The sequence below is a fragment of the Dermacentor albipictus genome, chromosome 1 (genome assembly GCF_038994185.2).
Source record: "Dermacentor albipictus isolate Rhodes 1998 colony chromosome 1, USDA_Dalb.pri_finalv2, whole genome shotgun sequence".
Lineage (NCBI taxonomy): Eukaryota > Metazoa > Arthropoda > Arachnida > Ixodida > Ixodidae > Dermacentor > Dermacentor albipictus.
Genome location: NC_091821.1, coordinates 221845659 through 221976173, shown reverse-complemented (window position 1 = coordinate 221976173; position 130515 = coordinate 221845659). Strand labels below are relative to the sequence as shown.

The 130515-nt window shown below is 45.7% G+C and overlaps 1 long non-coding RNA gene across 1 annotated transcript; it reads left to right on the top strand.

Annotated features, from left to right (window-relative positions):
* Nucleotides 1-42945: 42945 nt before the first annotated feature.
* LOC135919891 (uncharacterized) lies at nucleotides 42946-127191 on the top strand. Its single transcript, XR_010570082.1, has 3 exons — nucleotides 42946-43072; nucleotides 96825-96857; nucleotides 123556-127191. It is a non-coding gene; the product is annotated as an uncharacterized lncRNA (long non-coding RNA).
* Nucleotides 127192-130515: the final 3324 nt, after the last annotated feature.

Sequence of the window (130515 nt, the reverse complement as noted above, 5' to 3'; positions counted from 1 at the left end):
TGGAACCATCGATAACATTCCAGAAACTTCCGATACATGCAGGCGCGTCCTGCGCTGTGCGATAACACTTGTTTGGCGGTGAAACGTGTCGCCCGATGAAGACAAACAAGTACACGTGTCAATATAAGATAGTGCTGCACTTGGAGTACATGTTAAGCTAGCTACGTAAAATGTGATATAATAGTTATTTGTGCTGCTCAAGGAATCAAGGCTCCATTTCATAACTGTGTGGTCGGCAACTATATATATCTGAAAAAAGCACAAAAGTGGGGCACAATGTTTCTGTGTCAGTGCTCCAATGTGTCCATTTCTCCTAGTTAATTAAGTGATTTTCAAACAGAGTAATATTTTGCTGCACATTTTGTTTTATACTGTTGATGTCTTGTTTTAACTCATGCAGAATACCAGAAACCATTGAGCCCGCCAATCTCCGTGTAAGCAGCTGCATCTTTCCCTGAGGTAGCACAAAGAAGGAAGTGATCTCATTGGCCAACTTTCTGCATGGGAGTCCCAATTGTCTGTCGAAGATTGCAACAAGGTATTCCAGGGTGAAAATGAGGCCTTTCCAGTTAGCAGAAATGGTGGGCTTCCTAATCAAAACATGGCTTCGGGGCCCGCAATGTTCTCTTTGTGGTAGGCCATCCACAGTTCAGTTGTAATTCCATATGGTAACATTTGAAAGCGCCACAAATTAGTTGTGTGTGTGTGTGAGAGAGAGAGAGAGAGAGACAATGATATAGCTTTTGCAGCCATGATTTAGGTAAAATAACTCTTTTAGAACATTGGTTACTGGAAAGATATATTCAAGAGAGCAGTGTGAATGCCCCTTCGATGCCTTTTAGCTAACAATTCCGTCCAAGTCTTAGCCTGTTCTTTCTCTGCACCGTTTGCTTTATTTGAAACTAAAGCCTACTACATTTAGTGATGCGCTCAAAAAAAGCTAATTGGTCTATGTACCCATTTTATAAACGTTTGAATTACCATTTTAACAAGACACTTCTTAATTTTGGTGCATTGATAATTAAGATTTCTAAATTCCCTGTAAAGAAGCTGCATTTACTAAGGACCTGCTCTATTAGTCATATGCATAGCAACCATACTGAATCACATTTGTATTTTTGAAATAAACAGTATTTTTTTACTGCTCCCTTAAGCATCTGTGAGCAATTATGCAAGATTGTGTCTGTGTAGAGACAGGAAACAGCCTTTCTGCATGCCGTTTTATCTTGCTTAATATGCATTGCCCACATATTTGCACTCAGTTCTGCTGCCATTAGTACTATATGCAACCATGTAGAGTGCAGTTTACCTGAGGTGATAGTGGTATTAATTGGCTGTATTCGGTCGTGGAAATGGTATATGTGGTTTTTTGCGTATGGGTCCATGCAATTTCATACCAATGCAAGTCTATAGACTGCACTGGTAAGATGCAGTCTATAGTCTTATGCAGATGCATAAGATGCACATGCAGTGGAACCTACTCGATCATGGCCTGTGAAACAAGGGAAATAGAATCCTACATTTGTTGCACTATGTCAGACAGACATGCTTATTAAGTGCACTGCTATAGCTGGCATGCATAGTATAGTATGCTAATACTGATCCACTACACTCTTTAAAAAAGTTTGCACCCTTTGCGGTGTATCTTGCCCCACAACAATAATTGTCATCTGTCTTGCCCGCATTTTCTTTAACGCTACAAGCCCAGTACTTCCAAGTTACGAACGGCATGCGTGTTATCAGCGTGACATAGCATTCTTGAAAGGAAAGGAAATGCAAGGAAGGCAGATGACGATTATTGTTGTGTGACAAATATACAATCCAAGGTGTGCAACTATTTTAGGAGTGTAGTCTCTCAAAACAGTGGTCCCTTGTGATGTAGATCTGGTCCCTTGTGATATAGAAATGTAGAACTATTTACAGGCATGGTGCTCAAACGTTGAGAATGGCTGAACAAAATGAGTGGACTGCAATGCATTATGTGCACTAGTATGTGCTTAGGCTGAACTGCTATACTCATTTAAGCTGTATCTTAAATTCTTAAAAATAAAGGGGCATATAATGTAAAGTTGCTTGTTCCGCTGTACAGCGACAGATGTCATACTTTGCATGAAGACCTCCAATAATGTTTCATTACCGACTTTAGTACACATTAAAGTCGGTTAGTGCTGATGCCATTTGATCACTATACTCGCAGACAACTTTCTGTGGCAACGAAGGGAAAGTTACGGGCGCATGCCTGCTGCACATGTGTTACTGTACCAAGTAGTCCGGCAGCGTTCGACAGGGCATTTGGTTGTTCGGAACCGACGCTCAATCGACGCAGCTTCCACGTGCGACGGTTTCACGTGAAAGAGCGTAAGTTTGGGCATGTTGGTATTCCATAACTTTTACGTTTTATGCGAAGCATACTAGCCGCACAACCACGCTCTTCCTTGCTGCGCCGCGCGCGGCCGCGTAGTTACCATATGACGTCATAACAGCTGCAAAAGCGGAGGCTCAACTCGTGCGCTCGCTTGCGGCCGCGTAGCTACATAGCCGGGTCTCAGCTCGTGCGCTCGCCTGCATGAGTTGTTTCTTCGTCTAGCCGAACCAAATATAGCCAAGCAACAGCAGTTCACCAGGCTAAACAGTGGTTCAACAACTAAAATAAAGGCTAGTATGCTTCGCATCCTGGGCTTAACCTTAGCTAAGCCACAGCCATTTTTTAGTGCACGAAAAGGGACGAGAGACAGAAGTACGACGCGGACACAGCGCTAACTTCCAACAATTGTTTTTTTTTTTTATTCTACGAAGTGGTAGACATATATATAGTAGGGAACAGACAGCAGCGCACGCATGCGCATATGTACTGGTTTTGGACAAATAAGACAGCAACGAGACATGTGTAATGGAAAGTTAATATGATATCGAAAATGAGAAAGGCGACCATGCAGAGCCAAAAAAAAATGTAACAGTAAGATTAAGCTGTTTTTCTTATTTGTTCAAAACCAGTACATATGCGCATGTGTGCGCTGCTATATATATATATATGTGTGTGTGTGTGTGTGTGTGTGTGTGTGTGTGTGTGTGTGTGTGTGTGTGTGTGTGTGTGTGTGTGTGTTTACCGCTTCGTAGAGTAAAAAACAATTGTTGGAAGTTAGCGCTGCGTCCGCGTCGTACTTTTGTCTCTCGTCCCTCTTCGTGCGCTGAAAACGTAAAAGTGACTTTTTCACATTTCCCTAGAAAAGCCGCAAAATAAGTAAACCTTTATACTCAGTGGTGTGTTCTGTCTTATTTAACTGTTGCTAGTAAGGCGCTTATGTTTTATCTTCCCCAGCCTAAACGAACGTGGATTAAAATGCGGGACTCTTTTTAGAAGCGCTGTCACTTGTGCACGCTTTGCCTCCGTAGCTTCGCCTTCATTGCCACATTGTCCGCGTGTATAGAAGTGCAAATACTTGCCTGAGCTTAGGTGAAAACGGTTGTCTTGCAGTTTACGAGGAGTGGGAGAACAATTAATAAAGCACAAATACATTTCTTTGTGAACGTTGGGATAACTATTTCGGTACTGGTGCTATGTATTGACAAAGAGTATATTGTTGCTCTGTATTTATTACTTTAAATGGTTATCAATCTGATATTAGTGCAATATTACAATGGCATGAAATGAAGGACTTGACAACAGCTCATCTGGTTGTGAATTAACTTGGCGCGAGGAAGACACCGACGACAATCAAAGTGAAAATTTTACTGTTGTCGTTGCTTTTCTTGCAGTTTTGTAGGGACATGTAAGATAAGAATTCGACCTTCCAGGATCATAAGCATGGTGATTAGAGCTAACTAAAGCACCTACGAAGCTGAAACAAGCCTGGACGTTGAATGTCGACACCGCAGCTACAGCAGTGCTCAGCAGTGGGAATCCTGCGCCAATTGCGCCATTTTGATACAAACACCAACTCCTGTGCCAAACTGCCCCAAACGCAGAAAACTGACCGAAATTACTCCACGCTGCACCAGAACGGCTTCAGCATGTGTGCTCCGGCAGTGGCCGCGTACAGCGAGCGGATTCATTCTCTGAAAAAGAGTGTAGCCGTTCACATTCCACACACCACGCGACGGTGCCTCTCGCACAGTTTCTTGTAATTTTCGCGCTTATATAGCACTGGATTTTTCGGCGCTTCCGGCAAGTGGCCAGCGCGCGCGCGGTCCAAGCATTATGTTTTCCAAGCATTATGCCTCCTCCATCTTTGATTAAATCGACTGTTATTCCATCTTCTCCTGCCGATCTTCATCGTTTCATGTCTTGCAGGGCCCTTCTGACCTCATCGCTAGTTATAGGAGGAGTTTCTGTATCCTGTTCATTACTGTTTCTAAGTGAGGTATCCTGACTCCTCTGGGTACTGTACAGGTCAGCATAGAATTCTTCCGCTGCTTTTACTACATCTTCGAGATTTCTGATGATATTACCCTGCTTATATATCTTTCAGTGCATACATCTTGGTTTGTCCTATGCCAAGTTTCTTTCTCACTGATTTCAGGCTGCGTTCGTTTTTTACGGCTTCTTCAGTATTTCTCATGTTGTAGTTTCGAATATCACTTATTTTCGCCTTGTTGATCAGTTTTGACAGTTCTGCGAATTCAATCATATCTCTTGAGTTGGACACTAATTTTTTGTCGTTTCTTTATTACGTCCTTTGTTACTTGGGAGAGCTTGTCTACTGGTTGCTTTGGTGCCTTGCCTCCCACTTCAATTGTTGCCTCTGAAACCAACCTAGTTACGGTTTCATTCATTATCTCTATGTGATCATCATCTCTTTGTTCTAAGGCTGCATATTTATTGGCAAGTACCAGCCTGAATTTGTCTGCTTTTACCCTTATAGCCTCAAGGTTGATCTGTTTCGTTTTGAGCAATTTTGGTCTTTCTGTTTTCAAATTCAGGTGAATCTTAGCTTTACTAACCTATGATCATTGCACTTTACCCTACCTATCACTTCTACGTTCTGTACTATGCTGCGATAAGCAGAAAGTATGAAATCAATTTCATTTCTTGTTTTACCATTAGAGCTTTTCCAGGTCCACTTTGTGTTGCTACGCTTCTTCAAAAAGGTGTTCATTATTCGAAGCATATTCCTTTTTGCGAATTCTACCAGCATCTCTCCTCTAGCGTTCCTAGAGTCGACGCCGTAGTTGCGAATTGCTTCTTCCCAGCGTGCTTCCCTTGACAGGGAAGTTGCATTGAAGTCGCCCATTACTATAGTAAACTGAGTTTGCACTTTTCTCATCGCTAATTCAACATCTTCATAAAACTGATCTACTTCCTCATCATCATAACTGGATGTTAGGGCGTAGGCTTGTACTACCTTTTATCGATACCTCTTATTAAGCTTGATTAAGGCTACAGCTACCCTCTCATTAATGCTGTAGAATTCGTCAATGTTGCCAGCTATGTCCTTATGAATTAGGAATCCTACCCCGTATTGCTTCTTATCTAGAAGACCTCTATAGCAGAGGACACGTCCGTTATTAAGCAATGTGTAAGCCTCACCCAGTTCTTCTAATCTCACTAAGGCCGATAATATCCCAAACAATGTCTGATAGTTCCTCAGAGTCCTGCTTAGCTAGCCTCATTCGACAGAGTTCGGCGATTAAAGGTTGATAGGGTCAGTTTCCATTGGCGGCCTGTCCGGGTCCAGAGATTCTTAGCACCCTCTGCTGCGTTACAGGTCTGACCGCTGCCTTGGTCAGTTGCTCCGCAGCTGCTGGGGTCTGAGGGCCATTGGGTGATTGAGTGAACCATGTGGGAGGGGGTGACCGAATACTGCACCAGGGAGGCCAATTCCTGTTCTGGTGAGGGAGTGTCTTGTTGAAGCTCAGTGGACCTTCCTAATTTGGTTGTACCTGGATTAGTATAGTCCCACTCGCTCGCGTCATCTTTTGCCGGTGACAGGCGTCACTCCAAGCCTGCAGATGTTGTGCACTAGGGGGGGGGGGGGGGGGGGGGCAACCCAAGGTAACTTTCTATGCAAATGAGGGGGGTACTTTAACTGGTACAAATATGAATAACGCCCACCATTCCTCACAAAGACGCGTAAACCCGCAAAAGAGACATGAAATAAGGCGTATCTCACAAGTACGCTTGTGAGATACACCTCTACTTGGCAAACAAGGAAAGACATCAAATGGACTCACGCAGGAAAAAAGCGCAGAACAGGTAAACAAGCGAAAGTGTAAAATAAAGATTTCTACAATAGAATACAACTAAAAAAAAACAGCATTTAGCAACCAAGGCAAACGGACCGTGCGGGGTTGTGTTACTCCGCCAGTTAATCACAGAAGCAAGCGAAATCATCGTCATGCCGCCTATTCAAAATGGCGCCGTGCTTGATAGCTCCGGATCGTCCGCTGTTCTTGAAGAGTCTTTTCATCGGCGGAAGCAATGAGGTGTGCAACAGACATGGACAAAGTGTATGGAGCCTGAGTATATTTCACTCTTCAAAAGTCTGCGGTACAGTTCATTTCACTGCTGAGCCCGTTTTCCTCGTGAAACTTCACTGCCAACTGAAGTGAAACTTGACAACAAATAGTTGCAGCGAAGCAAGCATTTTATTTCAGTTCAATAAAGAATTAGGCTTGCGTCATTCCACTTAATAGGCGAGGGAAACGTGCAAAATTAAGTGCTACTAATTTTAGTTTTTTGGTTACCGCCTTATTTGGGTAACAGGAAGAGGTTGAAGTAGGTATTATTTGCAGCCTCGTGGAGGAACAGCGGCTGGTTGTAATGAGGGCGTGGGCGAGGCTTCACTGCAGACTTAAGTTTTATCCGACTATAGTAGCGTTTTTTGTATTAGCTCTGGAAGAATTATAGCGAAATGTATATTTGCGGAACAATCACAGTTGTTTTGGATTCCTCGTTTACTGCACTACCAAGTGCGAAAACCGACTCGTATTGTAATTTGGGAAGTTGCGTAACGCTGTGTGGCCGCCAGTCCCATACAACCGCGAAGCGCAGCAGGACACTGCGATTCTAGACGTACTGCGCTCACCGCGAAAGGTTAGAAAAACACCCACATAAGCACAGCAGAGAACTGGCTACTTGAGGCGGTTCGACCGATAACTATCGAAGCGTCATTAAAAACACGTAATTGTTCTCCACTTCCGGCGGCATTTTCTCTACTTCCTTTTTAAATAAAAACATGTTGATCCATAAATATTTTCATAAACAACGGTTAAATTTGTTATTATTCGCTTTTCCTTGCAGTTTGGTTGTTGCCTTGGCTCTCTCCCTTAGTAGATCGCTTAATTTCTGAACTCCTTGCGATTTTTGTTTCCACTTACCAATTTTGCACGAAAAGTGCTGTACAATTTGGGAAAAACCAGACGAGGTAACGGGGGACAGTCATCTAGCTTATGGGTTTAAGGGTTATTGCAGGGTTTCATGATGGACGCTGTTTCACATTATTTTATTTCCCACCTTCTCTAACCCATATCACGTGTATACGGTTCCGGGCATCTGCCAGCGTTGCGGCGAGCCATCACTAGAGGAAATAATGAAGCAAAAGGAAAAGTTAAACGCAATTGGCGTTCTCTCCGGCGGGAACTCGTTCCACGAGAGTACAGACCAGCTGACTAACAACCGACTCCCTTTCCTGGTCCCAGGATCATCCTAAACAAAGAAGGTTGAACTAACAAAAGCAACAGCTATATGCGCGTGACAGTTGAATAGATGGTGACAACTGAACGAATCTCACCCGCCGTGGTTGCTCAGTGGCTATGGTGTTGGGCTGCTGAGCACGAGGTCGCGGGATCGAATCCCGGCCACGGCGGCCGCATTTCGATGGGGGCGAAATGCGAAAACACCCGTGTGCTTAGATTTAGGTGCACGTTAAAGAACCCCAGGTGGTCAAAATTTCCGGAGTCCTCCACTACGGCGTGCCTCATAATCAGAAAGTGGTTTTGGCACGTAAAACCCCAAATAAAATAAAAAAAAAACTGAACGAATCTCGAATTAATCGTGCGGGCGACGAATCTATGAGAAAACTGGCCTTCACATCCTGACAGGAAGGAGATTCTTGGTTGGGGAAGGAAGAATGGGGTTTAAGCGCAGCGCAGTAACTGTCTCTCAGCAGAGGACACCTCAACCGCGCTGCACAAGGGGAGTAGGGAAGGAAAGAGGAGCCTGACAGATGCCGATAACTACCGCCATCCAAAAGGAGTGAAAGGGGCAGCAAAATGCTGACCGATGAATAGCTGCCAAGTCTGAACATTGATCTCGCGTCGCTTTAGGAATGTATGAGGAGTGGTGGCGTGGGTGGGGAGGGGGGGGGGCCCGGGCACCCCCGGGCCTGCTTTAGAACACAATGTAGTCAATCTACACCGCTATATATAATTACTTGGCCCTCGAAGATGCCATCAAATTCCAAGACGTCACAGCCCTCAGGTGCGGGAACTGAAGTAGGCGTCGCCACCCGTACGTATTTCGTTCTTGCGCTTTTTCTGGCTTACCAAACGTCTTATCGTTGTAAGAGGGGTGTTTTTGGAGTTGTAGAACGGTAATTTACTGATGCAGAAGAAATCATTTTTCACTTTAGTGTCCCTTTAAGACAGTTACAGTACAGCGCTCATGTTGGTTTATTCTGTATTCCGTCGTGGTTTCGAAGTACGTTATTCCATTATTCCACCAAAATTCAGATTGGCCTGCTCCAAGCTACTTCAAAATGAAATTTAATCTGCTCCAAAATGAATTTTGTCTGCTCCTACATGTTCCAATATGCGCATTTACTTGTTCCAAGAATTTATCCAAAATAACTTTGGGAAGTCCCACCCCTGGGTGCTTCTCAAGGTGGTTACTAGCCGTAAATAGAGGGAGCATTAGCTGAGCTACCAGCTGGCTTGCAGAGGTCTGGGTCTTGAGTACAGCTTACAATAGACGGCTACTAGCTGTGGCCTTAGCTAGATCAAGCGGGAAGGTAGACGCCACAAGCTAGCTGCGTGCTTCCTGGGAAGGGCGCGGGATCAAATCTCGGCCACTGTGGCCGCATTTGGATGGGGGCAAAAAGCAAAACCGCCAGTGTACCGTGCATCTGGTGCATTTTAAAGAAACCCTGAAACGATTTTGACGATTTTCTACAAACGTACTGAGTCGTTAGAGTAGGTCCTACTGATCATTAATTGACACATCTAAGTGCTCCGCGTAAAGTGTGTAATTTATTATAAGGTTTTAAAAATGCACAATGCTGCCGATTGCAGGCCACTGCTCGGCGGAATTTCAAGCCGCCCCTACCCATATGACGGAAATCGCCCATATGACGTCAGTGGGGCGAGCTATCCGATTGGCTGACCAGGGCGCGTGATCGATAATTTTGCCAACTTTATGGTAAACAAATGATGTTCGTAAGAGTTGGAATGTTAGTTAATTTGTTTTTATAAAAAGAAAGTAACATAAGGAGAATGCACAAGAACAATTTTTCGGTACACTTAAGCACTTCCAGCACACAGCAAGTGTCGTCTACTTGTGCTACAACGTGCGCCGTCTTTGACGAGAGCTCCGCAGTTAGTGTTGGTCTGTCTTTTCACGAGCGCTATGATTCGACTTTGTTGCGTTGTGGACTGCAAACGTAGCGACTGGCAATATGTCAAGCTGCGACATCGTGTCCTTCTGAAAGCCAGTAGACGAGCGGACTGGCTGCAGCGCAATGGACAGCCGCTATCCGATGGGCGCCATGATTTGCGCAATTGCGGCCGTCACTTTACACCGGAAAATTACTAACGCCATAGCGTTTCGCGAGTCTGGTATTAGGGTAAACGCAAGCGCAAGGGGACAGGACCTGGCCGTGTCCCCTTGCGTGTCGTTTCAGGGGATGAACAGAAGCGCAAATGTGAATGGTCTGCACGGTGCAGCCACCTGGTGGCATAGAGCTCAACCACACACAGTAGCAGTAACAAAATGTATTCTTTGCTGCTGGTGTAAATTTTTCGCAGGAGTGTAATCGTTAACACGTTGTTTTTGTAAATGTTTAAAATGTTTTACACTTGGTTAGATCAGGCAGCTCACGTACGTCTACGCTAATGTTCCTTCATCAGCTTGAGTTTATGCCTTTACCGTTCCGTCGAAACGTTCTGCTAGTGTGCGATTACCGGAATACCAGACACGTTCGGCGCTACGACAGAATGCTCGCAACGCACGCTGCTTTAATAGCTCTCGCTTGGGGTTGACGGCCAAGCCGCTAGCGGAGACGTTTCGCGCGGGCGGGGTCGGGCTCCAAAACAACCGGAAGTGGACGATGTGACGTTACATCGTGACGCAGAACCAGTGAAGGCGGAGCTTAAACGCCGATCGCTCGGCGAACGAGTTGAGGAGGAAAATCATGGCTAGGGAGGAGGGTAACTTGTAATCGCTTGTAGTTCCATTAATACGTAACGCTTCACTTAAATTGTGGTGCAAATGTTCTACTTAAGCTGCCCCCTACGCGTCCACAAAATGTGTCCGAACCGTTTCATGGGCCCTTTAAACAACCCAGGTGGTCAAATTGATCCGGAGCACCCCCACTGTGGCGTGCCTCGGAATCATATCGTGGTTTTCGCACGTAAAACCCCAGAATTCAATTTATGTGAAAACTGCTCACAGAAATAGGTATCAGAATTGTAATCCGTACAACCTAATTGTAGCCATTACGCAGTCGAACCTTATTGTAAAGAAGTCCCATCGGACACGAAAATAGCTTCCTATATCCGATATTTGTTATAACCGTAAATAACCCAGATATCCGCGAAAAGTTATCGCGATCAAATCTATGCGAAATAAACGCAAGCAGCATGCCTCCGACGGGTCAGCAAAGGTCTCCTGCAGATTTTGCTGGCCCATTGGTATTTTGGGGAACAACGTTGGCATCTTGGGGAATTACGTACACGCGCTCTGCACCACCGCGAATATGCAACTGTGTCGTTGGCGTTATCACTTGGGATCGGTGCGTTGCCTTGTCGACTGTGGTCCCCAGTCAAGCCAAGCTGATGACCAAAACGCGCAAGTGCTTTCCATATGCATCATTTCAAGTTGCTATTGCTGAGTACTGCCGCTGACACGGAGAGGACTGCATGGGGGTCTTACAGTCTTACAGTCAAATTTCCCTCCTCAACGAGAAAGAAAATACAGAGAATCATACATTATCCATAAGTTCAAGACATTGCAACCAATAGGCATAAACGTTTCAAAGGGAGCTTTAGAATATATTCGTTATGCTAAACTTCAAGCTATAGGCAACAACACGTAGTTTGGTTGCTTAATGTTTTTTTTCTTTTATTTATTTATGTATGTATTCCATTTCAGTATTTTCTTTAAATTTTTTTCCTCTTTTTTTTTTCGCGAGCACCGGTTTCTTCCGCTCCTTCTATTATCTCTTTTAGAGACATGATAGCCCACGACCACCAGCGAAACGGGCTGCTCTGCAAGTCACTGACACGCCGGCTGACACACGGCCGTTGACGCGTAATTGACAGACGGCCGTGTCACTGGCCTTGTGCACAGCACTCATTTCTTCTCAATTCGACACCCTCGCCGCTAAAAGCCTTCGCTCGTTGCCGCACCCACCCGCTTTAGCCCGTCTCCCCTTTTGAAGAACCCCACTTATATATACTGTGGCGAGGAAAGCATATGCGGCCTTGAAGAAGACAAGTCCACTTGTCAAAACGTTGGCTCCTGCTTTCACCTTGCTCTCGTTTTGCTCACCGTCTTGAATTTCCATCTCCCGCCTTCCCCGTGTTTCCCTATCATGGTTGTGCATCACACGTCCACTTTGGTTCCCACTTCCTTTAATGAAACTTTATTTGATAAAATTAATCAAATAAAACTGTTTTCTAATACCCGATTTCTTTACGTGTTTCTTGTGTGTGAGTGACTTCGTTGTAGATCTTTCACGTCTACGGCGTACGAGCAACGAAGTGCGATTCGTTTTCTATGGAGTAAGGGACCGGCGCCCATCGAAATCCACAGGGAAATGCAGCCTACGTTTGGAGAAATGTGTCTCGCTTTGAGCAGTGTGAGGTGGTGCTATTGAGAGCTCGCAAACGTCCGTGATGACTTGCATTACAATAAGCGTTCAGCGAGGCCGCGTGCGTCGCTGACTAACGAGAGGGGCATCTCAAATTTAGTGCTGCGATGGGACAAATGTCTGAACCGGTGTGGTGACTATGTGGAAAAATAGAGTAAGGTACGTAGAATAGTAAATATATTTGTAATTACCTGTATGTGCCTTATTTTTGGCTAGTAAAGAATGGGGGCAAATACTTTGATTCGCCCTCGCTCTTCAAAGCTGTCATCCGCTGAAGGTTGTTTGTCAAAATGTCGCTATGGATTTACGCTTAAGCTGAAACTCATCATCCACCATGTGGCATTCCAATATCATCTCAATTATTGCCACCTGGCGTGGGCAACAACATAAAACGAAAATCAATATGATTCTAGTTCTATAGAAAAGAGAAATAAGACATATAGGTAGACTCGGTTACAGTGCTCATGCAAATAACATTTTTTATTGAATACGGCGTTTCTCCGTGTTTTCTCCCGCTTTTACTTTTACTTTATTCAGTACAGATTATTGTATTCCCTCAGATTTTCTCTGCCTATAGCTGGCGTCTCTCAACATCTCAAGGCTGTCTCTAAAATTACACGCAAACATCAATATATTTCTACGAGACAAACAAATAAAGGATTAGTTCCGCCTGTAAGAACAAACTATACAGAGCCTAGAATATCTATATTGCCTACAAATTCTAAATATGTATGATGCCCGCCATGATGCTTATACTTTGGTTCCCACTTCCTTTAATTAAGCTATATTTGATTAAATGTATCAAATAAAACAGCTTTCTAATACCCGATTTATTTACGTGTTTCTTGTGTGTGAGGGACTTCGTTGTAAATCTTTCATTGATCCATACCTCGTATTACACCTGGAGTCTTTTCGAAATGTTATTATGCGAAGCATATTACGAGAGCTCAACCCAGCTCCTCAGGCGCGGCGGTGTCGGCTTCAATACCACGTGACACCGTGACGTCACGACAGAGGAGAAGTGGCTTTGGCTCAACTCTTGCAAGATGGGCTGGGTGGGAATCGAACCAGGGTCTCCAGAGTGTGAGACGGAGACGCTACCACTGAGCCACGAGTACGACGCTTCAAAGCGGTACAAAAGCGCCTCTAGTGAATGCGGTCTTGCCTTAGAAACGAGCTGTTTCTAAGGCTCAGGCGTGCGTCGCTTGCTCAGGCGCACATTTCGTTGCCGCGCCGAACGCTGCGTTTCTCGACGCTCACCGCGTCCAATGCGGGGCGCGTAGTCACTGCGCCGTAGCTCATTGTCTTACACCCCTTGGCGGGTCGACGGGAACGCTGTCGCGTTCCACTCTTGAAGGCGAAGCAGAGTAACGCATGAGTTGTTTCTTCGTCTAGCCGAACCAAATATAGCCAAGCAACAGCAGTTCACCAGGCTAAACAGTGGTTCAACAACTAAAATAAAGGCTAGTATGCTTCGCATCCTGGGCTTAACCTTACCTAAGCCACAGCCATTTTTTTCGTCATTGCCTACTTACATGAATTATGCCTGCGTGTTGCCCCTGTATCATATACCAGGTGTCCCAGTTAATTTGGACCAATATATATATATATATATTTTTTTAATCCAAGAGCTCTAGAGAGATCGTACCGACTGCATAGTAGCCGTAGTCGTGTGTACTTACAGCCAGTATTTTTGTCATCACGAAGTATTAATTAATTGCTTTTAATTAGTGAACTTTTTACTCATTGCTTGAATCGCAAACATATCAATTAGAAAGTTGTAGGGCACCTCGAATAACCTCCGAATCAAGCATTTGTTTCCTGCTCAGCTTTGCCTCGTTGGTTTCCCCGAAAAAAAAAAAAGCGCGCGAAGCATCCAAACTGCGAAATAGCGAATAGCCATGGATACACGGCTTTACTAGCGGCGCGAGCTCGATACAGGGCTTCACGCTATGTGATGGTCGCGGTATGATGAGAACACGCCACTGATGCATTAATAAGCGTAGCAGAGCCGTAGGGGGGGATGAGGGGGGGGATATCGAAGCTGGGACACCGTGACGGCGCACTTAGGACTAATTTTGTGCACCCATCTTGTTCTGGAAATAGGAGCGCCCGGAACGTATGTTCTTGTGCCCTTTAGCAATAGAAACAGACCTTGCGCAGGCTACGCCCATCTAATACGTTTTGGCGGATCTGTACGGCCATCATATGCTGTTGTCGATTGCGTAAATCATTTTTGCTTGACGTGTCAGTGCGTGAGTACGTGTCAGTGCGTACGGGAGATCCCGACGGTAGCACGCCAGTGATCTGCTCTTCAAGAAGACAGTCATGCACTTCACGACTGATCTGGGGGCGGCGCACGGCGACAAGAGAAAGGCAGCCAAGCTATTCCTGATGTGGCATTGGGGAGGACTCCTTAGTCGGTCAACAATACTTAGAACGAACGAAGTTCTTTGCGAAACGGGTAGCGTCACAAGAATGCGACACGGGACTGCGACGGTAGTTCAAGAAGCGGAAACGGATGTCTTGGCATTCTTTGCTGCTAACCCTCCGACGCCAGTGCGGAGGAAGGTCATCAGTGTGGAGAACTTTAAGAAAAGGTCGTATGCACCTGTGCCATGTACATCTTCATTAAAAACTTGAATACCGAGATTTTGAAAATATGCTTGACTTTGCCAACTGGATTTTCACGAAATGTGAAGAAGAATCGGACTTTCTCACTCGCGTGCCTTGGCCGGACGAGGCTAATTTCTCCAGAAACGCACAAGTTAATCTTCACAACACGCTCTACTGGAGTAAGGCATCCACATTGGTTGGCACAAACACGGCACCAATATCAGGAGTCATTTAATGTGCGGTGCAGTATTTTTTATGGCAACATCATCGGACCCATCTTTTCTGAGAGCGCACTAACGACGCAACGCTACGTCAACGAAATCCTAGAGGGCTCCGTGAACGACGTCTGTTGCAACGTTCCACTTGCGCACCTTCGGAACATCTGGGTTCAACACGATGGTGCTCCTGCACATAGTAGTGGTCAGTCTCGAGCGTGGCTCGACAAGCTTTTTTTCTGGACAGTGGGTTGGCCGGCACGGACCTGTACCCTGGCCTGAAAGGTCACCGGACCTGACACCGCTGGAATTCTTGTGGGGCTACGTGAAAGATCGCGTGCATAGCAGCGAAGCTACCGCACCGGGCGCCCTAAAGGCAAAAATAAGCAGAGTCTGCCGCGAAATTCCAACGTCGCTGGTCAAAGCTGCAACAGCACAAGTGTTTGAAAGAAGCAAGTACTGTATTGGTTTCAGACGGTGACCTGTTTGAGCACGCGCTATAAGTGGTATTGGAAAATAGCCGCTCAAAAGTGGTGTAAAACGTGACTGCTTAGCGCACCTTCATGATGTCACCCTATCCTAACATAAAAAAAGCTTGCGACAAAGATAGAAATAGGTAAAACATCTGCTTTGTTTTGCCTCTTTTCCGGAGTTCAAGAGACATAGCGAGTAAATGACTGAACCAGTTGCACCTTTGGATGTTTCTTCGTGGGCGGCTGAGACGCATTACGCGCTTTTGGTTTATTTTTTATTGCAATAAACTACTGAGTAGCTCTTTTCTGTTCTTCTGAGAACTGCCTTTTTTCTCTTTGCGTTCTCTTTTGCGCATTGTTCTTTTTTTAACATTGGTTGAATTTATTTTGTAGCTTTGTTTCAAGATACGCGAAGGTCAAAGCTATCCCGGGTGCCTCATGATCGAGCACAACATTCTTGCGTCCACGGATGCTGACGCTTATCGCACCACGCTAGTTAGGTCGCGAAACCACTCGAGCCATCCTACATGACGAAGCCTTATACGATGCGGCGATAAACCAATGCAGCCGTATATCCTTCATAGGTTGCTTGAAGGCGCTTGAGTAGCGGCGCGCGAGCGCACATGTATTTCATATATCGTGGGCTTTTGTTTTTTCTTGGAAAAAACAACCCGGCACACTTCAGCTCGAAATAAATGCTTGATTAGGAGGTTATTTAAGGTGCCCTACAACTTTGTAATTGACATATTTGCGATTCGAACAATAATTAAAAAGTTCACAAGAAAAACAATTAATTAATTAGCACTTCGTGATGAAACAAAATACTGGCTGTAAGTACACATGACCGCCGCTACTATGCAGTCGGTACTATTTCTCTAGAACTTTCTTTTTTATTTAATCTTGGTCCAAGTTAACTGGGACACCCGGTATATGCTTATAAGCTTTTTTTTTAATTATAAGGTTTTACCACTTTCTGATTATGAGGCACGCCGTAATGGGGGACTCAGGAAATTTCGACCCCCTGGAGTTCTTTAACGTGCACCTAAATCTAAGTACCACGGGTGTTTTCGCATTTCGCCCCCATCTAAATGCGGCCGCCGTGGCCGGGGGTGTATGCTTATACTTGTGTTTTGGGCACGAGATGTCCTCAAGCTACTTCTTTGTAGCTTTTTGTTCGGGTTCATTCCCTAATTGACTTGGACGAATACAGCATTCATTCATTCATTCATTCATTCATTCATTCATTCATTCATTCATTCATTCATTCATTCATTCATTCATTCATTCATTCATTCATTCATTCATTCATAACTTTCTTTGTCTACCTTCCCTAAGCTTGGCGAAGGGCGGTGCTGCTGCGTCATAATGCGCTTGGCAAGAGCTGTCACTCTTAAAGACAAATTGCTTGTCTGATGGTGGTATATGGACCATGATCCCCCTGCGCTGCAGCATGATGCTCTATCAGTCAGGCCGCACGCGCGCGCATAGCACAAGATAATAGCACAGGATGACCAGCGGAGCTGTCTATATGGTGATAAATATGTTGATAATAAATACGTTGCTTGAAATGAAAAGACACATACCACAATGAATTCAGTTTTTTCACGATTTTCTGTTGTTTTATTAAATTGCATACTCAATGCTTTCTTTTTAACCTTCTTTTGTTTTTTTATGTATTATTCGGTCACCAAGGTGACTACGGCTTTATGATCGCTATGATATACAGCCAGTGGCTCTGTGGCAACATTGGAAAGGTTCTTGGTCAATGTGACACGACCGATGACGCATCGTGGGTACACTAGCGTTTGTGTAGCATTGAATGCCGAACCTTTCCAAGAGAAACGCCACGAACAACTTACCGTCTGACCGAGACGCGTCTTTGTTGAAATCACCTACATTTAGGATGGGAGTGGAGTCGGCAGGGGTGATCCAACCAAAGGTGCACACGCTTGGCGTTTGCGGGACGATCTTAAATTAAATTAAATTATGGGGTTTTACGTGCCAAAACCACTTTCTGATTATGAGGCACGCCGTAGTGGAGGACTCCGGAAATTTCGACCACCTGGGGTTCTTTAACGTGCACCTAAATCTAAGCACACGAATGCTTTCGCATTTCGCCTCCATCGAAATGCGGCCGCCGTGGCCGGGATTCGATCCCGCGACCTCGTGCTCAGCAGCCCAACACCATAGCCACTGAGCAACCACGGCGGGTCGGGACGATCTTCTTTCGTATTACGTGCCGCCCGCCGTCGCCGCGCACATTCCCGCTTCTGCTCACGACGGTGTTCTTCGTAGTCGGCTCGTACGATTAGGGGCAACGGACCGACGGCCTCGTCAAAATGGTTCTCGACACGGATGAATTATGACCAGCGCGGGAATGCCTCGTTCAGGAGAGGTTTGAGCAATTATAGCAATGATACGGCTGTCACCTGTCAGCAGCACAAACTGGCGTGTCCAAGACGGAGACGCGCTCAGTGCGATGATCCGGCCATCACCTGCCAGAGTACGATCGGAGTCGGCGAAAAGGGCAGCCTACCTCCGGATTGGTGGGACCTGATGTCATCGGCCTCCGGACACCGGATTGGTGGGACCTCATGTCATCGGCCTCCTGACACCGGTTTGGGGGAAGTAACTAAACAATGATCACGCAAGGCATAAAAGGAGCTACGGACGGCGGGAGTGATCAGCGGCTACCACTTTATCATCAACTTTTCTGTATTTTTTTTTGCATTTTCTTGTACTTATGTAAATATATACGTGTTTGTCCAACGTCCTGATTATAGGACCCAGCCTCACGTTAACCTCACTCCTCCACGAGAAAAGTGGATCCCACGTCTTCGAACCGCGAGTCGCAGCAGTAGGCGCGGTCTTCTTCCGCAGTCGTCACCGCACGCGGCCTATACCGTTGCACGGGTGGAAGGGAACTGAGATAAGGTTACGTGATTTGCCTATAGAGCCCGTGACGTCAAACTGCAATGCATACTAAACCGTGTCTATTCCGATTTTGCTTCTTTTATTAAGATATTTTTTGTAAGAATACGTTTTGACGCTTCTCACGATTAAACGCAGCTGGGGCACACCCGGCGATACGCTTTTGCTTTACGCTTGAGCTCTGGGGTGGCCGCCATCTTTTTTGCCTACGCACACAAACCGCCAGAACCTAGCGTATAGCAACTCCGCTCTAAAACGAGATAAGTTTACGGCGAAGTTCCCGCACTGTCGGGCGTCTCGCAGTCATGCCTGCGCTGAACTATACGAGGTGCAGCCGTGTAAGAGAGGGGCACAACGACGGCGCTTCAACTCGACAAGAAAACAAAGACAACCACGGTACAATACGTCATATAAGCTTCGGTTACTTGGACGAAATCATCTTCGATTGTTCTTGCACAACTTTTTTTGGAAAGGAGTGCGGGAGGGTTCGCCTCCATGAAGTGTGGGTATTCTACGGGCAGAGTGCGGCAACATGGATGCTTGTTGTATAGCAGCATGATACGGGGGTGAGCAGGCTGTGTGTTTGCGCTTGTTATATACGAGTGAGACCTCCTTTGAATGACTGTATGGTGGTATGTGGAAAGAGTAGAGGAGACCTACGATATTTGCAGCCGTGTTTTGTACTGCACTTTCCTGGAATATTGAGACACGTCAAGAGGCCAAAGCGTGGAATGCCCGAAGTAATGTGCGCGTATAAGATCTCCCGAAGTCTCAGCTTTCCTCCAATTGTCGGTGCTCTGAAACCCACATGACGCACGAGAGGAATGGGCGTCCAAGTACATTCAGAGAGAGAGAGAGAGTGAATGTTTCGCATATGTATGTGCGCTGCAGCTGGTAGCACAGATGCATTATTCACATACACAACACACACATAATTGCTTTAAATGTCCCTACAGGTGTTTTAAATAACTGTCAGGATGATAATCAGGGTAGTCTTAAAACTGTTGCGCAGAACGACGAAGGGACAGTCCTGTTCCTTCATCGCTCTGCGCAACAGTGTTAAGTATGTCCAAACAACCATAGCCCATTGCGGAATTTTCCTGAATTACAATCAGGGTAGATTTGCGTGTTTCCTCCCTAATGACGAGCGTTGATTATTGCCAGAAATTTGGCGTTCTTGGGGAAGGAGGGAAGGAGTATTTCAATAATGGCCGACCAAAGTGTCGCGCAGTAGCAGTTTGTTTGCAACGTTGCAGTCGGAGCGAAATTTACAAACCTCCTTCATTGGCGCTGTAAGTTTCTCTTGCTGAAAGCTACTTTAAGATGATGATATATTTGCATAAGATCCAAATTATCTCTTAATTCTTCGCTGCATATTCTTTTATCAACAACCAAAACAACGAGCAGAAGAAATCTGCGATATTAATTTGGGCAGTTCTCGGATTTCTAAACATATCATTTTAGTATACGCCGCAGTCATATTTTCTTTGCTTTAATAAGGTATCGAAATGACACGCGAGAGTGTTTATCAAAGGCCTAAGAATATTGCGCAGCAAGCATTTGAAGCACACTTTACCTACCAACTAGATTCACTTTTGTGCAGCTCTTTTAAATGCGCATTTAGCTGCCCAGGATAGCTATAAATTGTAAACATTAAAATGCATTATACATGTCAAAATTGGACGGACTCTTTTAATTGAGGCCTCCGAAACAATCCAGTTAAGCCTTTTTACGGCGAATACAAAAATTCGCGAAACAATGCGTGAAGTTATCTGGCTTTGTTTTCATCACCCAGCATACCACTCCTTTCTGTAATGCCTTCGGGCCAGGAAAGTATCCGAAATAAAAATAAATAAATAAATAAATCCTTCGATATTTGTTTCTTTCACCGCCCGTACCGCGTGCATCGCAGGAAAAGACCGTCTTGAGTTCTGGAGTAAATGAAGAGCCCATATTTCTTATATCAACCTTAGAAGATATCACCGTAGCTCGTAAGCTTGGAGTACGAAACAACAGTTTCAACAGAAATAGATAGATATACGAAAGTTTCCCTTTTAATTCAACGGGGCATCGCGCTGAAGCCTTAGCTTCTTTTTAGACAGGCATCACATACGTGCGTGATGTGTGCAGTATTAAATTAAAAAAAGATAACTTCAAATTTTGGTTTTTAAGTTGCGGAAAAGTGATAGTATTATTTCTTCGCGGCAGATTGCCTGACGCCTACGGTAGTCACAGTGGCAACTTGTCTGTAGTATTAAGCAAAATCACTTACCGTGACTAGATATTCGTGTCCCCACCATTATTAGGTATAGATCAAATAAAATAATTAAATTCTCGGGTTTAGCTCCGACTGCGTCATGGGCGGCGCGACAAAGGCGCCCTCTATGCACGCGACACTCGCACGATCGAGTAGTGGTTTCTTTTCTCTACCCGCCGTTGTTGCTCAGTGGCTGTGGTGTTGGGCTGCTGAGCACGAGGTCGCGGGATCGAATCCCGGCCACGGCTGCCGCATTTCGATGGGGGCGAAATGCGAAAACACCCGTGTAGGTGCCCGTTAAGGAACCCCAGGTGGTCGAAATTTCCGGAGTCCTCCCTTACGGCGTGCCTCATAATCAGAAAGCGGTTTCGGCACGTAAAACCCCATAATTTAATTTTAATCTATTTATTTTCTCTACACAACAACACCATAGTAAAGCGCATAGCATTTACTCACGCATATGAAAGGTTAAAGGGTGAACTTATGATGCAGCTATAGTGAGAACCGCGTATACAGTTCAACCATGCAATCGTGCTCGCTCCTTATTCGTAGTGAGCCCGCCGTGTTCAAAGCTGGCGGGTGCGAATTGTCATCCTCGAGATCTGTCTTGCTGCCCGAATTTCTTCACGCCATTTCTGGACCCTACCTGTACATGTGTATATATGTGTAAAACGCGGGGGCGTCATAACCGAGCAAGCATGAAATTTCTGCAAGATATTTCGCACTTGTATGCCTTATAACTCATGATGAGCGCAGGTTTGAGTTTGACGGATTAAACCTACTACGGCTGAGTAAGCTTCCTCAAACGCGACCATTCCTGCTCGCATGGACAAACGTACTGCTGCGTAACGCTTCCCTGTACGCCGAGCGAGAGGCTAAATTTAGCTCCGATATCGTCATGGGAGGAGCGACAACGGCGCCACCTGTGCGCGCGACACGCGCATGATCGAGTAATGGTTTCTTTTTTCTACACAACACCAAAGTAAGGCGCGTGTATTGCAAAAGAATAAGCGATAATAGTATGACATGTCTTCGTTACATGCGGTTTTAACAAGCGACCGCCTCTGACCAATTTTAAAGACGTTTCACGTCAGAGCACGCGCGGTCGATATCTAACTCGACGTAGACGAAACCTTATTAGAAGATGTCGGACACGTATTAGCATGCACGCTCTGTTACTCTATCTGCAAAAAAAAAAAAGAATTTTTTTTTAGCCGATAGAACGCAGGGCTGGTTTTGAACATGCTCACTGACTGTTAAGGGCAATGCTCATACGCGATGTTTTTTGACGGTAAGTTTTGAGCCGCTTTCGTTTGTGCATTGAATGATTTCTCACTATCTTTTTATGTCTCCATTTCCAACCACATTTCCACGTTTTCTGTGCGTAGCATTTCAGTTGGTATTTTGCACTTGTACGTGCCGTTTCGTTTCTCGGTCAGTCGCATTGTATTTGTGTAGTCTTAGCAGCGCAAGAAGTTTTTATAAATCGACGTGTAGATAAAAGCAAGGAGAAAGACAGAAAATGAGTGCGGAGGTATACCTCCTGTCCTGTGCTATTGTAGTGTCAGGAGTCGCTCGGACGTGTTGCATCGTTGAAACAACAAGAAATAAAGAAAGAGGGAGAGAGAGAAAAAAAGGCAACAGCAATAACGAGAAAATGAAACCTGTTCGCAGTGGTTCTGCATGCGTGCGAAACATAAAACAAACGCATGCACGCCCAACGAATGTCGCTGCACTCCAGTTGCTGCATGTGGCTCGCGATCACGACCGTACCGAAACGAGCAAAGGACGCGGCTTTCCCTTCCACATGCATGGGAGCGGCACGGTCGTGTGACGTCCCTTCAGCACGCATCAGCTGTTCCAGGTGCGAAGAGTGATGTCGGCGCGTTTCCCGACCATCGCGTTGCTTATTTTCGTTTTGGACAGCTTGTTCGAAGGGCCCAGCGTTCACCACCTAGGCCACAGTTACGTAGGGACCAAAGTTTCACAACGGAAACTCGGTGACCTATGGGAACCACAAGTGTGGGCTCTCCTTCCTGTCGCGCCATTTACGGCTCGCCGCCTCTGTTGCGTTTTCTTTTATGCGAAGCATATTACTAGAGTTCCACCCAGCTCCTCAGGCGCGGCGGTGTCGCCTTGAATACCACGTGACACCGTGACGTCACGACAGAGGAGAAACGGGGCTCCAACTCGCGCCGTCGCTCGAGAGCTCAACCCAGCTCCTCAGGCGCGGCGGTGTCGCCTTCAATACCACGTGACACCGTGACGTCATGACAGAGGAGAAACGGGGCGCCAACTCGCGCCGTCGCTCGCGGCGTCGCCTTGAAGGCTGACCACGTGACACCGTGACGTCACGACAGAGGAGAAACGGGGCTCCAACTCGCGGCGTCGCGGCGGTATATAAGCAGCTGCGCTTGCCTCTGCTAGACACTCACGAGGTGAGATGCCTCCTGGAGACAGAGCTGCTCGTTGGAATGAGAAGCGAAGGTTGCGGCGTGCTACAGAGACTGTTTCTAGGTGGCTTTGCTACGGCGCAGCGACTACGCGCCCCGCATCGGACGCGGTGAGCGTCGAGCAACGCAGCGTTCGGCGCGACAACGAAATGTGCGCCTGACCAAGCGCCGCACGCCTGAGCCGACGCCGACGACACCGGCTTTTCTGCGACACGAGCTCCTTAACGCTGTCGCGTTAAAATAAAGGCTAGTATGCTTCGCATCCTGGGCTTAACCTTAGCTAAGCCACAGCCATTTTTTTTTAAATATAGATATTGGTTTGAACATCAAACGACAGAAGCTTTCTGTCGTAAGGTTCTTTGAGGTAAGCTTGTGGATTCAGAGGGTGTGGGGACAGAATTCAAGTGTGCTTACAGGAATGGCTCAATACTGTAGAAGCGAGTCTGCTGAAAACTGTAGTAGAACGTTTAAGACGAGCTGCTGGGTGTGGACGTCTTTGTTTAGAATACTTTCCATTCTGACTGACTTGTTCTGAAAACGCCTCATATGGGCGGCATTCATCCTGCATTACACTGACGTCATGACGGGTGAGGAATTTTTCCTATAGGTGCCGAATTTGGCGCGTTATGTGTTTCCCTGATGCAGACACGTGCAGCCGCCACGTATGCTGCTGCGCACAAAGGAGAGATAAAGAAAAAATAATCTCGTTACAACGCTGACGTCAATGAGATTTTCAAAAGGAGTACGAGCACACGTCGCACACGTAAAGAAATCCTAATTCAGCACCCATGATCAGACTAAAGCAATGTGTTTAAAGAAAAAGAAAGAACCACGAATCGTGAAAATATATAAAGCGGGAGGAAACTAAGCATGAAAGATTAAGCAGTTATCAATAATCATGAAAATAGAAAGGCAAATAAACAACTCGGGGACAAATTGGGAGAAATTATGCAGCGTGACAGACAACCTGCTAGGACCAAGCTAATGCATCAAATAAGGCACTCGATAGATAAGGATGAATAGGAGATCGGTCTTCGAAACGCGTGTTCAGTTTGCGTTCTGTTTCGCCGCATGCGATTGGCCTAGCCTATATATATATATATATATATATATATATATATATATATATATATATACACACACAACAAACCTGATGCAGCTACTAATTCAGTGCCACATCTATACAATGCTTGTGGTGACGTGCACCGATACAACAGGTGAGGTTAGTGGGCGGGTATCGCTTTCATCTGAGAACGCCAATCCAAGCAGTGATCTCCGTATGTGTCTTACACAAGTACAACCATATGAGCCAACAGACAACGAAACATATGAAAGTATAGGGGACATGAACTTTCTTTTTCTTCAAGTTTAGAATTAATTATGAATGAGGTTCAAAGTATCCATGAACTTCACATTCCCTTTGAAGGAAAAGGTAAATGAAAGCAACAAGAAAAGCAACTTGTCGTCGGCGGGAGCGAAAGCCGCAACGTCAGCATGACGCGTGCGATGATCTATACCGTGTGCCTCAGCTGACGTTAGCCAAGCTGTTTAAATAAAGAAAGAGCATTAAAAAATTAAGGTGCAAGATGCAGATCTTAAGACATTCGGTGTTCGTTTGTCAGACCTCTGACACCGAACACCATAAGTCTTAAGATCTGTAGCTTGCACCTTGTGTTTTAAATCATTTTTTTTCTTTCAACAGCTGGGTCAATGTTAACTGGAACACACACACACACACACACACACACACACACACACACACACACACACACACATATATATATATATATATATATATATATATATATATATATATATATATATATACATACATACATACACCATCGTGAAAGGATGCCTGCCAGGAGCGCGCTTGTACCAATTTTACCGTTTTACCGGTATACGTATCTGGTGGCAGCTCTGTAGCCTGCCTCCCACAGCTGCGGCAGATGCTCTGAAGACCGTCTTTATGTCAAGTGCATTGCAGCGACGGCTGTCCTTTCGTCTATGCTTCCTCGAGTATGTATATACACGTGCAGCAAGCATAGCCTAGGGCTCGGAGTATTAGCGACGACCAGGCTATATGGTGACGGATGTGGTACATCTTTTAAAGCACGTGTGTCACGTAGTACGTGGTCAAAGGAGCAGTCAACTGGCCAAGGTTGCTACTTCTAGGCGCCAAGGCTGCCAGAGTCGAGTCCCTCGATTTCTAATGAGGCGAACACAATTAGGGATTTCCCTGATTGTTTTTGTTGGTCGTACAAGTGCAAGATGTTGTGTATTGTATTTGTCAAATCACTTGCCTACCATTATATATTCACGAAAGTGCTGCAGGATTGTTAACCCAGTAACATAAAAGAAAAGGTACGTCATAACAATAACGCCCTAAGGTTGCCATCAAGCGGAATACCAGACGACAGGTTGATTCCTTAGCGATTATACTAACTGAGCATTCACATCTATAACAGGTCTCTCGTTCCACTATAGCAGAACCTTTTATAAAAGGTTAGTATAAAGCTACCATCAGATAGAAAACCTAACCAAATGAAGCAGTTTTCTACTTTTTTTCTTTTGTAAGTGTAGTGGTACCGTCCATTTTAAATTTGTTGCCGAGTTCACGCCGTTCCAATCAGGGGCAGCGTGGGACTTGGGTTATTTGCAGCATTTCGCAGACTTTATTCGTAAAGGGGAAAGGGCCGGAAAGAAATATAAACAACCTTCCGAGACACTGTCAAAATGTTATCTCTTGGTCATGTAAAAAATGAAAATGCACTGTTTACAAGACTCATCATACGTATAGAGCACGGTGGGATCACCTTATTTATTTGTTTGATTATTTATGAAATACCTCAGTTGAGCACCCTACGATTGTAAAAAAAAAAAAAACCTATGAACAGTAAGAATACACTGTTTGCTCGGTGGACCAAGTACTCTTATTCTGGTCGTTTAGCGATTATTATTATTATTATTATTATTATTATTATTATTATTATTATTATTATTATTATTATTATTATTATTATATGCAAGTGTGTCATTCTTCTCATGGGATAATGCGGGAGGCGTGCAGGTAAGCGAAAGCGTCGACATAAGCCACGTTCTCAATCATCTAGTTGGCATACAGGGCATGAGTGCCAGCATGTATGCAGTTTAAAGAAATGTTAGTGCGCACCTGCCCAGTGTGTAGAACACAATCGCTCCCGCTTCGTTGCTCTTCAGGTAAAGCGTAAGAAGTTGGCAGCGAGGGCACGTGAGTCAGAACTGCTAATATATACTGCATCGTTTACAGATCGACTGCAGACGCTGGAATTCGGTTTTGAGTGTGCAGAGCCATAAAAGGTTGTTTTCGAACTTGAGAAGTGTAGCGCTGTTTAAGAGGTACTCGCTAACCTACCGGCACCATTCCGCAGCTCAAATATCAACGTTGTGGCTGTGAGACTTCTCTATTTGATGCTGAGAAAGGAATTAATGTATAGGTACATTCGCAGGCTCGTGCTGGAAGGTCTATAATCCTTGTAAATTAAGGAGGTTGGTATCATTTAATTGGTAAGTATTATTCTCTTGAAGTTGTTGCGCGCGTTTCTTGGTTTAGTAGCGGCATCCAAGAGCGCCTCCCTCACGATTATTACGTTATTCTGCCTTGAACACAGCCGAATCTTTGTCTTGTGTGCAGCGACTTCTTGGGATCCGTCGGCCACCGCCGAATCCAGGGAGGGGAGCATGCAGGCTTGGTCGTTCGGGCTGCTTTACAGTGTTTTAATCAGTCAAGCAGTCGTGTGCAGGTAATAGTGTCAATCCCTTACCTGCGGCACTACTACTTAAAGGACTAAAACACAACTTGCCGATTGTGCACCGGCGTCTGCAAGAGAAAAAAAAATGTCACCGTTAGCTATAGAGGCGCGACAACATGCTTAACAATGAGCTGAGTATAAAAGCGACATGAAATGCGTGCACGCCCCCGATCGATTTTCGAGCTGCTTCGGGGAGCGCAGTGGTGTGGATTACGACAATGAGATTCAAGCACAAGACCGCATACTCCACGAACACGTAGCTATATTTCTCGAATTACAAGAGCAGCAGCGCAGCACAAACAAGGACAAAGAAAGAACACGCTGTGGGTGCTGGGGCTGTGACATTTCTCGCTGCCTGCGAGCGCATGCGCTTCCTGACGACCGCCAGCGTTCGTCTCGAGAATGAGCTCCGTTAGAGCGCATTCACACTTATAATATGCAGATCAAGGAGGACACTTTACAAGAGGCAAAGCTACATCTTCGCACGCTTCTGCAAACGCGCTGCGCATGCCATACGGCCTGCGACATTCTACAGGACGTCTGCTTTGTCGGCGCACCGCTACAAGCATTCTCAAACGAAGCTTACGCGCTTCTTGATGAGTCGTGCTAGAAACAGGAACTGCGGTTAACCAAAAGCTTGCGTGTATTACTTCTCATTCCCTCCCCCTGCAATGAAACAGCCAACAATGTCGTTCGTACTTTGTGTCGTGTAGTGAGTTTATTTTTCTTTCCTCGTTCTTCTCTTTAAGCACGTATACAGCCTTTAGCGAATGCCACGTTCTTGTTCGCGCCTCATTCTTTCTCGGACTTCACATCGTTTCCCACCAGCTTCGCGAAGCCTGCGCGCACAACTTCTGCAACCACGTGGCCTGCATCCTCTCTCGCCACCGTCGCTCGTAAACAATGCGCGCGCGCACACCTCACCGCCGCGCTCGAGGCCAGACGCTTCGCGCAGCGAGGCACTGCGATGCACGCATCGGCACGACAGTTCACGCGGCGGCTTGATCGAGCCGCGGTGCGGGCCGTGGCAGAGTCTGCTGGCGCTTTGTGCCCTGCATGCCTACCGGGCTCTCGAGCCGCCAGACAGTCTTTACGGCCATAGCGGCGGGTTCAATGGCCCGGGCCATGCATCAACTCTGACAGATGTGCGCAACGGTTTCCGCGCACGGGCCACCTACGCAGAGCTTGCGCACGTGTCTCGTCACGGGGGAAAGGATTTTGCCCCAGGGGCGCTGTGGAACGGCGGGACGGGTTGAGATATGCGCGCTGCATAGGCGACCAGCCAACACTGCCGATCGGGCGCGACCACAACGCTGCCAGAGATGAGGGCATTTACCGAGGCCGAACTTTTTCACCGTAACTTTTCACCAAGGTTTTCACTGGCAAAGTGTGTACAAGTCTGCAAAGCGGAGGATGCCTCAATCGGAGGAAGCTTTTACTTGATACTATAGATTGAATTACCGATGTCGTTAAATGTTAAAAAAATATCTTGAAAAGGAGGGCGGAGGGACGACACCTTGACACCAACGAGCCTCTATGAGCATTTCTGGGCGTTGTCTATTTCATTTCACTTATGTGTTCTCCGTTAAGCTGCGTGTCACTTCTGAAAGTCCAGAAGACAAGGCTAAGCTACGGACGGAACAGAAAAACAAAACAAAAACTTAAAAACAAATAAGAAAGCGGATTACATGCAAGGCAAACAAGCACGCCTGATTGAGAAAAAAGAAAAATAACCGGCTAGATTGAAAGGACGAAGGATAACTAGAAAATATATGCCCGCGAAGGCGCGTTCCGCATGCTTGAACTAATGCCAAGTTTGCAGTACCGTGAGAGAAACAACGTGTTTTCACGTCATAACGGTGTTTCAAGGTTGCTTGAACTGACACTACACATGAAGTGCACGTTCACTTCACGCACAGGAAACAAAACCATATTACAATAATACTTATCATTTAGTTCGTCGGTGAGAAAACTGCTCTACTGTCCAGCGCTTGCCGCTGGCGGGTCCTCTTCTGGCATTCACCATTCAATACTGTCCGGATAGTATAGCCTCAATTGAGATGGCTGCAAAAACAAACAAAGAAAAAAATTCATTTAAAAGAAAGGAGAGAGAGAGAGCTAGAATAAAAGAAGGGAAGGCGACTTTCTGGGTGCATAGAAAAAAAGAAGGTTTTGTTATTCCTCCACAGTTGTTCTCACAACAAAAATTTTAAAAATAAAAAGAAAGAAAACAGAGAGAGAAGCTGGCTGTTAGCCTTCCTATGGAACGACTGGTGCTTATCGCGTTTCTTACTAGCACGCGATAAGGGTTACGTGCAGTCACCAGATAAAAGTTTCGTGCAGTCAATGACAAGTACACTCTTAGGCAAAGTTACGCCCTGTGGGGTGTATCTCTGCCACACAACGATAATCGTCATCTGCCTTGCTTGCGTTTCCTTTCTTGAAAACGCCGCGCCCGCTACTTTCCTGTCGGGAATGCTATGCCATGCCGATAACGCGCATGTCGTTCGTTACTGGAAAGTACTGGGTTCGCCGCGTTAAAGAAAGGAAATGCGGACAAGACAGATGACGATTATCGTTGTGGGGCAAAAAGGTGTAATTTTGCTTAACAGTGTACACTCTAAGAAAAGTTTACATCCTTTGAGTCGTATCTTGCCACACAACGATAATCGTCATCTGTGTTGTCCGGGTTTCCTTTCTTTAACGCTGCGAGCCCGGTACTCTCCAGTAACGAACGGCATGCGCGTTATTAGTATGACATAGCATTTCCGACATGAAAGTAGCGGGCGCGGCGTTTTCAAGAAAGGAAACGCAAGCAAGGCAGACGACGATTACACTCTTAGAAATATTTACACCCTTTGGGGCGTATCTTGTCCCACAACGATAATCGTCATCTGTGTTGCCCGCGTTTCCTTTCTTTAACGCTGCGAGCCCGGTACTTCCCAGTCACGAACGGCATGCGCGTTATCAGTGTGACGCAGCTTCTCGAAAGGAAAGTAGCGAGCGCCGAGCTTTCAAGAAAGGAAACTCGGGCAAGACAGATGACGATTATTGTTGTGGGACAAGATAAGCCCCAGAGGGTGTAAATATTTCTAATAGTGTATTGTTGTGTGGCAGAGATACACCCCAAAGGGTGCAAACTTTTTTTAGAGCGCAGTAGTTATTGATAATAATATTTGGGGTTTTACGTGCCAAAACCACTTTCTGATTATGAGGCACGCCGTAGTGGAGGACTCCGGAAATTTTGACCACCTGGGGTTCTTTAACGTGCACCTAAATCTAAGTACACGGGTGTTTTCGCATTTCGCCCCCATCGAAATGCGGCCGCCGTGGCCGGGATTCGATCCCGCGACCTCGTGCTCAGCAGCCCAACACCATAGCCACTGAGCAACCACGGCGGGTGCAGTAGTTATTGCAATGTTTTAGCTTGTAGTTGCCGCCATTGCTAAGTTGAAGATTCGCATTCGTGTCGCTACACCAGAAGCACGTGTTCAAAGAGCAAACCCGCATTAATTGGCCTGTTTGCACAATACTCTAACATAAGGAACACGTGGAGCTGCTTCTCAATATATGGTCGAATTCACGTGGTCTGAAGAAAATTAGGCAAGAAGCGCAATGGTTGTTTGACGCTATTCGAACGCACGGCGCTGGAGAAAGGAACCGGAATCAAGGATATGGGGAAATAGTATAAACACAGTGACAGCCTCATAATCTGTATGCCTGGATTTTATGCGAAGGTAAAGGTCTCCGGAATAAAGAACGCGTAGCACTCGGTGAATGCCAGTCATATGACACCGCATATTAATCTACTTAACAATGACGCGAAGCGGTGATTTCATTTTATCGCTTCTCGCTGTTCTTCATCCAGATAGGCATCGCCATTTCTTTGTTTTATTTTGCAGACATGAAAAAAAAATATTTTGTTGCATCACCCAATGATTTGATTCACTCAGAATTCCCGCCTAGAACTTTTCTTGAAGGAAGAAACATCGCCTTGTAGCGGTTTCAAATAAAATTTTGTAAAGTCGCTAGCGTGACCCGCCAGCTCGCTCGAAGCTAACCATTATCAAAAAAAAAAGAAGGGAGAGAGAGAGAGAGAGTTGACCTGAAGGAAAATGTTACACTACTAGCACGGCTTCCCGCCGTTTTCGTTGCTTCCGCTCTACATTTAAAAGCGCGCCGTGGCTTTCTCTAACAGTAGCTCACTTCAACTACGACAGGTGGCGGAACGTGTACAGCGCAAACGCAACAGGATGCCTCGAGTTTCTGTCTTAAATGTTCGTGTTAGGTGCTTCTGTCCTAAGGTTGCGCGGGGCGCAGTGGAGCACGTGCTTGAAGACGTGCTAAAGAAAGGCGAGGCATTTGAGGAGCTCAGTTTCTGCAGCTGTGCCTGATCACGGCAGAAAGAAGGCGTGTGAGAAATCCAAGCTGTTCTTGTTCTCTCGTCAGAGCTAACGTCCATGTTTAGTATTTCCCACGTGGCAATATGGCCCTCCAATATTCTTTTTCCCGGCTACCTATGAAAGTTGCGTTTACTTCAGCAATCAATTTGCGAAAAACGTCAGAGACAGAGACTGAAGCGATAACTTCTAACATTGCGGCTAAGACTCGTTTTAAATGTCGAAATGTAGCGTCGCACCGAGTCTTGGACGTCAGGTCACATTTACAAAGCCGTTTCACAAACGGTGTGCATCGGATATACGCGGCCTTCTGTGGCCGTATTTCGTAATTTCGGTAGTGCTAAGGAGCCGCCCTACGCGCACTTGAGGCAAAAACAGATCCGCGCTGGACGTGAGAGTGAAAGCAGGCCAACACATTGGAACGCGTATTGAGGCAGGTGCTGCCACAACAGGCACATGATGGCCCAGTTGAATCGACCATTGTTCACCAGCTCGAAATAGATCAGGGCTTCGTAATAATAATAAAAAGAGGTTCCCAACGAGAGAACGCAGATACCAAGCTGGGGCGACGAATAAGCCGAGAGGAATAAGAAAGACAATGCGGTCCACTTATGCGCGAGACGCACTTTTCTCGGCATTTGATTTGAACCGCAAGCAACGAGCTCTCCAGACTTGTGCGGCGTGTCAGGAGAGACAAGCTGTCAAATTCCACTCGGCCATTTTTAGTGACCGCTGACGTAAACCGCAGAGAAAAGAGCTTCGCGCGAAGATGTCGGCCCCAAGTTCTGCGCGACGGCGCCGTGTCGTTCGAGGAACAATGACGGCGACTGGGCAAAAAAAAATAATAAAGAAGAAGTAAGATGGAGGGCCACAGCGCCGCGTGCAGACAATGGTTCAAGAGCGAAACACGTGCACGGCCCGCGTTCCGTCCCCTGCTCGCCGCGAGGACGTCGTCTTCCCCTCAGCGCACGCCTCAAGAGGATTGCCGAAGGGCCCCACGTTTGCCACAGAAGTTGCTGAAATGAAAGAACGCGGAGAGTAAGCGCAAAAGAAAGAAAGAAAAAGAAATTAAAGTGATGCTTCCTAAACCACCAGAGGCCTACATTTTTTTTCTTCTTACTTATGAAGTCATTTGAGCGTACTTCATATTATTGTTTAGCACCTCATTCATTATGACCATGCGGTAGGTTTGAGATTGGACGACTAGACTTGATGTCACCATGTGTAAAACTAAAGTGATGCAGAGGTCCTCTTGGTTTTTTCTTTGTTTAGTGACTTCACTAAGTGTCATGTTGAAAGGTCAGCGCGAGAAAGTTTGTGTGTGCGTGTGTGGACAAGTGGGCTCCGGCTTTTGCGTCATAGTCATAAATGCAGGACATGAGGTACGCAAGGCGTTTGGCGCCCTCTCTAGGTGGACGTCTGCTCAAAGTTGCGCGAATGAATGGGCATTGGAGTTCAAAAACCAAGTCTTAAAAAAAAATGAAAGACAAAAAAAAAATAAACGAAAGAGCGCGCAGTTATCAATTAAGGTTCGGTTGACATATGGAAAAGACACATCTGGGAATATCTTCGGCGAAAATTGGGTTTGTAGTAATAAAACTAAGTTCCTGGGCAGTTTGGTTATTTCATTAGGTCACTCACTGAAATAACCAGGCTAACCAGGCAAAGTTAATTAATGCGAATTGCGATTGCTCGTGCAGGATGCAGGTAAATTCGTGTTGTATCTGCCTCCACGTAACATCTTGATGGAGGAACCTGGTACCCGCGTATATATATATATATATATATATATATATATATATATATATATATATATAAGGAGAGAGAGGAAAATCGATGGCATCAGTGACACGCTGCCTAAATATCCCTGGGGATTAGAGATTCTTCAGGAGTCATGCCACTGAGTAAGGTGAGGCCAAAGTAGAGCAGCAGATCTATACGTCATATCATATCTGTGCTTTGAGTGTAATCTTTCAAACACTAGGTCACCACATGTATAATACGCAGTGTTGTCCCTCATCACGATCCACACAACACGGTTAGTAACAGATCATTAGCGTGTGAAAAAAAAAATTACTGCTTCACACAAAGGCCTCCTTCCGTGGTGTCTCTATAGCGTTCAGCGTAAGACGAACATCCTGGGTTATTTCAGTGTTATGCAGCACGTTGCTGCACAGTTATGATATCTTATAAACAAACACTACGTTCTTACGTCCTGACTATGTTGGCTAGCCTAATCGAAACATAATGGAAAACTTGGTTGTGACCGGAGAGTAGCACATGGCAAAGAGACTTGAGTGGCTTGCAGATTTGTGGGAATAACTCGCAGTAATGAAGCAAGCTCTGTGATGACGTAAGAAGGAACAGAAAAGGAGGGTAAGCATCAAGGCAGAGGCAGTGAGCTTATAGGTTTACTAGTAACAACGCGGGAATCCACGCCGCAGCTGATTTCGCAAATTACAGGACACGTGCACGTAATCTGCCACGAGTTTCCGAGCCCCTAACTGCACGAATGACCTGTGATGGAGCACCTGACGCTCGCCTGGCGTTGGGAAGTTGAAAGAATGAACAGAATTGTCTTCCTCGACTTTTACAACACTTGCGAGTTCTACAGAAACACCATTGTGCAGCCTTACGAAAGCCGCAGTTATGAGCTCAGTGGCTCGCAAACTTTGGCGAAGGCTGTTACCCTGAGAACGAACCAGGTGGCGCACGGCACATGCTGATTCGTACCAGGGAGATACTTCCTCGGCAAAACGTAGACAACTGGGACCGAGCTCACAAAACTTTTCATTCGTTTTTTTTTTCTCACTGGCCGGGCGCGTTATCATAATCTGCGGAAGCTTATAGTTTTTTTCTAGACATCGCTTTCTGAATACTGGTCCTGATTTCCCCCTCCAATTGAGACTTTTGCTTGATTCGCTTTCTCGTCTGACCTGAAGGCTGCTGATTATGTAATTAAATCAGTTTGCTCATTGTGCGGTTTCTTCGAAGAAATAATTGGTGCATGCAAATGGACTTCATGGTATCATGCGCCCAAAGCTAGCGTGTGACCCAGGTTGAGTTGTGGGTAAATTGCATCAAGCTATTCTGCAACGCTCGGACGTACTTCATCAAAGACATCCGAAGCTTCAAATACGGTCAGCACCATTGTTGCCTACGCACTGGTAAAATATTTGTGTTTTCAGTAAAAGGCGTAACTATACCAAGAGGTATACAATTGCAGTCCCTACACGATGCCGTTCGCTATACTTGCTCAGCAAATGTCGAGTTTGATTCAAGTGGAATTGAAAATTCTGTGGTTTTACGTGCCAGAACGCCGATTTGATTATGAGGCACGAATTAGGGGGGTAGTCCGGATTAATTTTGTCCATTAATTTGATCATTAACGTTCCCCCAATGTACGGGGCCCAGGTTGATTCAAGTGGAGCGTGCATTGGTAGTTACTGCCTTTATTCAATGTCGTCACTTATAACCCAACCCTTCCGTTCGCATGTCTCGTCCGCAAGTGCAGCGCCTTGCTTGCGCATTGTTGTCTATTGGCCTATAGGTACAATAGAGTTAATTTCGTTTCCCCTATACGAGTTTAATGTCGTTTTTGGATCACTGGTTCGATGTCACCCAGTTGTTCACAACGTTTCGTTGGTTTCCAGCTGTAAGGGCTTCACACTGTATGCTCGTTTGCTCAGTAAGGTGGACACTTAGTTTCGCCCTTCGAATTACTACCGCTTGCGCGCGTAAAGCACTTTGTTGGTCACTGCAGTACCAACACACGAAGAGAGACAGTGGACAATCGTCCCTTTATGAACAAAATAAGAAGAATGTAGTAGTTTCTCTTCATTCTTACAACACCGGGAAAACACGGCGAACTGGAACGCTACGTCGTAACCCTATGCTATGCGAAAAGGCCCGGTAAACAAACTTTCTTTTTCTTTCGAAATGCTGAACAGAAAGAGCGAGAGAGAGAGAAAAAGAATACTATCTGGGCACGCTTTCGTGTAACAAGAGCGAGACGAGGAAGGAGGGGAGAAGGAGGAGGAAAGAAAGAGAGGAGGCAGGGATGTTAACCAGAAATGCGTCATGGTTGGCTACCCTACTCTGGGGGACGGGAAAGAGTGTATAGAAAGATGAGCTGGACAGAAGGAGGTGGAGGAGGAAAGACGCGGTGAGCTCGCGCACGCAGACACTAGCCAGGGAAAACGGACAGCGAAGCGCACCTGCGTCGTCTTTCGCTCTAACGCAATAATTATGAACGACAGACTATGACACGCAACTAAATATGACAGCAATGGGCACGTAATGGTAGCCACCCATATATCAGCAGACAGGTGACGTACCTATGGCGAAATCACGCTGACGGTGCATCGCCTTTGGATAAGTGTGTGCAATATACTATTATAACAATGGCTATAACTGTTGATGTACCGAGTTGTGACACGCTGCTTCAAAATGGGCGAACTCAGTGACAGAAAGTGCGTCAAAACTACACGACAAAAAGCGTACCGCCAGTTCGCTTACTGATACATTGTGAGGACGAAATGCTCTTTGTAGGGCGTCATCAAGTGTCAAAACAGAAAAGAAAAAAAAAAAGAGGGGAGAAAGTGTGTGTGTGGGGGGGGGGGGGATGGCGGCTGATTTGTTCTTCAGTAGAGAAGGAAGCCCTGGAAGTTAATGTCACTACAAGAAGTGCTGGCTTACAGTGCATATGCGTTATAAATGTTGTATCGGTACACGTTCGCGATTATGAAAGGGCGCATTTCGTCAGTCTTCAAATAGTGATTCTTGATACCGTGCAAGTCAGAACCTCACTCACTCCAATTTATTATGTTGTTCACCTGTTGAAGAATCCCACTCGTGGAACTTTATCTTATCACGAGCATACACAAGCAAAATTACCGGCGTTGAATGCAAATTTGGTGTTCCTTATATGGGCGCACCGTGTACATCGCAGCAGGCTGAACAGTGAAATTCAGGCCCATAAGCGTAATATAATGCAGTGCAAAATTCAGGAACTTCTGGACTCATGCTAGGTAGCAGATATGCGGTTCAACTGGAGGAGAAAAGCAAAGAAAAAGAGGTAGCCGTTATGCTAGCAAACGAAACACCTATATGCCACTTGTGTGAGCGTGTGTGTGTTTTGAATACCAGCAGGAAAATTGCTGTCAACCATACTCGCTGTCTAGAAAAGAACGTTCTTAGAAAGACTGACTCAGTTGACTAATTCGTTTAAGCAGCTTCCCCACAGAAAAAAAAAAGGACATCCTTAGAATCCTTGGTGCAAGGAGTGCGCATTGTAAAAGCTCAGCAAGACTAAACAAGATAAATTGATCTTAGAAGGAAGCGGCAAACGATTCTCGTAAATAAATATAGGTTGACGACGTTCAACGCAATCAGTATTTAGGTACACGTCAGCCGTCGTGCACAAGTGCCCACTGCGGAGCGCCTTTTGTCCGGTGACATTACCCTCCACGACGAGAGGTAGCCATATCGGGCCAGCAGCGGCGGCGCATGCAGATGTGGCACGCCATCCGCGCGCAAGGCAGCGCAGCAGCGGACACTCGCCGAGCAAACTATTTCGCGCTTCCCGATGCAGCGGAAATTAGGCCGCATTGGCAGCCTCCCCCAAGCGAGGCAGCTCAGTACCATCGTTGAGAGGAGGGGTGCAGTGCTCACCGATGGCGTGGCCGGCGCTGTGCTCCGTCGGACGGTGGCGACACATCGGCGCCGAGCGCGCGCACACAGCGTAACCCGCGCGGCGCCAAAACCCACAGCCAGCGGCAGCGAGGACGTCAGGCCCCCGCGTGAGCACCAAAGTGCCTTTTTATAAGAGGGCCCGGGTCGCGTCACGGCGGGCTCGGCGCCGATTCGCTGTTGACCAGCTGTGGGACGCCGCGCCCGCGCTCGGCGCACATGTTGATTCAGCTTTCGCCGGAAAGAGCGCGGCCACAGCTCCCCGGCTCCGGCACTGCCGTTGAGCCCTCGCGTACACCTTCGAATCGGCTGGATCCTGGCTATAAGAGCGTGTAAAGCGCACCCTTCATTGTTTCGTTGCGTACCTTCAGGAGGGCGTGTGGGGAGAGCGGAACGGACAGGAAGAGGCGACCCGCACCACGCGAGCACCGCAGCACAGCGCCGCCGTCGAAGCCGCTGACGTGCTCCAGGGAGCGAACTCCAGCAGCCTAAACTTTTCGACGGCGCGCCTGCTCGACGCTGCCGCCATTAAAAGTCCAAACTCCGCCTTCTGTAGCGGACGGCATTTAGTGCCCCAGCATTCTGCACGCCAACGTCGCCTCGGCGCCGCCTTTTTCTTTGCGGATCGTTCGCGTGGCGCCACAGTGCGTTTAGCGCGCGCAGCGTCATCCGCCCTGTGCATCTTTGGCCAAAGAACGCATGCCACGTACTGTGCCCCTATTGCAGCGCCTTAACACATCGAAATAACGCTCCTTGTCACTTGTTCCATCAATAGCTCAAGCCCTCATAACCATTCACTCGCTTGGGATCCGTTGGGTATTCGTGACCCACATGCAGAAGCAGCAATAACTATAGCAATTAGAACACACGAGCTAGAACTAGAAACTGGGCTCCGTGTTTTTACTCTCTCTCATATATATATATATATATATATATATATATATATATATATATATATATATATATATATATATATATATATATATATATATATATATATATATATATATTCTCAGTTCTTGTTTCGTTTCATTATGCCTAAAGTGTCACTTGGGAAGGAACAGTAGCTTCAAACAGCGATGAAGGTTTGCATGAAGAGCATGAATTGCTGAAATAACGTTCTGCGAAGGCCGCAATCGTCAGCCACAGATCAAAGACAATGCCAGGGTTGCTGAGAATCACTCTGCGGTTCAGCCTGGATAGTACACTCGAGCCGGGAGCCAAGAGGCCAGAGAGCCTTCGCCCATCACGCAGCGATCAGAACATTGTTTCTGTGGCAAGGCAAAAAAAAAATGTTTTGCGTAAAAATAACAGCGCTTTGTCTAGAAAATTGCTAGCACTTTTTTTTTTGCGTTAGCAACAGGTTTTTTATATAAGGCTTCGATTATTTTACCTTGTTCTTGTACACCACAGCGAATTCGGAATCAAACAATTAAATAATACTGAAGGGACGGCCGTCTAAAATTAGGCTTGTCTCTTGGCACCCTCCGTTCTATTGCAAGAAAGGCTGGCTGGGTGTGAGTGCGAGGGGGGCGAGCTTACTTAAGATTATGTAGCTTTCTCGTACTTATGAAGCTCGCTTTACATATACCGACCCGAGCATGGCGCGCAGTAGGGGATTGCAACCACAGGACATGCAAAGCGAGCTTTACATAAGTACGAGAACGCTACATAATCTTAAGTAAGCTCGCCCCCTCTCAATCACACCTGTGCGAATGTGCGACTCCGACGTCGCACATTCATGTTGCATTAATGCATGGATGTATGAAGCATGAGCAAGTATATATACTTGCTCATGCTTAATGCACAGACTACACTGTCGTTTAGACCACAGTTTGAGGCCGATGGGCGACGTGCGCACATGCACGCGATAGCATGCAGCATAGAATTACCGATGTATTAGAGTATCGGCTCAAGTTATTAAACGACAGTCTATATAGCCGGTGATAAAGGCAGTGGTGGTCGTCGACTGGAGAATATACCACACGACACGATAAAGCGGCGAATAATAGTGATATGGACGCGCGTACATCTTTCGGTGACTATTTTTCGCCGGTTACCCACTGTTACGAATTTATCACTCGCCGCGCCTTCATGCATCGGAACTTTCTGAAATGTTGTCGGCCAATTCTACAGTGAAGGAAACTTGCCTAATACGGTTGCGCGCACGAACCGAATAACGGTGTACATTACAGAACGCACGCGAGCATCATCAATTGCGCCGAAATTTACGATGAGTCATGTATATATAGCCCACGCACTTGACCCGTAGATCAGATCTCGACACCCGATGACTGTGCTCGCCGCTATCAATGTGCTTTGAGTGTCACTTGTTTTCTGGGCACAAGTTCGCCGAATAAAGAGTTGGATTCGTGACTCACAGCTTCGGCACTGTCTTGTCCTTCACCGTCACCACAACGCGGCAATACTGTTGCGTGGATTTAGAAGAGTCGTGTTGCTCCTGGAAGCTCCACCAGACCGCAATGTCCAACGTGAAGAATGTGCGACGTCAGGGTCGCCTGGAATGAAGCTGAAGAATCTCCAAAAACACTAAACAGAAGGAAGATTTGAAACAAGGAACCGGTGCATAAGGCAGTGTGAGATCTTGCTTTCAACTGCTCCTTTTCCCCGTCACCAACTCGCTGCATATCGACGCCACTGGGTCTACATCCGCTCGTCTATGTCTCGCAGTGAGCTTGCGCCGCCTCGCAGGGAAAAGAAAACAGCGGATCCCTTACCACCTCGTTATCCACGTGCTCGAACCCTACAGTATACATACCGCAGCTGGATTTCACGAGGAAGTCAGACATACGTAAAAAAAGTTGATTTCGCAAGCGACACGCAATATAGTTCCGTACGAGCGTGCTGAAGGCCCCCGGTAACCCCTGCAGCAAACAGGGAGTACTATAGCGAGAGCGTGAACACAAGACAGGGAGCGGCCAGCGGAACCGCTGCACCTGGCTGGACTTCAGAGAATCACCTAGACCGACAATGTTAAATTAATTAAATTCGGGGATGTTACGTGCCAAAACTATGATATTATTATGAGACACGCTAATTCCGTGTTAATTTTGGCCAACTTCGGTGCTGACCGATCTTGGTTTAAATAGCCGCTGATTGACGCGAAGAAGTAATATACTTCAGCATTATGCAGATGTAATGTTGCACGGACGCTTCCTACGTGTATGTGTATCCGTGCAAACTTACGGGTCAGGCTGATAAGCAGCCATAACTAGTTAGATCCTCTTGATGCTAATCATGAGGCCGGTCAGTTCCATTACTGCCTCGATTTAAAGACGCATCTCGACTCCAGCTGTGAGCTAAAACGCTGCGTGCCGGAACTTCGGCCACAGTAAGATGACCCCGGATTGTTCATAAGTATAGAACAGTATACTCAGGACCCCTCCAGCTTGCCGCCTCTTGCTGCTCACTGGTTGCTCGAGGGGTAAGGCGTTACTGTAAGTGTGCTTGAAGCAGCGGATGTTCTTACCTGCATCGGTCCTCTGAGCGCTCATTCTTCTTTTTTTGGCTCCTTGATTATTGCCAGATTTTACCCTTTCGGAAGAAAAATATGATAGCAACCCACGCGTCCGCTTACTCTTGCGCGGACGTCTCGAGGTGGGTTCTCTCATTCCGGCCTTCCGATATCTGGCGAGTGGTTATAGTCGCGGTTATGCTTTCGCAGGTGGGCTTGGAGCTTGGGCGTCAGCGACCTTGGTGTCGCCATGCGCGCTGTCGGTGAGCCTACGGAGACATCGAAACAATAGAGAAATGCTTTGCGGTGCATAACGCTGCCCACCGTTCTGAATATACGGTCATTCTGCTGCTCGATTATCCCACCTGCGCAGCCGGGCCAACGATCGAGTTCTTATAAAACAAGAAAGAAGACGAAAGAAAGAGAGAGAGAGAGAGCGAAGAAAAAACAGGTGCGTGGTGTGGCGGTATGATTAATAAAGATATGAGAGATCAATGCAACTGCCCAGCACAAAAGGTTGGAAAGTTATCGGCCTATATGCTTTTCCACGTGTACGGCGCAAGCATTTCTTCCTATTTTATCTGTCACATAAGGATTTGAGCGGCGCTACTCGAGGCGATAATAATTTCGAAATACTATTTTTCACCGCGTTCGATTGCCAACCTGCCATGTGTTTTGTGAGCTTGATCGCGGCAGGTGTTCGATCGCTTCGGCATGGACAGGCTGTTTGCGTTTGTAGTAAAGATTATTTGCGTTTATTGTCGCATACACGTGGAAGTCCAGAGCGTTTAGTATCAAGAATGTCTACTTATGCCTAATCCGCTTGTGAGCGCCTCAACGTTCGTAATTATATAACTATCACCGCACTGGCCAGTCGTGTTGAAGCTCAGCTAACAATAACAAAATAATAATCGGTAGCAGAACACTACTGACGTTAGTTGCAAGCAAGGAGACATAAGCAAGGCTTGTCAAAATGCGGAAGAGAACCCTTGCACTGCAGACCGTGGGTAGACCTAATAAGCCCATGCTAACTCGTACTCCCTCACCAATATCTTCGCAGGCTTTGTTCTAACTCGCACCCACAACAGCATAAGAAAGGTGGTCGATTGCTTATTAGGAAGCGAACACCGATGGCGTTATTTCCTCCAACCTATGTGGGATCACTGCTCAGCATTAACACAAAAAGGGGAGTGGAAACTTCGCCACAGTTTGCCAGAAAATGCGCGGGTCGAGCTACTAGTCGGTGATCTCAGTGTAAATGGCGAGGCTAAGCTGCTTGTGCCTGGAAATTTCCAAGTGTACTGTAGGCTCACCGAGCTCAACCGAACGCAGCCGCGAGTCCACCTTGTACCACGCCAATTGTGCTTTTCTAAACTTATACAGCTAAACGTATACAAACGCTAGCTCTCTTGATCAGCGGGTTCGATAGAAGCGACAGTCTCGTATACGCGTCGCACACTCTTATCTGCTGTCGCTTCTTAATGTGGCCTGCAGAGCAACGTGTGTCGCTAAATCATGCACAAGCAATGCAGTAAACTAAATCTCTCTCGCCCGTGCTCCGATCGGCTCTTCGCTGTTAATGCGACTGCTAATTGGGCTTTCTGGGTAGCAGTCAGACTCGTAACGAAGAGGAAGAGATAGGGAGTGTTATTTTGTTAATTTCACAATGTTATGCAACAAACAAGCTGAACTTACTGCGCGCGGCATTCATTCTTGACAGTGATATGAGCACGGGATATGTCTCATTGGTGGGCGCACTGTGTTATCTAGTCCTCACTGTCCTTGTTGATAGCGCACTAATGGCTCGGCAGCCAGTGAAATATGATGTCTTGATATGATGTATGAGTGCAGGCTCCGTGTGGCCTGAAGTGCAAAATATGGGTCTCTATAGGCAGCTGCTGTTTACACATGCAATCAACTGCGACTCGGATAGCCGCATGCTCCGGCGACATCGATACTAGGAAGATTTTAACCCCAATGGGAGCTGAATCCGATAAAATGACTCCTGCACCGGTCGATTAAGAAATTAAAATTAAATTCTGAGGTTTTACGCGCTAAAAGCAGGATATGATTATGAGGTATAAGCCGTAAGGGGGGGAATCGAGATTAATTTTGACTACCCGGGGTTTTTTTAATGGGCTCCAAAGTTTAAGTGCACGAACCTCTTTTTTTTTTTGCTTTCCGCCTACATTTAACTGCGGCAGCCTAGCAGAACACTGACTAACGTACCATGGAAACTATAGTTATAAACTGACAATTATGTACTACGCAAATTTACGGTAAATCCGTGCTTACCAAATGATGTGCTCTATATCCGAAACGGCGTCGCTGGAGCGTTGCTAGCATCGCTATCGGACGCATGCAGGGTCCCAAGACCAACTCGCACGCAGCTTGTGTGGGCGAGGTTCCGTGTGCTACTGTGCGCACCTGAGCTCGACAACTTGCCAGCGCGGGTGTCATAAATGCTACATTTATGGATCAACCCTGCATGAGAAGGCTCATCGATCGCAAGTAAAAGAAGAAAAGTTTATCCGGAGCAAGTTGCGGTGAGCTTGCCCATTGTTCTCGCTCGTTTTAAAAGCGGTGGATATGTGCACGTGCAGATTTAGAATGTGGCGCGGAACACGTAGAATGGCGAGTGCAAAGGCGTAGTAAGCGACGAGCCACAAAATGACAGTTCTTTTTTTTTCTTGTTTCTTCTTTGTTTAAACATTGGAACAGCGGTTGCTAGGCCAGCGGACAGCGTGAGTGTGCCATATTTCGTAAAATTATTTCGGCAGTTCACTGCACTGTAGTGTTCCCTCAGCGGTTTTGGAATTATCATAGCACGAAAGGTAAATAGAAATCAGACAGTTCTAATGTGAGGTGTGCGCGTGAAGGACTCATTCTGAAGTGTCTAAAGACCGGTTGCGCACAGTTCCATCGCATGCGTTGCAGGAAGCCTGCTTGTTTCGCAGTTACCCTTCAATCCTAGACAAATACGATTTTTTTTTCTTCCACGACGAAGTTTTCTATTCTTAGAGGACTCCGAAACGAGCGCGTTAACGTTGTTAACATATTTCTATATGGTCAGTTAGATCGCACTTTTTCTTGCGTGAAATCGCCTTCAGCTTGCGGATTTACGCAGCCCGTATTTTAATACCAGATGAGAGTCTGTATGCACTGCCGCTCTTCGATTTAGAAAGAATGGCCACATTTTGGGTGAAATCTTTTGATTTTACGTGATCGTAAAACTTAAAATGAAGCTGATAAATTGTACATCACATTATGACGGCATAGTGAGAGACGAGCAAGATACACGGCTTTTGCCACGCACTGCAATGTAGCTAAACATATTAATAGGGGTGTGCGAATATTTGAAACATTTGAATAAGGAATTGAATATTGTCCTATTCGATTCGGGTTTCGAATCGAACAGTCACTGTTCAAAAATTCCAATATCTTTCTCAGGGTTTTCGAATAGTCCATGGCTCCAACTATATAGGTAATCAGACATGAAGTTGAAGCATAATTTCGATAAATTTCATCCCATCCACAGTGAGGATTATGAATACGCTGCGTCGCGCAGACGGCCAGACGTTTCCGGATAAATATGACCGGTCGCAAAAAGTGTAGTTTAGGCATGGCATTCGGCCACCGGTACTGTGTGGTGCTGTTTATATATGCAACACCTGTTTGACTGTTTATAGATTTGATTCTATTCGTAGATGCAGCACGCTTCACTGCAACATGATACAATAGTGCTAGAATTTTCCGTGATCTTTGGAACTAAATATAAGCTGCTTTATTTTTTTCGTTCTGAAATCACCGCAGATATTTATGCTTTGGCCGCGAGCGTATTATTTGTGTGTGCTTTTGATAAAGCATGCTTTATAATGTGCAGTGCAAGGACCGAATTTTTCTAATGTAATGAATGGTGAGAAAGATGTAGGTCATTCGCAAACTATTCGAAAAATATTCGATATTCGATTCGATTCGCTTCTGGAACTGTTCGATTCATATTCGATTCGGTCTCAAAAGCCGCGATTCGCACAACCCTGCATATTAACCGCGCGCTAATAAATAGTCACGTACTCTTTCGCACTCCTTTCTGACCGCTTCGCACTATGTGCTTCTTTCAGAGCTTCGAAGCTTCAAGAGCCTCTAAACGGTGATTGTTTGGGAAATGAAGTTGAGGATGAAAGTGTATTATGTATGCTAGATCTTACAGACAATCACTAAGTCGTATGAAGCATTCAGTACTTTCATGTTCAGGTGCAGAGAGAGCTGTAGTATGCTTTGAACCACTGCAAGTCATGCAAAGGCAATACTTTCACGTATTGTTGATGTGTATAGATTAGACATACGAACGAAAGCTCAACTTAACCAACGACAGACTGCATTCAGCCTCGCTCCCACACTAATAAATGTGGGGGTATACCAGTGTCCCTCGAAAGATAACGTAGCTCGCGCTCTACAAATATAACAAATGCAAACGTTGCCATCGAACGTGTGTGGCGTACTCCGCACTTGCGCAGGCGTTTCGTGAGATGTCAGCACGTTCCAATGTCCTCAAAAGTGGGACGCGCAATGGTAGGCGGCTTCACTTTCCGCTTACATATCGCGCCGTAACTGTGGCCTCTTTTTTTTTTTTTTGAGGATTTCAAACGATGAGATGGATGGCTTCATTGTTTCCCGGCTCATAGAGCAGATCGGCACCAGAGCTAGGAGGATGCTTTTGTGGGATTCAGATTTTTTCCCCTTTAGTTCTTCACTGACGTTAGAGGGTGCTCACCCATCAAACGGCAGATTTATGTCGACGAGGTAATTTCGCAATGCTGACTTCGCATGTCGCTTCTCTACACAAAAATCTAAACTGATTTCAAGAGTAGATGAATTAATTCAACCTTGTTCCTTAGTGCTATTAACTCAAACGTGTAATTTATTTGACCGCAAGGGCAATGTTGAAAGTTGCTAAAGTTCAATTTAAAGACTGCTCGAATTCATTGTAAAGGCAAGATAAAGCGCCATGAGGCTACGTAGCTCCATCCTTTATGACGTGTTAGAACACCATGATTTCACTTCGACAGACAGCGGTTCAAGTGCGACCCGCAATTCTAAATGGAATCGAAGCGTTTGTGATTACGAAGTTAACATTCAGGAGATTTAAGAGCCCGAAGCGAAGATGGCCGGAATGAATAAGTGGAGTGACAGGGAAGATGAAGTGCGGAACAGGTATACATTCGAGGAATGGTCACGCTCCAAATTTAGAGCGAAAGCGAACTATGTTGGCAGGAAGACAATGACTATTGACTCGAACGGCGAGAAGGAACATGGTTGGTCCAGGAGACGTGCAAGGCAATATCAAAGAAGATTGAAAAGCGGGTAAGCTGAGTAATAATAGCTTTCAACGCAGAATTTAGGCTGAAAGCTACCATGGATTCGCAATTCCAACTCGCCCTGATGAGTACCTTATCCAGGAATTAATGATTAATTGACAGGGCGAAGTGGAAGATATTCGTAAAAAAACAACCCGACATGGAAATGGGACAGTGCTGAGAAGACAGGTCATGCTTTCGAGATGGGTAGTTTGCGAAATTATCATGTAATATTACAACATTGTTGCATCGGTAAAGCTTGCGCCCCTGTGGTAATTATAACATGCAGGTGGCTACCGTGGGCGGTACTTTAACATAAAAGCATTGTCATTCCCTGAAATGTGATCGCGCACTGGCTTGTTGGCTTTAGCAGTGCACTACAGAGGTTTTCGCAGTCTTCGAATCACTTCAGACGAAAAAAAAAACACCCCTTAAGAACCGGAGCCCGTATTCACAAAAACATTCTTACGCTAAAAGCGTTCGTGCCAGCCAATAGTGATCTGGGGCATATTATTAGCAAAGGCAACCAGCCAATTATAAACAGCACTTGCGAACGAAAAGCTTTGTGAATTCGGCCCCAGGTGTATCCGGGTGGCACTCTCCTTCACCTGCTATACAGGTGAAGAAGGTGTCAATGAGGCTATATGCATGCCACTGTAGAGCTTTCACTCACGAATTTTCGTCCGCGATGAATATGCGTACTATGTATGCGGAATACAATAACACATGCGTAAAAACGAACATCAAACGCATGTGACAGAGTACTACTGAGTCGCATGAGCTGTAAATAGCTACCACAGTTGACGGAGTATCTAAGAGCAAGTCAATGAGTTTGGATGCCTACGCACTGGAAAATATTAAATAAATAACCACTTGCTTGGAGATAGGTTCTCGAACATGATAGTATTCGAGCGGAAAGGAGAAGCATTTCGATTATTACTCTGACGAAGTTCTCAAACTTAGTTTGCATGCGGAAAACACAAAGAAAAGTGCTAAAGGCAAAAAACGGGCACTGCAACACACATACAAATGCAGTGCTCACATCCTAACCGGTGATAGCACCTTTCTATTGAAAAATAGACGGTTCTGCGCAACACAGATTTCCTGCACTTAAATTATAATCCACATGTGCGCCTGAATATTTGCAAATTGGAAATATTTATATTCTAAATCAGCTGTAGAGTTTCTGCCCCTACAAAGGTAGGCTAAGTTGCACAAAGCAGGTGGCTATACAAAGGAGCAGTTTATTACTCGCGCTTTCAGATGTGACGTGGCCCTTTATTACATGTTGGTAAAATGCATCCTTTGGATATCAGAAAACTTGCGACGTGAAAAATACCGTACATCTCTAAAACTTGTAATTATTTCGCGTTAGTACGCAGGTAGCCTGTCTAGAATTTCTCGTCATTTACGATTACATCATGTTCCGTAAAGCGGTGAAGGTACTTTTGTGCTTCTTAAGGACGACGGGCTTGTGCGACCATTTGTGACTATTAATGCAATTTCTGTGAGGCCACACACGTCATCGAACTCACTGCAATTTGCTTCCCTCCTCTCTCTCCCTGTTATCTTTGTTTTCCCCGTTTCCCGTTCCCCCGGTGTAGGGTAGCCAACCGGACGTGATTTTGGTTAACCTACCTGCCTTCTTCTTATCTCTTTCCCTTCCTTCTTCCGTACCTCAAAACAAGTTGCAAGAAATTAGAAAGCAATATGCACTAATGTTTAACGCCCATATACATGCCTTCGGACACTGGCCCGATGGAGAGCTTTATTCTTGAGACTCGCAAAGGATGGAAGGTGAACGAGACAGTGTTAGGTGATTCATCAGATACAAGACGTCGTGTATATTTAATGTTGAGGGTCTTAGTAACAGGCTCGCTTTACCCGTGGAGACGCTAAGAAAACAGGCACGACTCCATTCGTTCGAGTGCCGTCATCCGCGGCTCGGAGCTCGAACGTCTGCCCACGTGGCTACTCGGAATAGGCCCGACTTTCGAGAAAGCTTTTTCTCGTTCTCTTATTTTCCCCCTCTCCTCCCAGTGCACGCGGTTCGAGCCAAGTTCGCCTAATGGAGCTCTCGCGAACAAAAGCGCCACAGCGCTCGACGCTCGTTCCGCGGGCCTGGGCTTCATTGGACGCCTATTCAAAGGAACGGCTCCGGTGAGTCGAGGCTCGAACCCGCGTCGTGAGCTGCCCGTGAAAGGATCTTTCATAAATTCTGCGCCAAGTAATTTACCGGGAGAACAGGTCGTGAGTGACGCCACCTGCGGGCCTTCTCCTCTCTTCTCTGCGCTAGGCGCGCCGGCGGCCTACGTCGCTGCGGTGCCGGAATATGGCGGCTCTGCGGTCCTCTGTTGGTAGGGAGGAGGTGCGCAACGCCTGCTTGGCCCCCGGGCGTACGTCCCGAAAAAAAAAAAAGTACGCAACAGCGGGATGGAAACGTTTGCAGTGGAGCGAGCATAAGCGCACGGTCTTTTGGGAAAGAGACGAAAGTGAATAAGGAACACGAAAACAAAACAAAAAATTAGGGCTTGCCCCAGCGAAACGTGGTGCTGCCTTGAAGCTGCGTCGCAATATGACCGCCATGCTACGATCACTGCATTGTGCGGCCTCTGCGCGCTCGCATGCAGGGCATGCGTCCTGTTCGGGCGTCCTTTTCAAGTGCCTCCACAAAGTGGCAGTATGACTTATGCAATCAAGGAGATATTCTAAAATTACACGAATAAATGGGTCCGGTCGCTCATACCTGCGGGACCAAATAGCAAGTCACAGCGATAACGTGCTGTATCCGTCTCGTTCCGACTTCATCTATGAAGGAAAAGGAAGCGCAGCACAAGAGCAGACAACAAACAATAATTAGTCACTTCTGCTTTTAACAATCGATGCTCTCTCTCTCTCTCTGTCCTTTATATATTACCACGTTTCTTTTACATAATAATTTACCTGATGCCTCCCATGTAATCGGGGTTCAACTGAATGTCCCAACCTAACGTAATGCACGGAGTTATATACATAGCGAGCTCGCGTGATCTGACCGATAGTGCGACAAACACAATGCGAAGCGCTTGGTACGTGTCTGTCCATCTGGGTGTCGTCGTCGTTTTCGCGCCTTTCGTCTGAATTTGGAAAAGTGGTCGGAACAACATATTCTTCCGTGTTTCGATTGCTTGTGAATAAATACAAGAACCACTTTAACACGCCTTGATCAGAGGGTGGAAAGTGGAAGCATGGGTTTAGGGTTAGAAAAAGGATTGCCAGCCTGGGAAGAAATATATTGCGCGTAGGTACACAAGACTTTCTTTTCACCTTCTCGATAATGTCACTGTACGCGTTGCAAGTGGCGTCCCATATTGCCGAGGCGTATCCCAGCACTATACGACAGACAGTGGTGTATAATTTGAGAAAGAAGCCATGGTTTCTAAAATCTGGACAACCGACGAATAGTAAGCACTTGAACGCTCGTAGCGTGATAGCCTTAACGTGTAGACCTAAGGTTAGTGCGTCTTCAAGAAGGACGCCAAGATCACTGATTTTCCAATCGCGAGGCGAAGCAACATTTTTAATGGATTGAGCAAATACAACCTGGTGTGTCTTGCACGGGGTGTCGGAACGGCATGGTTTTCGTTCGGGTTTTAGCTTCGCTCCACTGAAGAACGTTGCGAACCGGTTCTGCTCCGGACCTAAAAAAAATATTATCGGTAATGGTTCATAACGGTTTTGGTTCACTTGCAAAAATTTTCGAAGCAAAGTAATGATAAAAACATAGTATTTATATTCCTAAGTAAGTGAATTAAGAGATAGAGAGAGATTGAAGAGACGAGAAAGGCAGGGAGGTTAACCGGAAGATAGATATCCAGTTTGCTACCCTGCACTGGGGAAGGGGTGAAGGGAGACAGAAAGATCTTTAAAAAATGCACACACATGAAAAGAGTGGGAGAGGAGAAAGAAAAAAATAGAAACACACACACACAAAGGAATGCAGGAGTGTCACAGTCGTTCAAGCAGGTCGCTTGACCGGAGAAGCCTCAGTAGTGCCTTCACCACCTACTGGTGTGAAAGTCACATCAGCCGGCACTCCAAGATTGTCTGCTCAGAAAACGGCCGGTCATCGAGGCGTGCCAATACCGTTACGAGCGACTATCTCTGGGAGCTGTAGCGAGGACAATGACAGACAATATGTTAGATTGTTTCCTCGCTGCCGCAACTATCACAGGTAGCAATGTGAGTCATTCCGATGCGGCAAGTAAATACATTCGTGAAATACACTCCTAGCCATAGCCGGCAGAGAACAGTTGTTTCGATTCGGGATAGTCCAGATGGAATGCGTAATCGGAGGGATCGGTCCAGGCGGTGCAGTCGAGTATGTCGGAAAGCTGGGGTGTTCCACATGGATCGTGCGGCATCACGCGCTAGTATGCGAAGCTTTGCTGTTGCGTCAGTTCTTGATAGAGGGATGGGTTCCTTCACGGCATCTTCGTGAGCCCTCCTAGCAGCTTCATCGGCGTTTTCGTTGCCCTTGATGCCGCAGTGGCCTGGGAGCCATTGAAAAGTGATTCCGTGTCCTTTCTCTGCTAGCTGGTGATATAACTGCCTTATTTCTAGCACAAGTTGGTCTTGTGTTCCACGACGTAGAGCGGATAGCAAACAATGCAGGGCTGCCTTCGAGTCGGTGAATATGCTCCATCTTCGAGGTAGGTCTTTATGGATCATGCGAAGTGCGCTGCGAAGTGCAGCAAGCTCCGCAGTAGTCGACGTTGTCCGGTGAGATGTTTTAAACTGAATGGGCATGGCTTTTTCGGGAAAGATCCAACCTCTGTAGATCTGTCCACAGTTGTCGAGCCATCAGTGTAAATCTGGAGATCGTCCTTGTATGTCTCGTGCAGCATGAGTAGAGATGGCTGCTTGAGAGTTGGCGACCAAAGTCCTGCTTTCGTTCGAATTCCCGGTAGTGAGAGTAGAACTTGTGAGCGAACCAAACACCCAGGAGGTGCTACGAGCCTTTCGGCCGGCGTATGATCTCTAGGGAGGCAGTCATGGTACGCCGATATCTCCTGGCAAAAAGAGAAAGAGGCACTGGGCGGTGGCGGCGAGGTGATCGAAACGGGCGCGGGCAACGTGCCTGATGTGTGCTCTGAGCACTTCCAATATCATATGAGTTGTGACTGGGTAATCTTGGGCTAACATGATTGTCTCTGCTGTTGATGTGCAGCGCGGAAATCCAAGACAACTCTGAGTGCCTCCGCCTGTGCACTCTCGATTGTGCGGATGTTACTCCTGCAGATATTGCTCAGTAAAGGTAAGCTGTACTTCAGATCCCAGAGAAACAGCGTCCTGTAGAGTTTTAACATCGCGTGTTACTGACGTGCTTCACCTTTTCCCTCCAAGAAATTTGAAAAGGTGTGAAATGGGCGTTAGGCGTTTTTCCAGGTAGGCCACATTGGTAGTCCAGCTAAGGTATCGATCAGTGATCACCCTTAAGAATCTGTGCGTTCTGTAGTAACGTAAATTTTTCTCATGGATAAATATGGCGTAGGACATCATTGGCTTCCGCGTAAGCGCGACCAGTGCGCATTTCTCTGGTGAAATCTGGAGACCTTATTCGCCAAGATACGCCGATTTTGAAGTCGCAGCTTTTTGAAGCCTCGCGCGCACCTGAGGACGTGTTACACCTGATGTCCACACGCATATATCATTGGCGTACCTTGATATCTGGACAACACTTGGTATGCGTTCCACGAGACCAACAAGGACAAGATTGGATAGTGTGGGGCTCAAGACGCCACCTTGGGGAACACCACGGTGTGTGTAGTGTTGAGAGGTCGGACCGTCATCAGTCTGCACATAAAACGACCTCATGTGAAAGTAGTTGCGGGTCCACCGGTACACTCGGCCACCAAGACCAACAGATTCAAGAGCATCAAGTATAGCGCCATGAGCAACATTGTCATAAGCTCCTTTTACCTCCAGAAACATGGCGACAGATAGCCATTTACATCTATTTTGATGCTGGACGTAAATGACCGGTTCGATGGCATTACCAATGGAGCAGCGGAGACGCCGAAAACCGGCCATAGCATTTGGGTAAACTTTGTAGCGTTCCAGGTACCACTCCAATTTGGCAAGGATCATGCGTTCCATCACCTTCCCTATGCAACTAGCCAGCGCGATGGGCCGGAATGACGTGAGCTCTAGTGGTGACTTGCCAGGTTTAAGGAGCGGTACCATACGGTTTGTCTTCCATTCTTGAGGAACATTTCCATTCCACCTGGATTCATTGAATATATCCAACAACGCATTTCGTGTTCGCTCACCCAGATGGCACAAGATGCGGTACGATTATACCATCTGGTCCAGGCGACGACGACTGATTACACGATGCAAAACCCACATCGAGCTCCTCGGTGGTGAAAGGCAGGTCCATGCGTGAATCCCGTGAATGCGGAATAATGCTATCCGTACCAAGGGAGTCTGTTCACGTTTATTGACCTGCAATCTTCCTGCAGAAATCTTCCGCTACCTCGATGTCCTCTCGGCAGTGGAAAAGCGCCAGGGTTTTGGATGGCACGCGTTGTTCATGAAGTACAGGTAGGCCTCGCCGTATGTGAGAGAGATGTTTTCGGGGGGTCTAGGGAATAAAAAAATTTTGTTAATTACGAATTCAGAAATCATGCTCAGTGCCTTGAGTCAAGGTACTGAGCATGATCTCAGAAGCGGCACGTCATCGAGTGCACTCGCCGAAAGGCGAGACCGCTGTTCCGATGAAACGAACTTAAACGGACGTATACGAACGATAAAACTTCGGTAGCAAGGCGTTGAACCAGCAGCAAACGAAACAATAAGCTCTTTAGCGCGCAAACACTGGGATGGGCTATGATGCCGATCTGCTAGTGCACCGAGCGGCAGGCTTAAGATTAGTGGAGAGCTCGACCGGCTATCGCTCGCACTATCCCTGCCTGAGATACGCGCTTATGCGGACCCCTGAGATATACGCGCTAATTCCGACGTTGCCTGACGCCGGTTGTTTCGGATTGCCGACTTTCCCTTGAACCGAAAACCGATAAAAAATATTTCGGTTTCACTCCGAAACAAAATAATAAATAACGTTTCGATTACGTTTTTGTTCCAGTCAAAAATATCGTTTTGTTTAGTTTTTCATTTTTGTTTTCGTTGCGTTCCGACGCGCTGGTATTGGGAGTGTACGAGACTACCTTTGCTTTCGCCTTAAGAGGAGTGTGTTCTCTCGACACCAGCACTTCAATGCAACGATGTCCGCTTGCAAAAGTTCACAATCGCGAATACAGGTGACTAAGTAAATATTTTGATATCATCCACCGTATATAAAAAAAAAGGTAGTGTTCGATTACGGTGTTTACTTTATTGACAAATATTGGTTGAGGTACTAGAACTGAATCCTGGGAAACTCCAGAGGTTGCAGCGTAAGTACAGGAATATTGAACGTTGACGCAAAGAAAACAGGTCCTGCTGATTAGATAGTTTTTCAGTAGACCGAAAAGAGAGATAGGTACGTGAAAAAGCAATAGTTCGCGGATTAACATGTGATTGAGCAAATCAAATGTTTTGCTGAGATTACAGTATACGCAATCAAGTTAACCACGCTTATGAACTATCTGCGAGGCATCGGCCAAAAATGATGCAAGGTGTGTGGTTGTTGACCAGCTTGGAAAAAATTCGTGCTGCTCGGCCAGTAGCGAAGTTTGAACCGTGTATACTAGAATTTTGTGCAGCATAGTTCCAAATAGGTTGAAAGCTAAACGAGAATAGATATTGGCCTGCAGTCTTTGTTTATTTGTTTTAACACTGATTTGAACTGTCAGCATTTGTGTAATGCTGATAGTTGTTAAAAATAGAAGTTAGAGAAGGAGCTAGTAGCCATCCGCATGTTTTCTTCAGCATTGATGGAAGAATTCCATCTGGCCCGCATGAGAAAGAAGCGCTGAAGTGCCACGCATGCAAATGCCTTTCTATCTAACTGCTAGAGCAGGCGATACCAATGAAGTATCAAGAAACGGCGAAGAGTAGTCGAGCTTTTCCTTTTAATAATAATAATAATAATAATAATAATAATAATAATAATAATAATAATAATAATAATAATAATAATAATAATAATAATAATAATAATAATAATAATAATAATAATAATAATTATTATAATAAATTTACTGTGACCCGGAACAATCATGGCGTCTAAGTGCTGGCGCACCCATATAGGTGATGGAAGAGGTTATGTCGATCTGCAGGCGGGCGTCGAATACTGAGTACACAGTAACCAGTGTGCGTCAGTTGCAATATTTTTAGGGATTTGTTAGAAGACATTGCAATTAAAAGCAAGCATTCGTACATTCATAAAATAAGCGATAAACGGTCGATAAATAGCTAATAAATATGCTTGAAATCTATGACATTGAACAATAGCAAATGCGAATTATTATTAATTTTCAATTTCACATACCTTTGCAACAAGCGCAGTCGTTTTCAATTTTTCATTCTTACTTTCTCAAGTCTCAAGTTTCTCGTGTGTTGTGCTCTTCTTCAATCAAACAATATAACGAAGGGGAAAAAGTTTAATCGTTCAGTATGAATTACTTATCTCGGGATAATGAAACATCTTGCGAAAACTAATCATTATCAGTGTATGTTACGGTAGCCTCCCGAACCTTATCACACCATGTGGACATCGCCCTCTTAATATAGCTTCAATCACCTGTCCGTATCAATGAACAAGAAGAGAGGGATCTGAGGGGCCCGGTTTATGCCAAGTCATAAACACATCTCTGGGTGGGAAAACGGCGCCGCGGTACTGAACTCAATTGGTAAGAACATCGCACGCGTAATGCGAAAAAGTGGGTTCGTATCCCACTTGCGGTCAGTTGTTATTTCGTTCTCTTTCATTTTCATTTGTCTATAGTTGCTATATTTCAATTAAAATGAACAACTAATTTCCCCTACGCTTCCTTGTTGCCATGATCTGTTGGCTTTATCTTTGCGTATTAAGTATACAGAGCGATCGTTTCCATCGGTTACCCATAAGTGATCGTACAGCGGCGCTGCTATCGATTTCTCTTCAAAGTCGTTATTACTTTCGTGTTTCTTACTGCCGAAGCTTTATAATATGATTCGTTCTCTGAAACCCACAGGGCACGTTTGTTGTTTCTGCTTTAGCTGAGGGAAAGACAAAAATTCGAGACCCGATAAACAGTTATGTACGAGTTCGCTTTCTTCCAGTAAAATTATTTTTTGTCGCCTGCCGTGTAGCCTATCAACGATCTGTTGTATTATACCGGGCTCGTAGCCAGGTCGGCATTTTAATTTTTAATGACGGCGAAGAACTAAGGAGTACAATACACCATCTCTTTAAACTGGGAGAAAACAAAATAGCTGCATGTCTTCGTAAAACATGCGCAAGAGTTTTAAAGGGTGATGATTGTGTTGAAGCCGATAGGGTTACCCTGGCGTGCTTGGCCAGCATTTTGTATAGCACGGGTGTTTTATCAAACGTTCATCCACTCCGTGTCTTAGAGGAAGGCAATCGACATGCGTAGGGTTCCTCTCCTGATTACTCCGGGTCCTTCGGGAAACACTACGCCTTAAAAGCTCAAGCGTGGAAGACCGCTCTCATCTAGGTTTTGAAGCAAGGTCTTTCTTTCCTCGCCGAACTGCGGGCACAACTAGACTAAATGCTCCACATCACCGATATCACCACATACGACACCGAGTGGGGAACCGGATCGTCCAGTCTTCAATAGTTAAGCCTGTTTGTAGCGCTTCCACGAAATAGAATTGCCTTGATGCAAACATGGTAAGTTCAAAAGAAGACAGATGAACCACAGCGCATTAAGCACAGGGATTACGGATGTTGAGATCCAGGTTCGGTCCCATCCCACAGTTGCCATCCAACTTTTGAAATCCAGGTTCTCAATTCTACAACTGCAATCCACTGTTGCGATTTGGATCTTGGAATTCCACGGTTGGAGACGGCAACAAGAGAGGGCCGACGCTGCAAGACTTCATCACCAACGTGATGTTTTTGAAGTGTCGCCCTATTGTTTTTCGATAAATTTGCTAACCATCAATGCAAGGCGGCAACTATGCGGTTCACTGTGCAGTCCTGCAGCCCTGGGCGCTTGCGGTTTTAAATTGGAGCTGCAGTCCCACGCTGCGCACGTTTTCGGCACCACACTGATGTATAGATGTATACCAGTGGAGTTCCAAAGCGGTACATGGCACGAGTGCTTCCAGCAGTGCGCATCTATGCGCTTCTTTTCTTTTCTTTTTTTTTAGGGGGAATTTCTCCCGAAATCAGGCCGCGCTTCGCGCGCGCGTCCCTTCCAAAACGTTTCGCGACTAATCCGCTAGTGAAGGGCGCGTGCATCGTCGCGCCATGAAAAAAAGGTGGATTGCTGGGCGTCTGGTATTCGCGGGCTTCTTTCACGCTCGGAAAAACACTTTTATGTAGCACATATTGAGCAACAGAAAGCTGTATCGGGAGTTTTTCAAGTTGGTCTACAATTTCCATATTGACACTTTTCATCTAAGTATAATATTTGAGAAGTTGATTATTTATTAAGCTAATTATGTAATTAGGCGGAATGCAAAAAATAATCTGAGTATCTCCAAGCGGCGTCAAACAACATTACCTTGATTCTCTCCGAACACGTGGTATTTGCATATTTTTTAAATCTTGGTGCTTGATACATGGGACGCCCTGTACATGAAAATGTTGGGAAAAAATGTACTTCGACAGATACAGCGTTGTGATCAAAGTTAGAGTAATAAAATTTTGTAACTTTTCGATATACTAGGTCCTTTAAGAAACTGTACTAAAGCTTGTGCTGCGCTGTGTTGCAAGTGTTCTGATGGCCATGCGCCCAGGATTTTGTCTACTGATGTTGGCTTCCTCTCCAAAGCATGTATCTTCGCAAAAGGCCTCTTGCGGTGAGCATAATATTTTTTGCAGTGTAATAACATATATTTTATGTCCTCGTCAGCCTTCTCACAAAAGCACACAGTACTGTCAGTTTTTCCTATCTTGTATAAGAAGCATTCAGTATAGGCGGTGCCAATTCCAAGTCTATGAATTGTTTGTATTGAGCGACTGATCTGTATAGGTATGGTGAATTGCATGTTAGGGTCTGTCACATATAATTTGGAGATTTTCGCACCATTTTGTGAACCAAGTTTCTCTGCACATTCGACAACAGAGTTTGCTTAAAAGACACGCGCATCACTCGCCGTGACGGCTTAGTATAGCGATAGTACTCCATTTTCTCAGCTTCGAGCGCATGTTATCTGCCGTGACGTTTGTTGTAATCTTGCAATGACTTGGTATCCACTGGAATGCGATATCACGGAGAAGACCCTTTGTTTTAGCGCAAGCCTTTTGTATCTCGCATATTAATGCGTTGTTTAGTGTCCCCAAGCTCTATGGACAACAGTCAAGCTTGGGAATCGCTCAGAATCGCCCCCTGAAATGATCCTCAGTGTGAACATATGAAACGTAATGCGGAAAGTATAGCACACAGCTCTGCCGTCGTAAATGTCACAGCCTGAATGTTCTTGGCCCTTGATATACCGGTATAAAGGACGTCGATGAAGAGCTCCCATTCTTACACGAACTGTACCTGACTTTAAGACAATCTATGTATGTAGGGTAGAGGTGCGACAAGGTTGACTGTTTGATTGCATTCACTGGCAGGTCGCACTTACGAGTTAGACCCGGAATGGAAGTGGCCTAAGTTGTTTTTCTCTTTAGAATCTGTGTAAAAAGAAACAAAAAGAAAAGTTCAGATCTGTTACTGATACATTTTGCAGTTATCATCTCTCTCTGGGGTAGCAATCTTTAGCCTTTGTGGTTTCAGGGACGATGCGAAGGCACCGCGACGTCAAGCGGGCGAGGAAGTTCGTATTCGGCCCGCGGTGGCGCCGCCGGCCATGTTGCTCGCTGCGCTGGAAGGCTCGTCGCGTGACGCTGCCCCAGCTGAATGCGGTTCCTGGGCCGCGTATTTATGAGCGCACGTCTTTCCAGGCATCAGCCGGGCCGCGCTTTTCTTCCTGCCGCCTGTTGCTGCTACGAAAAAGGCGCGACAGTTACAAAAAAAGAAAGCAAGCGAAAGCAGCAGGCGGCAGAAGAGCCGCACCGAGGGAAGGGGCGTCAATGCACACACAAGCGCACTTGCAAGGCATGATTTACGGCCACGGCGCATTCAGTTCACGGACGGAATGTCCGTGCTCATGTGCAACAAGGCTTTCACACATTTTTTTTAGAAGCGTCTCGTCAATGTTTCGGAATATCTTTGTTCACTTTCGAACCTGTTTTTCATTTCTTATTGTCTTCGTCTCCTTGTTCCTCACATTGTGCGAAACAGTTGTACTATAGGCAATCACGCACATTGCTGCAGGAGCCGCCAGTTTGGCGCTATCTCAATCCGCTCATTTAGCCTGAAACTTAGCTTGCAAGGCACGTTGTATTCCTCATTTGAGACTATGCTCAAGGTGGAGCTTTTTCTTGTAGTTATGAAGTTGCCATTTTGATAAAATCTGCAAGGTACCCTTAATCGCACAGCACCCAACAGAAGTCGAGTGACTCGCAAAACCGGAAAATGGGAGGCTCTGTATGAAAGTTCTTGTTATAGATTCTGTTGAATGGACAACGAAATGCCAAGTGGAACAAGCATAGACAAACGGACGAGAAAAGTTTGCTTATATACGCGTGCTCTTTCTTTACGTACCTCCATACTTTGAGAAACGGTGCTGTATGGTTCTCATTCACTTCCTTGCAATTTCTGTAGACTCCCACCATTGCAACGGTTGAAAATGCTGCTACCACCAAGTTTTAGCTTTTCAATTTCACCTCCTGGTTTTAATTTACTCCAATTTATATTATGTTTCTAGGTCATATTAATTGAGAATAAAATCCGAGGTTCTTTACCTTGCACTTCACTCTTCCTTTCTCTGGAAGGTGTACTATCTTGTCATTCAGTGGTACAAGGGCTAATGTACTCTTTTTTTTTTCAACTAGCAATAGTCGCCCCGTAGAACTTCATAGGGTACAACACCGTCTCCGCGCAAAGCTAATGTACTCACTCTTGTTGAGCCGTTTCAATCTTCAGACTTCTCCCGGCTTTTTTCAGGGGAAGTTATATAGATGAGTTCTTACAGTAGATATTCTATCGATTATGATATTGACGGAAATCGTATCCGCTTCTTGTGAACTTCAACTGTAATGCGTAAGCTCTTCATTGGAATTTGTCGTTCACAACGGTAGGTACATAGCTGCTCTCTGCCCTACATGACTTGTAAGTGTAAAGAGTCTACCGGTACGTGAGCAACTATTCCGAGTTGTCACATCGCCGTGACAGTGATAAGTCACTTTGAGTATACAGGATACTTTCGAAGTGCGCTGCTCCACTATCGACATATTCACTGACGCGGAAGCGTCTGAGCAAAGCCAGATGCGATTACCGTGCCTCAATCCTGTTCGAGCGAAAGGTGTTAGGTACGCATGTCGTGGTTCCAGCAGACCTCTCTGTCTCTCTCGTCAGTGCAATCGAAGCTTAAGCGAGGCATCGAGGATGTTTTATCAAGCAGGTGGAGGACGGCTGTCATTCTCTATTTGCACGATGTCTCTCAAAGGATTATGAAGATGTGTGCCATGGCTGAAACGCACGTGGCTTGAAGTCTTGCGGCACGACTGGGGGCTTCTAGCAGTTGCCCAGTGGCGATGCGTGTCGGAACTATTAGGTGTGAAAAGAATCATGTCGCAAAATTTACTGGATGCTCAAACGTCATCGCGTTCCCACGTTTGTGTCTTCTAAGAACTATGTAGCGCTGTTCCCCATCCGTATTCAAGAACCAACTAACCTACATGCAACTTTTAATTCCTCAAACAACCCTTGTATAAAGAAAACGCGCTGCTTTGCTTTAAGGGCATACTATATACGTCGGTGAGGCAGGCCGGTGCGCCACAGATCGCAAGCGTAAACATGCAAACTCAGTAAATTAGTTAGACAGCGCACTACTCCACTGCATGACTCTGCTGCACTACAGGGGATGAACACCTACGTTCGATTTAAAGGGCCTCTCACCAGGTTTGGGTATCTGGAAACAAACATACGCCGCGAATCAAGCTGAACATTTAAATGATGGCCGGAGCATGGTTCGAGCTCTCTTTTTCTCTGAGCAGCCACTATCCCCGCCAGAAAACATGACGTCACAACTCTCGCCTATCATGTCGCATGCCCCGCTGCTTTGGGACCTCCTTCTGTATATTTGGTTGCTATGCTTTCATTTCTTTGAGTGAATGAATAAAATTTTTATACTTTTTCTTCTTCTAGGGTTCAGGACATGGTAGAGCACGCAAATAGCCAACAGCAGCGGGTTGCAGTGAAACGTAGAGTGCGCGAAACAGTTATTGGAAGCGCGCGGCTCAGAAAGCAGGGAAGAAAGGGAGAAAAAAAAATGATCCGAGGACACTTAAGCACTTCTTATGAGTTGTGAATACGAAAGCATTAATGTCTAATTGAACGCCGCAGAGCGATCCTTCGAGTTCAGCTCTGCGAGTAATGTACCATAGCGGTACGTGCTGCCCGAGCCAACAAGCAGCAGCGGGATGTGGCGCCAACGCCGCATGCCACCGACGTCCTGTGCGACGAGAGACCGAGGAAGCAGCAGCGGCTACCAAGGCCGGCAAGCAAGCGTAGCTGTTAAGCCCAGTGGGGATGAGAGTAACGTTAGTCTAGTAACGTTGGGTGAGAGAGCGAGATACGAGCTGCGCGCCGGCTTCTGAGAGCGAGACGGCAAAAGCCGGCGGGCTCTAATTTCATCACTCCACCTAATTTTCTGCCGTCCTCGACTGCACTTCTCTTCTTGGCACCCATTCTGTAACACTAATGGTCCACCGGCTATCTACCCTGCGCATTACGTTTCCTGCTCAGCTCCATTTTTTTTTTCATTTAATGTCAACTAGAATATCAGCTATCCCCGTTTGCTCTCTCTCTTAACGTTGCGCCTAACATTTTTCGTTCCATCGCTCTTAGCGCGGTCCTTACTTGTTCTTGCGCTTCTTTGTCAACCTCCAGGTTTCTGCCCGTATGCTAGCACCGGTAGAATGCAGTGACTACAGTTTTTCGACGGTGATAAGCTCTCAATCAGCATTTGGTAATGCCTGCCATATGTACTTCTACCTATTTTTATTCTATAAGTTTCCTTCTCATGGGGATCACCCTGTGAATAATTGACCTAGATAAACGTACTTCTTCAGCGACTCTAGACGCTGACTGGCGATCAGGAATTCGTATTCCCTTGCCTGTCTATTGAACATCACCTTTGTAATGGGTACATCGGATTCAACATTTGCCAGGATACGTTAGTTTCGGAGCTACGTGACCCGAAGCGGCTTCTTTGTATTCACTGAGGATGGTTAAACTACCGACCACTACACCAGCCGTGGAGTTCCTCAAGGTGGTGTTCTGAGCCCAGTTTTTTTCAACCTAGCTCTCATTGGGCTGCCGGAATATCTGTCACAGTGGGTCAGTCTGTCAGTTTACGCAAATGACATTTGCACCTAGGCTTCAGCAGTAACTCGCCCGCAGGTTGGCCCAAGATTACAAAAGTCTGCAGCGCTGACATCTGCTTATCTGCTTAGGTCTCGGCGTCTGAACAGCAAAATGCGCATTATTCGCGTTCACGCGAAGCTCGATGACTGGATGCCAGGGTCAGCCTATCTTGTACAACAGAACCCATCCCTTTTTGACGATCACTGTCGACCGTGACCTCTCCTGGTGCCCCCATGTATCCTACCTAAGGAAGAGACTCCTCTCGATCAGTCACCTTTTCAAAGCCATCGCTGGAAAAACATGGGGACCGTCGATGTGTTCTATGCTTCAACTGTAGAAGGCGTTCTTCTTGAGTTTCTTGCGTTACAGCACTCCGGTTCTGTCAAGCACCCGGAGGGCAAATTTTAGAGTGCTTGAGAGCATGCAAGCTCAAGCACTTAGAACCTGTCTTGGTGCACCGCGATGCGCTTTAACAGCCTCAACAATCGCCATCGCCAATGAACTTTCCATCAGTAGGTATACGTCGCCATCATCACCCATTCATCAAAAGTTTTCCCGACTCCAGTCTCAACGCCTTGCTTCTCTCTCATAAAGTAAACCAGAGGCAGTGTTTTCGGGCATCGTAGCCTCCTATCGATACTCTCTTCTATGCGATTCCACGCCTTCAGCAAGATCACCTTGTCCTTTGTGGTATCTCCAGCAGCCACAAGTGGGGGTTTCGATTCCAAGATTTGGAAAGAAGTCCGACTTGCCAACTTGCACCCTGAATCAAGCTGCTCTACATCATCTGCATGATTCCTGCTCGAATCGAGTTAGTGAAGTGAAGTGATTCATTTCATCATCAATTCAAGTGTACATATCTTCTCCAGTGGTACAGCGGGAAGAGGTGGCGAAAAGGCAGCTTAATGCCTGACAATGGGCCAATCCCCACCCAGACCACATTTATACACATGGCTCTTCGACTCTAACCAACTCTCCTAGTGCGGTAGTTATTCCATCGACGTCAAGAAGTTCAAAATCAGCCTCGTCACAACATCGACAGGGTCCGAACTTGTCGCCCTCCGTAGCGCAGTGCTATATGTGCAGCAACAATCACCAAATCACTGGGCTATATTCTGTGATTCAAAAGCAGCCCTGTAATCAATTTTATAAGCTCTGCGCCGCGGCCCACATAAGCAGTTGGTAGCAGAGATACGATTACGCTACCATCAAGCGGTAGACAGAGGCCACGACATTGTATTTCAGTGGCTACCTGGGCACTGTAACCCTACTGGCAATGGAAGTGCCGCAAAGCTGCCCGTGCGGAACATGGTGAATGTGAAAGCACATCGATACCATTGTTGAGAGCGGATGCAACGTGGCACCTCAGTGGTCTTGCCCACATTGTTACTATAAGAAAATGGAATACACCGGAGGTCATCAGACAGCGCCTATATGGATGGACACACATATGAGATTACGTCTTTTACCCGGTTTTAACCGACGGAAAGAAACGTTACTGTGCGGCCTGCGAATAGAAGTTTCATTCACAAACGCCTACTCATTCCTCATTAGAATGGCGGACTGTGCCGATTGCAGTACATATGGTGTCAAAGAAACGACCAAACATCTCTTGTGTGTTTGCTCCATATATGAAGATAGGAGGAGTGCCCTTCGGATAGCTTTGGCGCACTTACACGACAGGCCTTTCACAGAGGAGAAGATCTGCCTGTGCCCTCGAGCGTTTGCTATTACAGGCCATAAAGGCGCTGCTGGGGTTTACCTTAACAATATACTGCCACGTACTGTAACGTACTGCTGACCACCACTGGCTCCTTGGTCCTCACAGGTGATTTCAACACGCACCACCAGCTATGGGAAAGCACCAAGATTAGCTTCAGACAGCAGAATGACGGCAGCCCAACGTATCGGCGAGGCACTTGCTTGGACTTGACTGATTTCAAGACGCTTTGCTGCGTGCACACACAGGCTTCACTCTATCCCTCTTTCCTCTTTATATTCCCCCCTTTCCCTTCTCTCAGTGTAGGGTAGCAAACCGAACGCTCTCTTATCTCTCTGCCTTTCTTCTCTTTGCTATCTCTCTCTCTCTCTCTCTCTTGAAATGCACCAGCCTGTATGACCGCCTGTGACTGACTCAGCGATAACGCTTGTGTGTGTAAAAGTGCAAAGTGTAAACTTCTCTATTCCTTCTCTTTCGATTCCCTTTCCCCCTTCTCCAGTGCAGGGTAGCCTACAAGGCTCAGCCTGGTTAACCTCCCTGCATTTCCCTTATGACTTCTCTCTCTCCGCAAACAAAGGGTAGGGAACGCTTCGGGCTGACTTTCGCTTTAACGCGTCTCCTAAACTTAAGATTGCGCGACCTCCAGCACTACGCGCACGAGAAGACAGCTAATATGAAGTTACCAGCCATCTCCTCTCACCCAAGCTTTGCGCACGCCGGAAATTACGGCCAAGGTAGGGCGCGCAGGCCTCGTATGCGCCCAGCCGCACATCCACATCCGAACTAAAGGGAGGAGACCCGTGCTCACCCGCTCTCCAGGCACGCGCTTGATCAGTGACCTACAACATTGGGCGCAAGGTAATGCGGCGTGCATCAAGCCACCATCCTTCCCTGCTCGCTCCCGCACGTTTTCCGAAGCGCCCACAGTAAACTGAGAAGGATCTTATTGCATTTGGTCTTTATGCGGAAAATCACCGTGACGGCGACGATGCCGGTGAAAATTCGCCTGTAGCGTTCATATATTTGATATGAAGGAGGGACAGGGATGGAAAGTACGCTTTGTTCAGTTTTATACCCTACATGTGAGGAGCAGTATCGAAAGCGAGAGAAGACATGAATTCAAACGAATGACTCGCACCAGACAAGGGGAAATGGGTGTATATACAGCCGTGCACCCAAGTGTGTGGTATTCAGGTACTGTAGAAGAGCTCGTGTTACTTTCTGGGCTGATGAGCTGTAAGGCTGGGCTGTGGGGGTAGAATGCAAAAACGCTCGTGTAATGCACAGTGCGTGCATGTTAAAGCACCTCACGTGGTAAAAAGCAATCCCGAGTACCCTATTTCGGCGTGCCTCATGATCAGATCGTTGTTTTGGCAAGCAAAAACCCAGACTTAAATTTTCAGCCATTCCAGTGGCGATAGCTGCATGAATTTACGGAACGCTATTCCTGCCCACAGACGGCACAGCAGTGTTGTCGCATGTGGCGAAATATTTGGTGGTAACTGCAACAGTAGCGAAGGAACCACGATATATAAGCGGCAGTTGGAGTTCTGTGGAGTATTACAATGCGTCCACCTGAGCGCCGACACACCTTAGAGTAGGCGCTGCAAGAGATATTCGCCATCGTGTGTGTACATCGGTTAACAGACTTGCTTTAGGTATCGACAAAGCTAACGGAATCATTGAACGCAAAGACAAGAGAGAGAAAAGAGAGAAAAGGGCAATGGTGTTTTCAAAGCCATAACCGAGGAAATCGTACAATGCGCGTAGCCAGATATCCCATCTTCTAAAAGGTTAATGTTGATGTCCCCCATAATGGCAGTTTTCTGTGCCATCGCCAAAGTGCTTAGGAGTATGTCTACATCATTACCAAATTCTGACACAGGGTGGTATGGCGAATGATATGTACAGCCAAAAATTGTTTTCTTAGATGCTACTGGTAACTCTACATTTATCTATACAGACCTAAAATGCTCATATTCTGATAATATAGCGACTATAACGTGTTTCACTAGAATTTGTCATCTTCTTTCCCAGAAGCTTTGCAGAAATGCGGCATGTTCTGAGAACATCGACAAGAATTAAAACGTTATGCCAGGTTCCTCAGCGAAAGCATATGTTCTTGCAGCTGCTGGAGAAAAGCAAAATGATGTCACGAGAAATTCAAACGATGGCACAATGAAAGACCTTTTCTTTCTGTTCTTTATTGTTTTTCTGTCCTTTTCGAGCTTGTCCCTCGCTGTCCAGGATGCTCTCTCACACTCTCTTTCTTTTCAAAATGGTGGACGAGCTGTATGCTAGCCCATGATGTTCGTCCCATGAAAATGTCACACCAAAACAAACGCACCGCGTATGACTTTTAACAACACAAAGCCATAGTAAAGTCATTTAGGATTGAATGTGGAAGCTGTTGAAAACCAGGAAGCGGAGCCGAAGTAGAGAACGTCTTCTTTATTCGACGCTTGCTAAAAACAACTAAAAAAAAATGCAGGCGCGCGCTCGGCTCCACGCTCGCTTCTAACTTCGTCTTCTTCTCTTCTTTTTCGGAGCATAATATTTAACAGCTCCCGGTCGAACAATTAGCGAGTGCTTGTTTCTTTTCGAGATGGAGCTTATCCAGCAGATTCTAGGTGGTACAGCATCCGTACCGGTCTCCGCAACGTGTTGCCACTAGAAGTGCGCACTTTGCATGAGCGAACTTGGCCGTCGGCAAAGCCGTCGGCACCATGAGTACTTTGCTGTGCTCGTGGTGGAACCATTGCTGGCATGTATCTTCCTGATGGGCGTAGGTGCCGCAGTGGAAGTCGTCGCAGCCACCATTGCTGACGTGCTGCTGGTGCATGCGTCGGGTGTTATGACTGGATTGCCCTGGCCCCGGCCCAGACAGCATTCCTATGCCTCCAGGGGTTAAAGGTGGTGGCTGCTGGGGTGAAGGTAATTCCTTTTCAAGGCCTGGCGAGCTGTTGCGGGCGGCCATGGCTTGAGGCTGTCGTGGAAGTGGCATTCGCTCCACCTGGACAACGGGGGCCAGCGTGTGGTTGCTGCGTTTTAGTCTTTTCACCCCACTGTTGTGCCTCCCTGACAGTGCGGACCCAGATGGAGCCTTTGCTGTTGACGACGGGCGCCCGGCAGGCCCGCTCGAGTGTCGCAGGGCGGAAGACGATAACGTTGAAGACGACGATGAGGACGACGATGACAAGGAGCTGTGCATCGAGGACATCCCTCCACCCGCCGGTTGGAGCACGGACGTGTCAGCAGTGTCGTCACCCCTACCAAAGGTGTCGGTGCTCCTATGCCGCTGCTCCAAGTGATTTCGCAGAGCCTGTGGTTTTGTGACTTGGTTACACATTTCACACACAACTAAATAGAAATCATCCCACGCTAGACAAAATCCGAAAAGTCCCACATCCTCTTTTCTTAATTTCATGGCATCGCTTTCTCTTTTCTCTGTCTCTGCCTCTGTATCGGCTTCTTCGTTTTCTGGACTCTTGACACAGATAGTTTCGGCCCAAGAATTCCATGACTGTCCTTGAGTAGCCAACAAACTATTGGTGGCCTCCAGTCTGTGAAGATCTTTCAATAGTTTGGCAGTAGAAGGGTATTTGTCTTCTACTAGTTGGAAGCGGTGTCGCAGAGTTGCAGCAAGGAGAAAGGGACTGCAGCAGGCACCAAAAGGAACCCTTGTCATGCGCAGTTCTTCAATATTGGCGGACCCTTCATCAAACCAGAAGTAACGAAACGCGTCTCGGTCTTGTTCAGCCAGCGATATTTGAAGAAACGCTTTTTCGATATGGGCGGAAATTATAATCTTGAAGCTGCGAAATTTCAGCCTTAAGTCGGTGATGTTGGGGTTCAAATTCGGTCCTGTCCACAAGACATCGTTGAGTGAAGGTGACTCCGGAGCATGAGAAGAGGCGTCGGATACCACCCGTACTTCAGTCCTAGTTCTGTCGCGTCGCACTACTGCTCGGTGTGGCATATAGTACGTGATATGTTCACTCGTACTGTCCATTGTGACCTTCTCAGCGTAGTCTTTTTTACAGTAGCTTTTAATTGCAGTGTCATATTCCTTCTGAAACTCTGGTTCTCGATGTAGCGTTCTCTGCAAAGACTCCAGCCTCTTTAACGCAACATCGCGGTTATCTTTAAGCTGGGAACAATTGCTGCGCCACGGCAGTTCAACTTTTTCGCGACCATTGTTTCTAATAGTTGTTTCCACGCAGTTCTTCAGGATGTGTTCATCATCTTTCGAAAGTCTGTCTTCGTTAGTCTGTCCCAGATTTTCTATTTCCCAGGAAGACCTCAGTTGCTGGGAAACATTGTCTTCCGTTAGGCATATGTTGAAGTTCCTTACGGTTTCCTGCTTGTAGAACTTAGGTGGACTTCTGGTATCTCCATGAAGTGTCCATCCTATGACAGTTTCGATGGCGGTCAAGGAGTCGCCCAGTCGATGAATTCTTCCGCTGACAAGCTTCCAGTAATAGTCGGCACCTATAAGGACGCTTATTCCAGGTTCAGGTGAGACCTGAACTGCGTTGACGTCAGCCAAACGTAAGTTTTTGCTTTTCAAATTGGCAAGTACATTTGTCTCTGTTAATGCTGACAAGTCATTGCATATTTCGGGAACTTCGATAGCCTCTACTTCAAGTGAGTTTGAGTCGTACTGGCTATGCAGCGTGACACGTACTCTCCTATAATATTTCCGCGGTGCTGAAACGTTCCCAAATCCTGAGATGGTGAGCTGCTCTTGGGCTAACACAGTGGCTTTCAACTTCCTAGACAGGTTTTCTGTGATGAAGCTGCGCTGACTGCCACCATCAATCAACATTCTTACAAAGCATCTGCTTCCAGTGCCCACAGCCCAAACTTGGGCGGTCTGCAGAAGAACTGTGCACTTTGGCGTATCTGTTGACGAACTGGAAACAGTTGTCTGTGTTTCCGTATTCTTCTGCTTCCATTTCGGGTCACACATTGTGGTGATATGTCGCCCCTTGCATTTCGCACAGCTTAGTCTCTTCCAGCTTCGGCATTCCTTAGCTTTGTGAAATTGTCTAGCGCAGCGGAAACAGCATCCTAATTTCCGTAGTTTCTGCTTTTTCTCGTCTAAAGTTAGTTCCCTTGGGCAGACATCCACCGAGTGATCTTTGTCTCCGCATAATATACAACTCTCTGTAGTCAGTTTCACAGTTAGCATAGATGCAGAACCTTGGAAATGCTCAATAGATTGTCGTTTTGCTCTTGATGCTTGTTCTCTCTTGTCAGAAGTCATCAGTATAGTCTGTTCCCGGCTTCTTACTTCAAGACTCAAGAAGTCTAGAAGACCAGACATTTCATTTAGCCTGTCACTAGTAACGCCTGTGTTTGTCGACGACAAGATGCGCTGATTATAACGGAGTACCATTTCTTGCGGAAGATTTTGTATTATAGCAGTTTTCAAAAGCACTCCATATTCTTTTTCTTCGACGCCAAGGTTATGCAGGGATCTCACGCGAGTCTGCACTTCTTCATGCAACCTTTGAAGCCCTTCGAGATCTTCACAAGAACGAACTTTACGTAGGTTTAGAAGGCGACGCATGTGGTCGTTAACAATCAGTGACTTCTGACCGAATCTTTCTTTGAGAAGTTCTATAGCTGTGCTATAGCTCTCGTTAGTTGTCGACAGGCCGCTGATGACACCTTCCGCTTTACCCATCAAGTAGCTCCGAAGATATTTCAATTTGTCTACGTCTGTAATATATCGGTTCTGGTGAATAGTAGACTCAAATTGATCCCAAAATTCTGGCCACATAATGGGGTCACCATGAAACTTCGGTACATCGAGCTTCGGTAGCTTAACGTGTGCGCATGCTTGACGAAAGCCATCGTGAGATTCGCGCGTAGTCGTTGGTTGCTGATCGGATAAAATGCGCTCAGTGCGGGATTTCGCGAGGACGATAGATTCTTGATACTGTCCGACGCTTTGAAGCTCATCCTCAAGGTTATCATCCGTAACATGCTCTTCTACTTGGTTATCAAGGTCCGTAAGCATAGTTTCCTTTATCTTCAATAGGTTAAGATGGTCGGTCAGCTCACCATATGGCGTTGGTTCCGTCTGCATAAGAGTTGTCATCTCGTTGATGATACTGGTGACCGCCGCTCGAACGGTAGCACGCTTCCGTCGTAGTCTTTCCATGTCGTCACGTCGGGAATCGTAGGCCTCGTGATGACGTGGATCGTTCTTCGATTCTGTCGCAGCGTCGTCGCGTTGATCGCGTCGGTCGGTGGTCCTCTTCAGGTAGCTCGCTTCATCGTTAGGGGTCTTCAACTGTAGGTCCGATATCCTGGTCACGGCACCATATGTTGAAAACCAGGAAGCGGAGCCGAAGTAGAGAACGTCTTCTTTATTCGACGCTTGCTAAAAACAACTAAAAAAAATGCAGGCGCGCGCTCGGCTCCACGCTCGCTTCTAACTTCGTCTTCTTCTCTTCTTTTTCGGAGCATAATATTTAACAGAAGCAAACTAACGCCTGCACTCGGCTTTTCCATGTTTCTCAATACGAGCGAGCGTTCTCGTGTACGTGCAAACAACCTAACATGTGCCTTGCCCGTCGGTAATCAAGCCAAGAAAACCTTAATACTGAGTGGGCCAAAATTTTTATTCCGGACGCGGTGTCATGGCTGAAGCTAGGCTGTTGCAAAGACTGAAGTCGGTCAAGCTTCGCCGGTATTCTTAAGTCGTCGCCGTAACCTATAATGATTTTAATTAGCCGGGAATGACCGGCTGCGTTCATGTGTGAACATAGTTATTATGGCCGATACACAGTAATTATCCGTGGCACCCTTCAAGCAATACCAGAGTCTCAATCTGTTCGAGTCTTTTTTTTTCTCAAAAGTATGTCCCACACCTTCTCTATGGCCCTGACTTGCCTTCGCTTGCCTTGTCAAGGTTGAGTAACATACTTATATATCTGCATAAATATCCAAGAAAGTAGAGAGTAAGGTTATCATCAGCGCAGTATCTCAGCAAGTTTAGCACTACGTAATGCCATTCGGAGGTTGCTACTTAGGTTGCCACCATTTGTATGCTACTTTTCAATCCATCATCATTCACTTTGCCTGTGGATATTACAACTGTAATTAAAATGATAAAGCTCGTGCTCAGCTGTGAAGAAAGCGCTTATTAAGAATGTAGATAGATTTAGCTGAGGGGATGAGTTGAAGAGGTTTGAAGCCCGTGCCTTCTGCTACTCAATTTGCCTTATAAATAGACTAAGGCACAATGACTTATGAAAATTACTTTTAAAAAAACTGATTGACATGTAAAAACGACAAACAATCAAACTGTGCAAGACATGATGTCACACTGCATTTCTTTTGCTTTCTTTGGCTTCAGTGAGTGTTGAGTTCTTCGGTAATTCATCTGATCCGATACCCTCTTTGCCTTGATTTTTTTACGATTTTTACTTGCCGTTTGCGTTGGTTTACGAGGGCTAAGGGCCCGTCGAGATGTCTCGCGACTTAATTTTTTTCATCGTTTATGTGTGTAAACTAGCTCAGTAAATAAAATAAATAACTACTCTGCTGAACTCCTAAAAATGCTTTATTTTCATTTATTTTTCGAATTGTGGGCCGTTCTAAAAACGTCGCGGCACTTATCACTAGGCCAAAAAGGTATCACGCATGCTTTCATGTTCGCTTCGTATCTTGATCTACAATGTGCCTTTGACCTTGCAGGCTGACGTCAAACCGTGCAGTCTGACATATGTCAAGCCTTTCTACAAGAAAACCACGCTAAGGACTGCTAAACCCATGACTGCTGTCAGCGCTGGCAGGTGTTGTGCAGTCGCTTCATCTTTAGTTCTGCCGGCCTTAAGCGCCAAGCTGAACTTCCTGCAAAAGCGCGCCGCCTAATATTTCATTCGTTATTCGAAACTTTTTTATTATCGCCCTGGATGCGGCACGCAGAGCAGCAATTGCACCGTAAGTAATGTAAATAAGAACCAGTACCAGCTAATATCACAAAAGGTAACTCCACGTAAGCGCTTTAAGCACCGGTTTTCACAAACATTACACGAAAAGAAGCAGCAACGTCGTGTCAGAGAGAGAGAAAGAGCAAATAATAAAGGAAAGGTAGGAAGGTTAACCAGGACTGAGCCCGGTTGGCTACCCCACACTGGGGAAAGGGAAAAGGGGACGGAAAGATTAAAAGAAGAAGAGAAAGTCTACTGGGAACATCGTTCGGTCACTCAGTCCACATCCCAGATGCTGACTCAATCCAGTAGCTTTCAAATATCGCAGCAGCGCTTTTGTGGCCTTTTGTAGCTGCGATATGCGAGGCCATGGTCCCAAGATCTTGTTCAAGGTGAACGGTGTTCTATCTAGCTGAGTGAGAGCTGTGCAGAGGTCATGTTTTTCGTTTTCAAAAGATGGGCAGTAGCACAGCAGATGTTCTATAGTTTCCTCGACACCACAGGCATTGCAGTCGGCGCTATCAGCCATTCCAATAAAAAAAGTATGTGCATTGGTGAATGCGACGCCCAAGCGTAAGCGGCACAGCATTGTTTCCTCACTTCGCGGAAGCCCTAGTAACAGCCGCAGTTGCATAGAGGGGTCGAGGGAATGCAATCGGTCTTGGGTGAATTCAGGTGCGTGCCACTTCTCTGATGTCATACGGTGTGCTAGCTTGCTTAGGTGTTGGGCTGCGTCGGTCCGTGATAAAGGTACAGAAACAAGGGTTGCTTCTTCGTGTGCTTTCTTAGCAGCTTCGTCAGCGAGGTCGTTGCCGCACGTACCGCGATGACCAGGCAGCCACTGAAACACGACGTCGTGTCCTTTCGCTATCATAGGATGGTGCATTTCTCGTATCTCCGACACTAATTGTTCACAGGACCCGCGACGAAGAGATGACAGAAGTCATTGTAAGGCCGCATTCGAATCGCAGAATATTGCCCACCCATTAGCGGGTTGGTTGTTAATGTAATCAACGGCACCTCGGAGGGCAACAAGCTCCGACCCGGTCGATGTTGTCAAGTGCGAAGTCTTGTATCGGATGCTAATTGATCGTGATGGTATAACCACTGCACCGATGGAGCTGGTCTGAGTGGAAGAGCCATCTGTATATATGTGGACTCGGTCAATGTAGAAAGTGTTCAAACAATCCAGAGCTGCTTGCTTCAGGGCCAAGGTAGGCAGGTCGGTCTTCTTTCTTATCCCTGGAACTGTAAGATACACTTGAGGTTGTTTTAAACACCACAAGGCTGAGGTTGAACGTGCTGAGGGTGGGAAGCCCGATGGTAGACAGGCACGATGGATGCTGACCGCGTTGGAGAAGAACGCCTGTGGTCGTCTTCTGACGTCGTGTCAGCATACCCAGAGCACTTTAAAGGGAGGGTGACTCATGTGTCACCGGCCATTTTTATTTTCATATTATTATTATTATTATTATTATTATTATTATTATTATTATTATTACGTATAAAAACATACTTGTCCCTCTACTAAAGTCAAGTACGTCTCCTAGCACTTGGAAGGTGGCATAGGTAGTGCCCGTACACAAATCGGTAGCTAGAAGTGCAGTTATTAACTACTGGCCAATATCTATTGTCTTAGCTGCGTCAAAAGTGTTCGAATCTGTATTGCGTTCCCTGCTTGCTGTTAAGGCTAAGAGCATTTTAATAGAATAACAGCATGGCTTTTTATCAGGGCGCTGCACAGCAACGAACTTGGTCACATTTATCAACCATGCTTCGAGTGTGGTACATAGTAGGAGTCAACTAGACGCCCTTTACTTTGACTTAAGTAAAGCATTTGATGTTACTTGCCATGAGCTCCTCGAGGTCATTAGAAAGCTCACACAATTGGACATACCGTCTTCCGTCAATGCCCTGTTATCTAATTACTTAAGCAATAGGTCGTGATTCGTTGGCATTAATGCACAGAGCTCTTCTAGACTAACGGAGTTCCTCAAGGATGTGTTCTTGGCCCTCTTCTCTTCCTACTGTTCATAAATGAGATTTCGTCAGCCATTCAACACTCTTCATTCCTTCTATATGCTGACGACCTAAAGCTATTTAAGACAGTCAACAATGTTCACTACTGCACTGACGTCCGAACAGACATTTCTTTCGCTCTCAATCTGAGGCAGAGAAAATAAACTGCTCTTAAATGCCTCCAAAACAATGGTATTAAGTTACATGCGAAAAGCACATAATGTACAATTTTCATACACACTTTGGGATACTTCATTGCCCAGGTCCGATGAAATGAAAGATCTTGTGTACTTCGACTAAATGCTAAGCTTCTCTTCACACACTAAATATGTGAAACAACGTGCCTTTCGCGCTCTTGGTATTGTTTGTCGTTTATAGCCATATTTCCGCTCCCCTGTTGCCTTCCTGAAATTCTATTCAACTGTGTGTCTTCCACTTCTAGAGCATCCCTCTGCAGTTCGGGGCGGAACGTGCAAATTTAATTCGGACCTAATTAAACGCGTCTAGAATAAATTTATATCTCTTTTAAAGCACCGCTTTTGCCATTCTGGCGATAATAGTCCAGCTTTCTCAAACATACTTCAACTCATACCTCTAAAGTCAAAACGTATTAAACCAACCTTCCGTTCCTCTACAACGTGGTCCATGACATAATACATTGTCCAAAGCTTCTTCATCATGCACAACTTTCTGAGCCACAAAAATATACACATACAGCTTTTCTGTACACCAGGGTTTAGTTCGCGTGGGTGCCACCACGTGGCGTATTGACCTTAAGCTTTTCAAGCTTCTCGCTTTGACGTAGTGATGACGTCAACTAAACAAATATAAAAGAATTGAAAACTATTCCTGCGCACTGAACTTCACCACAAAGCTTGTCCCGCCGGCGTTATATATCACTGTTCTTGATAAAGATAAGCCGCTCGTCGGCTGGAAATGACCTATCACCCTTTGAATCCGTTTAGTGGCGACACGAAAAACACAGCGATGATTGATTCCGTGTTCTTCAGAGGCTTTCCGAAAAGCAGCCACGATTTTCATTTAATGCTATGAAGTCAACGTGCTAGGATAATCGTAGGAAGCACTCCGCGGCAGCTTTTCTTCAGTAGGAATACATTCTGTATGTGTTCGCAAGACAGCGTCCGAACGTCGCACAGGGGCTATGAGAGACGCCGTTGTGGATGACTCTTGATTTTGACCTATCGGTTTTGTTGCAGCGGCGAATCAAGAAAAAAATGTTTTTATATATTAAGATGGACAAATGAACTAGTTGTGTTTGCTCCTTGAGGCATAAGGCACGACGCAAGAATTGTGCAACCTTTCTCTGTGTCGCCATCCGTTAGCATGCTATAGCATGCTAACGGACGAAATAGCTTCGTCCGTGTACGAACGAAGCTGCTCTCAATGGCACGTCACAGTTACTTGCCACCGGAGCAGGTGTTCCTTTTGGTATGATATACACGTTACTTGCAATTCTCGAAATACTGCGATGTCACTGTTATACATGTGCATGAAGGAAGACTGCAGTTTAAGATGATTGTGCAGTAATGGATGCGGGATTTGTATGTTCTCCGTATTGCCCGCCATGCTGCCGTTCCGCCTTTATACTGTAGCCGCAGCGTGGACTAAGAGATTCCGAAAGCCAAAAACGCTGCCCACATACTCAAAGTCATTGCACGCCATTCATCACATTTACTTGTATTCAAGAATTGTGTGACTATCAAGGACCTCATCAAGAATTGTTGGCAGTTCGAGGAAGGTGAGAGTCGGCACACGAGGCAACTTGTTCGCATCCTCGTCGCGCGAAGATCGGTACCAGCCGTCCAAGAATGGCGCCATAGACTACATTGTCTCTGATACGATAGAGTCCGCGTCCCAAATTTCAGCCCCGGCGCACCCTGTATTGAATGACGACCAAGCATCTCCTATATGGGCAGTTGCCCGACAGTTGCCGCGCGCTGGCGTCGGCCACAGGACCTAGTTGACCTCTCTTCAACACTTGTCGACATTCTGGCCTTATTTCGCACCATCGAGCTTCAGCTGAGCTCCTTCTACAGCCAACTTATTTCTCCCGAACTTTTGCCAACCACTCAGCGTTATGGTTTGTTTATCTTTAACTCCACAAAGTTAGTGCTGTCCTGAGATTTCCAGCGGTTTCATTTTTCTCATGATGCCCGCATTTTTGTCAGCCTCTGTTCATATATTTAGGGATTTTCGATAGACGTCGTAACTATAGTAAACCACCTGACCATGCTGCTCAAAAAATTCTGTTTTATTTTCCTGAGTTTTTCTGCAAGCTTCTGCCTTCTTGTAGTTCATCAGCTTCATGAATTCAGTATCGATTCTATATCGTTTTGGTGACTACGCTCCCACGGAAGTCCGCAATGTTTCAGCGGCCATGGGATTGGAGCCGTTTAAATCAGCTTTACCGTGGACTTGGAATGAAACGGTTCCATTAATTAGCGCGATTCTTAAGCATATAAATTCTCAGTCTCATGACGTCATCGCGTTCTTTGCGGGATTTCATCACTGCGACACTCAAGTGGCCGAGTGGGCCACTTGGCTTTGAGGATTCAGGAGTAACCTTACCCTGCTGCCGAAACGCCAATGGTCTATCCAGTTTACTACCGACCTACAAGTCTGTACTTTTTTCTTTCCAGTCTGTTCATTATTTGCGTCCTCGACATCAGGGCTGTAAAAGTGCTTCCTTTTTACTACACTGTACTAATAAGTGAACTTATTTTGGAATTTTATTCGTTTATAATGTCGTGTTCTTGCTATCATTGTCATACGTCATGTACACAGAGTACTCGGGCACCCTCAAATTAAATGCTTTCACTTTCTGCCTGAGCAAGTCCGCCATTCTGATGCAAATAAACATGACTTGAACTTATTTCCAGAGAACTAAACACTGAATAAAAAGCTGACATCATCCATGGACAACATCAACAAGGGCCGCAGTACTCAATATCCTGATGCTTCTATTTGCAAGCTTATATTTTCCAGGGTATGATCTTGTATTGCAGAAACGTACCCCGGATGTGTATTTATGTGCTAGTTGTTATCTTCGGGCACCCAAGAAAAATCATCCCTCCCCAACTCCATGATGTCCCGGCTTAAGAGGCCACTTATAGTGTCCCTGTGCATCATGCCGCGTGCACTCAGTGCTCACCCTCTCCTCTTTTACTCTTTCCAGTGCCCCTGTCCCTTACCTCCTAGTGTAGGGTAGCAAACCGGGCGCTCGGCTTGTTGACCTCCCTGCCTTTGCTCTCCTTCCTCTCTCTCCCTCTCTTGGGCTGGCATGTACTATTATGTGCGTCGTTACGTCGCCAGATACCAACTCTGCCTGGGCTTCAAAAAGCCGTCCACCTAACCTTCTTGAATCTTTTCACACACCATACGGGTAATTTCAATAAGGTATTTTTCAACACTGTCATGGTGCGGCATTATTCGATTCGGCGAAGCACCGATCAGCGGGCGCCCAAAAGGTCGTGGAAGTAGGGACCGGCGAGCAAGACGCGTATTGCCAGCCACTCGGGCAAGCGGCCGAAAGAAGTCGAAGGCAGGTTTAGAGATTATTGACTTTTTGTCGTCGGCGCGACAATGACGCCCCGACAGCTTTTTGTAGGAACCCCTGTGTATTCTCTGCCCCGCGCGTGCATTGAGAAGCTTACTAAGAAGGCGGGGGTGCGAATACTCCGAAATATGTGCTGTGTCTGTGCAATCCTGTGTCCACGAAGTGCTGACAGTGTATGTGTGCCGACAGCGCCGTATGGCCGGCCACCGTGTTTCTCCTGTGTTTGTGAACGAAGGGGTGTGTGTGTGTGTGTGTGTGTGCGTGTGTGTGTGCGTGCGTGTGCGTGTGCGTGCGTGTGTGTGTGTGTGCGTGCGTGTGCGTGTGTGTGTGTGTGTGTGTGTGTGTGTGTGTGTGTGTGTGTGTGTGTGTGTGTGTGTGTGTGTGTGTGTGTGTGTGTGTGTGTGTGTGTGTGTGTGTGTGTGTGTGTGTGGTGCAATACGAGTCTGCGACCTCTAAATACAGGGATCACAGGATCTAAAAACAGGAATCACCTGTTCCCTCGCCCCTAATTAAAGGGGGCGCGGCCAAGAACTTGGGAGGAACCGGAATACCATTGGGTGAACTTGATGGGATCGTCACCAATATCTGCGGTTCCCCAATACAGGGAACTAGGGAAAGGAGAAGTTATTTTAACGCAGGTTTTAGACCGAGCTAAGCAGTCTAGAAGCTGAGCCCACAATCTGCTGAGAAGCATCAAGGAGCTAGTGCCGAACTGTGAACTATGACTTACTAGGTGACGTAAAAGACGACAAACCAACGTCTGCAACGACGCTCACGGTAGTTCCTCTCAAGTTAGCCAACCTGCTCCAGGGACGTCATCAGATCTAGACTCCCGAAAAACCCAGCCCAGCAATAGCATCCACCGCAACGAGATCGGCTGGCCAGCGTTCTTCGGGAAAGCTCTGCCGTCGACTCCACGCTTTGTGGACTTTCTGCTGCTGCCCGGCCATGCGTATGCCATCATTTGTTTTCTTTCGAACTCTGTTTAGCGGACCACCTTTAAGTGTATTCTTGTGTAGAGTTAATTTCTATATTTACGGTTAACTGTTCGTTGTATTTCTTTTGTATTCATCATTGATCTAGATTAAGTGCATATGTGTTAGTCTTCTTGTGCTTTTTGTTTTCCTTTTAATCTTTGTGTCAGTGTCAGTCGATAAATATATCTTTTTCTGTCCTTCTCCCGACTCTGACTCCTTCACTGGGTTCGCTTGAGTGCAGTGCGACCAACCGGCTTGTATACCCCGTCGACGACCTCGCGCCGACGGCGAACGGGCGACAAGCCCTCACAAACACACACGGCCCTTTCCCTTTGTTCATTTTCGCAAAGGGTGTGTCTATTGCTGTGGATACGAAATACGCCCAACGGTAAGTTACGACTCACGCCTTCCCGGCAACCTGCGCAACTGATGCCTCAGCCTTTTTTCAAAGCGGCGTTGACGTTCAATATGGCGATCCTCGAGTACTTCTCGCGGACTTAGCTCACCACTATCTCTACAGTGCCACTGCAGATACTACTCGCTTGTGTTAGACTCAACACAAACACGCAACGACCTTAATGAAGTCTCAGTCACACGTTAGTCGACATGCTGCCGATGTATATTTCCGCTGATCACTGGGATAGGACACGAGGCCCTGTCTTTGGTAACATTTGCCTTTAACTGCTCTCTCTACGACATTGCTTGGTAGCCATCACTTTTTTTTTTTGTCGACAGGAGCATACTATGTATGCATGCTTCCTCTGAATATATTTTCGGCTTTCGATGCGCCCTCTGCTAAGACTTTATATGGTTATGGTGGTGTTGCCTTGACTGATCACACAAATGCACTTGCTCGGGCCCACTTATCCGCTTAACAGCATTACTAAAAATCATTAGGTGACAGCTGTACGTGGATCGCCCGCTCATCACCAGAACCGGTTGAGCTTGTCAGTCGCCCTCATCGCGTGCTACACCTACGTCCGTGTTGTCAGCCTGGGACGCGTACTTGATCCGTGCATCGAAACAATACAATACATGACTTTCTCGTGTTTTTGCCCCTTAGCACATATCCATCGCCGAGAACTTAAGTTTAAAATATTGTAACAAATAGATAAAGTTCCATCTTTCAAGCGTCTAGACGGATGCGCACTTAGAACCCAAGAAGGCAGTTATACAGGAGGTTATACCAAAGAAAAAAAAAACCGGTAATATCGACGCGAAGAAGAGAGAGAGAGATAAAGAGGAAAGGCAGGGAGGTTAACCAGATGTCAGTCTCCGGTTTGCTACCCTACACTGGGGATGGGAGATAGGGGTTGGAAAGAGGACAGAGAGGAAAACGTTAAAAAAAACAAAAAACAAGAACACACGCACACACGGAGGCACACACACAAGAGGCGTTCCAGCTAAAGACGTTCACAAAGGCCGGTAGATCGCAAAAAGCGCAATAGCGCTTGCACGGCCTTCTTCTGTGACAGTAGGTCCTTTCGATGGCGTAAAATTCTTTTTTCCGATAGCGGTTGGTCGTCCAGCTGGTCAAGTTCGTGGCGAAGGCATTCCCTGTGTGGACTGTACTGCGGGCAGGTGCACGAAATATGGTCAATCGATTCTTCATGGCCGCAGTGGTCACAGGTTGCGGGGTCGGTCACCCATATATGCGGAATGTATAGGCTTTGGTAAACGCAACGCCCAACCTCAGTCGATATAAAAGCGTGGGGTCTCCACGGCGAAGCTATGATGGCGCTCGAAGAATTAATGCGGGATCAAGTGAGTACAGTCGCGTATCTCTTAAAAGCTGTTTGGAAGGCTTAAAAGCTGCTTGGAAGGACAGATCCATCAGTGTAAATATGCGTATACAGTAACGGTTGTTCTCGTACAAATATAGTAGCGTGAGCTGTTTAAGGGCTGGTGATGATAGATCAGCGTTTTTAGAGATGCCAGGTATTGTGAGGTTGACTTTTGGCTCAGCGAGGCACCGTGGAGGAATCGAAGGTCTCGCAGCTGGAGTGAAACAAGCTGGCAATGATTCATCATATGCGGTTATCGTTTGGCTGAAAGATGTGTGTGATCTGTCCGCTGGTAGAGAGGCTAAGTGGTACCGAGGAGTCCTGGTTAGATGCCTTATATGGGTCCTGAGCACTTCAATTTCAATGTGAGTCTTGACAAGGTGGTCTGTAGCGATTGCTATTGTAGCCACTGTTGAAGCACTCTGAGGTAGGCTTAGACAGATCCGGAGCTCTTGAGCCTGAAGACTTTGTATTGTGCGTAGATTCGTTTCACCTGTGTTGATTATTGCTGGCAAGCTGTATCGCAGAAAGCCAAGAAAAAGCACCCTGTACAGTTGTAACATTGCACTTGTCGACATTCGACAAGCCTTGCCAGTGAAAAACTTGAACAGGTGGCAGATGCCTATCAACCGCTTTTTCACGTATGATGCGTGAGGGCTCAATGACAAGTGCCTGTCGATTATGACGCCTAGAAACCTGTGTGATCGAACACGTGGTATTATTTGGCCATTTTTCATTACGCTGTAGTTTTTCATGGGTTTGCATGTAAATGCCACTATAGTGCGCATTTCTCGGAGGAAATATTTTGGGCCTCGATTACGGAGATAGATAGCAGTTTGGGTAGCGGCTCTCTGAATTCTCGCTCGCAACTGTAGGCGTGTTACTGCAGATGTCCATATGCAGATGGCATCCGCGTACATTGATAGCCTGACTGTGGTTGGCACGTGCTCAAGGAGAGCAATTATTGTTCGATTAAATAACACAGGGCTAAGTACATCGCCCTGGGGGACACCGCGGTAGCTGTAATGTAGACAAGTATGGCTTTCCTCGGTTCTTACAAAGAAGGATCGCATGGATAGATAGCTCGGTATCCATTGAAGCATCCGACCACCCACTCCTACCTCTGCGAGAGCAGAGAGGAAGGCTTCATGCGTAACGTTGTCATACGCCCCTTTGACGTAGAGGAATAAAGAAACGCAGAGACGCTTACGGCATTTTTCATGCTGAATGTAGGTGACCAGGTCGACGACATTATCGATCGATGATCGACCACGTCGAAAGCCCGCCATGGCATCCAGGTAGGTGTTGTGGTACTCCAAGTACCACTCCAGGAGTCCTAGGACCATCGTTTCCATTACTTTACCCACACAGCTCGCCAAAGCGATCGGGCGATATGATGAGAGTTCCAACGGCGACTTGCCAGGCTTCAGCAGTTGTACAAGGTGACTTGTCTTCCAGCTTGTTGGTAGATTGCCATCTCTCCAAGATTCATTGTACAACTCAAGGAGAACACCTCTCGCTCGCTCCCCCAGGTGACACAAAGCTCTGTAAAAAATTCCCTCAGATCCTGGCGCTGATGTGCGGCTACGCAAAGCTAATGCTGCCTTAAGTTCTTGGATTGAGAATGGTAGATCCATGCGGTGATCACGTGGTGGCGGACAATTACTCGAAGGCGATGGAATGTTGGTAGCTGTGAGTTGGCCGGATCATCATCATCATCATCATCAGCCTGGTTACGCCCACTGCAGGGCAAAGGCCTCTCCCATATTTCTCCAACAACCCCGGTCATGTACTAATTGTGGCCATGCCGTCCCTGCAAATTTCTTAATCTCATCCACCCACCTAACTTTCTGCCGTCCCCTGCTACGCTTCCCTTCCCTTGGAATCCAGTCCGTAACCCTTAATGACCATCGGTTATCTTCCCTCCTCATTACATGTCCTGCCCATGCCCATTTCTTTTTCTTGATTTCAACTAAGATGTCATTAACTCGCGTTTATTCCCTCACCCAATCTGCTCTTTTCTTATCCCTTAATGTTACACCTATCATTCGTCTTTCCATAGCTCGTTGCGTCGTCCTCAATTTGAGTAGAACCCTTTTCGTAAGCCTCCAGGTTTCTGCCCCGTAGGTGAGTACTGGTAAGACACAGCTATTATACACTTTTCTCTTGAGGGATAATGGCAACCTGCTGTTCATGATCTGAGAATGCCTGCCAAACGCACCCCAGCCCATTCTTATTCTTCTGATTATTTCTGTCTCATGATCCGGATCCGCAGTCACTACTTGCCCTAAGTAGATGTATTCCCTTACGACTTCCAGTGCCTCGCTGCCTATTGTAAACTGCTGTTCTCTTCCGAGACTGTTAAACATTACTTTAGTTTTCTGCAGATTAATTTTTAGACCCACTCTTCTGCTTTGTCTCTCCAGGTCAGTGAGCATGCATTGCAGTTGGTCCCCTGAGTTACTAAGCAAGGCAATATCATCAGCGAATCGCAAGTTACTAAGGTATTCTCCATTAACTTTTATCCCCATTTCTTCCCAATCCAGATCTCTGAATACCTCCTGTAAACACGCTGTGAATAGCATTGGAGAGATCATATCTCCCTGCCTGACGCCTTTCTTTATTGGGATTTTGTTGCTTTCTTTATGGAGCACTACGGTGGCTGTGGAGCCGCTATAGATATTTTTCAGTATTTTTACATATGGCTCGTCTACACCCTGATTCCGTAATGCCTCCATGACTGCTGAGGTTTCGACAGAATCAAATGCTTTCTCGTAATCAATGAAAGCTATATATAAGGGTTGGTTATATTCCGCACATTTCTCTATCACCTGATTGATAGTGTGAATATGATCTATTGTTGAGTAGCCTTTACGGAATCCTGCCTGGTCCTTTGCTTGACAGAAGTATAAGGTGTTCCTGATTCTATTTGCGATTACCTTAGTAAATAGTTTGTAGGCAACGCACAGTAAGCTGATCGGTCTATAATTTTTCAAGTCTTTGGCGTCCCCTTTCTTATGGATTAGGATTATGTTAGCGTTTTTCCAAGATTCCGGTACGCTCGACGTTAAGAGGCATTGCGTATACAGGTTGGCCAGTTTCTCTAGAACAATCTGCCCACCATCCTTCAGTAAATCTGCTGTTACCTGATCCTCCTCAGCTGCCTTCCCCCTTTGCATATCTCCCAAGGCTTTCTTTACTTCTTCCGGCGTTACCTGTGGGATTTCGAATTCCTCTAGACTATTTTCTCTTTCATTAACGTCGTGGGTGGCACTGGTACTGCATAAATCTCTATAGAACTCCTCAGCCACTTGTACTATCTCATCCATATTAGTAATGATATTGCCGGCTTTGTCTCTTAACGCATACATCTGATTCTTGCCAATTCCTAGTTTCTTCTTCACTGTTTTTAGGCTTCCTCCGTTCCTGAGAGCATGTTCAATTCTATCCATATTATACTTCCTTATGTCAGCTGTCTTACGCTTGTTGATTAACTTCGAAAGTTCTGCCAGTTCTATTCTAGCTGTAGGGTTAGAGGCTTTCATACATTGGCGTTTCTTGATGAGATCTTTCGTCTCCTGCGATAGTTTACTGGTATCCTGCCTAACGGAGTTACCACCGACTTTCATTGCACACTCCTTAATGATGTCCACAAGATTGTCGTTCATTGCTTCAACACTAAGGTCCTCTTCCTGAGTTAAAGCCGAATACCTGTTCTGAAGCTTGATCTGGAATTCCTCTATTTTCCCTCTTACCGCTAACTCATTGATCGGCTTCTTATGTACCAGTTTCTTCCGTTCCCTTCTCAGGTCTAGGCTAATTCGAGTTCTTACCATCCTGTGGTCACTGCAGCGCACCTTGCCGAGCACGTCCACATCTTGTATGATGCCAGGGTTAGCGCAGAGTATGAAGTCTATTTCATTTCTAGTCTCGCCGTTCGGGCCCCTCCACGTCCACTTTCGGCTATCCCGCTTGCGGAAGAAGGTATTCATTATCCTCATATTATTCTGTTCCGCAAACTCTACTAACATCTCTCCCCTGATATTCCTAGTACCTATGCCATATTCCCCCACTGCCTTGTCTCCAGCCTGCTTTTTGCCTACCTTGGCATTAAAGTCACCCATTAGTATAGTGTATTTGGTTTTCGCTCTACCCATCGCCGATTCCACGTCTTCATAGAAGCTTTCGACTTCCTGGTCATCATGACTGGATGTAGGGGCGTAGACCTGTACAATCTTCATTTTGTACCTCTTATTAAGTTTCACAACAAGACCTGCCACCCTCTCGTTAATGCTATAGAATTCCTGTATGTTACCAGCTATGTTCTTATTAATCAGGAATCCGACGCCTAGTTCCCTTCTCTCTGCTAAGCCCCGGTAGCACAGGACGTGCCCGCTTTTTAGCACTGTATATGCCTCTTTTGGCCTCCTAACTTCACTGAGCCCTATTATATCCCATTTACTGCCCTCTAGTTCCTCTAATAGCACTGCTAGACTCGCCTCACTAGATAACGTTCTAGCGTTAAACGTTGCCAGGTTCATATTCCGGATAATCTGGCCGGATAATCTGGCGCAGAAATCCTCTGCTAAGTCAATCTCCGATCTCTTTTGAGAGAGGGCAAGAGCCGTAAATGGGAATCGCTGGACGGGGAGTGCCCGGAGACCACGCACCGTTCTCCATAATTGCGATAAAGGCTTGCGTGGATCTAGCGACTCACAGAAGGCAGTCCAACGTTGCCATTCGAGCTTGTCTAACCGACACTGGATCTTCTTTTGCGTGCGTCTGGCGGTCCGTAAATCGTCCATTGTCTTCGTACGTTGGTATCTTCGTTCAGCCCGTCGTCGGACTGCTCGAAGTCGTTCTAGTTCTCAGTTCTCGAAGTCGTCGTCAAAATGAGGCATCTAAACTTTCGAGAATGAAAGCAAGGACAACCACAGAAGTACGTGCAAGAAAACAATCTAAGAAGTTCGGCATAATTGCAAGCAATAATTTTACAGTAGCATAAATATGTTGGCGAGATATGTGAATCAACTTTCCCCGAGAAATGAATTCTATTGCTCAGATGAAGGTGACTGCCCTCGAAGAGCAATGTTTTTTCTAATTCTTTGCGAATACTTTGGAATATTTGTAGTCCTAACATACTTTCCGAACACTTTCTTGCGTTTTTTTCAATAGCAAAGCAATAACTTCGAGTGACGGTCTTTGATTTGCTGGAAGCTTGACAGAAGAGCTACGTTATTTTGTCTTGTATCAGTCACCTGCTGATAAGGCACTGTTAGCTTAGGCTTGGGCTGACAGCATCCATACTGCGACTGCTTATTACTGTCTGCTGCATCTCGGCTCAAGCGTTGCGGTAAGATAATCAGGCTGATGGCAGGAAAAATCGGCCACCGTATACCTCGATGCATATAAGTGCAACAGCAAATATGTAGAATGGTGGCATTGCTTGGGGCAAGTGTTATTAAGGCGAAAGCCTTTCTAGGCTCATGGTGAAGTTTGTGTCAGCAGACCTGACTGCCGGAGGGTCCGCCGAAACGTCATCATGCCATATGAATACAGATTAAAGACATCTTAAGGAATGAAAAATGATTGATTCTGAGGGTTAGTGAATGATAACGTTATAACAGAGATTGGTAGAGGTTAATAATGACTAGTAATGACTAATAATAACTACTAATGACTACTAGTGACTCCGAAATGACCAATATGTCTAACGATGGCTTATAATGACCACAATTGATTAGAAATGACTAGAGATGTGTAGTATTGAGTACTAATGACTAAAATGACTACTAATTACTTGTAATGACTACCAATGACTACGAAATGACCAATATGTCTAACGACGGCTTGTAGTGACCACAACTGATTACAGATGACTAAATATGCTTACCAGTGAGTAGTAAGGACTAATAATGACTGAAATGACTTGTTGTGACTATGAAATGACCAATATGTCTAACGACAACTTGCAACGACTACAATTGATTAGAAATGACTAAAAATGCTTAGTAATGACCAGTAATGACTAATAGTGACTGAAATGACTTGTAACAAAAATTATGGGGTTTTACGTGCCAAAACCACTTTCTGATTATAAAGTACGCCGTAGTGGAGCAATCTGGAAATTTCTACCACCTGGCGTTCTTTAACGTGCACCTAAAATAGCATGTGTTTTCGCATTTCGCCCCCATCGAAATGCGGCCGTGGTAGCCGGAATTCGATCCTGCGACCTCGTGCTCAGCAGCCTAACACCATAGCGACTCAGCAACCACGGCGGGTGAAAGGACTTGTAAATTACTACTAATCAATAGAAGTGACGAAGATGTCTCACGACGAATTGGTTTACAACGAAATTGATTACAAATGACCAAAGATGCTTAGTAGTGAGCAATAATGACTAAAAGAAAGAAGAGAAAATGAAAAAGACGAAGAGAAAGAGGCGAATGATAAGAGGAGGAATAGTAGGCTTTCGCTGTTCACCACTTAAGGTAAATCTTAAGAGACCCTGTAATTTTTCAGATCTCGTAATGTAATTAACTTAGGCTTTTTTCCGTTGAATGATAGTGAAAATCTACCAGTAAAAGGTTTCTGACTATGTACCGCACGTACCAACTAGGACCTCCTATATATGCTGTTCCACAGGCGAAGTAAAATACATGAATAAAGTTACTTTAAGGAACAAGTGCGAATTTGTCACGTACATTTGAGACGACAGCTGCGAAGACAAAGCGATGGCACAATTACGCCTCTGCACCACATTTGTTATGCTTGCTCCTATAAATGTTATCGGCGATAAAAGGTAAAAACGCCGGCTTCCCTTATCTTAAATGTTTTTGTCCTTATCACAGTATTAATGGCTAAGCATTCTTTGGCGAGTACCTCACCAAAATTTGTCCGTCCCGTGACGCCTTATGTCTGGAAATTAAAGGCACGATCGTTCAAGCGAACACATACGATCGTTATGATAGTGTAATAGTAGATGATTGGTAGCGACGGGTAGACATGCATAAGCTAGCTTAATAAGTAAGCAAATGAGAAGTAGCAGCCGTGCCAAAGAATGCTTACGCATTAGTAGACAATTCTCAGAACTTCTGTAGCATATTTTTTGTTGTCATTAGTCAATACCATGATGAGTGGTCGGAAGCGAAACCGGATAACTTGGAGAGGTCATAATATCCCTTTATTTGTGTAACGATATTTAATGATTGTGCTCTTCAGAGCAACAAAAGGCATTGCTATTTTGGATTTGCAGAGGTCTTCGTGCGATAGCTGTCGTAGAGATATCTATTATTCTCCTGCTTTTGCTTCGTAATATTAATAATGTTTGGGAGGTGCGAAAGAAGAAAGACGCATATGGGGATGGTCCTACACCTATGACCCTGTCAGTGCAATATTCGAGTGTCTTGTATTCGTCTCTCAACCTGTTCCTGCACGCTCCATGATGAGAGTCTCTGCCATCGGGATGCTAACTGCGACGGTTCCGAACTTCTGCGCATACTGCCTACGACCACTGTTCCCCACCAGCTTCCCGATCACCCGACAACTATAGATATATACTTCGGAGTACCCCACCTTTCCACGAAATTGTGACGACGATAGAGTATACATATAGGCGAAAATAATGGCAAATATTTCCACAACGTAAAGGGGGAAGGTACATCCGAGCTGGCGCGTCGACAGCAACGTTAACATATCCCCGACGTGTGGGAGTGGTCTGCAACAGTATTGCTGACCACGAAATGTAGGTGCTGCCAAAATGCTGCAGCAATGAAATTGATGCTTTGACGTCGTATCGTATGGCCGGGTAGCAGATTTATGCGAGAAGGAAAAGAAAGAACGCTGACGAAAAAGGTGTTCTTAATAAGTATTATATGGTTCGGCTTGCGTGCGGAAGCCTTGTTCGCTTCTTCACGCCAGGCATTTGGCTAGTCTTTAATACTCAAGGTTCGAGAACTAAGAGCAGGTTAGCATGTCACCCGGTTCACAATAATTGACTGTAGAAATTTTAAGCCTGATGCCACAAGCGAAATCGAACCGAGCGCAATAATAAGTAGCTGTACCAGCTTACGTCAGGCGTATAATAGAATGGTTATCGCCTCCCAGTTTTCATAAAAGCATGAAAATCAGGCCTTTGTTCTGGAAATGTACTTATGTTTCACTGACAACCTTTTCTTTCTTTTCATACTGTTAGCATAATTAAATAACTTGTTCCAGACAAAATAGGGACATGGTTTTGTGCGCGCCAGTGGCGCTGAAGGACCTTTATGTGTGTGTTTTTTAACGTTAATAGTATGTTTTTAGAACAACCCAGGCAAGTAGCACAATTTGACTTATTGAGCTACGTTATTTTAGAGGTAGAAATTATTTGATTTGCACGAGTATTCATAATGAATGTTTTATAAGTTAACGAAGTTTCGCCAATTAAGTTATAATAAAATTATCGTGTGGCGCATATTTCAGTCTATAAATTCTAGACGGCGAATTCGAAATTGATATGCACTTGGAACAAATTGTGAAGATGACACCAGTTTCTAGATATGCGTTCCCAAAATTTGCGATTAAATGCATTGGTGTTCAAGAAATTTTTTAGCTTTAATGTATAAGAACTAAAAAAGTAGTTTTGTAAAAAAAAAAACTAAGTAGAACAACAGCAGCGCTTATCTCAAAACTGGTATTAGTTTAAAAATTATTTCTAAGTGAATAAGTTTTGTGAAATCACGGACTTCAATTTGTATAATATTGCAATACGGGAGCTGAAGTAATTAATTACATAGCCGAGCATCAAGATTTTGTTAGTTAGACAAACATGCATCTTGATTTACACTGTTATTCAGGTCAATGGGTAGTTCTGTTACCACAAGTTATTTTTTTTAAATTCTGTTAACACTACAAAAAAATTGGTAGGCGACCTTAATCTTTGACTTAGGTGTCTCTAAGTGGCACTCGCACTTCGGCGTTGGTGGTCTTTAGCTTAAGTTTAGGCGAACGCAACGCAGGAACCGAAATTGGAGGCAACTGTTTTCCATTAATTAGCCTGTGAAACATCATGTGTCAGTATCACGGTCAAATCATATGTGTGACGTCATTAGTGACGTCATTACTTCCGCTTTCTACTTCCGGGTTTCCAGGAATTTCGCCAAAGTCGTGCTCACTTGGCGGGTCGATGCTGTACTTCGGTGTGCGGTAATCAGTGATTTCTAATTAGTCTACTTATTCCAGACCCTTCAGTAACTCGTAACTAACCTTATGGACTCATATCATATCTATAATGAAACCCACGAATTTTGTACTGTATTATTTCTTCTTTCTTCTTCTGATTTCTTTTGAATTTCGTTCTCGACCGTCTCAGTAATTTCTAATTAATTCTAACTATTCCAGATACTTCAGTAGCTCAACTTGTAACTAAACTTATGCTCTGGTATCACATCTATAATGAAACCCACGAATTTTGTACTGTACTATCTTCTTTCTATTTTTTTCAGATTTATTTTGAATTTCGTTCCCGGTCGTCTGAGTGATTTCTAATTAATTCTAATTATTCCAGACACTTCAGTATCTAAATTTGTAACTAACCTTATGCTCTGATTATATACATAATTTCACTCATGAATTTTGTACTGTACTATTTGTTTTTTTTCTTTCTTATTTATTTATCTAGTCTCGTTTCTTCGGAGCCGTGCTGCATGTGGCGGCGGACATCAGAGGTTGGATAAAGCGTGGGAATTGTAGGGCTAATAAACTAACCAGATGATTCACTTTTAACTAATGCACTTAAGCGGCGGATCGCAATAAATACATTGAAGTGACTTGCCTGTACATGCTAAAGCAGCGTTTTGATTACGTAAATTGCGAGTTTCCTCCTCTTTTTAGCGCGACGAATCTACATATACTTGCGACACCGAAACTCAGACGCCGGTGAGTGCATGCAGCCACGTGCGCCATTAAAGAGGCGTCACTGGTTCAGACCACAAGTGGAATTTTAATTACGCTATACAGCCTCGTACAGTAGACTGATAAACTATGATATTGGATAATTAAAAAAAATACTAGCAGTAATAAAACATCTTTTTTCTTTTTCAAGGGAGACGTACATATTTCTCCTTTGTGTCAGCTGGATGAGCTAGATGGAAGAAGCCATGGAGAAAGAACGTCGGTCAGCGTGTTTCCGGATAAATATGATGACTTCCTGTGAATGCTAGAGGCGGGATTGTTTCAACATCTGGCTACCTTAATTCAACTGCTCAGTTTTTTGGTATGCGGTGGTACGGGATCAACACCAAAAAAAAAAAAAAGAACGTGCGTCTGAATAAAGGAAGAGTTGTCAAATCATGAACTGCGTCGAATAAGCTATCCCTGATAAACGCACGGAAGCGCAAACCGATACTGAAAGTGCAAAGGGAAAGACACGAACAATGAGATTATGAGTACGCATATTAGATTGTACTTCAATGCCAATCATGTTCGGTTCACTCGTCTTAGCGAAGGCACCAGTCATAGGTAAAATCTCGCGACATTCGCGTGGGAACCTTTCCCTGCAATATCTGGGACGCCACCAAACGTTTGCTGCGGCCAAACGCCGCGGACAGGGTCGGTATTTTGTAGCGATGCCTTTTCCGATTCTATGCTTTTTCAGGCTTTTCGCGCTTGGCCACTGGTCAGAGCGACGGTCTGCCCACATTATCAACGCGATCAGGCGGCCGTGTGTGGTGGATGATAAGAATAGCATAGAATAAGGCATAAGGCATCGCTACAAAATAGCGGCCCAGTACTCTTAATAACTGGAACACCATTGGCTTGAGATTCGCATAGGGGCTGACGGGCAGCGTTTAGTCAGCACTTCATTGTATCGTAAGCTGCTGCAAATTGAATAATGGGCGTTGGCATTTAAAACGAGAGAGAGAAAATTGTGCAGATACAACCCACAGGGAAAATCCGTGCGGTGCAAAGCGTAACATTTACAATTATTGTCTCTAATATACGTCTGCGTACGTGACTCTGTCAGTAGAGCATCCAGCTATATGAGCTTATTGGTGCTGGTTCTAATCTCACATCTGTAAAAATATCTCTTTAATTGAAGAGACCCCAAACCAGGCGAGACGGAAACTTAGTTAATGAAGTGTTTTGCAAAGGGGAAAAGAATGTGTTGCATTAGAACTCGCATGCCTATAACCGCTCCACCGCTGATCGCTGTTCGCACAACCAACAAAAAATATGGTGGTGCTGGCGTGCAGCGTCAGACCAAACGCGAATGTTAGTGTAGCAATATCAGTACCCCTTGTCATCACCACGCAGAAGGACACTTAGCGCCACCCAGTTTTGTATAGCAATGCCTTCCGCATGATTATATGTCACTCTTACTCTCTATACCGTTTCCGGCCGGCTGGTCCAGCTTATAACGCGTGCGGAACGTCGCTCGCATGTTCCAGTTACCGCTGTCCAGCGCCAACTTATTCCAGCTAGCCCCTGCGAATTTCTTAATTTCATCACCCCACCTATAGTCTTCTGCCGTCCTCGACTGCGTTTCCCTTCTCTTGGCACCCATTCTGTAACCCTAATGGTCAACATGTTATCTAACCAAGTTTTACATGACCTGCCCAACTCCGTTTCTTTATCTTAATTTCAATTAGAATATAGGCTATCCCTGTTAGTTCTCTGATCCATTCCGCTCTCTTCCTATCTCTTAACGTTACGCCTAACATTCTTCGTTCCATCACTCCTTGCGGGGTCCTTAACTTGTTTTCGAGCTTTTCTGCCAGTCTCTAAGTTTCTGCCCCATACGTTAGCACTGGTAGAATGCATTGATTGTACACCTTTCTTTTCAGTGATAATGGTAAGCTTCCAGCAGGATTTGACAATGTCTGCCCAATGCGCTCCAACCGATTTTTATTCTTCTGTAAATTTTCTTTTCATGTTCAGCGTCCCCTGTGAGTAATTGACCTAGTAAGCGTACTCGTTCACAGACTCTAGAGGCTGACTGGCGATCCTGAAATCCTTACTTGCCAGGCTACTGATCATTACCTTTGTTTTCTGCATATTATTCTTCAACCCCACTTTTACACTCTAACTGTTAAGGTCCTCAATCATTTGTTGTAACTCATCTGCAGTGTTGCGTACCAGAACAATGTCATCTGCAAACCGAAGGTTGTTGAGATATTCGCAGTCGATCCTTACTCTTAAGCCTTCCCAGTTTAATAGCTTGAATACTTCTTCCGAGCACGCAGTGAATAGCATTGGAGAGATTGTTTCTCCCTGTCTGACCCCTTTCTTTATAGGTGTCTTCCTGCTTTTATTGTGTAGAATTAACGTAGCTGTAGAATCTTTGTAGATATTTTCCAAGATATTTACGTAAGCCTCCTCTACTTCTTTAGTATGTAGTGCCTCTATGGCTGCTGGTATCTCTACTGTATCAAATGCCTTTTCATAATCTATGAAAGTCATATAGAGAGGGTGATTGTATTCTGCATATTTCTCCATAACCTGATTAATGACATAGATGTGATCCATTGTAGAGTATCCCTTCTTGAAGCCAGCCTGTTCCCTTGGTTGACTAAAGTCCAGTGTTGCCCTTATTCTATTGGATATTATTTTATTCAATATTTTATATAATACTGGAAGTAAGCTAATGGGCTTATAATATTTCAATTCTTTAAGGTCTCCCTTTTTGTTAGTAGCATACTGTTGGCATTCTTCCAGTTCTCTGGGGCCTTTGAAGTCGATAGACAGTTCGTATGAAGGGCCGCCAGTTTTTCAAGCAATATGTGTCCTCCACCTTTGATTAAATTTACTGTTATTCCATCTTCTCCTGCCGCTTTCCCCCGTTTCGTTTCTTGCAAGGCCCTTCTAACTTCATCGCTAGTTATAGAAGGAGCCGCTGTATTCTGCTCATTACCACTTCGAATGGAGGTATCGTGGCTGCTTTGGGTACTGTACAGGTCACTATAGAATTCTTCCGCTGCTTTTACAATATCTTCGAGATTGCTGATGATGTTATCATGCTTATCTTTCTGAGCGTACATCTTGATTTGTCCTATGCCAAGTTTCCTTCTCACTGATTTCATGCTACGTCCATTTTTTACTGTTTGCTCAGCCTTTCTCACGTTACAATTTCGTATATCCCTTATTTTCTCCTTGTTCATCAATTTTGACAGTTCCACGAATTCTATCTGGTCCTTGAGTTGGACACTTTCATTCTTTATCGTTTATTTATTAGGTCCTTTGTTACAAGTTCACCATTAGGACCAAATGGTGCACGTCTTACTTGCACCTTCATTTGGTGACTCCGTCTTCAGCTATATACCTTGATGTGAACAGCTGTGAGTACAGCGTACCCTATGAGTGCATTAAGGACAGCCGAAAGTGGAAAAAAAAAAAACGCGCCGCCCAGAAGAACAGCAATGCGAATAGCCATTTTGTTCTTCTAGGCGGCATACTAAAATTTATGCAGCTGATTGTCGGGCTCATTAGTCGTGAGAGTAACCAAAAAACACAGCTCAGTTTTCAGTGCCCGCCTAAGGATATCTACACCTGGGTCCCTACGGAACAATTGCGCAAGGGCGTGAGCACCTGTGTAGCTGTGACTCCCGTATTCAAAGCCTAATGGCATTGTATATTCAATTTAAAGTCCAGCTGCCTCCAATTCAATCTAAAGTGCAGTCGGATGCAACTCAAGTCTTCAGTGAAGCCCGGCCTGCGACCTCATAACCGTCCGCCACTGTTCCTCCGCGAGGCTGCAAATAGTTCCTACTTGAAACTTTCCCCGTTACCTAAATAAGGCGGTAACCCCAAAAATAGAACTATAAGTGCGCAATTGTGTACGTTTTCGTTCGTCTATTTAATGGAGCGGTAAAAGCATAATACTTTATTGAACTGAAATAAGAATGTTGCTTCGCTGCAACTATTTATTGTCAAGTTTTACTTCAGTTGGCAGTGACGTTTCATAAGTAAAGCGGGGTCAGCTGTGAAATGAACTGTACCGCGGACTTTTGAAGAGTGAAGTGGTCAGACTCCATACACTTTGTCCGTCTCTGTTGCACACCTCATCGCCTGCGCTGATGAAAAGACTCTTCAAGAGCAGCAGACGCTCCGGAGCTGTCAAGTACGACGCCATCTTGAAATGGTCGCATGACGACTATTTTGTTTGCTTCTGTAATTGGCAGGCGGAGTAACAAACCCGCGCGGTCCGTGTGCCTTGGTTTCCAACTGCTGCTTTTCTTTTAATAAAGTGCATTATGTGCTTGAAATAATAAGTAAAAACATAGTTAGTGAGCTTTCGTTAATTAGTCAACTACACATTTGATTGATCGTGGAAGTAATTCCTGCCTCATCGAGTAATTTAGTTCAACGGTTACAATTGGGCTGCCTGCACACAGGGGATTTCTTTGCATTTGGTGAAGCTGTAAAAAACACGCCACATAATATTTGAAGAGCAACACTGAAAAAGCAAAACTAAAACCGAAAACAAAGCAGGACGAATGGAGGGATGGATGGATGGGTGGATGGATGTTATGAGTATCTCTTTTGGAACGGGGCGGTGGGTTGCGCCACCAAGCTCTTGCTATTATACTGCTTAATGTCCAACCTAGGTTAAAAAAATAAAATCACGATGAGTTCCCATAACCAGATTTTCTTACCCCTTATTGTGAACAGTCTCTTTGTACGTCTCCGTTCTTTGTCGTTTCCCTACTTTTCTTGCACCAATCTTCCAATCGCCTCTTACTAATCTCTACTGCGGACACGTTTACTTTTCCACTGCTCTCGCTGAACCCAAGGGCTTCACGAAGGCCAGTGGTGCCTAAATAGACTGCTGGGCAGACGTCTTCACATTTTAATAAAACATGCTCCATCGTTTCCCTAGCCTTCCCGCAACCGGCACATGCTTCTTCCTTCTTATATCTCGCTTTATAAATGCGTGTTCTGAGGCATTCTGATCTCGCTTCCAAAAGTAATGAGCTTCCGTTTGAGTTATTATAAAATGTGTCTTTCCTGATTTAATTTTTTTACTCTTAAGCAGTTACTCATGGCAGGTTTCTTTTCCATTGCCGCCACCCATGCGAGATTATTGCAGCCTCTCTGACTTTCCGCTTGACGTTCTTTGTTGCTGTGTTGCCCAACCTACAAACCGCATATTTGCTGGTAATCTTCCTAGTTCTTTTCCTCCACTGTGAATCAAGAGCTTCAGTTTTCTGTTCCTGCCCTCTGGTGGGAGACTGCGGAACTCCGTCTTATGTGACTTTAAAAAAAATGAAAAAAAAATCACGGAGCACGGTATTGAACTGCTTCCAGCATAACGTGGGACGATATGTGCGTGCGCTTAAAGGAGCCCTGAAACACGTTTTATCGAAGTTAAAACAGGCTATTTCAGAAATACTTTGCCGCAATAAGTATGCTTCAATGCGTTCTGCATATCCCGGCCACGGCGGCCGCATTTCGATGGGGGCGAAATGCCAAAGCGCCCGTGTACTTAGATTTAGGTGCACGTTAAAGAACTCCAGGTGGCCGAAATTTCCGGAGTCCTCCACTACGGTGTGCCTCATAATCATAAAGTGGTTTTTGCACGTGAAACCCCATAATTTTTATGTTTTTATGCGTTCTGCAGAAGCGGAGTTATTGGCGATCAAACACACCCTTCGCGGTGCTTCCGCAGCTTCAATGCCTTGCCATGGCTATGGCTGGGTGGGGCGTGCCCACAACACTCCGCCTACTGATTGTTACCGTGGCGCGCAGTTAAAATTTGATTTTGGATGCTCACTAGACGCCGATACTTGCGATTGTGGCGCCTACGACGCGCCAAACGTAAGCCAAACGCGGTGGTCCTCAGCGAGTCGCAGTGCGCTCAGCCAGTGGACTCGTCGCGGCACCCCGCGGCGGTTGCGGCAGCTACGCTACGTGGCAGACCGCAGCTGCATGCAATCTTGCGACTGTACGCCCAGCGTTTGCTTTGTGCAGAACAGGTGTTGCGTGCGTGCTTGCGCTCATATGTGATCCAGTCTGGCCGTGCTTCGTGGTGCGGACCGGCCTTGTCCTGCGCCATACTTGACCGACGGCTAGTAGCCGCATCCAACTCGCGCACTTTTTAACTGCTATTAATAGCTCAACACTGTATCAATACGAAGCGAAGTCTGCCAAGGCGTCTATAATCAGAAGCGGCCAGGAGTGAGCGCACGCTGGCAAGCGTGCATGCGATGTGGCCTTAAGTTTCGCGTGGTTCGAGGCTAGTCTATAGCGTTGAAAACTAGTCGAAATTATTGAGACCCGGCGGTTGCGACACCGATAAGCACCAAAGTTTACCGACACCGAAGTTTAATTTCTACGCGGGTGTCTACAGCCGAGCGTGAGCCGACGACAGTCGGCTTCTTCTGGTAGTACGTAATTATTATCAAAATTCGAAAACGTTTTTTCGCTTACTTCAGCCTGTTTATTAAACTTCGTCAATAAATATACACAGCAACATCAGCAAGAAGCGCACTGATTCAAATATCCTTCTTCATTGATCTCAGCTATTGGCCCAAGGCAGCCACGTATGGGAATCTGATATATATTACGAAATAAAGCGTCCAGAAAAGAGTGAGGAGCAGGCTTCTCTTGAAATAAGAGCGTGTGAGAGAAACGTGACTTCGCGCTCCGCTTGCGAGCTCCACGCGCTGCGCACGACTAAAAAACTTGGCTGAGATGTTCACGGCCGCGTATGCTATCTCAGGGAAGAATGGCGCAAACGAACAGGGACGAGGTAGAAAACACGGACGAGCGCAGACTACCAACAATGGTTCATTTTGAAAACATGACAAATATATGCCCCCGCATAAAACACGTGTAGCAGCTTGAAAATTAGTGGTTGGATAATCAATTTCTAGTTCGTGCAGACTCACTGATGGCCTCGCCACGCACATGTCACCGTTTGCGCCATCCTTCCTTGAGTATGGATTACCAACACGCCTAGAGTCAGTAAACTTCTGTGTGTTATCCGCGGAGTGCTTTTTCACCAAGCCCGAGGTGTGGTTCAGGACTCCTTTAAGCCACTCAGCCACGGCTTCCGACGTCCCAGCAATGATGGGCTTGGGTTTATTAAGATCCCACGTGAACTTGCACGAGTGTGTTTCAAAAATCGTTTTTGAGAACAGTGTCACGCCATGAGCGGAAAGTCAAGATAGGCATCATTCGAAAGCTGAGTCAGCGTATACTTACTGCAATGCACCAGCTAAAACTATAGCCGGCGTAGTTCTATCGCAGTGATCATTTTTTCTCAAAAATCGAGTGCAAATTTTCGTCGTTTCTGTAGGATTCCACTGCCGAATCTTTAACCGCCCTGGGAACAAAATTTTGGCTTTCAACAGCATAATCACTGCATTTGACTCGCGTGACTTGTCTTCTAGAGCCTCTCTGTCACCTGCATTTTTTAATAATTGACGTGTACTTTTAATTATTAGCGAAAATCCCGTTTGTTCCATTTAAAACATGCTAGCTTCGTGCCGCGACCACTTGGAGTGCTGGTTGGTACGTGTTTGTACGTGAATGGACGTGAATGGACGTGCTTTTCAGGGCATATCAGGGCTCCGTGGCGGCGACCAAATCGTAAGTTTTTGGTACATGCTTTGAGCTTGCTTCTGTTTTTAATTTGCGTTTTTTTAGCGTTTAAATAATAATTGAGTAGTTTTCTCTCTTTTTTTTCTACCTTTTTTCGTGTGCGCGGGTGTTTCGTGTGTATTTGGTTTTGCAGGATAGTCAGAGCGTCCTTTCGCGCCACGTGCTTCAACACGTGCAACTGGGCGGGATGTTAAGTCTTTATAGCCTTTATATAGTAGCTTGGAAGTGGCAAGACTAATAGCTATTAGTAGTTTTACAGTGTGAGCTTCGGTGTCGGGAATATTGCTTTGGTCGGGGAGTGAGAGCGTGGCCTCGTGGTTGAACACGTGCGGAAACGTGTCATACAATAAGTCTGTGCGACATTGATTGCTTTTAAAACATTGGTGAGTATTACTTTGCAGCATTTTAAGGATTTAGATTCTGCGCGTATCGGTTTTTGCTAGAAGGCACGTGCTCTGCATTATTATAGTATTATAATACTACAGTATTTGCATTAGAAAAAGCCATACAATAAATGGCAAGAAAGCCGGGAAAGCATGCAATTACATCAGAAAAATAACACTCGAATCTTTCCAAGGCAATAACGAGGTTGTATTTGAAGAAAAAAAAGAGCATGAAAGAGAACCAAGTGGAAAAGGAGCTGGTGCTGACAAATTTCAACTGGAAGAAAGCCGAAGAGAAAATTCGTAAGCGAATAGCCACAGGGCTAGAGGAAGTTCCCGTTAGGCTGATTAGTGAACTAGGACCCCAAAGTAAGGAAGCTCTGGTGAAAGCAAGGAAAAAAACTTTAAAGGATAGAATAATTGCATTTTGGAAGAACTTCAGTATGGCTTCAGAATAGGTAGGCATTCGGAAGATAGCTTATTTGTTCTTACTCGGTGTACTGAAATATCAAGAGTAGAAAGTAGACCGTTATATGTGGCCTTTTTAGACATTGCAGGAGCGTATGACATCGTAGGCCGCAACATTTTGTGGGATACTCTGGAAGGGGCGAAGGCTTAGGTGACGATTGTCTACAGCTTTTGAGAGAGGTTTACCTAGAAAATACCGTTTGCGTTGAATGTGAAGGGATGAAAAGCGAGGAGTAAGTTCATATCAACAAGGGACTGAGACAGGGGTGCCCTTTATCCCCTCTGCTATTTATGATGTACATGGTGAGGATGGAGAGCGCGCTAGAAGAAAGTAATATCGGGTTTAATCTCTCACACAAACAGACGGGTACAGTAGAGCAGCAGCTCCCAGGTTTATTTTATGCAGACGATATTGTGTTGCTGGCTAAAAAACAAAATGATTTGCAACTTCTGGCTAATATCTGTGGACAGGAAGGGGAGAATTCAGGTTTGAAATTTAACGTTAGAAAATCAGGTGTTATGGTATTCAATGAAAACAATGAACAGACAGTGGCAATACAGGGCCTGGAAATACCTCCTGTAAAAGAATATAAATACCTTAATATATGAATAAACGAAGGCAATAGATATATGGAAACAAGAAAAACAATAACAGTAAAGGGGAAGAGAAACGCAGCCATAATGAAGCACAGAGCGCTATGGGGATACAATAAGCACGTGGTGTTTGGGGGTATGTGGAAAGGTGTAATGGTTCCACGACTTACTTTTGGAAATGCGGTTGTTTGCTTGAAATCAGGGGTACAATCAGGACTCGATGGCAACCAAAGCTCAGTGGGACCCCTCGCATTGGGCGCTCACGGGAAGACTACTAATTAAGCTGTGCAGGGTGATAAGGTCTGGACAAGTTTTGAAGTGAGTGAAGCTCACAGTAAAAGGGATTATAAAGAACGACTGCGGAATATGAAAGAAAGTTTTTAATGGGCTGGGAGAGCGTTGAGGTATTTGTACAGGAAAAAAAAACATTGATTCACAGTGGAGGAAAAGAACTAGGAAGCTTACCAGCAAATATGCGGCCTGTAGGATGAACAACACATCAACAAAGAACGTCAAGCGGAAAGTCAGAGAGTCTGAAATAATCTTATGGATGGCGGCAAGGAAAGAGAAACCTGCCATGAGTAACTACATAAGAGGAAAAAAACGAAATCAGGAAAGAAACAATTTATGATAACTCAAAGAGAAGCTCATTACTTTTCGAAGCGAGATCGGGATGCCTTAGAACACACACCTATAAATCGAGATATAAGAAGGAAGAAGAAGCATGTGCTTGCTGCGGTAAAGCTAGGGAAACGATGGAGCATGTTTTATTAGAATGTGAAGACGTCTGTGCAGCGGTCGATTTAGGCACCGCTGGCCTTCTTGAAGCCCTTGGGCTCAGCGAGAGCAAGGAGAAAGTAAACATGTCCCTAATAGAGATTAGTAAGAGGCGATTGGAAGATTGGTGGAAGAAAAGCAGGGAAACGACAAAAAAACGGAGACGTACAAAAACAAAGTTTACAATAGGGCGCCAGGAAATGTGGTTATGGGAATTCATCGTGGTTCTTTTTCTCCTTTTTTTTTCTTTTTTAACCTAGGTAGGACATTAGGCAGTATAATAGCAAGAGCTTGGGGGCGCAACGAACCGCCCCGTTTCAAAGGTGACGCACACAACATCCATCCATCCAGAAAAGCCGGATAAGGCTCGACTCAAAAAAAAAAATGTAATAAGTATTTTGCCCCTATTGACATATATCAGAGTTAATTTCCTGTGTTTTGTATATAAGTAGATAATCATGTAACATTACCTCCCATTTACGTCCACTTCCTCGTTTTCTGTTTTCCTGTTTGTTTCTGTTTCTCCATCTCACGTTGTTTTCTCTAGTACATTTGCCTTCTCTGTCCGCGCCAAGTCTCCAGACTGTGAGCTGTGCAGTGTGGATGAGACTGTAGGTCCCTTACTATGTAACTGCCCTCAGTACGTGGAAGAGGAGCAAAAAAAAATCAATCAATGTTATAACGCGTTCCGACAGCCCACCGTTGTCGGATGACGTTATTTTAGGCTCTTGACAAGACGTAAAATCTTGTTTTTAGGCCATCCAGGCATTTACTTTTGAAAGGTAAGGGTCTTGACTGTAGGCTTTAAGTAGACCTAATTGCTTGTTACAAGCTTTCCATCTTCCTTGAGTAGTCATCGTCACCCATCGTGCTTCTCTTTCTTCTCTCTATCTGTCCCCTTTCCCCTTCCCCCAGCGCATTGTAACTGGGTAGAGGAATTTTCCTTTGACCGACCTTTCTGCATTTCGTATAATTAAACTTTGTCTCTCTTATTATTATTATTATTATTATTATTATTATTATTATTATTATTATTATTATTATTAGTGAAAGGTACCTTGGAACATATGCATCAGATACAACACCGTGGTTACTCGAGTACTAACGCCAAATGCGCCCTGTCCCTTCGTTTGTCCTCGTCTGCGACGCGCTACGTTTACTGCTTGTAATGAATCACCAATAAGCCCAAATAGCCACCTAGCAACATTCAAGCGCCGCAGAGAATACGTCAGCAGCTAATATCATGATGGTACACGTTCCAGGCACATTAAAACACATTTAAGCGCTCTTTCTGTAAAGAGCAAAAACTGAACAGTTCAAAAAGCCAGCGGTATGTGTTGGTGAAAGTACGAGTGTTGGCAATTGCCTGTTGTCATGAGGAAATAGTTGAGCAATAATGACAGATAATTACAACGATTGCTGGTGCAACGACGGCAGCAAGAATAAAAACAACGACAACAACAACAACAACAACAGTGGTCATCATGTACATCATTTTAACAAGTAATTGTTTCTTTTTTTTTGGGGGGGGGGGGAAGCTTCATACATGCTTCATAAAAATAATTTTATGAAGCATGTAGATCAATGTGTGTAGTGATTTTATGTGCTATTCGGCAGAAACTGAAAACATCTGACTGAAAAGAAAGGGGGGGGGGGGGTTGCGTTAAAGGTTTTGATCGGGCAGGAAGTTTTAAATGTAAAAAAAAGATTCCCCGACTATTACGATGCTCCCTTATGCGAAATTTGAGCGCAGCTCTATAAGCGTTTTCATTTCGCAATCTATTGGCTGGCGCGGACAATCTGTCTCGCGCGGCACGTTGCAAACGGAGCGAATTGTGCCACGACTGCCTCGCTAATCGGGAGATCACGAGAGGCAGCGCGTGGGTAATGCGTGGGCGCGATTCACAACAGCCGCCATAGAGAGACCTCCGCTCATGCAGCGCTTTGTTTCCGTATAGACAACGCGCGCTACTGTGGTGCCATCTCGTAGGCATCGTCACCGCAAAGCCCGTCTTACGCGGCACTACGCTTTTCTTCTCATGCTTTCGCCATACCCTCCTCCTTTGCTTTCTGCCTCATGGTACCGCTGCACCCTCCTCCGCCGCCTTGCTCCTCGTGCTCTCTATGTGCATCTTTCATCTCCCGCTACACCCTGCGTTCGCTTTCATCCTTCACTGTGCTCGCTTGCACGCAAGTTGACAACTCGTAGGACCGCTCAGCGGCATTCAATTGGACATTAACGCTTTTTATTTTATACACTCATTTTATACACTACCCGCCGCGGTGGCTTAGCGGCGGCGTTGCGCTGCTAAGCACAAGGTCGCGGGATCAAATTCCGGCCATGGCGGCCGCATTTCGAAGGGGGCTGAATGCAAAAAAAAAAAAAAAAACGTCTTGTGTCCCGTCCATTGGGGGCATGTTAAAGATCCTCTGGTGGTCAAAATTAATCCGGAGTCCCCCACTACGGCGTGTCTCATAACCAAATCATTCTTTTGGCCCGTAAAACCCAGAACTCATTCATTTTATAGACTCATGACGTGGCACCACCTCCTTCCCATTGGCTGCGCCGTCACGTGCCCAACGACAAACGCACTAGGCCACACGTTTAGTCAGCCAGGTGGCTGCGACGTGACGTGCGCAGTGACGTACGCACGACCATAACCGTGGAACCGCCGTGGCGTCGGGGAAGCGTGCCCATCTCGCATTCAGGTGGCCAGGGCTCGATCGATTCCTACCGAGACCGAAGTTTACCTAATATTCTCTTCAGAGGGGCATTAATTTATTTGTTTACAGGAACCTCCCTGAGAAAGTTAACGTGAATTTTATTATTTTTTGTGTGGTTTTACTGGCTGCTGTCGGCCATGTTTGGCACCATCATTCGGTCATACCACCAACTACAACGCCGTATTTTCACGTAATGGGGCATATAATTCTTTCGCATTAAAACAGTACGCAGATTCAACACGCCTGTTAGAATTGATGTGCAGTAAAGCTACAGTGAAACGGTTAATATAGACCTAAATATATAGACCTAAATGCGATGCGTATAATTGCCCATTTTCATTTTACAAACAGAATTTACAGAATGGACTCATCCCTGTGGTTTTCACCGAACTGAGAAATTGACCGCACGTCCCTGCGCAAGACGTCGCCTGCGGGCCTCACTTCTTGTGCTCCATCAAAAGAAGAAGGTACCCACATTGTAGTTTCTGTGGCAACTCCGACGCTTCAGTGGAGCATACTATCATAGCATGTCCTCAATATAACCAGTAGCGGGTTCGCCTGCGGGACCGTTTAAACATTACTGACAGACATCCCCTCACAGTGAGCAAAGTGCTCGGACCGTGGTCATGACCTGATAAGCAGAGGCGTGCAGTGACTTCTATTCGCGATATTTTAGTGGACGGTAATCTTATGGACTGCCTATAAGTGACATTCGGTGTTTTGTCTTCTCTACATTGTACTTCTTTTATAACGGGCTGATGTCGCGTCCGTTTTGTCCTTATATTATGTATGCACAAAAAGGCTCGCGCGTACCCTTTCACTCCTAAGTGATGGATGACTATCCTTTGGTTACTGAACTGTGCATTCGGAGCTGGTGCCCATAGACCCTCTTTGTGTACTTCTGTTTGTGTGCGTATGGGGCTTGTTAAATTTGACTCTTGCCTTTCCTTTTTTATTGTTGTTTGAGTAAGGAATTTGGGATTTAGTGGTAGCCGCCTCTCACGTAGCCTACATTCCCATGTTTTTACATCTAAAATTGACAAAAGAAAATGCTTATTTCGAAATGCAACCGCCAGTTTATGTGTATACTCACTGTGATACGTCGGCGTTGTGTGATCCTTGGAGGGGCAGAATAAGGTGGACAGAGAGAAGAACGACACATATGTAATATATCCATTGGGTCACAATGCATACATGAAAATACACTCAAGGATTTTATATCCCCTTTGTCTCAGTGTCATTTACCAATTCTGAAAGATTGGTCAAGAATGGGCGCGCACACGGTGGCACACACGCTGTGGATAGGGGTAGGCTAAATGTTTTTAAAAATTCAAAGAAACCATTAATTATCAAAAAACAATTGCAATAAGAAATCGATATGCATTAGAGACACCCATCAGGCGAAATTAGCTACGTGGAGGCCAACATATAGGCCTATATAACGGCTATATATATATATATATATATATATATATATATATATATATATATATATATATATATATATATATATATATATATATATATATATATATAGGGTGTTACTTTTAGCTGCACCACATTTTTAAAAATTACCTGTGGCAGTCCACCTTCATCTTAATTACTCGATGAGACACCCATTACTTCTAGAAAAAATAAAAATAGGCTTAATTGAATATATCATATAAGTGGGCCAGTTATTTAGAATTAATTACTTTACGGCACGTTTTTCAATCTGCAAATTGTAGCTAGTGAGTATGCGAGGCGCATCCCCTTGGAATGAATTCTCTGGACTGCATCAGTTTTAGGGTAATAATTTTCAATGTGTCCGACGAAATGCATTGGTGTTCCAGTTACTTTTGTGCTTAAATGCATAAAGCAGTGTTCTATTTTGAATATTTGCGGGCAGCGTAAGTGCCCCTTCGCGGCACAAAACAGGCGAAACTCTACTTTATTTTTTTGTGAGGAAAGCAACAAAAATTTATTAGATCTGTCTAGCTTTATTTAGCACGTAAACGTTTATTCCGCAGCTGCAAAATAGAGGGAGGAGCTCTGTGCAGTGTGTTCATGTCTATAGCTAGAGCATCAATTACCGACCACCAACAAATTCTTCTATTTTATTGAATTCGGCGCGGCGAACTGCGTTTAACAACTCTTTTAAAGTAAAGTACTATTTCTTGCTGGTACATCTTGCAAAGTCCTGTGTTAAAGATGAGTCGCATGATATGGTAGCATACATTGCTTGCAAGGTTCTACAGCAAACGCTACTAAGAGAACTTGAGGAAATTTTCACGCCTTTGGCAGCAGTTAGCGTCATTATGTTTCCTTGGAAAAAAAGAAGCCATCAGAAGATTTCTCTCGTCGCCACAAAGGGTCATAGTCCCTAAGTAAGCAACCTGCATGTGAGCTATCGCGCCGCCGTCATTCCAGTCTTCCTTGTCGCTTTCGTCGTGCCGTTGTCGTGCGTTGTTATCGTCGCCGTGCCACCATCGTCCCTGCCATCCTTACCGCACCGCTATGCCGTCATCGTTCTCGAGCCGCTGCCTTAGACGACGTTATATCTTCGTCATCGTTATTACTGTCATATCCTTGCCGTCTGGCCAGCTCTTATACTGTTTCGGTGGCGCCTAAAGCTTTCTTTTTCCCGCAACCTAAACCAGTATGTATAGGAGCATATTGCGCTGGCCTCTAACGGCATGTATTGCGTACTGGCTGCAGGTAAGCCGTTTAAATCCATTTGAGATTCTCGGTGTGTTACGTTTGTTTGCGTAAAGATATATTGCCTGCGTTTTTTTACGATTTTCCTTGTCGGGGCCATTAGTGGTTGTTACAATAAAAGTCGAGGCTATGCAAGTGCGATGAATGATGTAAATCTCGCATCAGCATCGGAATCCTGAGCCGCTGTGTTGTTAAAAATACAGACGACTTAGCGTTTCTGCGTTTCTCAACTACAGATTCAAAGCAGAAAGTGATCGACTACGCCCGAACTATATATATATATATGTATATATATATATATATATATATATATATATATATATACATATATATATATATATATATATATATATATATATATATATATATATATATATATATATATATATATATATATATATATATATATATATGTAAAAGAAACATAACGCACCCGCACTCGCGAGAGCGACAGCGGCAGACGTAATGAAACGAGAAGCTGGCGGCATCTGTCGGACGAAGCCCCACATGGGAGAAGTGAGCATTTTTCGCGCTTTATTTTGACCTCAAGGATACAGCGTTTATTACTGCAGGCGCGCTCCAACAACAAAGCTCAACCTGGACAATAGTTCTCTTTTTGGGATCGTAATTTAGAATTGTATTTATGGAAGTTTAATCTATTAGTAATGTTTATGTAAAGAGATGTTGGTATGAATGACGCTAAACGGGCACTAAATTAAGAACTAATGCAGACAAAGAGAAAAAATGTACTTCGTGTTCTTGGGCATTGTCTGTAGCTCCGGGAAAACGTGTAATCATTTATTAGCGCACGTATTTTTATTTTATTTTAGTTTTTCATTTCTTTGTCCGTTTATGCGGCGGCAGAAGAAATCTGCGAGCAAAGTATTGTGAATTTCGGAAGTTTCACTCGCTGCTAGCCTTTGTAGACATTTCTCTGTATCTAAAGAATACATTTTCTCTGTTATTTATTTATTCTTTATCTATTTTTAGAGTGAACAGTGTTTATGCAATGGGAAATGGTCCGATGCTGTTCGCTTGTCACGCCTTGGTTCAGGCACTGCACCACGTGACGCAAATATTTTCGCACTTGGTACTTGAGCAACGATCATGCAACTCCCCAAGCCGGATGTTCTAACCATGCGGTACACCAAGGCCATTTTGCACAAGCAAGTAGATTATAGCTGCGTCAGGCGTTGTCAAGCGCCAAAGGTCTTCCGTGGGACTCATCTCGAGCAACAGCGCCCGGCTGTGCACAGCTAGCAGCTATGGACACACAGTGCCCTGTGACGCGGTTGCACGCACCACCACTACGGCGCACTCTACCATGGCTCCGCCGGCGGTCTCATTGGGCTGCCCCACTTTCTGCGAAATTCCCAACTTTGTGGAGCAAATGCGAGAGAGAGAGAAAAAAAAGAAAGGACAACGAAAGAAAGAAAAAATTTGAATGCGATTCAACCTCTTGTTTAGAATGTCTTCCTGAGCGAGTTGGGGGCGAGAATGAACGGAGTCACTGTGCAGCCACTCTACCGCGTTGTCACCGCTCGCGTGAAGGGCGAGGGGGGGAGTTGGAGGAGCGTCGGACTGCTTAAATTTTTCGACTGCGCTAACTTCGGGATTGACCAGCATTTTTAGACAGAACATACCCATGGCAAAGGGCCACATAGACTGCACATACCCACGGGATCGGCCCGCATCTTTCGAAAGCTATCTCCGGGATCGGCCCACGAAAGAGGCCAAGAAACACACATGTTCGATAGGTAAAATAGGGGGGGGGGGGTGTAGGGGAAGGTGCGTTAACTCGCTAATAAATACATTGCCTATAAAAACAAATGCGCCAGGAGCACAGGCAAGCTAAATGAGCGCAACATCGCGGAGCGCTCGCTAACTCGGCGTGACTTTCTCGTCCTGCTTGCAAGAGGTGGCTGTGGACAGCGAGCGTGGCTGGTGACAGGCTAGGCGACTATTTGTCTCCGTCCCGTTTCAAAGGTGATACCGATAAACATCGTTATCATCATCTAGGAGGGTGCGTAGTAATCCTGCCCGAGGCAACGGGATTTGCGGCGCAATATAGCAAAGCACAACTGGAATATTGGTGGCACAAAAACAGGGAACATAAAGAATAGATTTTAAGACAATACATTTTTTTCAGAGTCGATTGTTTGTTAACCCGAGCCATGAGTTCTAAAGGCAAGACGAAAAAAAAGACGAAAGTGAGGATCTTGGTCGCATCCACGTTTCAACGGGAAAGCTATCATAATATGCATCAACATTCATCCATTCATCCATTCATCCATCGTCTGCTAATGTTACTGCGGTTGCTGCATCATGCAAGCTATATGCTATAGACTTTAGGTAGCGGGGAAACCTGTGAGCGTTGTGAAGTTCTTCAGTTGGATACTAGAGTCCTGTCAAAAGTAGCCATCTCAAGATAACGTGCTATTCCGTGCACGTATCGAAGATTCGGGGCCTCAGAATTGCCATTCTCAGTAATTGCGTTAAGGGAATCTACTGGATTCTGCGACATTTTGAGGTCCAGTATGGGGGCAGTAGAACTGATGTGTCACAAATTTAAAGATGAAAAATATTTCCGACGGATCAGCTCCTTAGATAAAAAAATAAATAAAAGGTTTCGTGCAATACATTAGTTTATAACGCACACATCTTCGAACGGCCACAAGATACGTTGCAGTCCTGAATAACCATCTTACCGCTGGCTGTCTTTCCTTCGTTTTGCTCCAAAGCAATGACTTACCTCCCACTTTTTGTGGAAATACAACGCATAAATATTCTTATTTCTCCCGGCATGCATTTAGGCTGACTGGCATTTGATGCTTAAACTAATCGCCTGCTGTTTTCCTCCCCAAGACCAATGAAGAATGTGCCTTGGCAAGTTACAGGAGCCGTCCTAAATGTCTTGCGTTTATAAGCATTCATCACTCTTATCATTTTCTGGAGCAGTGAATAAGACGCTTCGGGCGTTCTCGTGTGTGTGCGCGAGCCGTCTGATGAGTTATTATTCATTCCCCTGACATATTTGCCATGGCGCTTAAGGTAATGAAGACTGTTTCACTTTTGTTTTCTCTTTCGTCTGCACGAAGAACTACCGTGTTGCCTCTTGAAAACTCCGTGCTTCAGTGCTGTCAAATCAGCTTATAACAAACCCTAGCGAAGCGTTTGTTCGATATATCTTTAACTACCACACAATAAAACATATGTGCTGCACATTTTGGTTCATTGTGAATTTTATAATTCGCTACCCTAACACTCGCTGTAAAGAACCTAAAACAAACGAAAGAAAGAAAGAAAGAAAGAAAGAAAGAAAGAAAGAAAGAAAGAAAGAAAGAAAGAAAGAAAGAAAGAAAGAAAGAAAGAATATATTGCGGCAGTCATATTTTATCATTTTAATTTTGAGCCATAGCTCCGACTGTATTGAACTCAAAGACAGAAGACAACGCATGTAAATATAATGAGATAATGTTTGAGAAAATGCATTCAGCCAAAGAACTCCATGAAGGTATACTACAAAGGAAGGTGTTTTAACGACACAGAGCCTAACATTAAATAATATTAAACATTTAGAAGCTATATCTTATATGAAAATAACAGCTGCAGAAGGCCACAAGCCCGCTGAGACGATTCCTGAAGGAAGGAAGGAAGGAAGGAAAAAGTGGAGAAGGAAAGGTAGGGAGGTTAACCAGTTGCTTAACCGGTTTGCTACCCTACACATGGGAGAGGGATGGGGGAGATTAAAGATGGGGAAGGGGGAGAGGGAGAGAGAGCGCACAGCACAGCACACACACATCGTCCGTTGGAGTCCATCAATCTGGCATGGTACGCGACGTCACTCTCACAGCCGCTTGTCGCCAACCGTCTGTGATACAGCGCTGAGAATCTTCGTTATGTGGGCGACTTCTGCGCACATCAATTCTTGACTCTTCTACTCATGTTTTCATTCTTTTTTATTGAAATGAAAATAAGTAGAGGAGCCGGTGATGCCACTTGCGAGCAATAGTTACTTCTTTTCCCATAGTTGTTATATAATAAGGAAAAATGCGTAAATTCTTGCATCATGTAACGCTTAAAGAACTTAAGAAAATTTAGCCACATTAAGGGTGGAAGTTTCCCGCGAAATATTTTAGTTGAAAGAAATTCCGCGGATGTCAGTGTTGCAGAAGCCTGTTTCAGGCAGACACACAAATAACACATCCAAAGTCGCATATGATACAGTCAGTATGCAAGAGATATGTCAGCAAGAAGCGTTGTTCAGAGAAGCTTTGGTCTCCTTTCCCCTTACCCAAGTGCAGGGTAGCCAACTAGTCTCATTCCTGGTTAACCTCCCTGCCTTTCGTTTATCTTTTTTTTTCACTGTCGAATGCCTTGTTAAGCTTATTTTCACGAGGACTCGCTATTTATCAAGTCACTGCAAGCAGGTTAGATTGCGTGGTTTGAGAGGTGACGTTCATTGATGGCAGTGTTGAAACGTGAGATGTCGTTGATCAAAGTGATTTAGGCAGGCAGGTCATTCCAATCTCCAGCTGTATGCAGGCAAAGGGAACGCTAAAAGGTAGTTGTGTGAACACGTGCAAGATATGTTGCGTTAGGATGACTTAGACGGGAGATGCGGTGGGCTAGCGGGATGATTTGATTTGTCGGAGGCTAAGGGAATAACAAAAAAAATGTGGTGTAAACAAAGGCGAGAAAATTTAGGCCGTAAGGCGAGGGCAGGAAGATGAAGCTGAGATGCAGCTGTTAATGCAGTGATGCTAGGGTTGTACGAATAGTCGTAGATGATGAATCAGGCAGCACGGTACTGAATGGATTCAAGGTTACTGAGAGGTCAGTCTGATGCGGATCAAATATGGCGGATGGACACTAAATTTTGAAACGGGAAATTGATTTGTTGGCCAGTAACTTCGCAGAGAAGGGTGCTCATAATATGTTCCGACGCAAGTCTCCAAAAACACGGTTAGCAGAGTTCATTACTGGAATTACGTGGTGTGATCAGCTTATGTCGTGAGAGATATGGACACCTAAACACTTAGAGGAGTCAAACTGTGTTACAGGGCACTTGTTCAGGAAATAAGAACGTGCAACATACTTGTGCCGGCCACGAAAAGGTAATAATCAGGTCTTACTGACGTGGAGTGACATGAACCAATCGCCGCATCATTCTTGTATACAGAAAAGATCACCATGGAGAGTAGATATATCGGGAGAACTGTTTGTTGGTTTATGTATCACGTAATCATCGACAAAAATGTGGATGCTAGATTAAACACTGAGCAGGTGGTCAGTGACAGAAACTACAAAAATGAGAGGTCTGAGGACAGAGCCTTATGGAATGCCTGAAAGTACTGGAAAAAAGGGGTTGGAGTGCGAGTTGATGAACAAGAATGACGATCAGTTAGGAACCTATGAATCCAGTCAAAAACAGACCGGGAAGGTTCAGAGAGCTTGCTCAGAAGGCAGTTGTGTGACACTTTATCAAAATTATAGTGGATATCGTGCAAGAAAGTGCGAGTGGACACTCACATGAGTGACCTTTTCGTAAACCATGCTAATTGGGGAAAGAAAATATGACTTAAGAGAGGAAAATCACAACATGAAAGTATGTAGTGTGCTCTGTAATTTTTGAACAAACAGTTGTGACAGATATCGACCGACAATTACTTGGGGAAAAACAACAATTCCATTTATTTAAGATAGGTATTACCTTAGCGGTACGCCAGCCGAAGCGAGCACAGCCAGTTATAAGCGACTACTGAAAGATGTCTCACACGCCACGTGCGTTATCAATTCTATCTAGCGGCATGTCCCTGTTGCCGTGATGATCAGTGCTGAACTGTGCGATGTGCGATTTATTCCACGCTCCGAAGTGGGAGCGGCCCGCTGCGCGCTAGTGCGCGCCCTAAAGGACCCTAATAAAGTTTTTCATCCATCCATCCATCCGAAAAGAGTATACAATCGGCGAAAACGAAAGGAAAAAAATGCAGTAATTAGTATTGCGCAGGCGAATATATATATATATATATATGCTGCTGTTTTATTCTTTCCCAGGCATCGTTTTTCCCCGGGCACAAAAGATGGCGCAGCATCTGCTTTAGTGGCGCTTTTATTTTAGTGCTGCGACATGTGCAGCCACGGGCCTCACGCATAGCACCGATATATTATGGAAGCACTGGCACATCCGGGAGTTAAGTTGCATATACTGCTTCGTATGTGGTGCAAAAGAATCTCTCTACACATACAAGTCGGCTTGATATTATTTTTTCGCCATTATTTCCCGTTTCACGTTAGATCATTACTTATTCCACATGACTAAATAGGGATGCAGGTGCGTAAATTGCGCATTTGCTATTTAATGGCCGCTCGTTTAAACCATCTATAACCTTTTCTTAACTGCTACGACAAACAATAAACCCTGAAGAAGCGCAGGTAACTGAAAATTACGTATTGAAGTGTGCTCTTTTGAGTCTGCTAAGGGGGAGGACTCGGGGGCAGGTAACAAAATTCAGCCAAGAGAAACACGGTGTCTTGTACGACGCTTGTTATCGATGTCTCGTCTTGGAGGCCGCTATCTGCGTGACGGCCTCTGCCAAGTCGCCGAGCGTCTCCTCACCGCGCGCCTCTCTCGCATTGACCTCAGTTTCTCGCATTCTTACGCACGGATGATTCAGGCGCACGTATATTTGCGCGTCGATAGGAAGGTACGAACGGCACTCATACAACCTCCATAGAAAGTGGTAGTCAACATTTCTTCACGCTGTCGCTTAATCAATTTTCAGTCGTCGTGATCTCTTCCCGAAACAACGAGCATCTCGCTTCCTGCGAGTAAATAATTGTACTTTCGCACGGAAACTGCAAAACCAAGCGTATACATATATCGGCTTCTTTCTGCGGAGCAAATAAGCGTCGCGTTCTCCCGATCAGTGTCCGCGTCGAAGCAGGAGCACCGGTTCTCGGCTGCCACGTCGGCTCTCGCAGTGTCCTTTCGCGTTTGTTCTCCCTCTTTTCGAAAATGTCTATCAGATCGCCAGGCCGTTCGCGGCCGTGGATGGCCGCGCGCGATGGCGAGGGAGGCAGGGCTGGCGTACGCGAGAGGGGGGGGGGGGTCGGGAACCGTTCCATTTCTTTCTTTCTTTTCGCACGGCCACCTGGATGCCACCTGTGCGCTCGGCTAACATCCTCGCCGAAACGACTGCCTTTGCCCGCAGCAGCAAACGGACACGCATGCACACTGCACACAGAGACGCAGCGTCGGGCCTGCAGCGACGAGCGAGCCGCGGGGGGACAGACACCGTCACACACGACGGTACTTCACTGGCGCCCTCTGGCCGAGGTCCGCGTGCATGAGCTTCGCCTCGTTTCGCCGACTGGCGCTGTCTTTCTGCCCGCTGGCCGTTCACAACGGAAACGAGGAGCCCCCGTAAAGCGGAGCGTGCAAGGCAACAGGACACGAAGGCCGCAGCTCAGTGACTCGGCCGTAGTGGTGGTAATTAAAAGAACACATATACCGTGGCACTGCCGACATTGCGTGTTTACTCGGACGCACGATTCAAGACGGTGGGCCGCGAAGTGGGCCAGAAACGGGCGTTCTTTCTTTTTTTCTTCTTTTTTGTCTTCGTAGTGTGCACGTCACGGGAACCACAGTGGCAGAGTCGGCAAGACCGTACGTTGGCAAACAAGCCCAGACCGATAGTGACAGCGGATAACATTACAGCGAAATCTTTACTTGTTACGAGCGAAAAGCAATATGTATCTGTCCCCACACGAGTGGTCTTCGTGCTCCACCTCACCGGACAGTCAACTGGAAAGAAAGCTATAAAGCTGTCTCGAAGTCTCCTGTACATTTCGCCGGCTTAATTGTGGCGACGACCATAGGCTCGCAAACGTACGTGGCGTCAGTTGATAAGCGATGAAGGTGAATGTAGCTTATGAATTGGTGTGAATATATTAAATTCATATTTGTAATTATTTCTGTAAGTGAAATTATTGCAGGTAGAGTAAGTGACAGAGATAACGACATTGTTTCCTAAGCCAATTTTATTTTTTCTGTAAGAAAACAAAATAAGAAAATCGTGTGTTGCGTATTTGCAGAAAGCTTAGGCTCATGTGCACGCACACATGACAATAAGGTCAGCCAGATGTCAGAATCAGAAACACATATTATTACAATATATATAAGATTATAACCAAATGTAATATACAGGAGACCAGAATACACAGTTGATATGACAACAGACTCTCCGGCATGTTGCACAATAATCGATCTTTTCAAAAGTAACAGCGCTAAAGTGAAGGATTTAGGCAAAGAAGACGTCACTGGCGCTGACTCGCAACTGAAGTTTATTTCGAGGAAAATCACATTTGTAAACACGCGCCGCAGGGAAACAACTACGCGACTGCACATGCGCAGCAGGAGCCGTACTGGTGACGCGTCGAACCAGACGTGAAATAAACCAGTACGTTATCACGTGGAACAATAAACTCGAGTGTTGATCGCACGATTGTTGGTATGGTGGCGCTTAGTTGAAGGGACAGGAATACTTTAATGAGAGCTATACATGCCCAGCCAAACGCCTGGCGTGCTTCCAGGTGATTACGATAAGAAATGAAAAAGAAAAAAAGAGAACTTGCAAGAAAAGAAACGGAGGGAAACAAAGGAACAATTAATAATAAGTAAATGTAAAAAAGAACAACTGCAAATATACGTCTTCACTAAAAAAAGTAAAACAGAAAAAAAAACGCTATTGGATTAATAAAGGGCTACGCGAACAGAACTGCAAAGCTTGACTAGAACTTATGTAATTAATGATAAGTAAAAAAATACCAGAAATTCGACAGAGACACTTAAACTGCTTACGTGTGGGAATGCGACAGCATTATTGTACTTTTGGTTAAATCTTACACCTCTGCGCGTTCCTTGTCTGTGCAAGCTCTGGCCTGCGTTTTAACTGCGCCTCGGTAAGGCCAAATCAAAAGGCACCAAGCGTGTCGACGCGCTCGCTTGCCCGCGAGGAGTGCATAATTCGAAGGATCCTTCAGCGCTGTTCAACTGGAGATTAATGCCTTTTATTTTATACACTGATTTTATACACTCGTGACGTGGCGCCACCTCCTACCCGTTGGCTGCGCCGTCACGTGCCCCACGGCACTAGCCCCACATTTAGTCAATCAGAGCCCCGGAGCCACCGTGGCGTCGGGCAAGCGTGCTCGTCTTGCACCCCGGAGGCGTTGGTTCGACTCCCACCCAGACCGAAATTCGGCTGAAAACCTTTTCAAAGGCGCTAGTTTTGCTTTGTTTACAAGAACTTGCTTGAGAAATTGGATGTCAGTCCAAGCATTCGCTGACGTATTTTCTAATGTTTGTCGCTGGCAATTTTGGTACTAGCGTTCGGTCACGCCGCCGAATCCAACGCCGGATTTTCGCGTAATGGGACGTCTAAGGCTTTCGCATTAGTAAAAAAAATGATAAGAACACGCCTCTTTCACGTGCACAGCAGTAGTATGCGCTCCCCTACGAAGTGTAGGATATCGTGTTGCTCCAGGCGCGCACCGTGAGGGAGGTTAGAGGAACTGTGTTAAATGGATCTTTAATGCTGTGCAACGCTGTACACCCGTGAGCAAAAGTATACGGGCCAGGGATTGCGCGATAAAACCGTTTTTTTTCCTCTGCCTGTGAATACATCTTGAAATTGAGGAGTGCAGTCCAAACTTGACATTGTGAACTTTCCAGCGTACTCGTCAATTTCAGTTTATGCATGTCAATTACAAAGAAATTTAGTTTTATTGGCGACCCTGTGGTTCGTATACTTTTGCTCACGAGTGTACATATTGTGCGAATCAAGTGCTCGCGAACTTCGCACATTTGGCACGTTGTATCATTACAATGCTGAATGTAAAAAAAAAAAAAACGAATAGTGCAAGCTTCATGGAGCCGAAAGCGATGCAAACACGCACGATCACGTCTGTCGAGGTCTCGCGGCACGCGAAAGTCGCAATTGATATCAACACTGAAGAGAGGCCAGTGTTGCCGTCCCGTACCACTCCTTTTGAGAAGCACGCAATAGCAGACAAGAAAATGCCGCTGCATCTCGTGTCGCGAGAAGTATGATGAATAAACGGGCGTCACCGCCCCTACCAATAATAAGAAGAAGAAGAAGGAGAAGAGGGAAATGAAATAAAATGCGAACAAGTTTTCGCATATCTCGCAAAACACACGCCACTTTAGTCATGTGGTTGCCTCAACGCGTGCCTCTTCGGGATGGGTTTAACACCGAGGTCCTTTAACAGGCTCGCTAAAGTCCAGGCTCGCGAGCTGCGCGCGCCACATGGCGGAGCCTTTCGAAGTTGGGCCGCAAGCTCCGGCTCCTGCGGACCTTTCGCGACAGCTGCGGCTCTGACTGCGCGCTGCGATGTTCTCTCCGCATCATGTAGGTGCGGAGTAGTGCACGTGGTGTGCTTTCCATACTTGTGCCGCCTCGAACATAAGTTTGCAAAAACAAAAATTGCGTTATCCGGGCACTTTTCCTTGTGTATGTGCTATTGGGAGGAGTAACGAAACAATGGGCGCCAGTTGTTATTTGAAAATTTATCCCGCGGCTGCTTATGCTGGAAATCTCGCTTCGCATTGGCGCGAGCAAGAGATGGAACCGCGTGTTTATGCGAGAGTCGCAGCTTCGCGTTTACAGCAGAACGAAAGCTGTGGTGCTGTATACAGGAGCGGGCTGATCGACGCAAGTGGGGCCGACGGAACGACGGACGCGTGCTCCGCCAACAAGAGCCGGCGGAGCCTCCAGCAGATGGCGGTCAGCGAGGGGCATGCGACGCTGTAAAGGAAGCAAGAGCGAACGAGGCAACCGGCTTGTTTGGCGAAAAGACAAGCTGTAGATGGAGGACACAAACCCGTCACCGCCGCCGCCGCTACTGGCGGGAGGCACTCCGTATAATGTCGACTGATGATTTCGCGCGGTGTGTTCCGCACAAAGTTGCTCGAGGCATTTCTTGGCGGTCGATTTTGATCTCTTCAAGGATGGCGAACCGTGCGAGTTGGAGCGAATCCACGGCAACCGGTGCAACGCGCTCGAAAAGACGGGGAGAACACAACACGCGCGCTAACTTTCGAGCGTTTAAATGATACTCGTTACAATGCCACGCGAGCAAGGCCGAACGTTAACCCTTGTCAAGCATTTATAGTGCCAGCGCATTGTAAACAACGTAGAACGTCTTTTTCTTACTGCGCACGTTGTTTACTGCAAGCTGCTACTTTTTATTTCTTCTTTCAATGATGCAGTGAGACTACTATAAACAGGCGTCGCTTTTCTTGCCCCCTTCCTTTTTTTTCCTTTCTTTTTAAATTCCTGAGACGGGTTGAAATCCAGCAAGTACGATAGTGTCGTTTTCCTCCAATAAACCGGCTACACGCCTTTCAACGTCAGGCGTTCTTCAAATGCCACGAATTGCCACCTTCCGTTCCCCACCTTTCATAAGTTGCGAAGAAAAAATACGGGGAAAATTAACCTACATAGCCTCTTTTAATGTCACTGAGAGGTGCGAGTATACTTACTCTCCGTTGTCATTCAAGGCGGACGATGGTCATCATCATGCATATTCGTAACTGTTATCTTTTAACGTGCTCGTAACGCAGCACAACGCGCGCAGCTCATGGTGTTATGATTTCCTCGGGATACCGCGATTCTAGACAGTCATTCGAAGTATTCAGGCTAAACAGCGTTTTTAATTCCTTTGAGATCACGGGTGTGTGCGAGGGACCACCTATGCGGCAATATTTTTTTATGGGCATTAATGTTCTGCCAAGTTTCTTAACTGAAGGCTGGTCGTTTCACCTCTTTACAGTGAACAGCTGCGCATATAACCTCAACAGTCACTGCTGCCACAAGAGCGTAATTACCGTCGTAACTCCTCCAGGCAACTTGTAACGACCGAAGGACTACAGCACCGCTTCCAGCCGCGGCGCATGCCTTAATGTGCCGTTGTGCTACAGCGGGAAAAGCTTTCGCGGTATATTATCGAACATTGGTGCTGATCCCATCAGCTGGCCATATTAGACTATACGCCTCAGGTTCTTACAGCCTACGCGAAGCCAGCGCAAAGAAAGATAGAACAAACAGGCGGAGTAAACGAAATTTATTCAATTTCTCCAGGCAATGACACTTACGCGGCAAAAGACAGACTTTTTTGAACACGATACAGGGTAAAATCAGGAGCACCTATAGAAAACTGGTTACTCAAAAGATAAGTAAAGACTGACCTGACATGCAATTTCTAAATATGTATGTACAGATATATATTTATTACTTAAGTGACGATTCAGCGGTTTCATGTCTCCTGAAAGACTGGATAGGATATTTATCTCCTGTATGTATACAGCTGTTACGACAATACATCGCAATCGAAGCGTGCCGCTTTCGCACATGGGGTCCAATGTGCTTCAATTCCTGATTTTACCCTGTATCGTGTTCAAAAAAGTCTGTCTATTGCCTGCTCTGCCGTTTGCAGGTAGTTATGCAAGCGACCGCATGAACCTTCAGTATATTGGACCATACGTGACCGAAAACAGGCACATCTTTCTTTCTAAAAGAACTGCTGGGAAATAGAGATAGACAGAGAAAGAAGAAAAAAGAAAGAAAGGAAGGCATGCAGTAACGAGGCTATGATCTCGTAAGCCCACGCTCAGTTTTTTTCATTTGCAGTCCTTTTGGTTGGTCAGCGTTCGGGCATGCCTGAAGTTAGTTTACCCATTACAAGCAATATAAATTTTGATTAATGTCTTGAGAAAAGAAAATGAACTCAATATCTCCATTTAATTGCGAATGGTGTTTTTTTTTTCCTCAATGAATTGGGGCAGTAAGGGGGTTGGAAGGGGTCGGGGACAACATCTTTTTTTTCTAAACGACGGTTAACGACGGAAGAAGATGTCAGAGAAGATATTTTTTTTTTCACTCGATCCGCAAGAGACTTTTCCAGCGTAGGTCGTGACTCAAGTCCCTTACTGCTTATTTTAATACCCTTTCTCGAGCCGTGTAGCAGGTTCGGTTGTGCTGGCTCATGTTGACTTCGCTGCGTTCCTTGAAAAAAAAAAATTATTTCTGTAGTTTGGGTAGTTTTGGGTATTTAGATAGCTGTGCCACCAACGAACTTAAAAGCCACTTTGTTTTTAACATCATGTGCATCATTGATATGGATCAAGCTATGCTAACAAACGACCTTCTTGAACTCTTTTCCGCAAGAATGAAACGCGTGTTACTTGCAGAACACATGCAGGGGATTGTTTCCGTAAAGTAGCTGCGAGAGAGCTAAACTTAAAATCCGTGTACGCGACGGAAACATAGGAATGCATTTATTGAGAAGTAGAGAGGTTCACTTCTCTAACAGGAGCCGGCTGCCCTAGATCTTCTAAGATCTCGTATTAGAAATAGAAAAATCTTTTTTGCTGCAAAATATAGAAAACCTTGGTGAAAAGCTGCTTATCTCATACAGTCAAACTTGGTTCGCTGCCGTGAGTACGTGATGAAACGGCATTTCCTTTTTCAAGATTCAGCGAGTTTACGCACGTTACCTGCGTTTAACGGAGTATGGAGCAACGTAAGTAGCGTTGCTTACTCAGAACTCAAAAAGTAATATCTTGCGGTGGAAAGAGAAAGAAAGAAGGTCCCCGCAAAGTTCTCGTGAAAAACAAAAAAGGGGAGGGGGCAGTAAGTTACAAGATAATGTCGGCGACATTTACGAATTTTGGCAGAGCAGTTGGAGTATTAAGACTAAACAGAAAATTAGGACTTGCCTGTAAAAACACCTGCTTACAGCATAAAATGCTAACACTGACTTAACGTAGTGCTTGTATAGGGGCTGCTACAAAATAAGGTATTCTGATATTTCTGTAGTATTTGACCTAGGTAATATCGAAGAATGTAAAAAAATTCTTTTTTCCTTAAAACAGATGACGATTCTGGATATTTCAGTTTAATTGACGGAATGGTAATCGTGAATGATGAAGAGGAAGAAAAAGAGAGGAAAAGACAGATAGGTTGACCAGTGCAATGACTGGTTTGCCAGCCTGTGCTGGGGTAAACGGGCAAAACGAATTAATGAAGACAGAACGAGAAGCGAAATAAAATAAAAAGAAGATAATCGTCCAGATAATTCGAGCTCGAGACACGCTGAGTATGACATCTGTCGTATAGTAATACTTAGCTGTACTTACAAATGGTTAGAAACAAGCAGCTTAGGTCTTCGAGAAATGTTCGCATTAGTGCCAAGTCTTACCGCCTTAAAAAAGTTAGCACATGGAGTGTGACAACACTATGCAGGCAAGTATGCGACTGCTAGTTTCCTTGTAGCAGATCCTAAAGGAACCGTATGTGACAATTTTAGCAGCAACCTCAGGGATTAACGAATGCAAATTCAGCAACCCTAGATGAACACAGCCCACGAGGTCGGATCGTAAGGCCCCTGTGAACGTCATGTAGATATATGTAAGAAGCGAACACCTGCACTATGTCACCGCACATTCGAGTCCCGTTCTCTTACCTTGTTGGCCGGCATAGTTCCATGCATTCGATAGCTAAAATCACACACAACACGCAGAACAGCGTACGTTTCACTAAAGACAAAGCTCAAAACAAGCATCCGAACCATAAATTAAGCACTGCATAGCCCCCTCAGCAGTTGTAGTGGTGGTTTGGCAACAGCTTCGCTGGACCTCCACTTTCGCAGGGACGGGATGGCGTGTCAATCTTTTCATATACATTATTTCTTTATAGCGATTACCGAGGCGAAGTTGGAACGAAGGCGAGAGGATGTATGATTTCTGGAGTTTTACGCGCCAAAACAACGTCGGCGATGCACGGGCAAGGAACGCGCGGATAACACAGGCTTCCGAGAGCGAGGGACACGTGGCGTCGCGGCGATGAGCCCTGCCTTCACGCAACACCTGCAGCGCGCCAGCAGCTGTTCGCTTTCGCCCGCTCTGCTCCGTCGAGGCGCGCATGTGACGTGGCGTCGCAGCCAATGGGAATTTAGGGGCCGTTTCGCTGCTACAGACGCCGGCTTTTTCGCTCAATGGGCCATTTGATGATTTGATGACGCTTTCGCATCAAATCGCACATCTTGGGCGGGGCTCTTGGCTGCGTCGAATAACGTATTTGCAGGGTTCGACCACTCCGTATGTTTTAACGCTCTCGCGTATATATCCCTGCAAGCTTCGCTATTTCTTCTCGCACCAGGCGTGCACCGAGAAGCTTCAGTAGCACCAACCGCACAAGACGCGTTCAAGTTGCCATCTGCTTATGCAACGAGTAGAGATCACTTGTCTGGCATGGGGAATCATTTCCCTAAATCGAGCGTCATTTAGAAATGAGCGCGTATTTTCACAGCCGCCGTTTTCAAGTTGGTTCAACACTCTTGGATCGAAGCCTTGCTGGGGATATGTTGACACTGTTCAGACATAATAAGACAATGACAAAGGAAAACATAAAAAATGCAGCAACTAGTTGGGCTCGCACAAATGAAAAGGATGCAGCACGCGTGACTCGCATGAAACCTATCAATCTCAATGTGGCGGGTAAATGTAGCAGTGCGCACGGAGAAATAAAACAGTTACCCCCAATTTTGTGATCCTGATGACGGCGTGTTAGTCTTTGTATTGTACTCGATTCAGGTACGCCCGCAATGTTTGTATATTTTCTTTCTTCAGGAAATAAGTGGAGCATTACAATTTCATCAATACGCGGTAATCCGCCCTAAGCCGCTCAATTCACGGTTACTGCAATGGTGATTGCTTAAACTTTACATATATCACAACTGTTTAGCTACTTGCCCGTTATTAGTGGTATTTTCGGGAGATGCAAGCCTATACTTGCGCGGCTCTGTGGGTAATTTTTCTTTTATTTAACACCCACATTTTCTTGGTGGCGAAAGAACGTGCCATCTATAAGAAAGATAGCGCAGCCCATGGTGACCGCAACCGCGGTGCGCTTGCTGTCTTGTGTTATAGCTATATAGCTGTTGAGAATGGCTAGCCCTGGTACTGCAGGAAGCATAGAAGCTGAGACCTCCATACTTTAAAGCAGGTCAGTGCCTGCGTCAGTACTGCCTCCGCAAGTTCTTATGCCTACTCCGGTGACGGACGCATTGGGACAAAATTCATTTTCCCATTTTTTTTTTCACAGACCGCAGTTATGCGGAGTCTTTGTCAAACGTATTATGCCAGGTTGCGCGTAACGAAAGCTACTGCTGGTGGCCTTGGTATGACAACTGTGGCATTGTCACCGCTCCAAAACATTGAAGTACGACGGCTAGCGCCAGAAAGAAATTTATTGCAAAGGCGGGAGGTTCCGAACAATGTGGATGCGATACAACACCGAAATGGCCTGAATAATAAATTTTAAAAGACTGGGTGCATTTCGTGTACATTGAACAAGGCAGATTTTAATTGGAACACGTTGAAAGAGCACGCTCGTGATATTAAGTTTTATTCGAAACCAAAGATGTTCTACGAGCCTATATAGTGACTCAACACTATAGTGCTGAGTCCTCCACCAGCAACTGACAAAAAGCTACCGGAAACACGATCGCATAATGCCAGTGATTGAAGTAATTCACATAACGTTTCGTGCTGTAAATTGCTACAAGCCATTTCTTCCCCCAACACCAGTTTTCACAAAGGGTCACGAGCGCATCCTGTGTTGCTTGTAAAATCATGCTGCGGCCGGTGGGTGCGTCGCTGCCTCGCCGATGTATTTCGGCAGCCGCCGTAACTTTCCTCTCGCTATGCTTGTCAATCCACTTTTTCGTTATTTCTTTGTCACTTCACCTAGCATTGTGTAATTTCTACCTGGAACGAGCCATCTACGCCGAGGCCGGACCGGGCTGCTGCCTATTGTACCGACCTTGCAAAGGGGAGCGCGAACAGCTAGAGACACCGCGAAGTGCGTGAGCTTGATAGGCGGCCAAGGAGAGATAAATGCACCCGCGGCAATGCGCGCAGCAAAAGAGTGCGACCTCACAATCTCCACAGAGGCGCTCGCCGCTGCAAGTGTGAAATCAGGACCTCCTCATGCCTCGTCGCTCTTCCGGTGCAATGAATCGAAACATGCCGCCGACACATGCAGAGGGCAGTTTTGATTGATCACCGCGAGCTGCCGCGAATGCGCGAACAGCCATCCGCCGCCGCACAACCGCCTAAACGGCTTAGAGCTGCGACTCGAATAGCTTGTGGCCGCGTCTGCAGCAGCGGGGGCGAGGAGGCGAAATAGCAGACGGCTGCCTGGCACTTTGACTTTTTCTGGCACTATGTAGCTATCTCTTTAGCGCGAAACAAGACCTTCTGCACAAAGTATAAAAGTGCACGGCCAGCCCGCCGTGTGATTCCCGCAGCCGTACGTGGCAGGGACGCGCGTCTGCTGATTGCCCTATTCCGCTCCACGAGGGTCGCTCCGTTTGCCGTGCCGCTACACGCGCGGCGGTGCGAAGGCGCGCGGAATCCGAGGCAGCTTCGCTGTCCCCCTCGTTCGACCAGCGCATTGCGTGCAGCCTGATTAGATAAAGCTAAGCGCAGTGCTTTGTTCGCGTAACCCCACTTCCCCGTCAACAGTTCCAAGAAAACATGTTCATTTGTTATGACTAATCGACAAGACGGTTGCCTCTATAATAGCAGCTTGAGTGAAGAGCACGACTTCGCAGCTATATGTATATGCTTCAGCTTCTGTTCATCTTGAAACAGAATTGTGGAGGTTTTCACCTCACAGTATACGAAGTGTATTAGGTGCACGTACACGACGGATTTCGTCAGTACTTGCGCATTTGTTTGCTAGAAGAAACGGGCTCTCTAAAGTCTGTTTTGAAGAACTCTCCCACTCTAGTTACAAATTTTGCATTAATGGAAGGAACTGCGATACACAAGTCGTTAAGCGTCTCCCTTGTACCTACTCTACTGCTGAGTCGATTTAATTTAAGCCCCGAAGACCGTTGTCAATGCTTGTCGCAGTGACTTATCCGTAACAAGTGCTAATTCAATGAACGGGCGTTAAATAACATTCGCGTTACTATATAATTGCTCAAATGCTAGGATGGAAATCACTGTCCTTTCTGTGTGCCGCGGCGCCTGATGACTCATACCCAGGAATTTTGGACATTGCCCCTGCGGCCATTTGTCAAACTTCACCGCAATGCGCCAGCGTAGCTCAGTGGCCAGCCATTTTAACAGTGACATTTCAATAGTCCACCAGTATTTCAGCAAATTACAGTTACCAACATGGGCGTGGTACGCCCTTTAATAACATGCGTATTTACGGAACTTAGTCGTAACTTCCCTGTTGCGTTACAGCAGTGTTTTAATCCTGATCAAAACACTGCTATACCGCAGCGAATACATTACGATTGAGTGCCGTAAATACGCATGTTAATAAAAGTATGTACCCTTTCAACGTTGATAAGAGAAAGTTGTTGAAGTTCTGGAGGCCTTCTGAAATACCATTTTTTTTTTTAAATGCTGCCCTTTGAGCTACACTGGTGCACTGAGGCGAAGTTCGGCAGATGGCCGCAGGGGCAATGTGCAATATTCCTCGACATGAAGGAGCTAAATGCGACATATTATTGCAGTTATCCCGTTAACATGGAATAAAAGCATGTCTGGCGCTCGTTGGCCATATATGGACCTTCCGCCATGAAATCAATCAATCAATCAATCAATCAATCAATCAATCAATCAATCAATCAATCAATCAATCTATCTATCTATCTATCTATCTATCTATCTATCTATCTATCTATCTATCTATCTATCTATCTATCTATCTATCTATCTATCTATCTATCTATCTATCTATCTATCTATCTATGAAATAAAATATGTTAAAATTGACCAGGTACAGATGGTAACTCATTCATTCTGCCTTTTAATGAACGATAGCAACCAAGACCGGTGCTCGAACAGTTTGATGAACATAATTGATGCGGTTCAGTATGAGAGTATGCCTGCGTGGTTGTTTATAATAAACGTATACGTTCTTTCTTTTTTTTTTCAGGCTGAAAACAAGAACAAGAGCTCTTGTGAGCCTGCATTGTCTTGTGGTGATGCCTCTAGCTTCTACAGAGGCGAGCTCTTTCAAGATACGGTTATATCTCCAGGCAGCATTCATGGATCGGAAAATGCGACTCGCACATCGACCACAAGAGCGCAGAAAGTCTGAATGAGGGACATCGCACGACGTATTCAGCGAGGCGCCTCTTTCTTCTTATGTTGACCAGCCGTGTAGAATGCATGCAAGGCATGCAGATTTGCTAAGCAAAGGCTCCCAGTAGATAGTGCACATGAACATTTATGCTAGTAAAGGGCTGCTATACAGTAGTCTCTCGGTCTACGAACCGCGTATTTCGCACTTGGCTGAAACAAGGCGCTGCAATCCAGACAACCAGAACGCTACCATTGCGACGATGCTCCTATACGACCTTTTATATCGACCGACTTTCTTTCTTCTTAAATCGAAGGCTAATTTTACGAATCACCTGAGGCGGATAGCGCAATTACATCTATTCTGGGCTATTCAGAAAAGTGGTCGTTAACTTGCAAGTGAAACAACAAGGAGTTAGTAAATTCTACTAATTAATTTTCAAATAAGTTACTTACGGAAACATGCAGTTTTGGAACTGAGGCTAGCCAGCTTTTTTAGACTGATCCCTTTACAGGGCTCCTCTGACTAGCAAGCCTCTCGAGATAGTCGTCCCCTAAATTGTGCTGATACACAATGCCGTTTCCCGCCAATTTCCCACAAAGCTTTCCTTGCGCATTGCAGCCCAAAACTTCATGGAACACAAATTTTGTATTTTGCTCCACGTTTCGGGACAGATAATTTAAATTGTACTAGTTTCAGGATCCCTTACACATGTACTGCATGTCTGAGAACTGACCTTCCGCAGTTACGGATATAAATGTATTCCTAAATAGCTATCAGAATATATGGCACAAATTTGCCCAATATATAATTGCCCATAGCGATTTGCCCAGCCAATAATGTCCTCATCTTCAGACAACCCAGTTGAGCAGGCGCAACTCCGTTAACATCGCAGGCAATTAAAATTATATCGGTCGACATTGTTAGCAACAACGAAACTTACAACAGCAGAACAGAGTACCCTGTGCGCTTTCACCCCACAGCGTCTCAATCAGGTTTGGTTTATAAGACAATCTTGCTCCAGGAGGCCAGCGTAAATCTACATTACGCAATAAAGGAGTGCGCGTATAGCATACTAGGGCACAACGCTGCTCTTACGAGGTAACAAAAAAAAATGCATACATTGGAAATAAAGTTCGCTGAAGGCTGTGCAGAAATCCGACAAAATGATACAAGTCACCCGCCGTGGTTTGCTCAGTGGCTATGGTGCTGGGCTGCTGAGCACGGAAGTCGCGGGATCGAATCCCGGCCCCCTAATCTCAAAAGCACCGTATAACGAAAGCGTATTTCCCCTCCATCCCCAGTTACAAGTCCGCTCTAATATGCTTCGTTTAGCCAGCGCCGCCGCATCACTGTGAATAATGCATGGTGGATGTGCCTGCGGGTGTGGAATTACACTCGAGATTTTGACGAGGGGTAACCGGCCCTCGAGGACAGGTGCAAAATGCGCTGCCCCAGTTGCCGGTTTGAAGGAACGGTAGTTTAGATTTCTTGTTTTTCTTTCTCGACGAGGTTGGGCGAAAGTCGAAACGCGGCCCGCTTGCGACAGCGGCACGCGCCGGACGCGGAAGAGCGCGCGCGCGCGTGTCGGAGGGCGCATGCGTGCGAGTGACCTTTGGATAGGGCGCGAGAGCGGAAGGCGGTGCGTGCGAGCCGGCTCCTCAGGTGCTGCTGCGCGCGCGCCGCTGGTGGCGTCACGGCCCGCGAGGGAGCACGTGGGCCTCGCCGGCATTCGACTCGCGCATGTGTCTCGCTCTGGAGCCGGTGAGGATGACAAAACAGAAATGCCATGTCGCGAGAACGACGTCAGCAGCGGGCAGTGCTAATTGAAAAGTGTGGTTCCAACAAAGCAAAGCATAAAAGAGAGAGAGAGAGAGAGAGACGAGGAAACCTGAAAGGTAATAAAGTAAGTTAAACAAAATACTAAAATATGCAAAAGAAATGGGGGGCGGTGGGGGTGGGGTGCGTGGGTTCGGCGCAGGTTGTTAAAATTCTGGAATGATTTGCTCGGTTAAGGGACCTATGGCAGGCACAGGATGAACGATTCATTTTTGTTTTGGTGGTTTATGCTAACGTAAATGAATGTAAAGGACACGCCGCTTGCTCTTTTCCTTCATCCCACTTGCCGTGAAATTGGCATTGAATGAAGCGCTCCCTACGGTTGGAACAAACGAATACCGTAATCTGACTGCGCAGATTGCATTGCATTAAATACTTAAAAACAAAATTTGTGATGCCCTTGTGGGCCCAAGCGTCGTATTTTAGGAATTCGGGCGCAGCTTCTGCTGTCTGTACTAAGTAAAATTATCAACACTGCGGCTACAACCGGCTGCACACAAGTGTACTGTATGTCGTCTATTTGTAAATTGGTGTTTGGTGGCCAAACGAAGGCGATAATATTTAGGTCACTAACTATTTTTAAAGAAATTCCCCTTTACAATCAGCCACGTATATATATGTATATTACCGGCGAACACTAATGAAGAGTCACTTCCGGTGTTTGTTCCACGTATGCAACTTGTGCTCGACTGGGAATTTCTCGCGAAAAAAAATTTTTGCGCGACAACAGACAGCTGCGAGCAGACATTGCGACAGTTGATGCATGGATCGGGCGGTTGAGATAAGCTTAAAACTATTTAGGGAGGCGCTTTTGATTTTATTTAGTGATTCCTGAATCACGTATCAGAGAAAATCAGTTCAACATAATGAATATGCTGAAGTGATCTTCGGCTGGTACATGTAGATAAAATGGTATTGGCAGTCAGGCAAGGTATTATGTTCAGCCAGATCACATGCGACGAAGTGATTCGCGCCAAAACGATCCTCCACGTGTACAATATGTGTCAGTGCGTATACGTGGATTCCACTGGTACGGTAAGAGCATTGGCAGTGCCTCAACTGCGTACAAAGGAGGCTGCGCAGCAGGTGTTCAATGAGTTTAGGTGATGCTATCGCGGATAAGAAGGTATGATCGGTACTTTGGCGTCGGTACTCTTGATTCCCGCAGCAAAGTGAACAGATGAGAGTAAGAGCGGTAGTCGGCTCGTTTAATGCAAGCGTGAGGAGCTCACAACGAAGAGCGCGCTTGGGATCAGGCTTTTCTAACTGCGCGGATGGAGCGCACGTGCTCGGCGACTGTATGCGCTGAGGAAGAAGGAAGCGAATGGTGCTCTGGGCGGCGCGCGCCATGCAAGCATCACCGAAAGGGGTGAAAGGTGGAGATAGCATGCAAGCAGTGTGCCCCTTGCGCAGGACCAACGCACCCGTGGCAAGGCGGCTCACGTCACGTGGCAAGCAGAAGCATGGGGTGGGGGTAGTCTCCCGGCGCAGAGCAGATCGCGCGCGCCGCAGGTAGACCGCTGCCCCGGGTGCTGCAGGCTGCCGCGATTCAGGCAAAAACGGGGCTGCTGTTGCGGCGGTGCCATATTCACCTCTCCGTCCGGCGGTTGCGGGCGCCACGTCCGCCCAGTGAACGTGACAGTGGGCATCTGCGCATGGACCAACATGCCCATTGTAACGGTCACAAGGCGGCCAGGACACACAGTGGCGACGAGTCGGCGTTGGGTGCTCCGAGCGTGGGTGCATGCGCGCATGCGTGGCCGCTGCCTCGGGTCGTGATCGTCCCCGCCCCGGCGGCGCGTGTCGTTAAATAGCCGCGGCACGCATGCGCCCTGGCGACGGCAGCTGCGCTCGGAGCCCCGGCTAATTTTCCGGCCCACGGGACGCGTCCGCTGCGTGGCGCTCGGGGCCGACGAACCGCGAACCGCAGGCGGAGCCTCCGGCGCGAGCCGGCCACGTGCGCGCCGCGTCGCGCCGCCGGCGCCCGCCGCGCGCGCGCGCAATTCTAACGAGCGCTGGGGGGTCGCAGCCGGGCGCCCGTGACCAGCGGACGAAGGGGGCAAGCCGCCGGGGCAAACAGCCGCAGCCTCGTGGTGTATACATCTTGCCCCCTTAACACCCGGCACTTCTCACCTTTGTAACGAAGCATCAGCATCCTTTCCATTTCACGCATGATCTCATTCCGGTCGCACACATCCACATTCGTGTATATACAATGTCTACGTATATAAATGTACTTAATTTCTAGCGGTGGGGACTTGGAACGCTAAACGTAGCCTACCTCCCCCCCCCTTTTTTTTCTCAACTTCTCTCTCCTAAAAGTGTTCAGAAAATATTTTTGATAATCATTCCCTCTATCCGTCTTGTGTTTTTATGATCATTGTTGTTTTCTCCCACAAGTGCATGCACTGATGACCGCTCATAACTAGGTGCACTACGCCCACTCTTCTCAGAAGTGTTATGAATGGCCGCACAGAAGTTATGTTTTCTTCGTCCTTGAAATTGGAGAAAGAATTCCCTTAGATGTAGTGGGACCATTGGTCAGAAAGTGAAGATGAGAGAACTCTTCAATTGCTATACGCAGCTTGATCAGATTGACAAGTGGTCAACGCGTCCTACACCGGCGTCCCTCAGGCCTCGGCACTTCGCCCCCTTCGTTTCCTAATCTCTATTAACGACTCACTCACATGCTTTCCTTCACATATTCAGTTATTTGCTCACGACGGCGTTACTTACAGATAACTCGTGATAACGGTGTAACAACACTCCAATCTCATCTTATCGCTATTTCCTACGAGTGCGAAACTTGACAAATGGAACTAAGTATTAAGAAATGCAGAGTAATGCGCGTGTCAAGGGTGGCGTCTACCTTGCCATGTAAATGACGTCCCATAAGAGATTGTGTCATCTTGGAAGTATCGTGGCATACACATAACTTATCTAACTTGGGGCCTCCATATAGCTAGAACACGCGATATATAATTATAACCGCATGCTGGGTTGCATTCGGCACAACTTTTCAAGATCACCTTCATCAATTCAGCTAGTACTATACAAACTACTAATTTACTACAAACTGAAATAAGCTGCGTCGTTATGGGGATCCATATTATTCAAATCTGATTGACACACTTGAAGTGACACAACGTAACTCTATCCGTTTTATTCTCTCTAATTACAGGTGCAATGCAGCCTAACTGCAATGAAATCCACCCTAACCTTACAAACCCTTTCATCTCGCTGTAAGATGCTTCGTTTCAGAATTTTTCATAAAATAAATTTTCACTAGCACATGTGCGATGAACTAATCTTTTCTCCTGATTGTATTTCACGGCGACTAGATCATTTTTACAATGTTGTCATTCCGCCATGGAGAACTACCGTAGTACTTTTCTGCAGTGTTTGTCCCGTACGGCAAAACAGTGGAACCGCGTTCCCTCGCCGATTGTAGCTATTCAAGATCATCACCAATTTATGAAATGTTTGACTAACATTGTAAAATAAGAGACTTTTGTATTTATATTGGTTATAATCCACTGTCCTCTGTAATGTCTATTTGACCCTGAGGATACTTGTAATAAATAAATAAATAAATAAATAAATAAATAAATAAATAAATAAATTAGGAGATGGTTTAGAAACAGAACTTATTGGAACCCTGGCCATATCCGTTGATGGCACACGAGGCGCTACTGCAGTTTTTGAATAATACTGGCCTCAGGGAACTATTGTAGTGCTGCTGTGTGTCCTACTGCGTGAGCGCAGTGCTCAGTCTCTTCCTCTTTTCCTCTTTATATTCCCCCTCACCCTTATATCCAGTGTAGGGTAGAAAAACAGGACACTCGTCTGGTTGACCTCCGTACCCTTCTTTTCTTTGCTTTCTCTCTCTCTCTCTCTTTCTCTCTCTTTTTCTCTCTCTCTTAGGCAAGGTGGGTTTTACTATTTTCATTAAACAGCAGAAAATATTACGGTACCAGGACCATTTCCCTCTACGTTTTTCTCATCATGTTTTTTTCTTTTACCGCATTTTTTTTTCGCAAACAGAGCAGGACTGTAAGAACTGCTATTCTCATAAAATAAGCAGGTTTAACTTGGAATTCCAACAAAATGTGACACGCAATAGAAAGGTACAATATCCGGAGCACATTCGTGAGTGCACTTTTCTCGGAACTGTCATTAATTGGCAAATCTCTATTTAATAGGAATCCACTCACAAATTGCTCACGTGCAGTAACGATCGCTTTCAACACAATGCTTGGAGCATTGAGGCATCAATTGTTGGAAAGATATCAACGGCTCAAGACCATGACATATTAGCCGGCGTATTCCTTGCGCTTCTTCGCAGCTGTCACTTCCGAACGTGGGCCCATTCGCCGGGACAGAGGCACATGCACTTTTCTACGAAGTGCTAAGCCCTCTCGGCGATTTCCCGCGGACGCCGTACATTGTGCGTATAAGATCCTCACTCTGCGCACAGGTTTAACAAAATTGTTTGGTTGCAGTCAGGCTATCTTCGCGCACCTTGTCGTCTACCTGCCCCCTAACCATAATAGCCAGTCCTCGGCCACGTATACTTTTTTTTTCTTCTGAACAAGCGGCGACACTTTGTCTCTCTTTAGCTTGGGCGGGGCAATAACTTATCGCTTCCTACCGCATGTTTTGTTTTGTGTGTTTGTCTTGGTCAATGAATCAATAAAACAAGCAAGCGAGGAAGCGAGCCAGCAAGCTCAAGAACGATTTCGCGTCGCTGACACGTGCCGTTCCGGCAGGTCCGAATAGTTTGCGGGCGATTCGGGAGCTTTGCGCACAGCGCATAAGGTTGCATAGCCGGCGGTGGTGGTAAGCTCGAAATTTGCGAGAATCGCCGCTCATTGCGGGGCCCCGTGGCAGGCAGGCAGGCAGGCCTGTTGCTGCGTAGCACGTGTGACGGCGACCCCGTGGCGCAGCACTACGCCTACACTGCGACGCCGCCGC